Source organism: Marmota monax, unplaced genomic scaffold, assembly GCF_021218885.2.
Source record: "Marmota monax isolate L192 unplaced genomic scaffold, Marmota_monax_Labrador192_F-V1.1 WCK01_AAM20220418_F8-fsc00099, whole genome shotgun sequence".
Lineage (NCBI taxonomy): Eukaryota > Metazoa > Chordata > Mammalia > Rodentia > Sciuridae > Marmota > Marmota monax.
In genome coordinates, this window is record NW_026692126.1 from 3865556 (window position 1) to 3987592 (window position 122037).

At 36.7% G+C, this 122037-nt stretch overlaps 2 protein-coding genes and 1 pseudogene across 5 annotated transcripts; all 3 read left to right on the plus strand.

Annotated features, from left to right (window-relative positions):
• Positions 1–11918: 11918 nt before the first annotated feature.
• Ddx59 (DEAD-box helicase 59) lies at positions 11919–33747 on the plus strand. 4 transcript variants are annotated; one of them, XM_046464566.2, is made up of 9 exons: positions 12118–12251; positions 13216–13284; positions 13370–14166; positions 15772–15939; positions 20923–21012; positions 28630–28881; positions 29568–29720; positions 30314–30442; positions 33337–33747. In XM_046464566.2, the coding sequence occupies exons 3-9, from the start codon at positions 13381–13383 to the stop codon at positions 33598–33600; spliced, it is 1842 nt and encodes a 613-aa protein (XP_046320522.1). In that variant the 5' UTR covers positions 12118–12251; positions 13216–13284; positions 13370–13380; the 3' UTR covers positions 33601–33747. The 4 variants fall into 4 exon arrangements, with proteins under 4 accessions (XP_046320514.1, XP_046320532.1, XP_046320522.1 ...); XM_046464558.2 differs by lacking the exons at positions 12118–12251; positions 13216–13284 and adding an exon at positions 11919–12074; XM_046464576.2 differs by lacking the exon at positions 13216–13284 and having other exon boundaries at positions 12104–12251.
• A 20767-nt stretch (positions 33748–54514) lies between these two features.
• Positions 54515–54869, plus strand: LOC124105608 (peptidyl-prolyl cis-trans isomerase A-like; annotated as a pseudogene).
• Positions 54870–59424: 4555 nt separating this feature from the next.
• Positions 59425–121008, plus strand: Kif14 (kinesin family member 14). The gene is made up of 29 exons (XM_046464594.2): positions 59425–60604; positions 62997–63251; positions 64865–64952; positions 67371–67469; positions 69041–69093; positions 70137–70167; positions 70559–70666; positions 71685–71801; positions 72276–72391; positions 73792–73964; positions 75320–75467; positions 75818–75881; positions 79248–79432; positions 83085–83187; positions 84067–84227; positions 86506–86653; positions 87119–87271; positions 89876–90002; positions 100170–100263; positions 101501–101630; positions 103447–103547; positions 106765–106859; positions 107470–107694; positions 107869–108053; positions 113562–113720; positions 114881–115003; positions 117731–117805; positions 118737–118872; positions 119494–121008. The coding sequence occupies exons 1-29, from the start codon at positions 59526–59528 to the stop codon at positions 119856–119858; spliced, it is 4896 nt and encodes a 1631-aa protein (XP_046320550.1). The 5' UTR covers positions 59425–59525; the 3' UTR covers positions 119859–121008.
• Positions 121009–122037: the final 1029 nt, after the last annotated feature.

Below are 122037 nucleotides of genomic sequence, written 5' to 3' on the forward strand. Positions count from 1 at the left end.
TGTCCACTGATCTTTAAATTCATGACCCCAAATCTCATTTGAATGTTTGGTATGCTTGGCAATCCTATCATATTCCTTGGAATGTTCTCTTTCCCACTCTTAAAAAAAGACTAATTCACACCTTTTGTATTTTTAAACTTTCTGAATTACACCATCTCTCCCCAGTCTCAACTGTAGCCCACATTGACTTGCATTTTTTTGACTATAAAATAAAATATAAGAGCAGATGGGGTGGGTGTTGTGGCTCAGTGGTAGAGCACTTGCCTAGCATGCATGAAGCACTGGGTTCGATCCCTGGCATCATGTAAAAATAAACAAATAGAATCAATAAAAGTATTGTGTCCATCTGCAACTAAAGAAATAATAATAATAAATAAAAGAGCAGAGAAGGACCACCCAGATTATAACCTACCTTTGTGTGTACCCACTGGGAATCACCTCCTTGTTCTATGGGTCAAATGTCCTTGCTCATTTTAAAACCCAACGTTTCTGTGTTCTGGATCCCATACAAATTTTGTGTTTTAAGGACTGTGCTCTAACAGTTATTCCTCTCTCACCTGTATCATCAATTTCTTTCTTTCTCAAGTTTCAGCAAATAATATATTATAATAGCTCCTATCTTCAAAGGGAAAAAAAATATTATTTTGATCACACCCTATCCCTAATCCAGTTTCGCTGCTCCTCTCCTTAACAAAACTTCTTAAGTTGACCATAATAGCTGGCTTAACCTTTTACCCCACATTTTCTCCTCCAGTGCATTTCCCTGGAGACTCTCTCATCTAAGCCACTAACAGCTTCCCTGTTGCCAGATACAATGGTCGCTTCTGTTGCTATTTTTCTTGATTCTCTGAGCAGTATTAGACACACTCTCTCCTTCTTTAAGTACTTTCTTCTTTTGGTTTGTAGGGCAAAACAGTCCTTCTTGGGGGATGTCTATTCTCAGATCTTTTGCCAGTTATTCTTCTGTTCTACTTTTAAATGCTGCAGTGCTGAGGTCTGTGTCCCAGGGCCCTTCTCTTCTCTCTGGGCAAACATTCCCAGTACAGTGCTGCAGCTTTAAATACCGCTTGTAAACCTGTAAGAGTGGCTGGGTAACTAAGTGGTTGACATCAGGGTAGGAAGAAGATTCATACCTTTCAATCTGTTACAATGACAAACTAAAATTTAAATAATATATAGGGAGAGAAGACTGCAATTAATTTGGGTCCTTTCTTATATAAGGCCAACTTAATCCTAACTGATACCAAGGGACAGGCTGGATTTATAGGGAAGGAAAGGGGAAACTATTAATGTTAAGGTTCTGGAATGGCAGGAGGAATAGAATCTCTAGTCCCAATGGGATTCTCCTGTCAGCCTCTGGTAGGACAAAGGGAATCTCTACTGGAATATTGGGAAGGAGGAGAGAGTCCTCAGTGATGACACAGGAAGTTGTGTTTGGTAAGAAGCTGAGGCAGTTCTTGTGTAATGGCTCTGTGTTGTCTATGAAATTGGAGGCAAAGTTTTTTATGCACGGTGCTGGCAAGGGTCAGGGAAGGTGGAAGAAGGGACTCTTGAGACTTGGGAGGACATGCTGGTTTAAAATAATTGTTGCTGCAAACAGAAGTGCAAGTTGACTAGAGAAAAGCAACAAGACTGTTGAAAGACCATTTATAGCTGGTGATCACGACGAATTCATACAGGGGAAGCACTGCTAGGATGAGTCACAACTTTCTTGGTTCAAATCCAGGTTCTGCCAGTAAATGGTTGTCTAAGCTCAGGCAAGTTGGTTCCACTTTGTACTTCAGAGTTTCCTCATGAGTAAAATGAGGGCTCATTCATTTATTCAACAAATATTTATTTAGTGCCTTTTAGGTGTCAGGCAGAGTTTTTAGGGCTGAGAATGGAGCCAAACACAAGAAAAAAGTCTCTTCCTCTCCAGAGTTCATGATAGTTAGTTACACCTGCTTTTTAGGTTGATATAGGGGTTGCATGAGATTCTCATTTCCTGAGTTTTAAGATGTACATTTTTTTTTTACATTTTAAATCTCAAATTAAGATTCATCTTACAATCAATGGCGTCTTTATTAATTGGCAGAGTGTGGTTTTTTTTCTTGATTATATAGGATAGTGGTGTGTCTTATAATCAATGGAATTTCTGATTCAATAAAATATGATCATATTTACATAAGCTTAATAAAGTGCCTGGAAGACTATACTTCAGCACTTATAATAGCAAAGAACTGGAAACAGCTCAAATACTTATGGACAAAAGACTGGAGCCATAATGCAATCACAAAATGGAGTACTGGGAAGGAATGAAGAATAATTGTATATGCTACTACAAAATGATCTCCAGCGCACATTGCTAACTGAAACTAGGGTAGGGAAAAATGTCAGCTGTATACTCCTGTTTATATAAAAGGGGATGTATACATTTGTGCACATATATAAAATATTTGCTTATTTTTTCAAAATCGGAAGGATAGATAAAAAAAAATTTAAGTAACCTATTGGGGAAGGAAGGAATAAAGTGGAAGAATCAGGAATAAAAGTTAAGCTTTTTTTTTTTTTTTTTTAAATTGGGGATTGAACCCAGAGGCAATTTACAATGAGCCACATCTCCAGCCCTTTTTATTTTTTATTTTGAAACAGAGTCTTGCTAAGTTTCTTAGGGCCTTGCTAAATTGCTGAAGCTGGCTTCCAACTTGTGGTCCTCTTGTCTCAGCCCCCCGAGCCACTGGGATTACAAGCATAAGCCACCTTTTCCAGCAAAAAGGTAAACTTTTTAGGATATACATTGTTTTGTAGATTTGATTTCAAACCAGGTTAAATGTTTTATCATTATAAAACAGTAGTAAATCAAAGTGGAAATGTGTTAATTAAAAATCAAAAGCTAAAGGAAACAAATTAATTCTTCTGTGTATTGGCTTAGTTACTTAACCATATAATAAGGAATTATTTCTCAGGGTTTTAAAATGCACTAATTTAGTTAAATTACATCTTCACTGGGATACACTTAAAATTTTTTAAAAAAGATGTTTTAAACTGTTTAAGTAGTATAAATAGTAATAACTTTGGTATTGTTATTCTGAGGCTATTTTATATATAACAAATAACTAATTATACTAATAGTTTTAGAAGTGAAGACTCTCAGCATAAAAGAAAGGGATACTAAAATAAAATCAGCCAAGAGTGATGGTACATGTCTATAATTCTACAGATTTGGGAGGCTGAGGCAGGAGTAGTATCACCAGTTTGAGGTTTGCCTGAGCAGTTTAGAGATTGTGTTTAAAAATAAAAAATAAAAATGGCTTGGGATATAGCTCAGTGCTAGAGTGCTCCTGGGTTCAATTCCTATTGCCAAAAAGAAAAAAAAGAAAAAGGGCTTGGGATTGGACCCCTGGATGCACTCCCCAGTGCCAAAATAGACAAACAAACAAACAAACCAAGAAGTTAAATAGAAACCTTATGATTCTAATTTTAATTGTATAAGCCCATGACATTTTTTTTCTCCTGCCAAAAAAAGATAGAGAAAGAGAGAAAAATAACATCTTTGTTCTGTCCACTAAAAAAAAAACAAAACACAGAATCAATAAACAATTTAATAACAATGAACACCTCTCATGCCTAGACTGGCTTGTGAACACCATTTTCTGTTACAGGGAACCAGAAACCCAAACTCCAGGTAGAAATGACTAATTTCTAGTGTCAGGCAAAAATATTTAAGATGAGCCTGGAGAAGGAAACTATCAAAGGCTACTGGGGGAGCACTGGGGTCATGGCTCAGTGGTAGAGTGCTTACCTATCATGTGTAAGGCACTGGTTTTGATTCTCAGTACCGTATATAAATAAATTTTTTTAAAAAAAGGTCCATTGATGACTAAAAAAAAAGACTTCTAGGATTTTATGTGAAAGAGGCCCTTGGACCAGCTTAAGAGACTCCTATTGTCAAAAATGGAACTATTTCCATTTCAGAAAGAATAGTAAGTACAATGAAATAGTAAGCATGTCAAACATGTTAAAATCCTCAAGTTCACAGTGATTAAACAACAAAAACCTATAGGTCACCTTTGAAAGATGTTAGGGAACCAACTCTCTACACCCAGGGTCATAAAGCAACACTCTTGGTCAGTATGTTTCATGCCTTCTAGGCAGAGCTGAAACATTTCTGATTTCAGTAAAATAGTTCAGACTTATTGCTGGCATGCTGAAACCAATCCTCACAGTACAAAAATCTCAGTTGGATAAGACAGAAAGTAAGACAGTAAGTGACAGAGAAAAGACAGAAGTGAATAGATTAGTGGTCCCAATGTGGTTGACAAATGATCATGGTGTGAGAAGTTAGCCGAGTAAAGCTGGAAGAAGAGGAGTTTACTTCCAGATAAAAGAATGTTTGAATTGGTGCTCTCAATTTGTTCACTGCTGAGAAATTTACCCTTGGAAAACCCTAAGATGCTTTTACTCTTTTTTTATTTTTTTTTTTTTTTTAAGGATTTAATGCCCCAGTAACATGCCTAAACTTGAAAGAAAAAATCCAGCACAGTATCTTTTCCTCTGGAAAATGATTGTAGAATGGCAGCTGTTTTCTAAGTGTGCTAAAGGTCATAGCTCTCTTGGGTGCCTTCAGAGTGTGACAACCTTGCAAGGTTGAAATGGTGAAATCTGCATGAGCCTCCCTTTGCTGAAGTTTACAAAAGTAGGTTTTATAGTTCAGTGCTGGTCTATTTTTCCTAACCACCAAATGACACCTTTGTAAATGTAAGTTTTAGGATGAATGCAAAGTTGTAAAATAGAACTTGTGCTAATTAGGCATCCTCTGATTTGGTATCCCAGAAGTTTCACTGTCAAAATTATGTACTTTGCACACCTGTAATCCCAACGGCTCAGGAGGCTGAGGCAGGAGAATCACAAGTTCAAAACCAGCCTCAGCAACTTAGTGAGGCCCTAAGTAACCCAGTAAGACCCTGTCTCTAAATAAAATATTAAAAAGGGCTAGGGATGTGGCTCAGTGATTAAGTGCCCCTGGGTTCAATCCTTGATAAAAAAAAAAAAAAAAAAAAAGAAAAAAGAAAGAATTACATACTCTGACTGGATCCAATGGGATGCATCTATAATCCCTACAACCAAGGAGACTGAGGCCAGAGTATCACAAGTTTAAGGCTTGTCTGGGAAGCTTAGCAAGACTTTCTCAAAATAACAAATAAGAAAGAGCAAGGCTTGGTGGTATCACAAGAGACTTTGTCCTCTTTTGTTACCGCAGCATAATTTGGCCTAAGTAGATTGATATGTAACCTCTTTCAATTTCTTGGATATGCTATACTATCACATTAAGCCTTTCTTTCCTGTTTTAGTTATCTCGATTCCTATTTAGCTTCTAGATTTTTGTTCAGATGTCGTTTCCTCTGGAATGCTTCCTCAAATCTCTCAGATCTGGTTTGTGTGCCCATCTTACACATGCCTAGGAAATCCTGTACTTGTTCAGCAGAGCACTTAAAATGGAATTATCTGTCTCCCTTACTCTGCTGTAAAGTTGATGGGGCAGAAATTATGACTTTAGCTGGGCACAATGGCACATTCCGGTAATTCTAGTGACTTGGGAGACTGAGGCAGGAGGATAGCAAGTTCAAGGTCAGCTTCAGCAACTTAGTGAGGCCCTAAGCAACTCAGCAAGACCCTATCTCAAAATAAAATATAAAAAGGGATGGAGGTGTGACTCAGTGGTTAAGTGCCCCTAGGTTCAATTCCCAATATCAAAAAGGAAAAAAAGAATCATAGGATTATGACTTCATATTTTTCGTCATTTATATTCTCAGGTCTGGCACAAGGTGGATGCCATCGATCTGTTGAATGTTTAAATAACTCAACGTTTAGCATTTGAAGACATGGTCTTGCTATTTATCAGGCAAAGGTACAGAAGGAAGAAAGTAATAGGAGCCAAGCTCTGGGCTGATACATTGAGATGATTCAAGTGAAAAAAATTTCAGTGGCAAGTCCAATGTAAACAATCTGTGCTTTTCTGTCTTTACCTTGAGCTAAATTTATAGGAACTTCTTAAGCCTCATATACTTATAGAGTAGGGAGTAACTATAAACTAATAGGTATGAGATTGAGGTTTCCTGAGATGAAAGAATGCTAGGCATTATTGTTTCTATACATGTCTCAACAGCACGTGAGAATAACATACAAGTCTGCTCACATTATTGCAGCACTTCCTGCTCTAAGATACAGCAAAGACAAACTCTTAGGATGGATATACAAGATGTATGCATTCCACAACTGGTCTGAGTCACCCCTGGGTATTTTTCTGTCCCTCCCTGCCATGAAGCATAATAAGTAGGTATTAGTGAAGCCATTTGTGATTTCCATATGACCTACTGTGGGGAATGTTTTCTGTGACCCCACAATTAAAAGACCACCATAAAACCATTTTAGTGAAGCTTTTTTGTAAATAAAACAGAAATCGGAGTTTCAGGTAATTATATTGTTTTCTGGTGAGACCTATGAGGAAATCTGAATCTGAGCTCTTTAATTAAGAGAGCATATAGTGGGTTAGAAAGCCACATGTGAGACCTGAGTGATTCTGAGGTTTGACTTAACAGCCCTGAAAAGAGAAGGATTTCACATTAATCATTAGGCTGGATTAAATATTAGCTTTCATAAAGCCCAATATTTAACAACTGACTTGCGGAAATGATTTGTAGCTTACTAGACTGTACATTAAGAATGATTTATCCCACACATCAAGACTGGCTACTTCTCCAAAAGCAACAATATGAATGTGTACTATGTCAAAGGTTCAAAACTTCTGTGAGACAATTAAGGGAATTTGGGCAGGGCTAAAAAACATGTATTAGCCTGAGTTTTCTTCTAAGGTTTCCAAAAAGTTGGGAAATGCTAGGAACATGAAAAATAGTGGTTGGAACCAGATCCCTTGATTGAAAATAAGGGGACATGGTTATAGATCTAACATAAAAAACAGGTTAGTGCTGGGGAACAGTGGTACACACCAGTAATCCTACTAACTCAGGAGGCTGAGGCAGAAGAATTCCAAGTTAGAGGCCAGGCTTAGCAATTTAGTAAGGCTCCATGAAGCTTAGCAAGATCCTGTTTCAAAATAAAAAGGACTGGGGATGTAGCTCAGTGGTAGAGTGCCACTGGCATCATCCCCAGTACTAAAACAAAACAAAAGCAGGCAGACTAGTGGGTTTAAGAGACAGACCTGACAGACCTGGGCATAAATTTCTATGGTGCCATTAACTACCTGTGTGATCTCTGGCAAGTTGATTAATTACCCTAACCTGTTTTTTCACTAGTACAATGGAGATTTTAAAAACCTATTCTACAGGATTATATTGAGAATTAAAAATGTCAATGTTTGAAAAGTGCTTTCATAATGCCTATTCTGACATAGATCTCCAAAGTAAAACTGGACTTCCCTGTAAGGAAAACTTCCTGCTTCTCAAAGTATTCCATAAGTTATTTGGTCATGTAGGAGGGTGTATAAAATAATTCCAGCCTGTATCTGTATGGAGAGTGGCAGAGGGTGGTTACCGAACTCTGGTGAATGCATTCAAATGTAAAATTCTACTACATGTTAAGGTTTAAATTGTTTTACAAATATAAATCATAAATTAAAATGGCCCCCAAGTATATAAAACTAAAATGCTGGGGATATAGCTCAGTTGGTAGCACCACCAAAAAAACAAAAACAAAAACCAAAACAAAACAAAACAAAACAAAAACTAAAATGATAGAACAACAGGGAAAAATGGACAAATCTACCATTTTGATGGGAAATTGACATATCTATTTCATCCATTAGAATAACAGAGGCAAACTGACAGGTAAGTCTGAACATGACCATTAGCAAAGATGTAGAAAATAATGAACAACTGAGCTTGATTTATTTGATATATCTCATTGCACCTATCTATTGGGGAATACATATTCTTCTGTATTCTTCATTATTCTATCAAAATAATGCATTTCCAATCATAATTACATCAAGACTTTTTTTTTTTTTAAACTGACAAGTTGATTCTAAGATGTATACAGAAGAGCAGAGCTTTTGACACTTGTAGAAAGCTCAAGTCAGGGAACTTGCTCAACCAGATAGCAAAACCTGTAATAAAGCTATAATAATCAAGACAGGATGATATCAGCACAGGGATAGACAATTTGGAAGAGAACAGTGAGTCCAGACACAGACTTGTACATAGTGGAACCTTGATATGTGACCAGAGATGGCATTGAAGGTCACTTGTGAAAGGATCTGAGTCAATAGATAGTATTTGGACAACTGGCTGGCCATTTGGAAAACAAAAAAGTGCATTCTTATTTCATACACAATATAAACCAATTCCATATGGATTAATGATTTAAATGTTAAAGGTAAAACTTTTCCAAAAAATTCTAAGAAAATACCTTCTTGACTTAAGGGTAGGTAAGGATATTTTTGGACAGCAAAGTTATGAGCTATGAAAGAAAAAGATTGACAAGTGTAACCATATTAAATTTGGGATATTTATTTATCCAAAGACTACAAAGAAAAGTGGAAAATAGAGGCTAAGGTTGTGGATTAGTGGTAGAGCTCTTGCCTAATATATTTGGGGCACTGGGTTCAATCCTCAGAACACATACAAATAAATAAATAAATAAAGTTTAAAAAAAAAGAAAATAATTTGGACTTGATCCCTGATTGGGAGGAAATTGCTCTGAAGATCAACTGGCAAACTTCAGTGAAGACTATATTGATGTTAACCTATCTAAATTGAAGCATTGGTCTTTTTTATTTTATTTATGGTGCTGGGGATTGAACCCAGGACCTTGTGCATTCAAAGCAAGTACTCTATCAACTGAGCTATATCCCCAACTCCTTGGGCATGGTTCTTTGTGTACATGAGAGAAAAATTTTGTCTTCAGAGGTTCATGCTATAATTTATTCTTAAATGATTCAAAGGCAACAACAACAAATAAATCTTTTTCACACACGAGTAATCTCTAAATCTATGTGAAGAACATATGGGGTATATGTGGACATTCTATTAGCCATAAAACTTTCTTAGATCTTTTTCAAAGAAAGTTTAAAGTGTTTTAAAAATTAAAAGCATAGTACCCTGTAAATATATACATTTCTGGGCTTGTATGTGTCAGTTAAAAATAAATTTAATTTTTAAAAAATTCTAAGTCATTATGGTCTTTCACGGTGCATATGCCAAAATGCATGAGGAAACTTAGAAATTCTCAAATGAAAAAAAATCACCTATTGGGGGCTGGGGTTGTGGCTCAGTGGCAGAGTGCTTGCCTTGAATACGTGAGGCACTGTGTTCGCTCCTCGGCACCACATAAAAATGAATAAACAAAATAAAGATATTGAATCCGTTTATTAAAAAAAAATCACCTGTTATCAAAGTCAGTTTTTTGTTTGTTTGTTTGTTTTGTACTGCAGATTAAACCCAGGGCTACATTCCCTTCCCTTTAAAAAAATTTTTTTTGAGACAGGGTCTCACTAAGTTTTCCAGAATAGCCTCAAACTTGGGATCCTTCTGCCTCAGTCTCTCAGATCACTGTGATTATAGGTGTATGCCACCATACCCAGCATCAGTTACTTTTTAAATACGTCACTTAATAGATATCATATATCTATCCATCTACATGTGTAAATATGTATTTTATATATTTAAGCATTCATACAAGCCAATCTTAAAATCAGATCATGCATTGTCAAAAGTGGAAAAACACATGCTATAAACTAGGAGAAGATATTTGCAACAACTACAATTGACAAAAGATTGGTATAAATAATACATATATTTATACACATTTTTTCCAACACTTAAACGAGGAGGAAGAAACATCAATGAAGCACTACGTTAAAAAATGCTCAAGGCTTACCTTCATCAGTAATTAAAGAATGCAAATTAAAATCATAATGTGGCACCTACTTATTCTTTTTTTAAAATGTTTTTATTGGGACAGGCGTCATGTCGCACACCTGTAATCTCAGCAGACTGAGGCAGAAGGATCCCGAATTCAAAGCCAACCTCACAAAAGCGAGGTGCTAAGCAACTCAGTGAGACCCTGTCTCTAAATAAAATATAAGATAGAGCTGGGGATGTGGCTCAGTGGTTGAGTGCCCCGAGTTCAATCCCTAATACCAAAAAAAAAAAAAAATTTTTTTTGTTTATACATTCTAGTTATACACACTAGTGAGGTTCATTTTGACATAAGGTACCTATTTATTCTTTGTAAACTAGCAAAAAAGTAAGAAGTCTGACAATAAGGAGGATTGGAGAGAATGTGGGAGGCTAGAGCTTATCAGTACTGAAGGCAAAAGAGATTGGTACAACCACTCTGACAGTATCTCAGAGTTATCTTTGAAAGTTGGACATCTCCCTCCCCTCTGTTCTAACAGTGCTGCTCACAGATTCAAATGATTCTCAGATACACTTGCTGAAGGTGATCAAAAATGTCCTGCTAGCCTTGTTATTACCAGGAACAAAGCCAGGTTTTGTGGGGGCATGAGTTTACATGATCAGAGAAGAGTAAAGTTTTTAAAGAAAACATACAGAATTTTGAATAATTATTATGCTCAAAAGTGAACAGTTAGCTGCGCGCAGTGGCACACACCTGTAATCCCAGCCACTCAGGAGGCTAGGACAAGAGGATTGCAAGTTGGAGGCCAGCCTTGGCAATCTAGTAAGGCCCTCAGCAATGTAATGAGGAACTCAGGGAAGCAGACACATTTAGTGTGATTGCTATCAACACAGAAATAATAATGTAGCTAGATGCAAGTTTAAGGGCCTCAGCAATTTATCACGACCCAGCCTCAAAATAAAAAAAATAAAAGGGTTAGGAATGCCTTCGGTTCAATTCCCAGTGCCAGAGCAGGGAAACTTTTAAAGAGTGCATTTTTAAATAATCATGTCTGAATACATTTCTGACAGGAAAGACCTCCCATTTAACTAGGCAGTGAAAATTAAATTTCTACTATTACCCTTAACTACTTTGAGGAGTCAAAGGAACAAATGTTGAATAATAAAAGCAAACCTGGGAAGGCTATCTATATATTAACTAAATTTTTTTACAAAAAGAAAATGAAACAATAGTTTAGAGATGCATCCAAAATGCATCCACTAAAAATGGAAAACAGAACCTACAAATAAAACTTGATAATGGGGGTGGAAGAAGAGGCAAGGAGTAGAATCCTGGAGATACAGAAATAAGCGCTAAATATTGATATTGTGGTTGGGTCAGATTTTCTTTTTATTAGTATGTTTTAAATTTCACGTGTTCGTTAAATATATTATTTTGTATGCATCAAACATTAGATGGGAAAATATTTAAGAATACACCCCAAGTTATTAACCTTTACTTTCCTCCTTTCCCACTTTCCCCTTCTCAACCACTAGCTTCCTGGGAGAGAGCTCCAGAGGCTGGGAAGGCAGAGAAAGGCAACCCACAGAGACCAAGAACCCTGATGTGTGTGTAGCCTGTGCCTTTTTGTCTCATTTTGGGCTCTTTCTTGGTGCTAACGTGGAGTATGGTGGTGGTTGAAACAGTACTCTGTATATTAAATGCTACCCATTAAGTGCACTGTTTACTTTTTCAACTCATTCGTGCCAGCTGAAGGAGGAACGGCGCTTTCCGGCCGAACGGGGCCTCTGCCCCTCCCTGTCACGCTCAAACTTCCCACTTTCCAAGTATGCCAGGCCCCAGCGCCACCCTCTTGCGTCTTTCCGCGCGGGTCTGACTTTTTCGCCAGTCCCGGCCTACTCGATTACGTAAATTCTCCCCAAAGGATTCCCAAACTGGGCACTCCATACAGAACCTGCTCAGCTCCAGCTCGGCTCAGAGATTGACAGTCCGCGGGAGCCGGGGAGGGGCGTAGAAAGAGCGCGGAGCTTCCCGGCCCCTTCCCTCCTCGCCAAGCCCCGCCCCTTCCCTCCGCCGTGCAGGAGCCCGGCCCCTTCCAAAACCCGGAGAGGTGGATCGTGCGGGCCGCATTTCGGCCTTGTCCGTAGCCGGCCCGGCCCAGCGCCTGAAAGGGTGAGCCGGCCCGGAGAGGAAGCAGATGCGGCATCCGGTCCGCGCGGGTGAGGAACCGGGGCAAGAGGCCGCCGCAGCAGAGTGGGCCCCCCAAATCAGTTTCCCTTTCCACCCTTGCAGAGCGGAGTCCGGGCCTCCGTCCGGAACCCGACGCCCCACCCGTCGCGTTTCCTAGCAGCGCCGTGACGTACGCGCGCCTCCGGGTGCGCGGCCGCCGGGTGTAGGTGGGAGGCGACGCCTGTGGGGAGGGTCTGGGAACGCGCCAGGGTGCGGGGGGCGTTGGCGAGAACTGGAGGCCTCGAGGCTGCCCGCCCTTCCCGAGCCGGTTCGATTTCGTCATTTGAAGACTTCGTATTCTGAGCTATTCCTTGTTCGCTTAGAGCTGTCCCCACCCACCCCTTTACTCCAGAGAGTTAGGATGTTCATTCTGGACCCTCATTGCGTTTTATTCTCCCCCTACCCCGGCCCGGAAAATGGAATCTGGCAATTTATGCCAATAATTTTTTTTTAGAAAAATATTAGTATGTTTGATAGTCCTTAAATTAATTAAAAGTGATCTTTCCCAATTACTGTAATTTTACAAACATAATTTGTAAGCTCTTTTTGTAAAAAATAGCTTGTGTTCTGGAGCCAGAATGCTGGGCCTCAGGCATTTTACGTGTGATAAACTTCATCTCTAGGTGGCTGAGTTTATGTGTAAAATGTGTTTATATATATGAATATTTATATGCACGTTGATATATTTTATTATACTATATCGTGTTATGTAATTTTTGCAATATGGTATATAAAATATAATATATATAATATGTACACTAACCTACTTTACGCACTAACCTACTTTACACACTAACCTACTTTACATGATTGTGAAGATTAGGTGAGGCACTAAACACTGGTACAAAATAAGCAGTGCATAAATGTTACTTAAAAATAACAACATTTTTCTCTATGGTTTGTGGTTTTGATTTTAAAGATTCTAATTGTGAAGTATCCCTTCAGTTTTCTTTGTGAAAATATTGAAGAAGTATTTACTTTAGAATTTCTATAATATCTGAATCAAAATGCAAGTAATCAATGAATAGAAGTAAACTCGGCACACCAGGGCTAGGTTGAGCAATGTGTGCAGTATTTCTACTGCTCATGTGTGTAAAGAAAAGACTGTTTTTTGTTTTTGTTTTTAACCAGAAGAAACTGATAAATGGAAGAAAAGCTAGGTGTGAAGTAATGCCATGTCATCTTCACTATTCCCTTGAGGTAAAACCTTGGGACACATAATCATGTGGTACTTTATACGTAAACTGAATTGAGGGTAAAATATTTCTTACCCTTTTCTCAACAGAATATTGAAGGATGTTTGTTCCAAGATCTCTCAAAATCAAGAGGAATGCTAATGATGACATCAAAAGTTGTGTTGCTAAGAAAATTAAGCCAGAAGCCGAAGACCTTCATTTGGACAAAGGCAGAGATGTTGATGCTTTAGTTTCAAAAGAAACCACTGCACCAGACAGGCCCAGAAGCGAATCAGGCTCCTTTCCCAGTCCTGCTGGCCAGTTGGCTGAGGCAGGCTTGGTAGGACCTGAACAGGGTGCTGAAGAGCCTGTGAAGTCATTTTCTAAAACACAGCGCTGGGCAGAACCTGGGGAGCCTGTCTGTGTTGTCTGTGGCCGTTATGGAGAGTATATCTGTGATAAGACAGATGAAGATGTGTGTAGCTTAGAGTGTAAAGCGAAACATCTTCTCCAGGTTAAGGAAAAGGATGAGAAATTAAAACTGAGTAGTCGGCAGAAAGCTGGTTCTGAGCCAGAGCCTTCTCCACTTGATGATGTTTATGTCTACAAAGAACACCCCTTTATTTTGAACCTTCAGGAGGACCAGATTGAAAATCTTAAACAGCAGCTAGGAATTTTAGTTCAAGGGCAAGAAGTCACAAGGCCCATTATTGACTTTGAACATTGTGGTTTCCCTGAGGCCTTAAATAACAACTTGAAGAAATCGGGCTATGAAGTGCCAACCCCCATCCAAATGCAGATGATTCCAGTGGGTCTTCTGGGGAGAGACATTCTGGCCAGTGCAGATACTGGCTCAGGAAAAACAGCTGCTTTTCTTCTTCCTGTTATCATCCGAGCTTTATTTGAGGTATTTATAGAGTTTGCATGTATTATTATTAAAAATAATGACATATTTGCCGTTTCATCCTTTTTAATTTTTTTTTTATGTTTCATTCTTAACCATTTTAAAAATGCAAGTTGAAACTAGGTATTTATAATTTTAGCCACTGGAGCGCCTCCTGATTTTGCTTCTTATAGTTCATATGCAAAACATAATTTTAGAGAATTTTTCCATTTTAAATTGAATCAAAGATCTCTGTATTGAAGGTCTAAAAAATTATTTACAAAACCTATATTTTCAGCAGATTATCTCTTAATAGAATAAGCTTTTGATCTCGTGGAAAAAATTCTGCTGATTACATGAGCTGCAGTTTATGTGTCACTTAAGCCTCCTTGGATTTTGTATTTTTTTTTTTTTTAAAGAGAGAGGAGAGGGAGGGGGAGAGAGAGAGAATTTTTTAGTTTTCGGCAGACACAACATCTTTGTTTGTATGTGGTGCTGAGGATCGAACCCGGGCCGCACGCATGCCAGGCAAGCACGCTACCGCTTGAGCCACATCCCCAGCCCTGGATTTTGTATTTTGAAGGAACTGCTGTCTATCAAAGTTGCAACCCTGTTGTATAATACGAGTTTCAAAATATACCCTTAAATATGATCCATGGTCCATCCTGAAATAGTACCACCTTATCTTGCTTGTTAGCTTACAGTGTATAAAGAACTTTCACAGATAATTTACTTGACAAACATTTTGAGTAATGATTCCAAATACAGTGAATATCCTTTATCTGAAATGCTAGGGACCAGAAGTGATTAAAAGTTTTGCTGATTTTGAAACATTTTCATAGATATTACAGGTTGACCATCCCTAATTAAAAAATCCAAAATACAAAATGCTCCAAAATCTGAAACTTTTGAACATCATGTTGGTGCTTAAAATGTTTTGGATTTCAGGTTTTCAGATTGGGGATGCTTGACCTATACTGATGAGCTTGTGAGCTCTGACGTATGGCAGGGAAGGAAAAGAGTGAAAAATATGGGCCAAAGAAAGGAAAAGGAGAAATATTTGGAAATCTAAAGAGTGGTAGGGAACAATAGGAGAAAATATAGGTCAAAATACTAGAGGACCAAAATAGAACTAGAAGGCAGAAAATAAGATGTGGATATACACATATATAAAAAATAAAAGTTTTTTTTTTTTTTTTTTTTTTTTGCACAATGGAAGAATCTACAAGAGAGCTGAGAGGGAAAGATAATAGGTAGAATGCCAAATTTCAACAGTATCTTCCTGGTGACTATTGGGTTTTCTCTATAGAGAAGGCTGGCTAAAGATTGCAGGATCCAGTTAACAAGGAACAATCCCTCAGTTTTCCCACTTTGGTGACAATGAACACCTCTCCCTTCCCCCAGTTTTGATCTTTAATTGTGTATCTGTATTATATAAGAAATGGATTCAATTTATGATGGTCATTGGAGGCAAAACCTGCATGCAATGATCAGAAGGCAGGAGAGCTTGTATCTCTTGGGCTGATGGAAACAGAAGGGAAATGTTCCTGAAATCACTGTGGTGATTTTTTTCCATATCAGCAGGAATTAATTGCTAGTGTTTCTGACTTGCCTTTCTTGTCTTTGCAGAGAAAAACTCCATCTGCACTTGTTCTTACACCAACGAGAGAGTTAGCCATTCAGATAGAGAGACAAGCTAAAGAACTGATGAGTGGTCTGCCACGAATGAAGACTGTGCTTCTTGTAGGGGGCTTGCCTTTACCTCCACAACTTTATCGCTTGCGACAACATGTGAAGGTAAGCATCCATTTGATATAATGTCTTTGAAAAAGTTTTATAAGAGATATAGGAGCTAATAGTTGGGGTTTTTTCCCCCTTGAGGAGTAAGTGTGGTTTTATGTAGCTTTAAAATTCTTGTTTAAGACTAAATATTTTTTTAAAGTTCATTTTATATAGGAGAGAAGCACAGTTTATTGAGTGCCTGTTGTATGCCAAATGCTGCTGGATATTTTCACATAGGTTATTCCATTTAACCATCACATTTGCTCTGGATATAGGTTGGTATATCCCATCTTTTATGGTTGAGAAGGTGAAAGATCCATAGTCAATAAATTATAGTCGCTAGAATTGAAGGCTTAATTTATCTGACTCTATTCCTTCCTTAGTTATGCTATTATGTTATAATCTATATATTCTGAGATACAAAAGTATGTAAAAGCAGTGTGGTCTAGTTATAGCTTTGGAAATTAGGTAGTAATATGGCTGTAGATAAATTACTTAACTTCCCCAAGCCTCACTTTTCTTGAGTTTGAATAGAGGTGAAGATACCTGCCTTTAAAGTAAAAATTTTAATGAAAGGATTGGCACATATGCTGACCACAGTGGACGGTAGCCTTAGTGCAGGGACTGGGTCCTGGAGGCTCCCTGCTCTTCTGAGCATCAATTGTTCAATTTTGAAGGTAATTATAGAGCTCCTCGAATCCCAGGGGAGGAACTGAGATACCGGGGAGACAGTGGGAGCACTGTTAGAGGAAGCATCAACAGTTACTTATCCACTGGCATGAAGCTCTGCAGTATTCAGGGACTTCTATAGCCTTTCTTATATGAATGTTGTGAAGATAAAATGAAGTGTATTTGATAGATTTAAAACATGTGCCAGGCGTGGTGGCACACACCTGTAATCCCAGTGGCTCGGGAGGCTGAGATGGATTGTGGGTTCAAAGCCAGCCTCAGCAAAGAGCAAGGCGCTAAGCAACTCAGTGAGCCCCTGATTAAATAAAATACAAAATAGGGCTGGGAATGTGGTTCAGTGGTCGAGTGCCCCTGTGTTCAATCCCTGGTACCAAAAAAAAAAAAATGTAAAATATAATTGTAAGACATTACAGATTAATAATGGGACATTGGATCAATGATTTTTTAGCATGGACCTTCAATATATAAAACAGATAAATATTTTTTTATTAATATAAAATTATAAGTTTAACAATGTATTTTATAAAGTAAACATTAAAAATATTTTGATTGGGGCTGGGTTTGTGGCTCAGTGGTAGAGTGCTGGCCTTGCAATGCATGAGGCACTGGGTTCGATCCTCAGCACCACATAAATGTAAAATAAATACATTGTGTTCACCTAAAACTAAAAAATAAATTATTTAAAAAATATTTTGATGGACATAAATTTGAAATTGGGTTATTATAATTCACATCAGCCTCTGAATTAAATTTATTTTTGTTGCATAGAATATAATAGGTATGTAGGTGCAAATTCTAAACAGCTTTTAAGTAACTAATCTTGCGTTCTCATTCTTAAAATAAATAATTTAATGCATTGGTAGTAATCTCCAGCTTGCAGCATGTAGTAGCTCATTTGGTTGGGTACAGTGTTTTCACTGTATTTCACTTATTTTTAAGTCTCAAACTTAAAAAAAGGTGGCCAGTACACTATACAAACCTCGGTTCCCCCAAGCTTCTTGGAAGTACATTGTTAATTTGATGCCCCATGTATCTTACAGTATCATTCCTACAAAGACATTATCCTGTATAACCACAATGCAATTATAGAATCAGGAAATTAACATTGATATTAGAATACATCAGGAATTGGCATTGATAATCATCTATACCTTAGACTCTTATTTTTATAATTGTCCCATTTTTTAATAGCACAAAAATCCCATTCAAAATCAAATTGCATTTAGTTGTCATGTCTCTGTCATCTCCTTCAGTTTAGAACAGTTCCTCAGTCTTTTTGGTTTTGACATGATCTTACCATTTCTAAGATTTACAGTCTGCTTACTTTAAAGAATATCCCTTAATTGATTAGATTCAGCATACCTTTGATAGAAATTTTACAGAAGAGATGCTTTGATTTTTTTTAATTGCATCCATTTAGGTGGCAGATTTCAGTCTGTCTTTTCTGGGTGATAGTATCTGTTAAGTAAATGTAAGGGCTGGGATTGCACTCGTCTACACGTAGGAGGCCCTGGGTTCCATCCTCAGCACCACATAAAAATAAATAAATAAAATAAAGATTAAAAAAAAGCAACTTAAAGTTTCCCTTTTTTTCTTTGTTATTAGTAAATATTTTGGGAGGAGTACTTAGATATATGTAAATTTGTTTCACCAAACTTTTATTTTATTCATTTATTTTATTTATACCAGTATGGACTCATCATTTCCTATTTTATTCAGAAGTTTATAATCTATTATGGTCATTATTTGTTTGTTATTCCACTTGTCGCTGATTTGACCAGTAGAAGTACCTTCAAGTTGTTTTCTGTGCCCTTTAATGATATCCCCATGATTCTGTGCTTGCCTTATTCTTCCCTCACACAGCATGGCATGTCTTTCCAAAGACCCTGGCTCCTTTGGTGGAGAATTGTATTTAGAAATCAAGATTGAGTTCTCCCCATGCTCATTGTGTTTGGGCTATTACTGCTTTTAGGACCTTGTAGTAAATAGATCTGGGGGATAAATATAAGTGTGTGTTTTTCTGTGTGTAGTTATTGGAGACTATGAGATAATGAGTTCATGTTAATAGTTACAGTTCTAATTCAACACAACAGGAATTCATTTAAGTTTCTTTTTTTTGTTTGTTTCCATATTTGTAATTCTTACAGGGGAAACCAGCCACTCACTTTTTTTGTTTTTTAATTTTTTAGTTGTAGATGAACACATGGTATAGTTATTTATTTTTATGTGATACTGAAGATAGAACCCAGTGCCTCATGCATGCGAGGCAAGTGCTTTACCACTGAGCTACAGCCCCAGCCCACTTTTCTTTATTTAGTTATTGATTTGACCTGTCCTACCACACACACTGTCCCCTCCCACACGGTGATGCTTCCTCACTAGGTTCCACTCCACTTCCACCCCTCAGGCTCTAGCCCTCTTCTGCTCCTGCTGCCACTCCTACCTCTCCCACCAGCCTGTGTGCATTCCCCAGTGCTCTCTGAGAAAAAAACACTGAAACATTTTTCAAGACCTAGGGCAAAATAAAGACCCTTTTAGATAAACAAAACTGCAAGAGTTATTACCATCTGAAGGAGCTTTCAAACTGAGATATTCTACAGATAAATAATTCTAGAAAGAAAGGTGTGGCATAGGTAAATACTGGCCAAAATTGGATGGTGTTAAAGCATTTATCCTTGACTATTCAGGAAAATAATATAAAAGTTTTAATTATCTTAATATTTTATTAAATTATATATTTGTTAAAATGCAAGGGAAGACACTGCAAAAATGAAAAAAGAATTTATAACCTCAAACCAGCAGATAGGAAGAAGAGAATAGAAGAAGTAAACTCAACTCGAAATAACTAAAATTGATTTGAATATTTGTGATGTTTCTGAGGTACCTAAGCAGAACTTTATAGTTCTAGGACACAGATCCTTAAAACCCTGAAATTTTATCATCCTCAGTGCTTTTTACCATTCTGTTGTTATATATTTGAAAAGTGGAATACAATTAAATTTATTAGATCATGTGTAATTCTACTTTTGTACCAGGCACTCTCATTTAATTGTCACAATAATTATTATCATTTTCATTTTCTGGGTGAGAGAACAGATACACCATTATTAAATACTAAAGAGTAGGGTTGTTGCTGAAGTTTTACTAAAGAGCCCCTACTTTTAGCTACTACTTTAAGTAATATATTATAAAACTCTTAAGAGCCTTGAATAAACATAGAAATCATTGTACCCAGCATTTTAACTATAAAAGAAATAATGGTGGCACACCTCTGTAATCCCAGCAGCTCAGAAGACTGAGGCAGGAGGGTTGAAAGTTCAAGCCAGCCTCAGCAACTGAGCAAAGCCCTAGGTAATTTAGCAAGACCCTGTCTCAAAACAAAAAATGAAAAGGGCTGGTGATGTGGTTCAGTAGTTAAGTTCAATCCCTGGTACCCAGAAAAAAAGGAGGAAAAAAAAAAAGAGGAAAGAAATAATAGGCCCAAAGAGGTTAAGGAATTTGCATTTATTCAGAGGTTAAGGAATTTGCATTTATTCACAGAGCCAACTAGCTGTCAGCCAGCCTACAAGCCCCTTTCTTGTCCTTACCAATCCTCAAGCCTCACTTTCCATTACACACCTCCCTTACCAGCTGTAGGCCTCAGTGGTCTCCCAGTCTCAGAAATTGTATAGATGCTTTCTTTCTGCCTGGACCACTCACCTTGCAGACTACCACTGATTCTGTAGTTTGAGCTCAAGTTTAAGGTAGGACTGACAACAGATACCTCCATTTATTGTATACCTTACAAAAAAAACAATCAAGGCTTGCTGTGGGAGAAAATGCCTGTTTTTTGAGGAACAGCTCTGCATATTTATAGATCCGGGGGTGGTTTGACAGTTGGCATGGGGTGCTTTTTGATTGGTGGGTAAGGATCAGGTGAGCCAGCAGGGCTAGTCTGATTGGTGGGTAAGGATCAGGTGAGCCAGCAGGGCTCACCATTGGACGGCAGGATCATGTGAGCCAGCTCAGCCATTGGACGGCAGGATCATGTGAGCCAGCAGGGCTCACTGTTGGACAGCTCTTCTTGGGGGATGGGGAAGTTAGTCTTTGGAGCCAGGGCAACTCCCAACACCATACTTATCTCATTAGCATTTTTTGTTTCTTCGTTTATATTCCATGTTTTCTGAGAATAGAAACTATGTCTGACTTCTCTACCAATGAATTCTGAGTACTTAGCAAGTGTCTGGCACATATTAGTCACTCAATAAAAATAGAATAAATGAGTAAATGTTGTCTAATTCTTAAATTTGTTTTTTCTCTTTTATTCAGGTTATCATAGCAACCCCTGGGCGACTTCTGGATATAATAAAACAGAACTCTGTAGCACTTGGTGGAATAAAAATTGTAGTAGTAGATGAGGTAAGTAGTGGTGTTTAAAAATATTAGTCACATAATTTTGTATAACTCATAAATTATGTTATAAATTAATAAAGTATGTTATAGTTATAAAATTCCATTGTATATGTAGGGCATTTTCTCCACAGAGAAAAAAATTCCATGACTTTTAAAAAATTACAGTAGTGGTACTTAAGCTATTTCCTATGTAGAGCTATCGCTAAAATTAAACCAGAACTGTCTTTTCCTAATTGACAGGAAACATAAGTTCAACTGGTACTATCTTCTTAGTGATAAATTTTTTAAACATTTGATGCTTCATATCATTTGTCTGCAAAAGTAGGGGAATCAGTGACATATAATTATTACCAGGAATTGTGGAGGAGGTAGCTAAATAATTCTTAGTTGGGTGACCTTTTTTCTTTCTTTTTTTCTGTGTGGTCATAGGCACTCGTGGTTATGATTTTCATTGTTAGTATACCATTATAGGCATTTTATATTTTGGGCTTCTATAAGAAGGTAAAGTAAGTGCATTATTATTATAAATATTATGTCATATTTCATCATACACACAAGCATGAGAATACAGAACCATGTACCAGCCCACACTGGGTATATTCCATTCCTGCTTGCAGGGCATGTGTAACTTCACACAGGTCCCACCAGAAGTGATAGAGTAGAGTTTTGATGTTACCCAGGAATGATAGAAATGTGGAATGCCAGATGTTGATCAGTGATAGCATCCTGGTATGCCTTCTAAATCCAAGTAAGTAACAGTGGGGTACTGGAGGATGTGGAAAGAAATGTAGCAAAGACTCTGAAGACCAAGGTTTAGACATTTGCACCACATCCTATGAAACTTTGTAAGTTACTTAATCTTCTAGAGCAGTGGCCAGAATGAAGAATGGTTGCAGAGATGTCTCATAGTGCCGCAGTCTGGCTGGGCACAAAATCACGAGCCACCACACACCTTGTAGATTCAAACAGCAACTCTTTATTCTTGAACTATCACTGGCACTTTACACACACATTCTGGGGAAATTCACGTTCTGGGCCAAATCCACGTTCTGGGCAAAATCCCAAATACTCTCTGAATCCCGTGAGAACTCAACGGGAACTCAAGGAGCGGGTGCGCCTGAAGCAGCAGGATACTCCCTAATCCCAGCAGGATACACCCTAAACCTGGATCCGCCCTGGTCCTTGAGCAAGGTCACCTTACATGCAATGTCACTGCAAATGACCTGGGTCAATATGGAGAGTCCTTCCTCTAAGCAACATTGGGTAGGCTGACAAATTGCCATGTGTCATTCCTACTTGGCAATGGCTCTCAGCATCATAGACTAAAAAGTCCTAAAGAATGTAAGATTATATTATTCAATAGTTTAAAATATCTGCTAAGTCAGCATTTTCCTGCTATTGTCTGTTTGTGGAACTCATTTATTGCATGTGATCATCAGATTTAAACTGCCCATAAGACTACATTTCCATTTGTTGTTAAACTCATGTTCCAAAGTTCTCCATATCATTGGAGCCTGAGAAAAGATTCTTTTTTTTTTTTTTTTTTGGTACTAAGGGTTGAACTCAGGGGCACTCAACCAGTGAGCCACATCCCCACCCTATTTTATATTTTATTTAGAGACAGTGTCTCATTGAGTTGCTTAGTGCCTCACTTTTGCTGAGGCTGGCTTTGAACTTGCAATCCTGCTGCCTCAGCCCCCTGAGTTGCTGGGATTACAAGCGTGCGCCACCGCACCTGGCTGAGAAAAGATTCTTGTATGGAATTTAGTTATGTTCCATTCATTCTCAGTTCTCTTCAGAGCATTTTCATTTCCTTTGGTTAATAAGATTTCATCCATTAATGTAAAAGAAGTACCTGTTCAGCAAGTACCTGCACTGAGTGCCTGTCACATGCAACCCCTGTCCCAGCTCCTGGATAAGTTTGATAGGAGTTATAGAGTTTTGAATACCTGCTGAAATCTTATTGAAGAACGAAAGGCAAGAACATTATCCTATCTGCCAAGATAACAATAGTACTCAAATGGATGAGATAGGGCAGGGTTTGCAAATGCTTTCTGTAAAATACCAGATAGTAAATATTGTAGGCTTTGGGGGCCATCGTGGTCTCTGTCGCGGCTAGTCCATACACATATACAGCATGACAGTGACTGTGTGTGTGTGTGCTGGGGATTGAACCCATTCCAGGCAAGTGCTTTACCACTGAGCTGTGTCCTTAGCCCCTGCAAAACTTTATTTACAAAAACTGGTAACAGTTGGACTTTATCCTGAGGGCCTTCATTTGCCACTGATAAAAGCTGTTGGTAAAATAATAGGACTGTATATAGTTTGCCCATTGTCCAGGACAAATAAGATCAGAAGGAGAAATGAGAGTAAACCCATTGGCACTGTAAAACATGGCTTCTTAGAGGTAATGGCATTTAGCCTGGGCCTCAAAAGGGGGAACATGATTCAGAAAATAAAGGATATATCAAATATTCCAAGTGAAGAGACAGTGCTAGAAAGTCCAACTACCTGTGTGGAGGAAAAAGGAAAGAGACCAATCAGCTTGAGGAATTCTTCCCAAGAAACAATAGGAAGTAAAGTTGGGTGGTTAGGGTGGAGTCAAATTATAGAGGACCCTAAAAGGGAGTCAGAGGAATTTGGATTTCATGTGGGAGACAATGAGGCTTTCTAAATTATTGAGTTGGGGCATAATATGTTGAAAGTGGTGGTTTAGGAAGGTTACTCTGCTTCTCTGTTCAAGAGAAATTAAAGAAGAAAGAATCTGAGACAGAGCAGCCAGCAATCCAGACAAGGGGTGAAGGGGTCAGGGACAGGGTGGAGGCAGTAGGACTGAAGGGTTAAATGAGAGTACTATAATTGTTTATGAGTCTCCTGATGACTTAATATGAGAGCAGCAGAAGAAGGCAGTGACAGAGGTGACTCCATAAATTATAAGTTGTGCCTTTAACTTTAGAAAAGGGTACGTGGGTAACTGCTGGGTTTGGGTGATACTATTTAAGTTTGGCTTGAGAATGTTGAATTTTGTGTGGATGATGGACTAAGTGAAACTGTATGTGTAAGAAGCGTGCACTAGAATTCACTTGACATGATGGTTTCTCTAAGAGAGGGAGCTTGGAGAGACATGGCTTGGTTGTTTGGAAGACAAAGCAGTAAACAGAGTAATCTGAGACCAGAGAGGAGCTGAGAATGAATGCTGTCCTTGAAGGAGAGAAGCCACTGTTTCAAGAGAAGGGTTAGGACACAGGAATGACCAGGGGTGAAAACCAAGATAATCCCTTTGAAATTTAAAAACTCTGCTCTGTTGCCTTTCTGTGTCTCCAGTGAGACCTTTCCTTTGGACTAGAATTTTCTCCTGACACATTTATCTTCTGTGAGTGTCTGTGGCTCTGAAACCACCCCTCACTCTCCCAGGCAGGCTTTAGACTTTCTTTCCTGTCTGCTCTGTTGAACTGTACACAGAACTTGTTATTTTTCTTACACTGTGTTCTCAGCCGTATCCCAGTAATTAAGCATGGTATTTACCCAAGTTTCCCTAATGATAGGAATCACCTGGCATGCTTGGTGAATATAATACAAGATCAGACTCTCACTTGATATTCTGATTCAGTAGTTCTAAGTTGGAGCCTAGGAATCTTTAAAAACTCACTCCAGGTGATTTTTACCTTCAGAGAGGTTTAGGACACACTGACTAGTAAGTTACCTGACATGTAGTTAGGTGCTTGTTTGGTCTTAGAATTAAGGAATGCTCATTTATTAATGAAATGCATTTTTAGGGCTTTTGATGTGCTGTATACTACTTTTGGCTTTGAGTCTACAGTGGAAAGTACTACAGATGAGTGTTCTGCCTCATGGGGCTGTGGCAGTTGTACCCACCCAAAGTAATGTGACAGAGACAACTGGTGGGCTACCTTAGATTGGTAGTTCAGAGCTCTCTGGGAAGGTGACTTATGCTGAAATCTGAATGAGAAGGAACCAGCCATGTGGAGGTCCATGTGGAGGGAAGACTGTTTTAGACAGGACAGCCATTGCACATGCACTGACATGAGGCTGGTGTGGGTTATTTGGGGGCAGAAAGAAGGCTGGTGTAGCGGGATCAAGGACAATAAGGGATAGTGGTGGGAGATAAAGTTAGAGAAGTATACAGCATGAGGGCTTGTAGGACTTCAAGGCCCTGGTGAGAGGCTGGATTTTACTCTAAGTGTGATGGGAAACTACTAGCAGGTTTGAGTAGAGCAGTGATAAGATCTGATTTGTATTCTTGAAGAAGCCTTCTGGTTGCTTGAGGAGAATGCGTCATGGAGGGAAGATGACAGGAATAGGAGCAGCACCTCCAGTGTGAGCTGGAGAAAAGTGACCGCACTGGGATGTGTTAGTGTGTTAACAGCATTGTTACTGAGGAGGTGATTAATGAAGAGGAGATGAGGTAGGGACTTCTGATGATGTCATTTCACCAGATGTGTACTGGAATAGGGAGGAAATAAAACATTCTGTTATGAATATGTTAAATTTGAGGGGCCTGTTTGATCCAAGTGGAGATGTTAAGTTGGCAGTTGTTTGCTGAGAAGCAGTTGTGACCAGAGATAAGATTTGGGGACTCTGATGTGTATATGGTATTCAGAGCCATGGAACATGTTAGTGTTATCTAGGGAGAATACAGATGAGGAAGCAAAGGAGTCCCGCGACGCAGCCCATGAGGCTTTCCAGGTACAGAGGTGGTCCAACGTACAGAGACCAGGCAGAAAAGAAGGAGTCTGAAAAAAAGAGTAGCCACTAGGGAGGAGAAAATCCATGAGGGAAGAATGTAAGTATTTGAAGGAGATGGTGGTAATTATGTTATGGGTAATTTAAATACGTATTTCAAGTGTATGAATTTTGTCAGTTTGGGTTGACATATCTGTTTCCCTGTTAGACATAAGTTCTTTGGAAGTGGGGTCTCTGTGTGCCTTGACCACCTGACAACCAGCATTTCAGCTTCATATTTATAATGCAGGTTCTAAAGCCAGATTGCCACTGTCCCTTAATAACTTGTTATTATTCTGTATGATATACCTGTTTCCTCATCTGTAAAATGGGGGTCATAACAATGCTTACCTCACAGGATTATTATGAGGATATGTATGGCACTTGGAAAGGTCCTTGGCACATAGTAAATGCTCAGTTCATATGAATTCTGAACCACAGTTAGCTACTCAGTAATGATTTGACCATTAAATGTTTATCCCTAGGACCGTGAATAGAGGTAGAAGTCACATTCTCACACATTAAGGAAGTCACGAGTAATGAAGAAATGTAAGCAATATCAAAAACATTTTTCAGAAAAGTTGGGCAAAGTTTGTTTTACAATTAGGGAACACTTGTGTCAACCTCTTTTTCTCATCTCTTATACCGTTTACCACTTACTATTGCATTTCTGAGTAGCTTTGTTTTAAGTGGTTCTAATGTTTATAACACCTTATATTTATGTAGTACTTTTATTTTGAAGAATTTTTTTACAAGTATGTTTTTTACATTTTAACCTGATAACATCCCTGTAAAGTAGGAAATGAATTTATAAGTAGAAAACTAAGGTATAAAAAGAGCAAGGTTTGGGGCTGGGGTTGTGGTTCAGTGGTAGAGCGCTTGCCTAGCACATGTGAGGCACTGGGTTCAAACCTCAGCACCACATAAAAATGAAATAAAGATACTGTCTCCACCTACAACTAAAAAATAAATAATAAAAACGAGCAAGGTTTCCCCAATGTCTGATTCATACTTTCAAAATAATGCAATTTAAATGGAGATTCAACACATGAATATTGTATTTGTATAATTATCCTTGCTACTTGTGGTTTTTCTATTCTGGTATTTTTTCTCTGTTTTTGATGGTTTTTAAAAATTTTTGTTTATGCCCATCATGCATTTTGAATGGCAACTATGTTTTATGAGTAATCCATGCACATTGAAGATGAATCGGCAAATGGATGGGGACGGGTGCATATCCCTACCACCTTAGAATAACCATAATTAGTGTAATTTCTTTTCAGATATTTCCTCCTGTGTGTGGTTTGTAAGAGGCCTTGAGAGTTCAGACTTTAATCTGTACACATTGGGAACCCTCAAAGGATTTTAAGCAGGAATGTACTATAATCAGACTGGTATTCTGGATGAGAAGAATAGCCAAGAAGCCAGAAGACTGGTTCACAGAGCAGTGGGGTGGGAGTGGGGAGAGGCATTTCTAGACACACCTCAGAGACTGACTGAAAGTAAGGGAGGAGGTCATGTCTGCATTGTGAATTTAGTTCTTTTTGCTTTGTTGTGTCTACCAAGTTTTCTACAGTGAGCATATTCTATTATTTAAAAAAGTAAAAATAGAGACTCTCTTTGATTTGGGCTCATGGGTAATGACTTCCACCTGGAAGAGAGTAGCTTCAGTGAGGTGAGGGGGTGAGGGTAGTGGGTGGAACAGTGAGTGGAAGTGAGAAAGCAGAGGAATGGAGACAGCGGGTGCAGACAACTTTCAGAGCTGGTAAGAGACAGGCAGAAGGAGTTTAGTTCTAAAGGCCTAGAGGCTGCTTCTCCCAGATAGGAGAGGTGAGTGGCACTTGGGGGGATCATTGAGGGTTGTTTACAGAATGTACTCTGTGTGTGTACACATGTACATTTTCTCAGTATTCCATCATAAACAACAGAAATTTATTTCTCACAGTTCAGAAAACTGAGAAATCCAAGATCAAGGCCCCAGCATATTCCATGTCCAGTAAGGGTCTCTGTCTTAAAGATGGTGCCTTCTTGCTAGGTCCTCACACAGCAGGGGGGAGAGCAGCTCCCTTCAGCCTTGGAACCCTCATGACTTAATTATCTCCTCAAGGTCCCACCTCATAACACTACCACACTGGGGGTAAAACTTGAACATAATAATTTGGGAGGATACCAACATTCAGACCATACAGCCTCAACATTAAAATTTTTTATTTAAAATAATATTTTGTTATAAATAAACTGTATGCTAATGGTAAAAAATAAATAAATAAAAACCTTGCAATAAAATTTAAAAGTGAAATTGCTTCCCCATAAACCCTCTAGGTTTCTCCCTTGTTAACAGTTAACAATTAAGTTTCTTGAGTGTATACACATAAAATATTTTGTAACATGATAGCATTGTATTATCCACAGTGTTCTGTACTTGGCTTTTCCTCCCCTAGAATCATTCCTTATCTAATAAAGGGCTTTCTGATCATTTTTCATGACATCATAATGTTGTTACATCGATTTATCATAATTTACCAAGTCCCCTATTGATGGATACTTAGAATGTGTATACTTTTTGCAATTATTCATAATGCTGTAACAGCAATCTTTGTATGTCGTTGTAAATATTTAGTTGTACAGTTTATAATTGTATGTAAAACTTTCTCTTTTGAGGGCCAGCAATTAGCTTAGCAGTAGAGCACTTGCCTAGTATGTGTAAGACCCTGGGTTCAATCCCCAGCACCACTAAAAAAAAAAAAAAGATTCCCTGTTGATCCTTTGTTTTTGGACATTTTGGTATATTTTCTTGTGTGTTTTTAATTTTTATGTTTTTAATCATATTAGTCTTGTTTAATGTTAAGCAAGACTAACTTCAAAATGCTTTTATTTTAGGCTGATACCATGCTAAAGATGGGCTTTCAACAACAAGTGCTTGACATTTTGGAAAACATTCCAAATGATTGTCAGACCATTTTGGTTTCAGCCACAATTCCAGCTAGCATAGAACAACTGGCTAGCCAGCTTCTGCATAATCCTGTGAGAGTGATCGCAGGAGAAAAGAATCTACCCTGTGCCAATGTGCGCCAGATTATCCTGTGGGTAGAAGACCCAGCCAAGAAGAAAAAACTATTTGAAATCTTAAATGTGAGTAATGAAGCAGTCAACCATGTTTTGTAGATTGTGTTTGCATTTTTCACAGCTCTTAAAGGGAATGATATTTAGATTCAGCTTTTTGAGGAATTTGGTAGATGTTTAATAATGAATTGCTTTATCTGTCAGAATTCTGTGAGGATCAAATAAATTTTTATTTGTGAAAACATGCTATATTGATGCAGGGTGGGTTTGTCTTACCCTTGTTATAGAAAAGTTATTATGTATCAAATTATCATCAAGAATTTTTTTTTTCTGAAAAATTTTAGTATTTCTTGGCTCCTCTGTCCTTGAGAAATTTTTAACTGTTGCTGATTTAAACAGAAATTTGTGAAGTGGATGATATGCACAAGCATAATTACACACACAGCATTGAGTTAAATATGGCTTGTATTGGCTCATGAGCAGCCTTTAGAACTACACTGATTACACTTTAATTTTTTAATATACATTTGCAATATTAATGATTGAAAACTGTGAGGGGTGGAAGACTGGCTTCGGTTTATGCATATTTTAAAGAAAATATTCATTTTAACAGAACATACCTTTTATCTCCTTAATAGTATGTATTTATATATTTATAAACCTTTCAATAATTAGCTTGTACTAATGCTTTCAGAAAAACCTACCATTGTAAATTATGTTATGTGAATAATTTTAAATGTTTTTGATTTTTTCAGGATAAGAAACTCTTTAAGCCTCCAGTGCTGGTATTTGTAGACTGCAGACTAGGAGCAGATCTGTTGAGTGAGGCAGTTCAGAAAGTCACAGGTCTGAAAAGCACATCTATACATTCAGAGAAGTCACAAATGGAAAGGAAAAACATATTGAAGGTTTGACATTAAATACTGGATCTTCTCTTTGCAGTAAATCTGTTGTGCCACACTTTCAAGAGATAACATGTTACCAGCTGGTTTTTAAAGCAGACTTTTTTTAATGACTGTGAGAACATCAGGCAAGCAGTGATCATGAAGTTAATTATTCCTCTTGCTCAGGCTTCTGTGTTTTGGGAACAGTAACCCTGTTCTCTAGGAATTGTACTAAATGGATTACTAAATTAGAATTCAACATTTCTGAAGTCAGGACGCTTTGACCTAGAGCAGAGCAGGTTTACTTCTGAAAAAGATTTGCCTGAATAAATTAATAGAGTCAGTTCCATGGTGTAGGTTTCAGATATGAGAAGACTTGTTTATTGGAAAGACATTGCAAAAATATATTGAAGTAAGTAAGTTTGCCCGCCTGGCGTGCGTGTGGCCCGGGTTCAATCCTCAGCACCACATACAAACAAAGATATTGTGTCCGCCAAAAACTAAAAAATAAATATTAAAAAAAAATTCTCTCTCTAAAAAAAAAAAAAGGTATGAGAATTGCATAAAACCACATAAAATGAATTCTGAATAATAAATTTTGTTGCTGTTTTGGAAAGGGATTACTTGAAGGAGACTATGAAGTTGTGGTGAGCACGGGGGTCCTGGGACGAGGCCTTGACTTGATCAGTGTTAAGCTGGTGGTGAATTTTGACATGCCTTCAAGTATGGATGAGTACGTGCATCAGGTACGAAAGTTCTGTTACCACCGTTTTGTTAATGATCTTTTTGGAGAGGGCATTGTCAGTATGGTGTTATGTTAAAAAAAAAAAAAAAAGGCAGGACAGAAAACTATGTATGTTTGTTCCTAAAACATATATGAATATAAGCCAAATTTTGGTTTCATTAGCTATGTATATGCTTAAAATACATTTTAAAAAAACTGGAGGTAAGTTACATAAAATGTTAGTTTAAAAAATTTAGACATTAAATTTCTTTTTATTTTTCATAGAGCATATTAATGGCTTTTATAATCAGAAAAAGAAAACTGTTTTGAAAGATTGTTTTAAATTGATATATTTGACTAAAATAAAATTGATCCTTTAAAGTATTTGTTTTTTTAGGAATCTTGTCTTCATCTCCTCTTTGTATCCTTACTGGTTCTAGACTTTCACCTTTTAAAATTTCATTCCTTTCCTTTGCTGCCAAAGGTAACAATAGCTTCTCTTTCTAGCAGAAATAGAGCCTTTTCTTAGCGCCACGTTATCTTACTGACTGCTACCTGTCTTCCTTCTCGGGCATCACTTACAAACCTGCCAAATGAAGCCTTTCTCTGATGTTCTTAGAATCACCTTTGAATACCACATTTGCTTGAATCATCCACTGAAATGCTTTTAGTGCCTATAATACATTGTTTCTTTTATTTTTACTTATAATATAGAAGTACTTCTCTTTTTTTAATTTATTTTTTGGCACCACCTCATTTACCTGCACATCAGGGAATTGAATTAATATCCTACAGGAGTTGATTATTCAAGTAATTGAAGTGTATTTTCTTTCAAAAAAAGACTTTCACCAGGCATGGTGGTGCACACCTGTAACCCCAGCTGTTTGGGAGGCTGAGACAGTAGGATCACAAGTTGGAGGCCAGCCTTAGCAATTTAGCGAGGCCCTAAGCAACTTAGTGAGACCCTGTCTCAAAATAAAAAATAAAAAGTTCTGGGGATGTAGGTTAGTGGTAAAGCACACCTGGGTTAAATCCTCAGTAACAAAAAAAAAAAAAGAATTTCATACACACACATGTATATACATATACAAACTTATACACGCATATTTATACATACATATCTACTCACATGTGTATATACACATACATATGTATATAGGAACATGTTTATACCACACATACATAAATGGGACCACATCATACCAACTGTTCTATGCCTTGCTTTCTTTACTAAATATATCTTAGGTATCTTTCCTTATCAGCACACATAATAGGTATAAATGTTAATGTGTATTGAGTGCTTTCTGTATGAGCAGACACTGTTTTCTCTTTAAATGTTCTTATTTAATCTGGCTTGTTCTGTTTTGATAGCTGCAATGTAATATGTTGTGTGTACATACTGTTATTTATTTTAAAAATCTTTTATTGATGAATGAATATTTCTAGTTTATTAAATAATGTTGTTGCAAACATCCATGTTTGTGGTCTTCCGTGACTTGCTTCTTTCACTAAGCATAATGTTTTCAGTGTTCACCCATGTTGTAGTATATATTAGTACATCATTTTTTATTGCCAGGTAATGGTCCACTGTGTCGGTATCACACATTTGTTTATTCATTCATTAGTTGCTGGATGTTTAGCCAAAAGTTTCCACTTTTTGGCTACTATGAATAATGCTTCTGTGAATGTTGATGTACAAGTTTTTGTGTCCACATGTTTTCATTTCTACTGGACTAGTACCTTAGGAATGGGATCACAGGCTCATTTGGTAACTCTATGTTTAACATTTTGAGAACCTGCCAGACTATTGTCCAAAGTGGCTTCATTCATTAGGTGTGGTGGCGCATGCCTGTAATCCAGCAATTTGGGAGGCTGAGACAGGAGGATGGCAAGTTGAGACCAGCCTCAACAACTCTGTGAGACCCTGTCTCAAGATAAAATTTAAAAAGTACGGAGATATAGTTGTACACAATACCTTTATTTTGTTTGTTTATTTTTATGTGGTGCTGAGGATTAAACCTAGGGCATCGCATGTGCTAGGCAAGCACTCTACCGCTGAGCCATAACCCCAGCCCCCCCATTTAAGCTCTTTAGAGGCTTCTTTTACAGTATTAAAAAGGCCTTTTTATATTGGTAGGTAGAAACCATCTATTGATTTGGGCATTAAATATAGACCTTTAAGGCTTACATTTCAATTTAAGAGCAGAAATGATTGTATTTCTCCTTCTTCTGAAGAGTTTCTCGGTACATTTTTATTTTATGTTTGAAGACAAGTAGATTTGGGGTCTTACTGTGGATTTTCATTACAAATATGTGTCCATTTAATTCTGTGAAAGTGAAGAATAACTATGAAAGAATGAATCCACTTAAATCTAACGTATTAGGTATTTAGTATGCAAAAGCAAATAGTTTTTTAAAATATTTATTTTTTAGTTTTAGGTGGGCACAATATCTTTATTTTATTTTTATGTGGTGCTGAAGATTGAACCCAGTGCCTCACGTGTGCTAGGCGAGTGCTCTTGCCACTGAGCCCCAGCCCCAGCCTGGTCCTCTTGTTGTTGATGTAAGGCTTCCAAAATTTTTTTACCTTATCCCACCCACTGTGAGAAATATTTTTATCATTACCTTCTTCCCACCACTACTACCACACACACGGGTATAACTGAAACATGATTTTCACAAACAATACTTACTTGTATTATATGTGATCACTCCAGTTTTTTACTTGGGTTGTTTCTTTAAAAATATTTAAAGAACTGATATTTAAAGGCAGAGACACACAGTTCAAAAACTGCTATCTGAATGAATGTCAATCTTAGCAAATCCTCTTTAAATAATAATCTTCATTTTTCTTTCAAGAGACATTAAGGTTTTATGTGAGCATTTTGAAAATGTCTTTTTTGCATTTTATTTCAGGTTGGAAGAGTGGGGAGATTAGGTCAAAATGGAACAGCAATTACTTTCATCAATAACAATTCAAAAAGACTCTTCTGGGATATTGCAAAAAGAGTAAAGCCCACAGGATCTATCCTTCCTCCACAGTTATTAAATTCCCCCTACCTTCACGACCAGAAGAGAAAGGAACAGCAGAAAGATAAACAGACACAAAACGATGTGGTTACAGGAGCTAATCTCATGGACATTATTAGAAAACATGATAAGAGTAATTCTCAAAAATGATTTGTTATGCCACTTTGAATAAGTTTTGTTGCATATTTTCAGCAGAATTTCTATAAATTATTACTGTGTAATTTGAGTAAACGATAATGTTCATGAAACAGAATCTTTAAGATAGGATTTTTTAACTTAATAAAACATGTAAAGCAATACTGTATTTATTTCCCTTTTTAATTCTCACATTAAAAACAAAGTAAAAAAATGAGTTGTTAAATATCTGGACAAAGTATTTTTTTTTAAATAAATAGTTCTCAGAGCTACTATCAGAACTGGAAACATGCCACAAGCACATTGGGAAAAAATGGTTAGAACTACTCTTAAAAGAGTGTGAAATATGTGTTTTTATTCTTGGTTGTTTTTCTTTCAACCTAGCTAACAATTTTTTAATATACTTAATAATTTGGGCTACTTATCAAAGTCATGTCAAGTTGTATTAATGTTGCTTTGTAGTTTTATGTTTATGTCACTTTGCAAACTCAATAATTTTAAATACTGGAATAGGTGTTTGATTTTGATATATCTAAACATATTTCTTTAAAGTCTGATAGCATTAAATTAGTTGAGAAATTTAGGTGATCAGTATGTTATACAAAATTTGACATTTAAACAAGCTGTATAAGGTCAGCATCCTCCCTGAGGGGCCATGGGAGAGATTTTTCAGTAAAAGTCCTGCATTGATAGTTTGTTAGTGTTGTCTTCGCCCAAAGGAGTAAGGGTTGGGGGACAGAGGTTCTCCAAAGTATGTTCCCTCAGTCTCTGGCTCTCTTTCTGTATATCTGCTGTCAGGTGATGAGTACGTTTGATTTTAAGGGAACAAAGATGAGCAACTTTAAGGTTCCAGGGTGCTGTAGCAAAGGTACCTTGGAAGGCTGAACTCAACAGCATTCACATGGTACCTAACACATACTAAGTGTCTTGAAAATGTTGATAATGATTACTAGAGAGCAAGGCAATTTTTTACTAGGCTCAGACGTGTTTATAAATAAAAGTGGGATAACCAGAAAAATAAGATGACTTTGTGAGTCACCATTTACAGGAGACCATATTTAAATAAAAATAAGTAATATTAGACTATAATGTAACCTATTAAACTGGTCAGCTTAATTTTCTGGCAGTCTGGCTTCTGTTCCCACAGATACACTCACTGTCCTCAGAGCTGTCCCAGTATACCCTCCTCTAATACCGTTTTCTGCCACCCTCACTGTAAATTTCTTCATTGACTGGGTCTGGCTGACCTTCCTTCTGCAACTCTCACTTCCTTAAGGCAGCTCACAAATGAGATAGTGGTGGGCGAAAGAGCCCCTAACTCAGCTTTACTGTGAGAATTAAGTGAAATTGCTTATGTAAAATTCCTTTTAAGAGGTGCCTTGGTGGGGGAGGGATGGGTAGTGCCATCAGCTCTCTTCACCATCTCCATTGCCAGGAAGAATGATTTACATACAACTTGGTTTTTAAGCTCCCAATTTGGCTTCATACTTTATCTTATGTAAGTGTTTATTCCTTCATGAAGGCATATAATATACCTCCTATTGCCCTTACCACAATCAAAACAAAAATGACTCCACATACGTAGGTATGGTACAGAGGTGACAAGTCATCCAAGGTGACTTTCCTGGCAGCATGCATCAATCTGACTCTGGACAGACAGGACTCTTGTCTATAGTCGAGGCATACTTAGAATGACCCCAGAGGCGCTGGGTCCTTGTTGTGAAAAAGTCAAATAATGATAAGTAAACACAGTTCTCTTGTTTGGCTGTCAGAGTTAGGACTTATTTTATACTTACGTATTATAATATCTGGCATATATGGTATTACTGGACTCAATAACATAAGACAGATGTTTAATTTTATAGTATGTTTACAAATAGCAATTCTTTAGTGTTAACTTTATGAAAAACTTGCACATTATTTTTCTCATTTAATCTCAGATGAAAACTTGGCAAAGATATTTGCAAATAAGCGGGTTCCAGTTATATAGTTCCACTAGTTTTTTTTTTTTTTTTTAAATTAGGGAGGGACTGGGGATGTGGCTCAAGCGGTAGCACGCTTGTCTGGCATGCGTGCGGCCCAGGTTCGATCCTCAGCACCACATACAAACAAAGATGTTGTGTCCGCTGAAAACTAAAAAATAAATATTAAAAAAAATTCTCTCTCTCTCTCTCTCTCTCTTTAAAAAAAAATAAATTAGGGAAAATTCCAATCTTCAGCTTTGCTCACTTGAAAAATGAGAAGGTTTGCTCTAAAGTTCTCTGAGGTCATCCCAAATATATATTTTCTATGCTTCATGCTTTTAAATCTCTATCTCCATGTATGGATTTGCTTCAAAATAATATGGGGAAGGGGGAAAATATGCATGAAACAAGATTGGCCAAGAATTGGTTATTATTGATACCTGGGACTAGAAATGTTTTGGACATCAGATTTTTTTTGGCTTTTGTAATATTTTCTTATACATAATAAGCAATCTTGCAGATGGGACCCAAATCTAAGTCTAAAATTCATTTATGTTTTATACACAACTTACTTGTAACCTGAAGGTAATGTTATACAACATTTTGAGTGTGCTAGCATTTTGACCGTGACTGTTCACTTGAGGTCAGGTGTGGAATTTTCTACTTCTGTCACATTAATGCTTAAAAAGTTTTAGATTCTGGGGTATTTCAAAATTTGGATTTTTCAGAACAGAGATGTTCAATTTGTATATATACTCTCCATTCCCATTCTTTCATTTGTGCTCTGAGTATCTTCAATTTACCACTGGACATTTTGGCTCAAATACAGTATGTCTAAAGCCACATTTATCATCTTCCTCACAAAAAAATCTAACTCTTCCTTTCTTACTTCCCTGTTGCCTGTGGAGCTACCCACACCCTTGGTCATGCTCAAAACCACAGTCATCATTGACTCACTTTTCTCCTAATCTCCATCTCTACTTAGTCACGAAGTTCTGTTGTTTTTTGAAAATGGCCACATTTTCATGCTGCCACATTATCACCCTGTGTCCAAATTGTACTAGCTGTCTCTGAATCGGCCTTTCTAAATCTGAATTCCCACCACTCAATGTCCTCCCAATTTATAGCAGGAAAATGTTTTTTTAGTGTATAATTCCATTATTCTGATGATTTCTTGTTTAGACTTTAATTTTTTTTTTAATTCTTATTAGTTGATGATGGATCTTTATTTATTTATTTATATGTGGTGCTGAGAATCGAAGCCAGTGTCTCACATATGCTAGGCAAGTGCTCTACCACTGAGCCACAACCCCAGCCCCTCTTGTTTAGAAATTTTAAGCAGCTCCCTGAGTTCTGGCTAGTGTCCGAATCCCTCCTTTCCCAAATCCCTCCTTTCCCAAGTCTACTCTACAACCGCTCCCCAGCTCAAACCATCTGTTGCGGCTTATTGCAGGCTAGAACAGGTCAGAAACCACCTCTGTAGGATCAGACAGTTCATCCCAACTTCCCTGAACACATTCATAATACAAGTAATTAACTGCTGGCAACCAAGAGCTGATGTGTCACTGATGAGCTCTCAACACAACGGAAGGAAAACAAAGACTCTGCTAAGAGAAGGCCAGTTTAATTAGGGAATATTTTTTATACTTTCTTTTCCTATTTTGGATCCTGGTGATATTTGCTTGGAATTAATTTTACAAAGGATTTTAAGTGTTGGGAATCAGGAAATAGTAGTAAAGTGAATTCGGAAATGAGGGTTGCATTTTAGACTGACAATGCTGCTCTGATGTATGAGTGAGGCAACTGAGAGCCTTTAATTAAATAAAGTGCTTTAGGAAAAGGAAGTTAAGGCATTTATAATGTTATGACTTTTAACACATTTTAAATAATTAGAACAGTTTATGACTTTTATGAATATAAAAAAAAATTCAGAAAACTCCTAATTGAAAATGGCATTTTACATATGGTATCCTTGGAAAGACAGTAAAAAGGAAAATGTGGTAGCTGAAGGGAGGGGAGAAAGCTGAGAGACTTTTATGATATATCTTTTTAAAACAGCGTCCAGAGGCTGGGGTTGTGGCTCAGTTGTAGAGCACTTGCCTAGCATGTGTGAGGCACTGTGTCCAGTCCTCAGCACCACATAAAAACTAATAAATAAAATAAAGGTCCATTGATAACTAAAAAAATATTTAAAAAAAAACAATGTACAGATTTCTTATTTGTTAGCTGATAAATGGTTACTAGTTTTCTTTAAATCCTTTTGGATTTGAGGATGGAGGAATGTATGGAGTTTTTCTATGTGAGCTTTATACTTAAATTTTATGGGGAAAACTAGCTTATATGTTTGAGATTTCATTAATTTTACACATAAAATTAAATAGTACACATAAAATTATAATTCACTTAAACCTCTAGGAAATTAAAATAATTAGCTTAGTGATGATAGAGAGGTATTGGATGGGGGTGCATTCTTTACCTTTTAAAAACATCATTGATCAGGCTGGGGATGTAGCTCAGTTGGTAGAGTACATGGCTACCCTGAACAAAGCCCTGGTTCAATCCCCAGCACCGCCCCCCCCCCCCAAAAAAAAAACAAAAAAAAATCATTGATAGTTATAAATGTTCTCAGGGAAATTCAAAGGGTTTTATAGAAGTAGATAGTGCTGGGGATGTAGCTCAGTGGTAGAATGCTTACCTGGCATAGACTCTATTCAATCCCCAGAATTGCAAAAATAAAGAAAGAAAAAGATAGACAAAGACAGACCAAGACAGAACGTGTCCTGGCACATTAGTCCAGGAGCTGAGGAGTCATTAATGGCTCCATTGTGAAGAAGGCCTAACAGCTTCTAACTTTCTCTCATCTTTTTCTGGCATTCAGTGGGTATGCAGGATGATAGTAGGATCCAATTGAGCAATATGCTTCCTTGTTTAAAAAAAATCAATAAAAAGGGATTCTCAGGATTTGAATTTCCTTTATGTGTAAATTAAGCTTCCATAGCTCTTCTTGATTAATTTTTGAGTAGTTTCAATCTTGGATACATATATTCTCAAAGAACTAATTCTCTATTCTGATTTGCAAAAATACTGTTTTTACCAAAATAAGGACACAATCTTACAGATTTTTAGGACACAATTTATAGATTTTCTTTTTGATTGATTACTCTAATTAACACTTAATACAAAATGCAAAACTAGATGGAGCTGCTGCAAAAATACTGTTTTATTCAGTTAACCAAAGGGCTACCTACTTAGCCTTTGTGAGACTAATGAACTCAAATAGAATTGTGGGTTTTTTTAGTGTAGACATCTGCATCAGTTATATATGGCTATGACACATTTTCCAATACCAAAATAAGGACACAATCTTATAATTTTTTTTCTGACATTTATGTGTCAGTCTTGCACAGGTTTGAAATCAATCATTATAATTATATACTCACTGAATTTCCAGATATTCACAGGACTTATGTCTATAGGCTGTGTGATGGTGACATCTTGTGATATTCTAGACCTTGTGGTCTTTAGTAGCCATGAGTAACATAAGCAAATGTTAAGCTTCTTAATAGATCTGAAAATAAAAGTCAAGCTTCTTAAGAGATCTGAAAGCTTCAGACTGACAGCCTTTGAAAGCAGAGACTGTGTCTCTGAGGCTTGCTTGAGCTTCCATTATCAGCTTTTGTAATCTTGGGATAATGCTGGGAACTGTAGGGTTCTGGTTAATTGCATTCCTTTTTTTTTTTAAGTCTCTACCAAAGTTAACTGGGAGAACACAGAAAAAGTAGGACTACAATTAGAGATAGCAAGCTCATAGAGCTGATATGCAGCGTGACTATATGAATAGTGCCCTCCTGAGTTGTGCATCAAAGTCTCTGTACGTTTTAGGGTATTTGTGAGAACTGGGAGGTGGATGTTGTGGGACCATTTAACCTCCCATAGCATTTGGCATCTTTGATGGCAATGTCATGTCATGGTTTGAAGCTAAGGCAGCTCTGACTTGGCTCTTAGCTGCCTCGTGACCTCTCTGAGCTCCTTGGTTACACTTCTGTATATCCTCACCACTTGTATTCATGGAGCATCCCAGCATGCTTAGCAGAACACAGAACACTGGTGGTTCCCTGTAGCTCGTGGTAGATGTAGATGTGCCTGGGAAGGACAAGCATTTAACAATAACTAAGGGGAAATTAGGAATTTTATCTTGATTTCATGAACATTGAGCCTGGATTTTGTGCTTATCATGTTTTGATTTTATGAGAGAAAGAAGAATCCTTTTAAATAAATAGAAGACAGAGTTTTATTTGGCTGAAAGAGCAACAAAATAGCCACAGTGTAAAATTTTGTGCTGTGATGGAGGACTACTATTCTATTACCATTTTATTTAAAATAAGCATGCTAAAAAGTAAGATGGTAATTATGAAAATGGAACTGTGGATTAATATACTGCTAATAATAAGCAAATAGTCATGAGTATTTAGGTGATTGGTTTCTAAACTTGTGGTACTACAAAATGAAAGCAATGACATTTATTTTTTTTGAACTATAATCAATGAAAATAGAAGATGGAATGAAGAAATAATCAGAGCTCAAGGAAGGTAGGAACATAAAGTAATGAAACAAACTGAATAAGGATGACTGATATTCTTTTGGATTGATTTTACTGATTAACATTTAAAACAAAAATGCAAGCCTAAATTATCAAGAATAAAATTAACAACCCAGCTATCCCACTCCTTGGTTTATACCCAAGGGACTTAAAAACAGCATACTACAGGGATGCAGCCACATCAATGTTTATAGCAGCACAATTCACAATAGCTAACTTATGGAACCAACCTAGATGTCCTTCAGTAGGTGAATGGATAGGGAAACTGTGGTATATATACACATGGAACATTACTCAGCATTAAAAGAGAATAAAAATCATGGCATTTGCAGGTAAATGGATGGAGCTGGAGAATATAATGCTAAGTGAAGCAAGCCAATCCCAAAACACCAAAGGCCTAATGTTTTCTTTGATATGAGAACACAGAAGCATAATTGTGATTGTGGGGGGAGCCTGGGAGGAATGGAGGAACTTTAGATAGGGCAAAAGGGAGGGAGGGGTAGGGAGAGAGCAAGGGGGTAGGAATGATGGTGGAATGAGTTAGACATCATTACCCTAAGTACATGTATGAAGATACGAATGGTATGAAAATATTCTGTGTACAATCAGTGTCTTGAAAAATTGTGCTCTCTCTATATAATATGAAATGAATTGCATTCTGTCATCACATATAGTAAATCAGAATCAATAAAATAAAATAAAAAGAATAAAATTAACAATGTTAGTGAGGATGGGGGGGTACACTCATACATGGCTGGTAGGATTGCAAATTGGTGCAAACACTATGAAAAGCAGTATGCAGATTCCTAAGAAAACTTGAAATGGAAACACCATTTAACCCAGTTATCCCATTCCTTGGTGTATACCTAAAGAAATAAAATCAGCATACTGTATTGGCGCTGTCACATCAGTGTTTGTAACAGCTCAATTCATAATAACTAAACTATGGAACCAGCCTACATGCCCTTCAACAGATGAATGGATAAATAAAATGTGGTATATGTACACAATGGAATATTACTCAACCTTAAATAGAAATGAAATTATGGCATTTGCTAGTAAATGGACGGAACTGGAGACTATTATGCTAAGTGAAGGTCAAATATTAAGTGAAGGTCAAATATTCTCTCTGATAAGCAAATGCTAACTCACAATGTTTGGGAAGGGAATAGAAGTACATTGGATTAGACAAAGAGGAATGAAGGGAAGAGAGGGGAAATGGGAATAGGAAAGATAGTAGAAAGAATTAGATATAACTTTCTTATGTTCACATATGAATAAGCAACCCATGTAATTCCACATGATGTACAACTGAAGAACAGGAATTTGTACTCCATTTATGTATAATATGTCAAAATACATTCTACTGTCAGGTACAACTAAAAAGAACAAATTTAAAAAAATGCAAGCCTTGAAGATTGAGTTAATTGCACTCTTTTAAATAGACTCTGGTTATTAATCTGCTAATGATTAAATTACTTCTAAGATAATAGAATTCCTTTCTAAGTAGGTTATAGGTACTGTTTCTCTGACTAATGCAAAGGAACTATTATAGATCAAAAATTATTTAGTGAGCCAGGCATGGTGGCACACACCTGTAATCTCATCAACTTGGGAGGCTGAGGCAGAAAGATTGTAAGTTCGAGGCCAGCCTGGGCAATTTAGCAAGTTCCTGTTTCAAAATAAAAAATAAAAAGGACTAGGGATATAGCTTAAAGTAAAGTACCCCTGGGTTCAACACCCAGGACCAGAAGGAAAACAAATGCACATATACAAAGGTGTGTGTGTATAATTTAGTGATTCTTTTTTTTTTTTTTTTTTGATACTGGGGATTGAACTCAGGGGTACTCGACCACTGAGCCACATCCCCAGCCCTATTTTGTATATTTTTTATGTAGAGACAAAGTCTCATTGAGTTGCTTAGTGCTTCACTTTTTTGCTGAGGCTGGCTTTGAACTCACAATTCTCCTGTCTCAGCCTCCCAAACTGCTGGGATTGTAGGCAAATACCACCATGCAGGGCAATTTAGTGATTCTTTAAGGAACAAAATAATAGCCTAAACTTTCAAGCTGTTTGACAAAGACAACGAAGGATGCTGTTGCTTTTCCTGGAGGTCCAAGAGTGTTCCAACTACTTTTAATAATTAACTGATTTAATTCTCACAAGGTCCTTATTGTCATCGCAAGGAGGTTCTGAAGGTCAAGAGGCAGAGGAGACCAATGGGAACTTCCAGAGCTTTATTAGAAAGTGAAAGGTGTAGATACACATTCTCAGGGTAGAATGTGGGCCATCTCCAGAGCCAACAGTCCTCTGGGGGTTTGACTCTTCTAAAGGAAACCTGGTGAGGAGTGGGCATGGGAAGGTATGTGGAACGACATCAGCCTGGTGAACCAGTGCTTTGATTGTGGATCAGAAGGTGCTTCTGGTGGTCTGGTCCTTTCTAAGATCTTCAGGTCAACATTGTCTCCTTTGGACAATGTTAGGAATGTGCCCTTGTTTTTTTCTAATCTGAAAATACACTGTGTAGGAGAACACTGCACATAGGCTTTAACAAAATAAGGTAGTTTTGCAAATGAGTGAGTTTGCAGTCACTCTAAGATTTCTCAGAAATTTGGAAGTGACCAGTGGGAAGGAAAAATGGGTCTGGGGAGTAAGTCTGATCATGGGCATCTAGGTTTTCAGCTACAGTCTCTTTTTTCCTTCCGTTTGGTCTCCTTTCTGCCTATCTTTATTTCTTCTACCTTGCTATGAGCTAGGTACTTTTTAAATGGTATACAGGTTTCAGGGGGGTTTCCTAAGGTGCCCAAGATCCAAACTCAGGTGGTTGGATTCTAGCGTCCATGTATATAAACACTTCTCTGTGCTCAGTTTTGACACAAGGACAACTTACAAGTTCTGTGCGTTAGGCCTTCTCTTCTCAAAACAAAGGCTATTTCCTCTGTTTAGGAACAAAGCATCTAGAGCTGGAGAACCCACCTGGACACTTTTTTTTCCCCCTCTCAACTCTCCCAAAGAGGAAAAGTAGAACTATGTCCACGGCCTGTTGGAGGGCTAGGACCAGAGCCCAAGCCCTTTGGCTTTTTCTATGTCTAATTCTGCCTATTTTGTTAGTTCCCAGAGCTCCTAGTACATTGCTGTGCTCTGTTCTCAGTGAATGCTTAACAAGTATTTAAAAACTGCATAACTTATAATAAAATAAGACTTATATGTTAAAAAAATGGGGGGTGGGGTTTATTGGAGATTGAACCCAAGTGCGCTTTACTACTGAGCTACATCTGCAACCCTTTTTATTTTGAAACAGGATCTCGCTAACCTACACAGGCTAGCCTTGAACTTGTGATCCTCCTACCTCAGCCTCCCAAATAGTTAAGATTATAGACATGCACCACTGCACCTGGCAAAATTTGTGTTTATATGTTATGAAACCTTAGAGCTGGGTACAATGATGCATGCCTGTAATCCCAGTGACTCAGGAGGATGAGGCAGCAAGATTGTAAATTTAAGGATAAACTCAGCAATTTAGTAAGACCCTATTTCAGAATAAAAAATAAAGGACTGGGCGTATAGTTCAGTGGTAAATCTCCCCTGGGTTCATTCCCCAGTACCCTCCGCACAGAGACACACATATTCACATACACACCCTTATATAGAGACAGACATTATAATTTCTTCTTTAAGATCATGAATTTATGGGGCTGGGGTTGTGGCTTGGTGGTAAGAGTGCTTGCCTAGCACATGTGACCCTGGGTTCAATCCTCATCACCACGTATAAATAAATAAAGGTATTGTGTCCAACTACAACTAAAAAAATAAATATATTTTTTTTAAAAAAACCATGAATTTCTGGTCATTAAAAGGAAAGCTAAGGAGCTGGGGTTGTGGCTCAGTGGTAGAGCACTTGCCTAGCATGTGTGAGGCACTGGGTTCAATCCTCAGCACCACATAAAATAAATAAATAAAATAAAGTCTGTCTACAACTAAAAAATATTTGGGGGGGGGGGGAAGGAAAGCTAAGCTGGCATGCTACAGGAAGCCACTGCCTTTCAGCCTGATCCTAGAAAGAAGGACACATGAGACAGACCTTAACCTCACCAGAGCCTGAAATAGAGTCATCCTAGCCAACTCACTGACTGGTGACCAAGGAAGTAGGAGCTATTGTAAGCCACTGAAATTTGGAGTTGTTTGTTACATAGCACTGTTTAGCAGAAACTGATTTCCATGGGAATCTTACGATGGCCAAAAAAGAAAGTCACACTAACAACTTACTATGTGCCTATTAGTTTATATTCCATTAACCCATATGATCCTTTCAAAAACCCTGTTATAACTATTATGATCGTATTATACAGATGAGGAAACTGACGCAGAGAGGACTTGAATAACTGCCCCCAAAACATATAGGTAGTACAGTAAGACATGGATTTAAACCCAGGTCCATGTGATTATAAAACTTGTACTCTGTCTTTTACAAAAACATCCTATATTATCTCCTTTTTGGTGGGCAGTACTGGGGATTGAACCCAGGAATGCTCTACCTCTGAGCTACATCTTCTAACCCCTTATTTTTTGAGACAAGGCCTAGCTAAGTTGCTGAGGCTGAACTTGAACTTGGGATCCTCCTACCTCAGCCTCCAGAGTTGCTGGGATTATAGGCATGTGCCACTAAACCCAGCTTTCGAATAATTTTTTAAAAATCTCAGCTATACAATGAAAACAATTTTAAATAAAAGTTATTTTAAATAATACACAAAACAGTATTATTCAAATAATAATTTTAGAATACTCAAATAGATGATAGAACATTTAATTCTATAAGATCAATATTAATGTTAAACATGAACTATAAGAATAGAGACTCAAGGGGCTGGAGTTGTGGCTCAGTGGTAGAGCACTTGCCTAGCACATGCGAGGCCCTGGGTTTGATCCTCAGCACCACATAAAGATAAATAACTACAAAAGAAAAGAAAAGAAAAAAGAATAGAGACTCAAGGCACTTGGAATGAGCTGATAGAAGTCAAACATTGGTACCTTCCTCTTAGGAGGTAAGGTATTTCTTCATGGGCATTAGTCAAAAACATACAAACTTGGAAGGACTGTTTTCAAGTTTCTAGAAACTAGAAGTGAGGGTTCATTAGATTCTGTAATTATCGTGACAAACCCGAACACACTTGTTTTGAGAGTGTTCTGTTCTTTCATTCATTTCAGAGGTCTCCTGCAAAGCCCCTTCCTGACGCTGTGGTGGACAAAATCTGTGACATACATTTCTATCCTTAACAGACAATTTTTGTGGGAGGCCCAGAAGTGGCGTATCAGTTGCTTTTCAAACTGCTCCTGTTTAGTTTTGGTGGAGGGGGATGGTGGAAGTTGGGGAGCCTAAGTTACCAGAGCACTGGCCACAGGTGCCCTTCACTCTGTTTCCCCTTCAGCTGCCATTGCTGATCGTTCTCACGCTCTTTATAGGAAGTGAGAGTGTCTCCACTCCCACTGCCCAGTCCTACTGGGAGGGTGAAAAGAAGAACCCTCAGTTTCTAGAAGTGACAGCCATTTCTCCTCAGACATTCTGATGCCCTGGCCGGTGGGCACAGAGCTGGGTAGCCTTGCTGTGCCCTGTCCTGTGCCCATCTTCCCCTCTCCTCCTCCTGCCTGGGGAGACTGGTGCTCTCCTGTTGTTGCCTGAACGTCCAAGCACAAGCCCTTTCCTCCAAGCCTGCTGTTCCTCATCAGCACCAGTGCCCACACCCATCCCTCTAGCTTCCTCATAATTAAAATTGGCTGTAACTCAAGTTAGAATGATTCTGATGAGTTAATTTCATATTGTGACTTTGGAAAAAATGGCTTATTTTCTCTTTTTTTTCTTGAGGGAACAATTAAATGTCCTATTTGGATTGTAAATGATAGGATTTCAGGAATCAAGAAATATGAAGTGATAATATCTGCATTATGGAATTCTCTGTGTAAGGCAAATGTATTATCTCAGATAATTCTCATAACGACCAAGAGGGGTAAATACTATTGTTATCTCCATTTTACAAATGAAGAAAATGAGACACAGAACTGAGGCCATGCAGTAGAGCTGGGTAACAATGTGCTCTAGAGCTTCAATCTTTTTCTTTTCTTTTCTTCTTCTTCTTCTTTTTTTTTTTTTTTTGCAGTGTGAGGGCATTGAACCCAGGGCTTCACATATGATAGGCAAGGGCTCTACCACTGAGCTACATTCCAGCCCTTTTTATTTTATTTTATCACTAAATTTCCTGGGCTGGCCTTGAACTTGGAATCCTCCTGCCTTAACCTCTTGAACATGTTGGCCTTTGCCACTGCACCTCCCTGAAGTTCACTCCTAACAACTACTGGGAAAGAAGTGAGAGATACTGGAAGTATCAGTGTGTGTAGATTTTGGTAGCCCACAGATCACCTCTCTTGGACAATACTTATGCCACTCCAAAGCCTGGCCCAAGTCCTGAGAACAAAGTTTACATGTTGAGCCACTTGAATGCCATCCACTTGGTGAGACTGAGCACAAACAAGTGTTAAAGCTGGGAAGCCCTGACTTTAGAAGGTAACTGACAGATTATTTTGGTCAACCCCATCAGTTCACAAATGAAGAAACAGAATCAAAGAGGTTTAACTTATTTAATTGCACCTCCTGACAGCTGATGACTGATCAGGGATTTGTTTGCAGTGCTGGATATGGAACCCAGGGGCACTTTACTATTCTGTTACATCTCCACATTAATTGCCTCATTTTTGCTCCTAATGTCAATCAAGCTGCTTATTACTTTGCACTTGAACCAATACCTATTCTGGCCTCCCTGCCTCAGTCTGTCCTTCAATACCCCTCTTTATTTCTCATGGTCATGCAGCATTGTCTGCACATTTTCTTCAAAACATGGCTTTATCTTGAGCATAAACTTGAGTACAAAGGCCTGGGTTTAAATTCCAGTTTACCATTCTACCAGTGAACAGACTCAGCCATTGTGGTTAAACACAGAGGTGGCCTGAGTCTGGACAGGGGTTTGGACCCTCGCTGGTCCTGGAGCACTGAATGCACCAAGGCATCAACCTGCAATGGGCAGTCAATCCCAGAAACCTCACTGAGTCAAAGCCAAGAGACACAAGTTTTCCTGGAACCCAACAGGGTTGTCTTTGTTCAGGGCACAGTGGGGTTGGGGGAGGGGTGCTTAGGTACACGGAGCAGGTGGGAGGATGGTGAGGAGACTGAATCCCACTGCCTATTTCATTTCTCAGTGAAAACCTTTCTTGTCCCTGGAAATGGAAGCAGAAATGAAACTTTAGCCAGAACTGGGACTTATTTATAGCAGAGCAGGGAGATGGGATTTAGGAGAAAACTCATCTCCCCTCCTCATAACTCCAAGGCACAAGAGTAGAATATAAGGAGGCACAGATCAGAGTAGACAGAACTGACCACCCCACCCATGCATATGCACACCCAATACCCCAGAAAAGCAGGACCCTTGCCCCTCCACCCCATGGGCCATTTTAATCACCCCACACTAGCTACCTCTCATACAAAGGGAGGATTGAGCTCATTGTGTCGTTAGGTAAGAAGCTAGGTTTACAGATGAGCCTGTGATGGAGGAGTATCAATTACTACATTCCAGGAATGGACCAGATTACTAAAGATTTGGACAGTTTAGGGAAATGGGCAGAAACGAGGCTAATGAAATTCAGTCTCACAAAGAGTAAGGTCTTGCATTAAAGAAGAATCCATAATACATTTAAATGGAGCCTTAATAGGTGAAACTGCAGGAAATAATGAGGAAAGTGCCCCAGGGCTAGATAATAACATCATCAAGAGTCTAGCTGCAAGCAGGGGATTTCCTTATGGAGCAAAGAAGTAATGGTTTCTCTGTAAATGGTTACTCACAGCTCATTTAGGATCCTGGTATAATTCTGGGCTTATAGTTACTCAGAAGCTAACCCAGCACTGTGCTAAAAAAGGAGCAAGAAAGAAAAAGGAAGCGTTGGTCTGGGGCTCAGAAATATGATCTAATATATTTGCAGGCATTTTTCACTCTTTTCCTAAGTTCAGTGCAAAAAGAACCCTTTAGTTCAGGGGTTGCAAACATTGGATAGAGGCCCCTGCAGTTCTTTTCATAGGTTTGTCCTCTTTTGCTGACTTTTCACTTTTCACTGGTGTGTATGTCTGAAATAAAGCTTCCAGATTAATTATGAGGAGGGGGAGTTAATGCTGAGAAAAAGGAAATCAACTTTTTTCATTACATATATTTACTAATCTGCATGCTCTTTTACAAATCTACACCTTAGTTCATTATGTTTTCTTTGCTAAGATGTCTTTTCCCTCCCTGTTCATCTGGTATTGGAGGACCAGGTCTTCTTCCTTATAAGGAAATGGAATAATTTTAAACTTAACATTAACTTGAGCCTCATCAGGTGCCTATGAGATCAGGTTACTACTGAACCAGCAGTTAAGGATGGTCACCAACTTCATGAAATCAGACGCTGCATAAACCGCGAACTTCCACCAGCAGAGACCAACAAAAGCTCATGTTGCAGAAAGCTCAGTCCTTGTCCCCAAAGCCAATTCGATAATAAGGACATGGTTTTGAGAAAAAGGAAAAGGAAGGTTAATTGTTTTGCTAGCAAAGGAGAAACACAGGATACTTCTGTCCCAAAGACTGTGATTCTGCCCATCAGCAGGAACAGGGGGCTTTAAAAGAGATGACTCAAAGGCTACGTTCCCTGTTTCTCTGTCTATAGTTGTAATTCACTTGTTAATTTGGGAGAGAGCCATTTCTGAGATCTTCTGTTGCCATCACCAAAGTCTGGATTACTTTGTTCCTATGGTAGATGTGTACTGAAGGACAGATAACTCTGCCTAGGATGGGGAAAAAAGGTAATCCTGTTTCTCTCAGAGGAGGGATGGGGAGAGATTAGGGAAGAGCTGGGAGAGGGACAGGGAAAGAAACAAGTTCATTTTAAAAACAAGTTGCAGTGGCAGAGCAGCAAAGGCTATACTCAAAGCAGAAAGTGGACCACTGTTAAAACAGCTCCTACAAGATTGTAGCTCACATTGTCTCGGACGGCATTGCTTTACACTTTCAGAGTGAAACAGATTTTTTCAGGGTAGCAGTTTGCATTCCCTTGTGGCATTTCAGGGGAAGGGGAGCAGCTGATGAACTGTTTTCATTTTCTTTTTTCAGGACTATAATCTGAAACTGCTCAGGCCCAATTATTGTCTACTAGAATGGTCTTTTGGGATCAATGAATGCTTGTGGTATTTAATATTTTAAGAGTACAACTGGGAGAACTAAAGGACACTGGACAGATTCATTCTTTGGGTACAATTTCACATGAGCTGAATGAAACCCATGAAGTCCATCTGAACCTGCACCATGGCTTGTGAAACACTGTTTACCAGAGAAGATGGACAAGGCTACCACACATTCATCTTTGTACGCTAGAGGAAACTGAGGAAAGGGGATGTAAATAGAACATGGAGCTCTCTGTTGTGCCTCAGACTGTTGTATCTGTGGGGGGATAAAAACAGAACTCCTTCTGATGGGGGATTTTTTTTTTTTCTTTTCTGAGTCAGAGAACTGACTGTGGTCTAAACTAAAAAAAAAAAAAAATGAAGCCTTATGTAAAGGGGTAAAGGCATTGGATGGGTGTGGAATTATTCATGAAGCTGCAAGACTGAAGAAACACTCCCTTCTCCCCCTCTGGAAAGACTGATATGATGTCCAATTCTTGCAATCCAGATGGCTTCTTACTTGGCAACTGCCCTTTTATAGCCAAGATATGAGAAGCAATCACTTGTCAAAATTGGTTTTATGCTACTTTTAAATTAAAAAAAAAAGATTCTTGTGAATATGCCATTAAAACATGATTATAAATGTTAGGTGCAGGACAGGCTGAACTATGTTGTCTGCAGGGCAGGCTGAACAAATGTTAGCTGCAGGATAACCCAAGCACCCAAACCTGGCTCTGTTTGGTCCTTTATCACCTGTTTTGCGTCAAGTCTGAACACTCAACCCCACTCAAGGCTGAACACTCTACCCCCACTGGTCTGGTGCAACAGAAACCCACATCTGACCCCTGCCCCATCTGCCTGAAGGCAGAAGATGACACCCTTAGCAACTACTGGGTGATCCAATCATTGTACACCAACAAGGCAGCTTGCAGACCCAGAGACCCCATTAGATTTGGGCTATGAAAACTCCCTCCTGCCAGGCCCTTCTTTCTTTGTCTTGCTCTCTTGCTCTTGCTCTCTCTGTCTCCCTCTCTTGCTTTCGCTCTCCCTTGCTCTCTCTTTCTTTTCTCTCTTTTTCTCCTCTTTTGCACTGCTGCAATAAAGATCTCTTGGTCGCTCTGAGTGTTTTGGTCACTTTCCTTTCAATAAAAACAACTAAATGTGTATCATTCTAGACAGTTCTGGACATTCAGGACACTACTAGTACTGACCTTTATAATAAAACGGAATTAGATTACAAACTATTTTGGAGATACCTGGTTTGTGGCCACTCCACCTCCTTTTTGAGATCATCCAGTGCCTTTTAAAAAATCTGCTCGAATGTAGTGGCTAGAAGCTCTTTCATTCTCCACTTAAGAGCTGCAGTTCGGCTTAGAGGAATCAGCAATATTGTCAACAGGATGTCAAAAGTGACCTTGGGCCATGTTGGCAAAGCACAGTGGAAGAAGAAGACCCCTGATAAAATTTAAACTTGGCCTTTAAAAACAATTGTTTTTCCTACATGAACTTCACGTAAGACCCACAGCTTCCTTTAAGTAAAAAAAGGTTACCCAGTAGGTTCTGGGGTTGACATTATTTTTTAAATCTTACTAATCTTCCCTGGAACAAGACTAGCAACATTCAAAGAGAAAAAGAGCATTTGGTAATATTTGCTAATCCCTGAGTTTTTTTTCATTTATATATTAAGAAGGATTACTACTTAACATAATTGCTTCTGTTAAAATTACTGGCAATATTGCTAAATATTTTTTCAATGAGTGATCACAACAAAATTCATAAAGGCTTCATCAACCATACTAGACCAGGTCAAAAAGGATAAGCAGGGGGTAGGAATGAGAGTAGAATGAATCAGACATTATGACTCCTATGTGCATATATGATTGCATGACCCATGTAACTCTACGTCATGTACTATCAGATGAATGAGAAATTATACTCATTTATTTATAATGTGTCAAAATGCATTCTGTTATCATGTATAACTAATTAGAACAAAAAATATGTATTTATTCTAATCATATATATATGAGATAAGCATACTATATTTCATAATTCCAAGACCCTTGGCCAAACACAGAATTTAGAAGAAAAATATGGAATATAACAGAATTCAAACTATTGCTATGTTCATGCAGTCTGTTTAACTCTTATGTCACAGAAATCTTTATGAAAACAGCTGTACAGGGTAGGGACACAGAGTGTAGACAGTGATGATGCATTTCCTGAGTTCTGACCTGGCTCTGTGACTTATAGGTATATGATATCAGGCAAGTTATTTGTTTGTAAACTTAGTTTCTCCCAACTGTAAAACAGCAATAATCATAATGGTAATGGGTAATGGAGTTAAATGAGATAATGAATGTGTTTTGCACTAAGAAAGGACTCAGGACTTGTTACCCATGCTGATTCAATCCAGTAAATTTGTTTCACACCTGAGAAAATTGCAATTAGGAGATTTTCACCATCCCACTCTGAAGTTGTGACAGAGCCACAGGTGGAATTCCAGTGTGGCACGCCTATCACTTCTCCACACCTTCTGCCTTATCCTTTGGATTTTAAAAGTATTAATTTCTACAATTCTATTGAGCCTTTTAGTTATTGACCCAAACATTAATTATGAACACCTACAAAGCAGGAAAATACATCCCACATTTTAATAATCAAAAAATTATGAAATAAGCTGAATCGTAATAAATATCTATCCCGAGAGACCATTAGTGATCATTAGTCAATGATTTTTCTTTAAATCTTAAAAAATCCAGAAGGCTTCAAAATGTGCTCGCTTCACTTCTGAAATCCTGTGTGTTTCATTTCCGTTTGTCTCCCTCTGGTGGACTTTTTGAAAAAATACTCGCTTTCACTATCAGAATTACTGTATAGTTTATTTGCTCAAGAGTTTACTTGTTGTCAGCCTGGTTCATATAGCAGAGCTTCTAGAAAACTGTCTTGCTTGAATGGGAGTCTATGCAGGGACCCCAGTTTAGAAGGATAGAAGCAGGCTGAGAGCACCTGTTCCCTGATACCTACCTGAGCACCAGGCAGCACATGCAAAGACACACATGGTATATTCAGAGAAACTTAAGTGCTTTGAAATGGCTGAGAATAAAGTGCAAGATATCAGGGTGGGGGCTGTGGCAGAAGGCACAAAGGAGGTCCAGGTCACGGGCCTATCAAATTCTATTTGTTTATTTTGTGGGTAAAGGTAATTGTATTTATTAGAATTGGGCTGCAGGGGCTGGGATTGTGGCTCAGCAATAGAGCGCTTGCCTAGCTTGGGCAGGACCGGGGTTTGATCCTCAGCACCACATAAAAATAAAGGTATTGTGTTGTGATCCATCTACACCTAAAAAATAAATGTTTTTTTAAAAAAAGAATTGGGCTGCAAAAAAATAAAAACATAAAAAAGAAAAACAACCATGTTGGACTGCAGAAAACAAATAATAGGTAACTTTTAAAACAGACATTTATTTCAGTCTTATGTAAAAGAAGTCAGGGAACTGGATGTAGTGCACTCCTGTAATCCCAGCAACTTGGGAGGCTGAGACAGAAGGAGCTGAAGATCGAGAGAAAGTAAGCCTTGGTCTTCAGGAAACTTGAATGAAGGCATAAGTAACCTGTCCTTGTCCCTATCATATCCTTGGTCCAATCATGTACCTGGAGGTCAGCATTCTGCAAGAGCAAGCTGTGGACAGACGTCCCAGCAGGATTTATGAAAAATGTCCTAGACTCTCTTGCTCATTTGTACCTTTTTCTCCTTTATCTCCATTCTTAAATTTACTGATATCCCACTAATTTGAGCCTTATTAGCCCTTTATTCCTTCTTGTTTTTTTTAATTTTATATGAATACATATATTTAAGTTGTAGATGGACCTTTATTTATTTATTTATATGTGGTGCTGAGAATCAAACCCAGTGCCTTACACATGCCAGGCAAGTGCTCTACTCCAGCCCACCCTTTTTGGTTTTAATGACAGTTGTTACTTAGTAGTTTCTTTAGGTTCACAGTCTTGTGTTCTCTGGGTGGCTTTCTGCTTGTCCAGGCTAACAGCCCTCCTGAAGCCTCTCCCCCATGAATCTAAAGGGCTTCACACCCCTCTAGACCTGGTGCACACCTCTCTAAGGGGAGCCAGGACATGAAAGGCGAAAATGAGATAGAGCAGGAGCTAGACAGCAAGAAGATCTGGGTGGGTGGGGCATCTAATTTTTTTTTTTTTAGATGAGAGACATGTTGAAGATGGAGGGAAGACAGGAAAAATTTGATGAAGAGAGGTCAATGGGGAGATGGAGAAGATTAATCCAGGACAAGGAGCAGGAGTAGCCCTAAGGAGTGTTTTTCTAAAGTCAGAATGAAAGAAGGGATTACATGAAAGTAAGTCTGCAGCTGAAAGAAATAAGAAAAAAAATGAAAGGTAGCAGAACATGACAGTCACAAGTATGGCAATATGTAAATCAATGGATGTGTAATTGATGTGATTCTGCAATCTGTATATGGGCTAAAAATGGGAGTTCATAACCCACTTGAAGCAAAGTGTGAAAGATGATATATCAAGAACTATGTAATGTTTTGAACAACCAACAATAAAAAAAAATAAAATAAAATAAAAAAAAATGTATCAGTCGAATAATCTCAGGTGACTCAAGATGCAATTAGTTCTGATTTCATTCATATTTATGGTGTCCTTATATTCCATGCAATGTGCATGGAATAAATAATATGTATTACCTATTTTCATATACTTTACTATTTTAATCTAAATTATTTGAGTATTAACTGTATATCGTCACACATGTAACTACTTTAATTTATATACAGTAGTATGTAATGTTTTAAAAGTTGTTTCATATATCTTACCTAATTTTTCATATATCTTATCTAATTAATTTTTCTATCAATCATTGATTTATTATCTCCTATTACAGGTAAAGAAGCCAGGTAAATGCCTTTGCAGAAATCCCTGTTGCCCCAAACTGCCTGCTGCCAGCCACTGTCAACCTCACATTCAACATCAATTCCACCCAGATGTGCAACATCCTGTGCTGATGGCGAGCCCTTGGGCTGTGTCTCTTTCCAGCTCTTTGCAGACAAAATTCTGAAAACAGCAGGAAACTTTTCACACTGGAGAGAAAGCGGGGAGTTAAGAGGGTTCCTGCTTTCGCAGAATTATTCTTGAATTCATGTGCCAGGGAGAATTCACATGCCACAATGGCACTGGCAGCAAATCCATCTATGGGAATAAATTTGACAATGAGAACTTCATCCTGCGGCATACAAGTGCTAGCTTCTTGTCCACGGCAAATACTGTACTCAACACAAAGTATTCCTAGTGTTTCATCTGCACTGCCAAGACTGAGTGATTGGATGGCAAGCATGTGGCCTTGGGGAGGGAGAAAGAGAGAAAGAACACCGTGGAATTCACAGAGCCCTTTGGGTCAAGGAACGGTAAGACCAGCAAGAAGATCTCCATTGCCGAAGGTGAACAACTCTAGTATTGAGTGCACCCCGCCACCCCATCCTATCACTTTGTGCTCTTGCTCCAGTTCTTTATGTTCCAAATTCTCCTTATTCCCCTCTGAGTCTAGCTAGAATGTAGAGTTAGGCTTGTGATTATGAAATAACAGGTCTTTGAGTCTAATCTCCTAAAGGAACTATTATTTTAATGAATCAAACTTGAAGACAGACTTGAAAATATAGGACCTTTTGAACAGCTGCTGTGTTGGCAGTAACACAGCACTCCAGCTGCCTAAATGGTAGAGAAAGGCTCTGACATTGCGTGCTGGCTTCATGTGTTGGAGAAGGCCTTGGCATCCCCCACCTTGCCCCCTCCAATTCAGGGGGGATCTGGTCACCGATTCAGAGGAACCAAGGCTTGAAAAGAATTGAGAAATGCCAGATTGTTTACTTTCTACAAACTTTGTATTAGCCAAATCTTCCTCTCCTAGACTCGTTTTTCTTTTCCTTCAAAAAAAAAAAAAAAAAAAAAAGCACACAGTCTTTATTTCTTTAAAATTTAATCAAATTGGAGCAAAACAGAGATTAGTACTGCTCCCTCTTAGAGACAATATTTCATTGTCCTCTCCTAGTTTTTAATAGAGCACAGTGAGCCCTTTACAAAAGGACTCACTATTTCATCATGTTGGTTATTTCTAGGGATTAAATAATAATCCTCATCCTTCATAAAATGTGTCACTATCATTATAACAGACAGCCCCAAAATGTAGAATCCTAGTTCCTCAGCACTAGCCTTGAATAGGGCCTTTCAACGCTTTGAAGAATTACATTAGGCTATGTAATTTAGAAACTAAAGTTATTGAGCATTAATCCTAAATCAAATTTGATGCTGAGCACTGCATACATAATTTAATTCTTATTATGACTCTTCAGGATAGGTAACATTATCATCTGCAATTTCCAGTTGAGGAACCTGAGTCACTTAGAGGTTTAAGTGACTTTTCTCTGCTAGTCAGCTTTGGACAGGATTTGCAGAGAAAAGTGCCATCTTAGTTTAATAACCAGATGAAAATCCCTCTTGTGTAACCTGGAGATAAGTAACAGGTGGCTCTTGGTTTTGTGGGCTCTTAATCCTGTAGTTGAAATTAAATCAGGGGTTTCTAACAGAGAAAAAATAAGAAGAGGGGAGTTTGGCTATGTTCTGTGAAGTCTTGTGAAGATTCCCTTCCAGTCACAGGGAGACAAGGGTGAGACAGACAAGGCCCCACTTTACCTTGAGCTCATAGTCTCATGGACAGATTATGACTTAGTCTATAGCCCAGCATTGTCTGATTTTATTTAATTTATAATAACTGTATAACTTAAATGGACACAATAATTGCAACACTATTAATTTTCCCTTATTTTTAAACATTCAAAGTGGATTGGACCTAGTATGGATAGAGAATATTCCTGTGACTTTTCTGGTTTACTAAAATATTTTCTTAGAATAAACTTCTGTTATGCAGTTACTAGGTCAAAAGGTATGAATACCTTTGTGATTCTTCCAATACATTATACTACTTTTTAGAATGGTTTGTTATTCACTCAGCAAATATTTATTGAGCATCTAAAATATATATCAGGCCTATACTAAACAGTAGGAATGCATTCTGATTCTGTCCTCAAGAAGCATTCCAATTTATATTAGTAGATATGTTGATTTTTTTTTTTATTTTGGTGCAAAATCATTATCACCAAAATGAAAAAGAATTATTTTATTCCTTTTTAAAAACTTGCTTTTAATATTTGAGTGTTTGCATTATATTTTTAAATGTATTATTTTTGTATGCATGTGTAATATTTTGTGTAAAATTTTATCATCTATTTATTTTCTATAAAACTAAAAACATCTTTACACCTCTGTCACTTTTTTTTTTCTTTTGGTAATGCTGGGGACTGAACCCAGGGCCTTGTGCATGCGAGGCAAGCACTCTACCAATTGAGTTATATCCCCAGCCCACCTCTGTAACATTTACTATATTTTTGGTTATTTTACATTTTACTTCTATTATTTTAAACTATATAAATTTAAAATTCTCATGAGAATTTAAAATTCTCATGTTCAGTTGTCATATCCTCTTGATTATCAACTGAATGAACATTTTCCCAATAGATTTGACAAATATATTCTATTTTCTGACAGTTTCCCTATAACTAAATTTTGGAGAGATTTTTTAGAGTGAGTTTTAGAATGACAACTTTATCATCCGACTTTTCTAGATAGTTGAAGCTGCTTCTGTTTTCCCTTCTATTCTGTTGAGTACATTTCCATCGTGTGCCCATTAAAAAAATACTGTTGCTTTAGAATATATGTTTGGCTAGAGTCTTTCCCATTAAGTTGGTTATTTTTCGGAATATATTATTATTGTAACATTTTGAAACTGAATTAAATCGTATGACATCAACTTTGGACTGTAGTCAGGCCACTTGCAAGTTGTCTGATCTTTACCAAGTTTTTAAACTCTCTCAGTTACTCATCTGTAAAGTGAGGATAATATTAATCCTTATTTCAGAAGATATTCAGGATTAAATAAATCATGTAAGACATCGAGTACATTTTATACCTCAAAGCCCTGCATAGGAAATACTAGAAAAGCATTAATTATTAAGATAAAACTAGGGGTATACAGTCATTTACAATGTGAAGTCTCTTTGACGTAAACAGGACAGACTACGCTTCGATTTATATTAAAGACCGACACGAGTGTCACTGTCACGTTTTTCCTTTAAAACCCATTTTAGCTGGGTGCCCGTAGCAGCCTAGATCCCTGCCCAGCTTCTGCTGGGATTTACAGCGGCTCCAGCTGGGGTCCGGGTAGGCGTGACACCGTTGCCTGGGAGATGAGGGCCGGGTGGGTCCTTTTAGACTCAGAGGCCCGAAACCAGGCGCCGGCGCTTCCGGGGGGCGGGAGGAAGTGAAGGCGCGGCGCACGACGCGACGTCCATCAGCCAATCAGACGGCGCGGCGCCCATTCAAATTGCGGCCGCCGCGGGAGCCGGCGCTGTTGGAAGTGAGTTGTTTGGGGACTACTTGGACCGGGTCCCCGAGATTGCGGGCATTGCAGAGGGGCGACGTAAGTGTTGGGGAAGACGAACAGGTGCTTCCCCTCCTGACTGCCTCTGCGACGCGGGCCGGTGTGCTTAGGCCGGGTGGGCTGTTCTGCCATCAGAACTCTGGATTGGCGGAAAGAGGGGTCCCGGAAGGAAGGGCTCGTCGCAGTGCCTCTGCAGCGACCGGGAACTGGACTTAGGGCTGCTCCGCCTGGCCCTCACCGGTGGAGGGTCCCCGAGTCGGTCGGCTCTGAGAAGTACATTGCCTCAGCTACTAGGCGAGAAACAACCCAAGAATCACCGGGATGTTTTGGTTCGGATTGTGACTTATTTTCTTAAAATGTTCTTTCTAGTCCTCTTTAAAATGTGGCGAAACTCCTCAAACAAAAATAGTATTGATTGTGTAAATAGCAAATGGTTTTTAGTTGCGGTGGGGTTTCCAGAATCTATTCTTGCCTTCTAATTTATTTCATAATAGTAAGAGTCTATATTTTGAAAAGTTTGAAAACTTGACGGAAGATGCTTATAACCTGGCGATGATGATGATGATAATGATTTTTTTTTGGTAGCGATGACCTGTTGTTTTTTATGTAAAACATAAAAATACTCACTTAAAAGCGAACTTCTATTAATTTATTCCTTAATAGGAATCATTTGCGAATGGTTTCAGCCACGATCATTTTACAAGTTAGAATCAGACATGCAAATTTAAAGACTTGTTTTTATATCCATCTAAGGAGTTTGATGCAGAGTTGACTAGAAGCCAGGTTGCTTAGCTGTAACTACTTTTTTTCTTTATTTTAATGCACGATAGATAGTGTTGGCAAATATTTACGTGCACACCTGTGTAGTTTGTTGTCTGATAAAGGGCCGGTGACCTGCATCTCATCTTGCATAGTTGTTTTTCAACATAAGCAATTATGTTTTAGTACTTATGTCTGTGGTACTTATTTGGCAATTATCTGCCTTGTGATATCAGTGCAATTTTCTCTTAGGCATTACGTATTTAGCATATATCCAATAGGTATATATAAAGATGCTTTGCTCCAAACTGATTTATGTGCTAGGATTTCCTTTAGTACTTTGTCCCACTTAAAAAAAAAAAAAATGCTGTGGGTACTTAAAAAAAAAATCTATTCTGATGTGTGTCTCAAGACATTTGACCCATTTGACTTGATGTAAGGGCTATCTGTGTATTCCTTCTATTTTGAGAAGGCGAGAATGGGGGTCTTGTCTTTGAAGTTTACAGTATCTGCCAGAGACCCTGGCATATAATGGAACACTCAGTAAAAATTTGTCAGTAATGACTGAAAGCTCTTTGAGGACAATTTATCAGAAGTGACTTGAAAGCAATAGGTCAGCTGGAAGCTGTGATTTATTCTAATGTTTACCTCTGGGAATTTACTTTGAAAATTGCAGAATCCCTCTATTTTAAAGCTTGTTTGTAGTTTATGCAACCTAAATCTTTTTTTTTTTTTTTTTTTTTTAGCAGATTTTTTTTTTTGAAAACGATACATAGAAAATGGCTGGAAGTCAAATGAGCATATAAAGAAGAGCTTAGCTTCTTAATAATTTTCTTTTTAAAATAATTTGCTTCCAAAATGTCAGTACACACTGCTCATAATAGAAATAATAGTGAAATCCTTGGAGTTCCTTCTTCCTCCAAGAGATCATCACCGAATGCACTCATCGATAGTAGCCAACTTAAGCTGCATTTGAAATTAGATATGTCAGAATGTGAAAATGATGATCCATTGTTGAGATCTGCAGGTCAAATCAGAGACATAAATAGAACTTATGTTATTTCTGCCTGTAAAAAAACAGGAGATATGCCTCTTACCCCTAATCCTGTGGGTAGATTGACACTTCAGAGAAGAGCCACAAGGAACAAAGAGTCATCTTTACTTGGCTGTGAGTTGGGAGACACAACTGAAAAAACCGAAAATCTTACGTTACAGCGACGTGCTAAAGCAGATTCTGTGGAAAAAGGGAAAACAACACAGAGTGTGGGAGATGAAACAGAAAAAAGATATGCTTCTCTGGAAATTAGGACAAATGTGAAGATTATAAATAGTGACAAAAACTGTTTTGTTGCATCCTCTGCTCATTTAGCTGAAGACCCAAAAGACACTGAAGCTATGGTTGATGGGAAACATAAAGAAACATTTTCTGTTCCTGGTGTGGCAAATGAAAATGTTACACTTAATCACTCAAGGAATAGAGCACCCAGTGGCTCCCAGGGTTCAACTGAAGTTGTTAGATCAGGATACTTGGCAGTGAAAACTGTTCAGAATAAGTCTGATATCAAAGTGTCGGGAACAGGGAACTTATATCATAGAAATATGGGGAAGGATGCGGCAAAAGATTCAAATAAATTTGGAAGCCTCGAAAAAAGAACCCCTGTGAAATGTATAACAGAACACAAATTGACACCAAAGCACAGCACACCTCAGTTTAAAAGCCCAGCTACATCAATACTGAAAAATAGGGTTCAGAGCCTGCAAGTTAAGCCAAGTCCCAAAATATCTCTTTTTGGAAATAAAAGGGAAAGGTCACAAGAAAATACACTCCCTCCTGAAGAAGAAACTATAGTTCCGAACACCACTATAGAAATAGACACTTTGAAAGTGGAGAATAGTCAAGTGACAGTCGCAGTACGTGTGAGGCCTTTTAGCAAAAGGTATGTTATGCATTCTAAATCTAAGACCAAGCCAGCACCATGTAAAGTGTCTTTAATTCCTCTCTGCTTTTAGAAAGTCTTGCATTTTCAAAATTATTGGAAGAATTTTTTTTGGGGGGGAGGGAATCAGGAATTGAATTTAGGGGTACTCAAACACTGAGCCACATCTCTGGCCCTATTTTGTATTTTATTTAGTGACAGGGTCTCACTGAATTGCTTAGCACCTCGCTATTGCTGAGGCTGGCTTTGAACTTGGAATCTTCCAGTCTCTGCATCCCCAGCCACTGGGATTACAGCAGTATGCCACTGTGCCTGGCTTGGTAGAGTTTTTCTTTTCTTTTTTTTTTTTTTTTGTGGTGTTGTGGATTGAACCCAGGGCTTTGTGCATTCGAGGCAAGTATTCTATCAACTGAGCTATATACCCAGCCCCTCTTTTTTTTTTTTTTTTGGTTGTAAATGGACACAGTACCTTTATTTTATTTATTTATTTATTTTTATGTGGTGCTGAGAATCAAACCCAGTGCCTCACATGTGCTGTGCAAGCACTTTACCACTGAGTGACAACCCCAGTCCTTGACAGAGTTATTATTTAAGTTTTAGAGAAAACTTTTAGGTTTAGTTGTAGTATGTTATTTTTTATGATTGACTATAAAAATTGTAATTGTATTTTGTATATGGAAGTTTCTCTAGATATATTGCTCTTAAGAAGTCTGAATGAATGACTTAATTCTGTAATGCAGTATGCTTTCAATTCCATGACTGAAACTTCCACCTTTCCCCTAAAAAGAGCGATAACAGGTCATTCATTTCCCAAAGAGGTCTTTCCAGAATGCTTTTTAGAGTGGTGATCAACAGCAGCATCATCTGTGATTGATATATGTGGTGATAAATACAGTAATTTATTTTGATGGCAAAAAAATTATTCTTCAAAGGTGACTGTGGGTGGATAGTCATAGATTAAAGATAGTGTTAAAAACAATGAATATTGGGCTGGGATTGTGGCTCAGCGGTAGAGTGCTGGCCTAGAATGAGTGGGACCCGGGTTCGATCCTCAGCATAAAGGCATTGTGTTGTGTCCATCTACACCTAAAAAAAAAAAAAATTAAACAAAAGAACAATGAATATGATAAAATGTGAATGTGGAATCTAATTATTTTAAGATCTTTCAAGGAAGTATAGTAAAAACTTCAGGTTCAATAGTTTTTTTTTTTTTTTAGTTTGATATGTATTCCTTTTTAATTAATGCATTATAGTTATACATAATATTGTGGTTCATTTTGACATAATTGCACATGTAGGGGATATAATTTGCTCTACTTCAGTCCCTGGTATTTTCATTTTCTCTAGTCTCCTTCTTTTTCCTCTTCCCTTTCCTCTCTGGTCTTTCTTCTATTTATTTGTAGTTTTTAAAAATTTCTCATAACTTGATGCTGTGTATCTAAGCAAGTTGGAAGTGGATGTGGTGACTGCTGCTTTGAGGAAGCAGCCTCCAGTTTGGACCTAAAATGTCATAGGTAAAGGCAGCTTATTTTATAAAGGACTTTATTGTGCTAACGGCCTTTTCAGTAAAAATGGGTTAGTGATAAAGGGAGAGAATAGGGTGAGTTGTTTTGAGAAAGTGAGGAAACCTAACAGAAAAAGCCTTAAGAGCCATGAAAGGAAGAGAGGCAACAGGAAGAATAGAACTAGTAGATGACCACACTAAAGAGAACTGAATAAGAGTCCAAGTGCCTGATTCTATACTCAGACAAGCCCTAAAAGCAGAGGTGGGGCACTTGTCAAATTGATGAGGCAGATGGTTTCAGAATAAATTTGATTTAAATTAAAGCAGATTCTAAGGGAAATGGGTAGGAGACTATTGAAGGGGCTAACATCTAGGGCCAGACAAGGAATGATACTGTTTTTTGTAGATCTAGAGAAGTGAAAGAATTGCATTTAGGTCTGAGATGGAAGAAGGATAGACATGAAGATTTGTGATTTAACAGAAAAAATCTAGCGGAAGGAGAGACCTTTGGATCAACAGTGACAACAACTAGTTGCCAAGAGACTTATGATTTAAACTTCTTGAAATGTATTTTTTGCCAGCTTTATATATGTTTGTACCTCAAAACCTCTTTATAATAAAGATGTTTCCAGATTTCAACTAAAATATGTAGATAGATTATAGAGTTCAAGAGAAAAAGAGGAAAGATGTTGTAAAAGCCAGTTAAGTTTTCTAGAAAAGAAATCTGAAACCCATTTGAACTGGGTTTCCTAGTTTTTTACATAAAACTAAAGAATTACCTTACCTTGGAGCAATGTTAAATTTAACTAGTTTTTAGTGTTTTGTTATATTTTGTGGGAACAGTACTCACAATAATTACAGTAACTTGTCTTTTTTCTTTTTTAAAAGGGAGAAGATTGAAAAAGCATCCCAAGTGGTCTTCATGAATGGGGAAGAAATATCTGTGGAACATCTGGACATGAAACAAGTTTATACTTTTATTTATGATGTTTCATTCTGGTCTTTTGATGAATGTCATCCTCGTTATGCCAACCAGAAGACAGTCTATGAGACACTGGCGGCACCACTCCTAGAAAGAGCCTTTGAAGGATACAATACCTGTCTCTTTGCTTACGGTCAGACTGGCTCTGGAAAATCATACACGTAAGTTGTATTACACATGTATTTATTTAGAAATGTTTAAATTTTCTTTTGTGAAAAGTAACAATAGAATATAGTTTTTGCTGGGCACTGTGGTGCATGCTTGTAATCCCAACAACTTAGGAAGCTGAGGCAGGAGGATCACAAGTTTAAGGCCAGCCTGGGCAACTTTTGAGACCTTGTCTCAAAAAAAAAAAAAAAAGCCAAAACAAACCCCAAAGGACTGGGGATGTAGCTCAGGAGTAAAAAGCCCTCGGGTTCAATCCCCATTTCTAGAGAAAAATACCAGAATATAGTTTTGAAACCACACAGATCTGGTCTCTGGTCTCATCCATTATTATGTACCAGTTTTTCAAACTTTGGTGAGTTACTCACTTCTGGGCTTTAGTATATGCAGGAGATGATTTACCTTTTAAATATTACTGGCTTTTTTACTACAATTTATATTTCTTGTATAAGCTGAAGCCCAGAGAGGTTATTTTATATTATGAGAATTAATAGTAGGGAATCTTAGTCTCTGTCTAGTGTTGGGCAGATCTTAGGAACTTATATCCATCCTGTATTAACCTGTATGAGCCATTGTCATTGGGCAAAAACATGGCTAGAAATTTTTGGACATTTATTTATGTCTTATACAAGTACCTGGTTTTATTTTTTAAAAATTCCAATGAAATATTTTTAAGTCAATTAAAGATAAGACATAGCATGATAGAATAACCAAGGTTGACAACAATTAATTGTATATTTCAAAATAACTAATAGAAGATTTTGGATGGAGAAATAATAAATGTCTGAAGGGACGAATGTCCCAGTTATCCTGATCTGACCATTACACATTATATACATGTGTTGAAATATACCACTGTACCACATAAATATAAGTAATTACTGTCAGTTAAAAGAAATATTAAAACAAAGGTAGGGTTAGGATTGTGACTCAGTGGTACAGCGCTTGCCTAGCATGTGTGAGGCACTGGGTTTGATTCTCAGTACTGCATATAAACAAATAAAATAATACATGTCCTAGAAAGAAATATTCAGAATTTTAAGAGCAATTAGCATTGAGTTCTTACTGAATTCCAGGCACTGTACTTATACCTTTTGTATTCTCACAAACCTTTGAATTAGATACCCTGTTATTCCTATTTTACAGAAGAGGAATATGAGGTTTTGTGAGGTTAAGTATTTTGTCCAAGGTCACATCTAATAATTAGTAAAATAAAGATTTAGATTAAGGTAAATTTGGCTTTGGACCTCTGATTCTTAAATACTATGAACTTTAATTAGTTTGTTTGCAGCTTCCTTTCCCCAAAAAGAATTTTTTTTTTTTTTTTTTTTTAATGATGACAAATAATTTTCAAGTTTATTTCCTTTTTTTGTTTGTTTGCTTAAATACAAAGCTAAACCACAAACAGGTACAACCAAGACATTTTATCTCACATTTAAAGACTCCTGCCGGATCCTCCTCCAATTTGCTGACCACTGACCAGGCTAGTGGGGGTGGGGGGAAGACTTTCTTAGGTAGCACCGTCATGAGGCCCAGGATTCCCCAAAAAGAATTTTTAAAAATCCCCAAACTAATTAGTGTTATTTTTCCCTTATAATGTATTTTTCAGGATGATGGGATTTAGTGATGAACCAGGAATAATTCCAAGATTTTGTGAAGACCTTTTTGCTCAAGTAGCCAAAAAACAAACCCAAGAGGTATGTTCAAATTCAAATCAGTGTCACAGCCACTGAGGAAATGCTTAATACACTCTTCCCTGGAACAGAGGTGTAGAAAGGGTGGGATGGGATTCTAAATTCAGAAGCAATTCTTATAGGTAGACATTAATGGAGGTGTTTTCTCTTTTGTCTTCTCTTTCTTTGCTTAATTCCTTTTGTGTATGCATGGTGGCTCACAGTGTGATACTTATATCTCTTACATTTGTCTCTGTAGTCAAGCAGGTGCACACACTTAAATAAGGACAGCAGGCAGACTCTTGGACAATGTGAAGCTGAGAGTAGTGAAGCTGGAGTTGGAACCCACATCCAACTTTATAAGCCGTGCTTTTTCAGCTCTACTGTAGCTGAGCAGTTCCATGCTGGCTTCTCCTTTCACTTACTCATTCTTATGTTCAGCAAGTGTTTACTGAGAAGCTCCTGTTGCTAGGCGATCTCTTAGACCAGTTTTTCTCAAATGTGCTTGATCATGGGAATCATAAGGAATGTGGCAGGGTCAGCGGTATGTGTGCATGTCTGTGCATGCATGTGATGCACACATGATCCTAAAAATCTTTTCTGAAGATTCTAGTTAGTCTAGAGTATAGCCTGGGAATTTGTAATTTGTAATTTATACTTTTATAAGGGAAATTGAGAAAGTATTGTGCTATATTTGGGGATATTGAGTTAGAAGACCTAGCCCCTGTAGTCAAGGGACTATAATAGGAAAACTGGGTCAGTAAACATCCAGGTACAATCAATTGAATGCTGGTGAATTTGAGTAAACACTATGATGACATTGTCTTACTCCTTTCTCTGTTGCTATAACAAAATACAAAAGATGGTAACTTATAAAGAAAAAAAAAATTTCTTACAGTACTGGAAACTGGGGAGTTCAATATCAAGCTTCAGATGTGGACCTACCTGTTGCCTCATAACATGGCACAGGGTATCACCGGATGAGAGACAGGAGTGTGCTAATTCAGGTCTCTTCTTATAGAGCCATTAATTCTATTTTGCAAAGACCTACCCTAAGTCCTCAAGACCTCATCTAACCCTAATTATCTTCCAAAGGCCTCACTACCACCTCTAAATAACATAAACATTACAATGTATGGGTTTTGGGGGAACACATTCAAACCAGAGCAAGCAGGAATAGGAATTTGAGAACATGTAAGGTTGGGGGAGACAAGGTTTTTTTTTTTGTTGTTGTTGTTGTTTTTTAGAAGGTAGGGCAACTTAGTTTGTTTTTGAAGGACATGGCAGTTTAGCAATTATAAGGTTGAGAAAAAAGAGGGGAAGGACATTTCAATCAGAGGGAGTAGCTGTGCAGAGATTTGAAAGAAATCTATAAATTGTTTACTTTGTTTTAAGCATGGAATTTGAGGTGGAGGGTGATGAGAGGAAACTAGGGAGGCAGGCAGAACTTGGCTCAAGAAGTATTTAACAAACCAAGCTTCTGGAAATCTAGAAGGCTATGGAAGTTTTTTAAGCAGGGAAATAATATAAGCATATTTACTCTTTTTAAAGAAAGATAGCTCTGGCCGAAATGGGAGAATGGATTGAAGGGAAGTAGGATTGGATGGAGAAAGACCAACTGTGGGACTTGATCTGGATAAGACAAAACAAGGAGCTGAACTAGGTAGTGACAGTAGGGGATGACAAGGGAGCAAACACTGAGATCTTAGTAAATAGGACTGATACATACGACTTGGTGCCTGTTGGGTGAGGGGGGTGAGGATGAGAGGAACCAGAGTGATTATAAGGGCATTTACTGAGAACACGAGAGGAAAAACAATTAAATATTTGATGAGTTCTTTCTTCCTGTTGGATACATTGCACCTTCGTTACCTTCTTTTTCCTCTACCCCCAGAAATTAAATGGAGAATAAAAGAGGACTTGGGATAAATTGAAACACAATTGTCTGGAGGCTTTAAGATGAAATGTGATTCGAGGCCAAATTTAGATGGAATAGAAGAGTGAGGAAGCCATGGGCTTGTGGAGCAGAGGGTCTTCTGTTGATTGTTCAGATTTTGGAGGGAGAACAATCAGGGAGAGATAAATGAAGTGAAGGCAGCTGTCTTTGGAATGATTTTGCAGAACTGGGAGGTTTAAATTTTACATGGAATGACTGTATCACTGATTTGCAAAATGTTAGAGTCCATAAACAAGTCAGGATGGCGCCTGGCATAGATTCCTTATTGGTTGACTGCTGTATCTAGTTTATGTTAATTAAGATAAGCTGTGTGGAATGTATAAATACCTCTGTTGTCCTACAATAAACGGCTCCCACTCCTGCTGTATCAATGTACACAAGTTGTTCGTCATCCCCCGGTTATTTTGCCCAGCCAGCCGGACTGCGGCAGCAAAACATGCAAAGAATTTAAAAATAACTGATTGCTGTGTTTCTGTTTCTATTAGATCAGCTATCACCTTGAAATGAGCTTCTTTGAAGTATACAATGAAAAAATTCATGACCTTCTGGTTTGTAAAGGTGAAAATGGGCAGAGGAAGCAACCAGTAAGATTAAAACAATTATTGTTATTTTAAAATTTCTGTGTTTTACAAATGCATACAATTATGTGAATTATTTGGATAATATGGCTTAAAGTTTTACTAAAATGATTTTCTATGATAGTAAATGCCTGGGACTACAGTGTAACTATGTTGTTATTTAGAAAATAAGCTGAATATTATCACTGGTAGAAATTAAATTAGTTAAGATTTAGCCACTTTTTATGTTAATCAAGTTGTGTAAAAGTTAAAAGGTATTCTATTTAGAAAATAAGCTGAATATTATCACTGGTAGAAATTAAATTAGTTAAGATTTAGCCACTTTTTATGTCAATCAAGTTGTGTAAAAGTTAAAAGGTATTCTAACATTTAGTTGGTGTGAGTAAAACACAAAATTTCTAATAGTCTGTAAATCCCAAAGCAGTATAATTAGAAAAAAAAATTTTTTTGTAGTCATAGATGGATGGCATGCCTTTATTTTATTTATTTTTATGTGGTGTTAAGGATCCAACCAGTGCCTTACACGTGCTAGGCAAGCACTCTGCCACTGAGCTACGTATAGTCCCAACTCCCAAGTTTTTAAAAATTATATTTTTATAGTGGAATATGTATTTCATTGGGTTATTTAGCAAATTTATATTTTATAGATAATCTGTGAAATAATTATTTAAACTATTTGAATCATTGCTATTAGAATTTTTAAAAATCTTTTTGTAGCTGTAGATAGACAGCATACTTTCATTTTATTTTTATGTGATGCTAAGGATTGAACCCAGTGCCTCACACATGCCAGGCAAGCGCTTTACCACTGACCTATAGCCCTGCCCTGTTATTAGAATTTCAAAAATTTTTAATTTTGCAGAGAAGCTTGCAGCACAATAAATGAATTTTTTTTTTTTTTTTTTTTTGAGTACTAGGATTGAACCAAGGGGTGCTCTATCACTGAGCTGTATCCCTAGTCCTTTTAAATTTTTTTTTTTTTTTTTTTAGGCAGGGTCTCCTCAATTGCCTATGCTGGCCTCAAACGTGAAGTCCGCCTTCCACATCCTTCTGCCTCAGCCTCCAGATTAGCTGGAATTATATGCATGTGCCACTGTTCCTGACTAGAAATAAAAATCTTGTTAGTTTCCTTGCTCAGGTTATGTAGTTTACTATTGGCAACATTAAGAAACTTAAACAAAAATGCTGTTTTCTTCTATAACTTCCTTGCATTTTAAATTTTTTGGTCACAAAGTTTAAAATGTAAATATGAAAATGAAGAAAAATTTAAATGTCTGAAATTTAGTGTTTGTTTTAAAGGAAAGCATAAATAATTGTTATTATAGGATTTAAGAATAAAAAACTAATAAGACGTTTGATGTACAGGATATTGTTGCATATTGTATAACTGTAATTAGTTTTGGTATTAAAGCAGTTTTAGTGCCTGACAGATTTGTTTTTTGAGAATCTTTGTAGTTAGTTCTGGATAAAGAAAATCTCTGCCTTGAACTCAAAGTATTAAAAAAAAAGTTTTATAATCATATTTTATGTGAAATATTTGTCATACTCTTAAAGATGCCAATATTTGCTTCTACTAGCTGAGAGTAAGGGAGCATCCTGTTTCCGGACCATATGTTGAAGCACTGTCGATGTAAGTGTTGGGCTCCAAAAGAGCTGGGAGGAGGAACAGATAGAGTGAATGTTGCTCTCCTGGATCCTTACTGTTGTTTTCATTAGCCTCCCCATCTCTGAACCTTGGATAATGGTTTAGCCTTTTACCCTTAATGTGGTCCAACTAAATTTTCCCTCTTTCCATATAGAGTGTTAGTTTTTTAATTTTTATATTTGTTTGTATCTTTCACAGCACCTATAAAGTGCCTGGCATAGAGTATTGATTAAATTGAGTGTGAAATAAATAGATTTCTCTCCCTTTACCCTCTTCTTTCCTTATTAAGATAAAGTTAAGATAAAATCTTCCTCTCAGTCTCCTTTTTTTTTTTGGGTATTAAGGTTTGAACCCTGGGTGCTTAAAAACTGAGCTACATCCCCAGTCCTTTTTTTGTATTTTATTTAGAGACAGGGTCTCACTAAGTTGCTTAGGGCCTTGATAAGTTGCTGAGGCTGACTTTGAACTTGCAATCCTCCTATTTCTGCTTCCTAGGTGGCTGGGATTTCTGGCATGTGCCATTATGCCTAGCTCAACCTGCTTTTTATACTATTACTTTAAACTGAAAAGGGAAGAAGGTGCTGATTTGTGTTTTATATATGCCAAGGGTCATTTACTTATCTTTCAACATTCCAAATGCTTTTCTTAAAATAAAGGAAAAGTGATTCAGTGTAAGTTCAGCTCTATATAATAAGTTTGAGATTCTTTTTGGATCTATACATTTCCATACAGACATATCCCTATGCATATACATATGTGTTAAAATATATAGTTTTGTGTCATGACTTAGACTTGAATATTATAAGATACTAAGGTACTTTGTTTAGAAAAATCATACTTTTTAGTAAAATTAAAAGATTATTTTATTTTTTGCCCTTTAATAATAGGGAAAATGAAAGATTCTGGGAGCAGTATAATGTTGTGAATTAGACTATTGTGATCTTCAGAGAGTAATTCTGTAATTGAAAGACTATTTTTATGTGAACAATCAGTAAAATTTCTTTTGTTTTCTACTTCTTAAAAAATAGGAATGTTGTCAGTTCTTACTCTGATATCCAGGTAAGATTGATTATATTTTATGTTCTTTTTTTAGATAGAATAATTATAAATATTTATGAAAATATTGCTTCTTTATTGCTATTTACATAAATACAAGGTTACCCTGATTTTGTTTGCTAAGTATTAATTTAAAAAGTTTATTATTTCCTGATTTGAGTTTCTGTGACAGAAAAAAATAGGCAATGGGAATAAAATGATTAAAAGAGAAATACATTAATTGTATTTTATTAACAAATTATTAACGCATATATGTAATTTCATTTTATAAATTTTAAATGGGTGCTACAAAAGTATATAAGAAACAAATGTGCTTTCTTAACTTTGTTGTTCCTTAATTTTTTTCCCCAATAAATTATAATCTGATCATCTGAACTTCCTTCTTTCTTATTAGAGTTGGCTAGAATTAGGAAATAAACAAAGAGCAACCGCTGCCACTGGCATGAATGATAAAAGCTCCCGTTCTCATTCAGTTTTTACCCTGGTGATGACCCAGACCAAGGTATTTTTTTGTGTGTGTCATTGTTGATTATTTTCATAGGTGAGAGAGTAAATATATTTCTTTTGTTATTTTTACTTTCTCCTGTAAATCAAAAGGTGAAAGTAAAGTCATATAGCTACATAAAGATAAGTAACTTTTAAGAATAAATATAATAACTTTGACTTTTGGTATATATAGTAGGATATTATTTCTCATTGTTTTTAAAATCAATAATTGTTTATTATGTCAATGATATGATCATTATATAATATAATACTATGTTATCAGTAATATATGGTAATTATAGAGTATTTGTAAAAATGTCAGAATAAAAGATTTTTTTAAATGCAGCCATTGATTTCACTACTCAAACCCTTGTAACATTTTTATTTATAATCTTTCAGTTATTTTACAATCACACAAACCAAATTCACAAAATCTCTAATAACTTTATGGCATTAAAATTTTTGCAGAGGCAATTTTTAAAGAAATTTTTAAAAATATTTTTTCAGTTATAGATGGACACGATGCCTTTATTTTATTTATTTATTTTTATGTGGTGCTAAAGATCGAACCCAGTGCTTCATGCGTGCTAGGCAAGTGCTCTACCACTGAGCCATAACTCCAACCTTGACAATTTTAAAAGCTATATGATAATATCCCATTGGTTACTGCAATTCCTTAGGTTTTTCTTTACTGTTAGGCATTTGTTTTGATTTTAAATTGTTTATTATAATACATCTTTTTGTATTAAGTCTTTTTCTTTGTAGTTGTTTGCTTAATATAACTGAATAGTGATGGATTTTAATCCCTTCAAAGTCATTTTTCTTACTTTGGCATAATCCATCTACTGCTCAATATATTCTTTTCTGCAGACTTTTAAATTATTGCAGATTAAAAAATGGATGGTTAAAAAAAAAAGGGATAGCTTTTAACATAAATTAGTGATTTATAATCTTGAATAACTTTCCCTTTAAAAACTTCTACTGATAGCAAGTCATAGAAGAACTTAAATTATTTTAATATCATTTCACCATAGACCGAATTTGTGGAAGGGGAAGAACATGACCACAGAATAACGAGCCGCATAAACTTGATAGATCTGGCCGGCAGTGAGCGCTGCTCTGTAGCCCACACTAGTGGAGATCGACTGAAGGTGAATGATGATCTCATGTTTTGTGGTTTTTTGTTTGTTTTGTTTTGTTTTGTGATGATGTCTTGCTGTGTTGTCCACTCTGGCCTTAAACTCTTGAACTTGTGGTCCTCCTGCCTCAGCCTACTGAGTAGCTAGGACTACCCCCACACACAACTGCCCACCTTGCTCTTCTCATTTTGATGAAATTTATTCCTGAGGGCATTATTTTTAGGAGAGTACAAATTGAATGTGCATAACCAAAAGGTCTCTTTACCTGTACTTTATGGACTACCTTGTGATGGTTTAGAGATACATGCTTTTTGATTGTGATCACTTTACAAAGAAAATTAATAAATTTTAAGTCATTCGAAAGTTGGAGTTTAAATATCAGAAACTATTTACTTAGTATTGAGCTCCAGGGGGAAAATATATTTTGTGAAATAAATTTGTTGCTGAGAAGTTAAAAAAAAAATATTTTTTTTACCTTATATACAGGAAGGTGTCAGCATTAACAAATCCTTGCTAACTTTGGGAAAGGTTATATCTGCACTCTCTGAACAAGCAAATGGAAAGAGGGTTTTTATTCCTTATCGTGAGTCTGTACTTACATGGCAAGTATCTTTATAAAATTTTTAATGTATTTCTTTATATACATATTTTTTTGTATCAGGGATTGAATCCAAGTGCATTTAACCATGAGCCACATCCCAGCTCTTTAAAAAAAAAATTTTTTTTTTAAATTTCGAGACAGGGTCTCACTAATAATTGCTTAGGGCCTTGCTAATTTGCTGAGGCTGGCTTTCAACTTGTGATCCTCCTGCCTCAGCCTTCCAAGCCACTGGGATTACAGACATGCGCCACTGCACCCAGCTGGCAAGTATCTTTTGAAGTACAAAGAATTACATGAAATACAGTGGGTACTGTGGGGAAGAGAATGATAGACTTGATTCATACAACTTTGGGATAGAAAAGAAGTGGTCAGTAACAACTACTCTTATATTTAATTGTTATTAGTGTCTAACAATTATGATATTATCACACATTGCTATTTATTTAAAGTGAAACTGAATAATTTTGTTTGCGTACTATACAATGGCTAGTACATAGATACTTAATAAGTGTTCATTAGTGAATATCCATTGAGGTGGCATCTGTATTCATTTAATATTCACTTTTGATAAACATTAATATAGATAGATGGTCCCCAACTTACAATGGTTAGACTCATGATGTTTATCATGTGAAAGTGACATGTGTTTAGTAGAAGCTGGACTTGGAAATTTAAAGGGATAATCAATAATGTACTCATGATGCTGGGCTGTGTGGCATTAACAGTGGGTTTATCAGGATGTAACCCCAGCTTAAGTCAAGGAGCATTTGTATACAACTATGATCAGGACTGTATCACTATTTAACAGCACTGTATCTTTATAATTGGTTAATTTTAACGTGGTTGCCACTTTGATACCTATAAGAGAAATTCTGATGTTTTTCATGCCTTTGGAAAATCAGAAATAGTGAAATTTATTCTGCCTTAATAAAAGATATATTTGAAGTCTTATGGTCTCTTTTTTTCTATAAATTCTGCATACAATACAGTACTGAGGTTTTCTTTATCCATTCATTGTTCTTAACATTTATTGAGCATCTGCCTCAAATGGTTGTGATACCATCAGAAATACAAAGATGACCAAGACATATGATCCCTTTCCTAAAGTAGCTCACAGTCTAGTATGGGGAAAGGTGCCTTACTAAATATTTGATGGTTAAACATAGTTTAAAATCTCTGCACAGATTATTGATTTATGAAACAACATACAAAATGTCAGAGAAAAAAAGTATTTGAGATCTAAAATTATCTACAAATACCAAAAAGTTTTAAGTGGTATTTGAGTGAAGAGTATAAATCTGTACTATATGCCATGCTAGTTTATTTTGTGCTTTCTAGATTATAACTGATAGTATGCTGTTGTAGAAGCAAAGTCTAATTGCAGTTTTTTTTTCCTTGAAGGCTATTAAAAGAAAGTCTAGGTGGAAATTCAAAAACTGCAATGATTGCTACGATCAGTCCTGCTGCCAGTAACATAGAAGAAACGTTAAGCACACTTAGATATGCTAACCAAGCCCGGATGATAGTCAACATTGCCAAAGTAAATGAAGATATGAATGCTAAGTTAATTAGAGGTGAATAAATTTTTCAAAATTTAAAAATTAGTTTGCCATAGAATAACATTAATTTGTCTCAAAATATGCAATTTAAAGAAAATCAAATATTTTTCCTTATATATTTATAATAGATTCTAGTCATCAGAATCTATGATGAAGAAAGATAGGTAGAAGGACACTGAGAAAGAGGATGAATGATAAGGGGGAACACAGTCAGAAAATGCCATAGGAAATAGAGTGTGGGTAAAGAGTAATAGCAATAATAAAAAAGTAATTTTATAGACTGAGTCATAGCTGTGTGCACAAAATAACAATGCAGCTATTTATTATTTTTCTCTTATAACCTTTTCTTCATTATCATTCCATTTATTAGTTCTGCTTAGTTCGTTCCTCCAAACTCTACTTGAGCTTGAATTTCTAGCATAGGCCTAATCTCATGTACACTAAAGATTGCTCTCTACTTATCTATTGGTAATCATCCACTTATGATAGACTTGAACACCTGCAAGGAATCTTGATTTGTACTTTGCATTGTACCTAATTTTCATTTGATTCATACTTAATTTTAACTTAAGTAGAGCTACCATCATTTTGTATGCCTTTGTCCTCTGGCAGTTTTTATCAGCAAGAAGGTAATATATGTTTCAGAGGTGTTAACCAGAGCAGAATCAGTTTTCTCTTAGTTCATCCTTCTTTTTTATATCCCTTCTGTTTTATAAATGGAACTGTTTTCATTAAAAATAAGTATTCTGGAGTTGGGAATATAGCTCAGTTGGTAGAGTGCTTGCCTCGTATGCACAGGGCCCTGGGTTCAATTCCTAGCACCACGAAAAAAAAGTATTCTGAATTCCAGCTTGAAAAATAATGTGTTTGATGTCAAAATTCTCTTATGAGTAGGGTTTGCTTAGGACAGTCTCAGTTTATATGCTGTTGTAATTGATAGTGCCGTTTATCCCTCTCCAAGGGTGCACTGTTTTAGGTTAAGGATAGGTAGAACTTTTTTTTTGGTACCAAGGATTGAACCCAGGGGTGCTTAACCACTGAACCACATCCCCAGCTCTTTTTATATTTTACTTAGAGACAGGATCTCCCTGAGTTGCTAAGTACCTTGGTAATCTCCTGAACTTTGAACTTATGATCTTCCTGCCTAAGCCTCCCAAGTTGTTGGGATTACAAGTGTATGCCACCATGCCCGGCAAGGATAAGTAGAAATTTATAGATCATATAAGTAAAGTTAAGCTGATTTGTCCAAATATTCTATTTCATTTAGTAATATTTAAAATTTCAAATAAAATAGAAGAGTATGCCTAATGTGGAAATTTTTATATTTTATATATAAAATGCTGTTAATCATACATTTTACAAATCTTTAGAATTGAAAGCAGAAATTGAAAAGCTAAAAGCTGCTCAGAGAAACAGTCGGAACATTGATCCTGAACGATACAGGCTCTGTCGGCAAGAAATAACATCCTTAAGAATGAAACTGCATCAACAGGAGAGAGACATGGCAGAAATGCAAAGGTGAAATAGTAAATGTATTGCTGCAAGATTGTAGGATTCAGAGGAACCTTAAGAGGATATTCAGTGTATCTTTCTCCTCACTTTCTTTTTCTTTTTTTAATGTATCTTTATTTTATGTATTTATTTTTACGTGGTGCTGAGGATTGAATCCAGTGCCTCACACCAGCTGCTCTACCTCTAAGCCCCAGCCCCAGCCCTTTCTCCCCACTTTCCAAACGAATAGAGCAGCCCACTTTGAGACTATCGTTTTAAATATTATTAAATAGTTCCCTAATCTTCATTGATTGTCTTTTCATTCTGAGTCTTACATATCTTGTTGTTTTAATTATTATTTTGTTTGTTTTGAAAAGAGTATGGAAAGAAAAGTTTAAACAAGCTGAAAAAAGAAAACTTGAAGAAACAAAGGAGTTACAGGTAGCATTTCAACTTTCTAAACTAATTTAAAAATGAAAGAAAAATGCCAATAAAGATATAAAGGGCTGGGAATGTGGCTCGGTGGTAGAGCACTTGCCTAGCATGGGTGAGGTACTGGGTTCAATCCCAGAACCACATAAAAACAAATAATAATAAAGGCCACACACACACACACACACACATATAAATTTAATTTTTCAAATATTTATTGTATACTGATTGTGTACAGAGCAATATCATATAGAGAATAAATATAAAGAATTGTTGCTGGGTATGGTGGTGCATACATGTAATCCCAGTGACTGAGAAGATTGAGGCAGGAGGATTGCAAGTTTCAGGCCAGCCTGAGCAACTTAATGAGACCCTGTCTCAAAAAATAAAAAGGACTGGACTATAACTCAGCACTAGAGCACCCTGGTTGTGTTCATTCAGTAACACCCTCCCCCACCCAGAAAAAATGTTAAGATCAAGATTGTGATTTCCATGCTGGGATGTAGCTCAGTGGCAAAGTGTCTGCCCCACATTTGCACAGTTTCAAAGCCCTGGGTTGGACCCCCAGTTCCCACTCCCCCACAAAATTGTATGTTGGTTGGAAAATTAAAACGTAAACAAATTATCTTATTAAATTTATTTTGGTTTCACAAAAAATACAGGGACAGGGAAGGCCAAGGTGAATAAGTACAATTAGCTCTCAGCTTATAATTAAAAGACTGTGGTGTGATTTGGTTACATGGAACCACATGAAAATGCCACTTTTATAGGTTAAAAAAAAAGGTTCATCACTGGCAGCTTCATGTGGTTCATTCTAATGCAATGAAAAGAATGTCAAAATTAGAGAAGCAGGAGAGAAAAGGGAATAATTAACTTTGAGGAGGTAGTTATCAAGGATGACTTCAAAGAGAAAGAGCAAGTAAGCAGAGTTTTGAACAGTGAATAAGAATTTGCTAGACTAACAAAGTAAAATTTCTAAGTAATACCATGATACAAATAGCTTGGATGTCAGAGAATTAAGAAGTTTCATGTAGTTGGAAATTGAAGTTGGTACAAAGTTTAGACTTTAGAAAGATGTAAGATTCAGATCATGATGTGCTGAGGAACTTGTATTTAGGGGGTTGGAAGACACTGATGGGTTTTAAGTGGAAGGGTAGCAACATGGGCAGATGATGTTTTCAATAGATTCTTCTGTTAGAGTAAAAGGTAGATTTGAGGAGGAAGTGACTGATGGTGACAAGCACTGTTACTTGTTTAGGAAGCTGTTGCTGTGGTTAAGAGAAGAAGACAGCTTGGCATAAGGCATTGTCAATAGAAATAGTGGAGGAGTTGGATTCAGGAAATTAAAGGAGGTAAAATTGATAGGATCAGGAGTTATTTTAGATGTGTGTATTGATAGAAATGGAAAAGTCAAGCCAGACCTGGTGGTGCACATGTGTAATCCCAGTGACTCGGGAGGTTGAGGCAGGATGATTGCAAGTTTGAGGCCAATCGGAGCAACTTAGTGAGGCTCTAAGCAACTTAGCAAGACCCCGTCCCAAAATTAAAAGGGCGGGGGATGTAGCTCAGTGGTAAAGTGCCCTTGGGTTCAATCCCCTAGTATTCCCGTGCCGATGCATCCCCGCTAAAAAAAAAAAAAAAGGAAAATCAAGAACAACTAATAATAAAAAAAAAGAATGACTCCCGAGCTGGGTGTACTGGTGCATGCCTATAATCCCAGCAACTTGAGAGGCTAAGACCGTAGGGCAAGTTCAAAGCCAGCCTCAGCAAAAGCAAGGTCTTTAGCAGCTCAGTGGAACTGTCTCTAAATAAACTACAAAATAGGGCTGGGCACGTAGCTCAGTGGTTGAATGCCCCTGAGTTTAATCCTGGTATTCCCCCTGTCCCCAAAAAGACTCCCAGCTTTCAGAAATATGTGCATTGCATTGTGAAATTATGAGGTTATTCTAGTGATAAAGGAAGAAGCCAGATGACCATGAGTTGAAAAATGACAGAAAGGAAATAGAACCACACATAGGAACTCTTTGAAAATGAGAAAATTACAGGGAGAAGGGCTGTAAGGTTGAGTAAAGTTTGATTTTTTTGTTTTTATTTCTTTAAAGGGTGGGAAAGTACTTGAACATTTTCATTGAAATCAGAACTCTTTAGTGGAGTGAAATTCTAAAAGAGATTGGAGAAGATGAGTCAAGAGCAAAGGTAGTGGCAGCAAAGCTATTTCAAATAAGTAGTAGGGGAGTATTTTAAGAATTCAGGAGAATGAGGGAAAATTCCTTGGGAATGACCAGTCCATCCTTATAGAAGTGGTGCAATATGAGGTTGGCTTTGAAGCTTGAGTCAGAATTTGATAAGCAGAAAAAAAGAAGAAAACATTGTAGGAAGGGAAATATGTGAGAGTAAAGGAGGGAAAGTTTAATATGCCCTCAGAAGAGACTGTGTGGATCAGTTTATTGGAACAAGCAGCTCATATGAGGCCATAAAATTAGAAAGAGATGTTATGGGTAGTTTATTAAGGACTTTAAGTTTTATCCAAAGGAATTAAAAGGGCATCAAAAAGTGTGTGTCCAGCCAGGTGCAGTGACGCATTCCTGTAATCCTGGTGGCTCGGGAGGCTGAGGCAGGAGAATCATGAGTTCAAAGCCAGACTCGGCAACAGCAAGGCGCTAAGCAACTCAGTGAGACCCTGTCTCTTAAATAAAATACAAAATAGGGCTGGGGATGTGGCTCAGTGAGCATGTGGCCCTGAGTTCAATCCCTGGTAACCCCCCCCCCAAAAAAAAAAAAAAAAAAGTTTGTGTCCAGGGAACTGACATTTTCTTTTAGGATAATTAATATGGTATAGGATGGAAGATTGCTGAAAACAGAAGAAATTGTTAGGGTGATCCAGTAGTTCAGAACTACTGCTGCAGTGGTTCTGGTGAGAGTTTATAAGGGCTTAAATTATGCCAATGGCCCTTGATAATGCAACAAAAAGAACTGATTCATTCTAAAAACAATCGGGCAGTAAGCATAGACACAGGTGATGCTGGGTTGATATATAAGTGGACTGATATATAAGTGGACTGAGGTTTGTGAAGGACAAAGAAATGTCAAAAGAACTCAAAAACTTTGAGTATGATGGTACAGTCACAGACAAATCACAAAGGAGAAATTCTAAGAAATATTTACTCTTTTTTTTTTTGGTGCTGGGAATTGAACCCAAGACCTTGCTCATGCTAAGCATACTCTACCACTGAGTTATGCCTCCAGCCCCAAGAAACCTTTACTTTATTGAGACTTCACAGAGAATGGTTCTAATGGTTAACTTGATATTCATTTTAGGTGAATTTAATAATTTCATGCTGTGGTTAAGATTATTTTTTTTCTGACTTCTACCAGAAAGCTGGAATTACATTTCAAATGGCCAACCACTTGCCAAACCTTGTTAATCTCAATGAAGATCCACAACTATCAGAGATGCTGCTGTATATGATAAAAGAAGGAGTAACTACAGTTGGAAAGTATAAATCAAACTCAAGCCATGATATTCAGTTATCTGGGGTGCTGATTGCTGATGATCATTGGTATGTTAATTTTCTAAACCAAAGGTCCCCTACTTGTTTTTCAGTAGACTTCCATTTCTTATTGATGTGGAGTTTCCTTGTATGAAGCATTCATTTACACTGATTCTTTGCAGTACTTCTTCAAATCTATCTTTTTTAGCCAGGAAAAACACAGTGTTGTGTAAGGATAGCAGGTGAGTTACTCTCAATATAAGATATAATGTAATGTTCCCTGTATTTTTGTTTTGGTGTACTTGATCTGTTGGCTGAAGGATAATTTATTTTCTTAGAATTATGACGGGCATAAAAGTAAATTTGCATCTATCTAATGTGGTAGAATAGTTAGATTGACCTATTTAAAAATTTCGTTTTATGTTAATTTTGTTTACATAAGTGGAATGATTCTTGTATATATTGGGATGATAGTGTTTATAAACTTCTTTGGTTTACGTTGTGTTTTTGAGATTCTTCCATGTTCATGCTTCCCTTAAAGTATTACATTTATATGAATTATCTGTTATTATAATCTAGTCTATTTTGTTCATAGATATTTGGGTTGTTTTTAAGTTTTTGCTACCACAATATTGCTGAGTATTCTTGTACATATCTCCTGATAAAAATGTAAAGAGTTTCTTTAGAGCAGTTTCCCAGATGGTAAGGTGATATATTGACCCTAAGAGTTCTCAGGGAAGCTTGTAAGAACTTGGGAGGCCTGACCCATCAGACCAGAGAGCAGTCTATTTTCCCCAAGCTGCTTGATGATTTTTAAAGTGTGCTATAATGATTTTTAAAGTTTAGAAAGTGTGTATTAGAGATATTAGGTTGTAGGATATGTGCCTATTCAAGTTTACTAGAGATTTGCAAATTGTATTCCAAAATGATTATCAGTTTCTATTCCCATTTCACTGAATGTTCCTCTTACTTCTCCTCATCACCAACACTTAGAACTGTCAGACTTTTTAATGCCAATCTGGTGGATGTCAAACAGTTATCTCACTACGGATTCACTTTGCATTTCCTCTACTAGTAATGAGGCTGAGCCTGTTTTTGACTTGCGTTGTCCTTTGTGCTTTTAAATTAGATTGATTTTGTTCTTAATGATTTGTAAGAGTTCTTTGTATAATCTGGTTGCCAATCTTGGTAAGTTTTATATGTTGGAAGAACCTTTTTTTTTTTATCTTGAGGCTCATCTTCCATACTCTTATGCCTTTTGATTGATTCAAGTTCTTTTTTAAAAATTTGTATTTTTTATACCTTTATTTTATTTATTCATTTTTATGTGGTGCTGAGGATTAATCCCAGTACCTCACATGTGCTAGGCAAGTGCTCTACCACTGAGCCACAACCACAGCCCTTGATCAAGTTCTTAATTTTATTTCAGTACCCAGTATGAATATTTTCCTTTATTGGTTGTTAGTGTTTTTTTTTTTTGGTACCGGGGATTGAACTCACAGGCACTCGATCGCTGAGCCGCATCCCTAGCCCTATTTTGTATTTTATTTAGAGACAGGGTCTCACTGAGTTGCTTAGTGCCTCACTTTTGCTGAGGCCTCCAGCCGCTGGGATTATAGGCCTGCACCACCACGCCCAGCCCTACGGTTGTTAGTTTTGTGTTTTCTTTAAAAAAGGATATTTCTACATTGAAGTCATAAAAATGTTTCCTTAATTTTTCTTCTTGATGTTTTGAAGTTTTGTTTCTTATTTACAGCCTTAAGTAGTCTGAAACTATTTGTTGTGAAGTAGAGATCTAAATTTATTTTTCATAGGAATAACCAATTCTTGTACCTTATATTAAATAGTATATGGCTTCTTTTGTGTTCTGCAGTGCTTTTACGAAAAAACTCTAAAAAATAAAAATAAGAAAGTAAAAAAAAAACTCTATAATTATGAGATGTGTTTCTTCTCACTGACACCCCATATTCTTAATTGCTTTTGCTTTATAATTTGTCTTTATATCTGATAGGACAGTTGCCATATGCTTCAAGTTTCTCTGTTCTTCTATTAACAAATATAGTATTATTTACATCAGTGGCAAAGATACAGAGCATACACCCGAAGAACTAATAATGTGGTAGACAGCTGGGTGTGGCGGCACATACCTGTAACCCCAGCAACTTGGGAGGCTGTGGTAGAGGATCACAGTTCAAGACCAGCGTAAGCAATTTAGGTAGACCCTGTATCAAAATAAAAAACAAAAAGGACTGGGGATGAGTGGTAGAGTGCCCCTGAGTTCTATCCCTAGTACCAGAGTTGTCGGGGAAGAAGTCCACTGAGGGGCTAGGAGACTCTTGCCTAGGGGCTGGGGCTGACTTGCCTTGGAACTCCCTACTTCCTCTTTTAGTGCATCTGTCATTGTTTTTTTTACTCACTAGACTGAACTCTGTGATAGCTGGTTTCATATTTATCTTCACTGATGACACACATCTGGCTCATGGGGTCCCCATGAATAAAAGACATCAGTATCAGTACTCAAGTGTAGATGAGTATTACATACTTAGTGAGAGGGAAAATTTCACTTCTAGCCCCAAAGAAAAGCTTCTTAGAGGACTCTAGTATGTAAATTGAGCCTTGAAGGATGATGGAGACAAGGGAGAGAACATTCTACGTTGAAAGAATGACTAAAAAACGGAGGAAAGCCTTTATTATGGCAAAGTCAGGGTCTTGGTATGGTTGATTGTGAGATGAATTTTTATGGGAAATGGTGGCAGATGAGAGACTGGTGACTACAGCCAGACTGTGTGGGGTCCAGAATGCTAGGCCATGGAATTTGGATGATAGAGTAGATATAACTAGGAAAGGGAAGAGTTCGAATAGGTGAACATTGTTTAAAACTTTGTCTGGCTAAGGCACTAAACTTATAGTTAGTACTCTATGCTGCATAGACGTGAACTGTTTTTCCCAGATAATTTTTTTTCTAGATGTGTTGCTTGAATGAACTATTATTCTTTAATACTTATTACAGATCTTGGAGCCTAATCTGTAGCTAGTCCTTTGGTTAGGACTTAGCTTTGGCCACCATTTTCTCTTTCTGTCCAGTTAGCTCTTTGGAATTTCTTTCCTATTGTTCAAATAAAAATACTCCAAGGAATATGTGGCCTTTCTAGCTATTTTTCCATTTTCATCTTATAGTCAGGATCCATTAAATTAGATGACTAAAGAATATGCTTTTATCTCCCTGTCTTTCCTTTCTCTATAATATCTTACTTCATAAGGGAAAAATGTTGTTTGTTCCGTTATTAAAGTTTATTTATAAAGCCAGAAACTTAGAAAAAATAAGAACACTTAAAACCATTCCATTCATAGGTAAACATTGTTAATATTTTAATTTCTTTTTCTTTAATTTTTTAATGTATTTTTTTTTTTTCCATTTTTGGGGAAGGCTTTTACATTTTTTTTCTTTTTAAAAATAAGTTAAAATGCATACAATGAAAATTCTTCCTATAACTGGTGGATAGAATTGCTGGAGAGGGTAGACTTTTTTCACTAAGCTTCAAAATCTGGCTGAAGGCTTGAAATCTAAAGGAAAATAAAATAATTTTAAGTTATTTTTACTACAAACTGATGTGAACTTTTAACGTGATAGAATAACCCAAGCAGGATTATCCCATCTGGCCTTTTCTTAATTTTTCAGAGTATCCTGTAATTGTAATGTGTGTGCTTCTTATTTTAACAGTACTATCAAAAACTTTGGAGGGACAGTGAGTCTTATCCCAGTTGGGGAAGCCAAAACATATGTAAATGGAAAAGATATTTTGGAACCTACAGTATTACATCATGTAAGTTGATGGGTGCTACAGCATAAGAAACTGTTTGACTTTGGGCATGCTGTTTAATTTCTTTGAGTTGTAGTTTTCTCTAGTACAAGGGAATTGAACTGGATTAAGATTTTTTTCATTTCAAAAACTCTTTTTCCTATTAATTCATTAGTTGCCTTCTTTGGTACCAAGACAAAACTTATATTACTTCAAAGCAGTAACTGGAGAACTGAACATGGACAACATTATTATGTGTCTTCTGAAGACCTAGCCTTTGGAAGCAGGCCAGACAGGGTTAAAATCTTGGCTCTGCCATTTGCTGTGTGACCTTTGGCTACTTAGCCAGATGATTGAATGATCTCACACAAAGATAATTTTTAGAGCATTATTAATAATTACATCGGGAGAACTTGCATAAACAAGTTATTGTAGGCAAACCCAGATGTGTGTTCACTCTCTATATATCCTATTTTTCAGGGATAGTGGAAGATTAAATAAAACAATTTGTTATAGTTTTAAAAACATTGCCTGAAAAGAGTAAGCTCTCAGTGAGTATGTGTTGTTATTATTTAAGGTCTGTTATTAAGGAAACTTTTTAGTTTCCTCTTTCCCAAAATTGGGATAGCATGTATCTTATTGAGTTTCTGTGATACATAAATGAAATTTTATACTCTCTGTCTGTTTCAATGGGTGTGTGTGTATGAAGTGCTTTACACAGTTTTTGGCGTATAGAAAGTATTTAACAAATGAGTTGCTATGATTATGTTATCATTAGTAATACTAATGATTACATTATCATTAGTAGTACTAGATTATTTTGAAATGTTGACTAATGATTTTTCTCATGTAATTTTTTGGTTCAGACGTACTTCAAGTAACAAATTTTTTGGTGTGTTTTAGGGTGATCGGGTGATTCTTGGTGGAGATCATTATTTTAGATTTAATCATCCTGTTGAAGTCCAGAAAGGGAAAAGACCATTCAGTAGAGATACTTTTATAAGCGAGGGTCTAAAAGACTTTGAATTTGCCAAAAATGAGTTACTTTTGGGACAGAGATCACGGTAAGTATTATTATTGTTGTTGTGAAATATTAAGTATGTGAGAAAGGTCTACAGTCGAGTTAATCACATCATGGTAGTTTCCAGGAGTTAAGTCTTCGATTGCTAATTTTTAGTGATGTACATTTTTTTTCTCTTGGTACATTCATTTATTCAACGAGCATTTATTAAGAATTATGTGTTTGTCACTGTACCAAATGCTAGAGATACAAAGAAGAATAGTTGAAACTTATCTCCTGTCCTGCAGGAGTTCATCATCTCATAGGACTTACGGATAGTGGTGCCACAGTCTTGCACTGTGTGATGTGGAAGTTTAGGGGGTGACACCTAGTTTCTACCAAGAGTCAGTGAAGGTTTGTAGGGGATGAGAAGATGTCCCTGGAGCAGAGTCCCAAGAGACTAATAGAAGTTAGCCCCTAAGAAGACTGGGGGAGTGGACATTTATTTTTCTTATCTTTTGCCTCAGTTTTAATTCATGCATTATTGTACTATTTCTGGCTTAAGCTGTGTTCTTGTTAGCTGAACGGTAAGGTATACATAATGAACTGTGGAAGAGTGGACTTTATCTTAAAAGGAGGAGAATTGTTAAAGAATGTTAAGCTTCCATGCAATTCCCCGTCTCCCTCCCTTTCCTTTCCACCTCTCTTCCCTATATAGAGGTAATTTTCTTCTCATGCTCTTCCTCCCTACCCCATTTTGAGTCGCCTCCCTTATATCAGAGAAGACATTCAGCATTTGTTTTTTTGGGATTGGCTAACTTCACTTAGCATAATCCTTTGTTATACAGAATACAAGTATGAAGATGTGAGGGGGAAAAAAAAAGAAGTGGATCACAATAGATTGGGTAGACAGAAGAGATGGGAGGGGAGGGGAAGGGGGGAATAGAAGGACAGCAGAATAAAATAGACATTATTATTACTGGGGTATATATGTGACTGTATACTCAGAAAAATGAGAAATTATATCCCATCTGATTCAAATGTATGCTATATCAAGATCATTGTACTGTCATGTGTAACTAATTAAAACAAATAAAATAAAATAAAAATAAAATAAATAATATCACCTTAAAAAAAAAAAAAGAATGTTAAGCTGATATGAGACACTCATGATTAGAGTCAGTTTTAGAGATCACTCTGATCCACATCTGAAGGGTGGATTAAAGGTAGAGCAAGATTCCAGGCCTCCAGAGCAGTTGAGAGATTCGTGAAGAAAGGTAAGAGAAGTGTGGTTGGGTAGGAGAAACATACAAAGGAGGTAAAATCAACAAGTCTTGTTGACTAAAGGCCAGCAGGAGGAGGAATCAAGGTGACTAGTAGGAGTGGGCGAATGCTGCGTGGTAGTCTTTTAAAAAGCCCAAGCCTACTTTTTACCCTCTTTAGTTTTTTTTTTTTTTTTTTTTTCCCTTGGTGGTGTCATATATGTAGCTTAAAACTTAGCATTGTAGCCATTTCAAGTATGCAGTCCAGTGGCATTTAGTGCCTTCACATTGTGCAGCCATTACCACCGTCCTTTTCATCAGCCCAAACTGGAGCTGTATTCATTAAGCAGTGGCGCCTCACTCTCCTTTCTCCCTACTCGTGGTAACCACTAGCCTTATTTCCTAGTGACATTCTTACTCTTTTTCTATGTGCTACAGTGTTAAAATATTGATTTTATGGGAAGAAAGAAGCTATCTTATTCTGTAATCATTGATTTTTTTTCTCTTATATATTGAGAAGTGATATAGCTGATTTAATGTTTTGACTTATCAAAACGTCAGATTATTACAAATGATTGAAAATATATGATACAGTTTCTGCTTTATCAGCTCTGGTATCATGTACTTGCAGTCATTTCAGTATTTTCTTAATCTATGACCCAAACACAAAAAAGAAGTTATAGAAATATGAAGTCTTACTTTGCTATATCCATTGTTTAGTCTAACATAAAATACCCTTATTTTCTGTTTATTATAATGCTAACTTATAGTATTTACTGTAATATTTACTATAACATTTTATATGATTTATTTTCCCTAAGCTTTAGAAAAATGTATTCATTCACATATCAGGCATTTGCTGTAGAAACTCAGTTAAAAATAAGCAAATTTTCATTCTACATATTTCTTGTGTGTAAATAATTCTAGAGCCAATGAAAAATTTAAGAACACTGTTGAATGTCAGAAACTTTTACAGTTTAATGTTTGTTCAATGGAAAACATTTTAATATGATCAAGGACTGCTCTGATATATACAGAATTCTTGACAGCGTATTCTGTAAATATTTTACTCCTTTGTAGACTTGAAGCTGAAATAAAAGAGGCACAGTTGAAGGCAAAGGAAGAAATGGTGCAGGGAATTCAAATTGCAAAAGAAATGGCTCAGCAAGAGCTTTCTTCTCAAAAAGCTGCATATGAAAGCAAAATACAAGCCCTGGAAACAGAACTGGTAATATGCAGAATTGGGAGTGCACCCAAAGTGATGTGTTGATTGTATAATTGATTGTCCTTCTAAAGGAATTGGGGGAGTATCAGAGATTAGAGAGAGAGCCACAGTGAGGCCAGGCCCTTTTTAGGAAGTAAGTTGGTAGAAAATAATGACTACTGGGGGAAGAAGAAAATGGAGAGGCTTTTGTCCTCTCCACTTGAGATGTGTCTTCTCTCCATGGCTTACTGATAATTTCGCATTCCCAGAAACACATTTTAGAGGAGAGTACTCTAAAAAGTTTGACTAATGACATTTCTTTTTAGTTAGATGAATTAATCTGAATGAAATAAAGTACAGGACTTTCCTAATAGTAATTTCTTTTGCATTGATAAAGGGAAGGACTTTTGTACTTTTGGGAGGTAAAATGTTTTTGAAAAAATGCTCTGCACTTTTTCCTCAGTTATTTTTTATTAATGTTCTTTAAAGAGAGAAGAATCTCAAAGGAAGAAAATGCAGGAAATAAATAACCAAAAGGCTAATCACAAAATTGAAGAATTAGAAAAGGCAAAGCAACATCTTGAACAGGAAGTATATGTCAACAAAAAGCGATTAGAAATGGAGACTTTGGCTACGAAGCAGGTAATTTCATTTTAAGTTTGCTGTATTCTGAAGGGAAGTTGAATTTCCTTCCTTCCTTCCTTCCTTCCTTCCTCTTCCTCTTCCTCTTCCTCTTTCTCTCTTTCTCTTTCTTTTTTTTTTTAAAGAGTGTTTGATTTGAATATGAAACCACAAGAATGGGGTCCTAAATTTATACTCCATGTATGCACAATATGTCAAAATACACTCTACTGTTATGTATTTCTAAACAGGACAAATTAAAAAAAAAAAAAGTGTTTGATATCTTAATAGGCCAGAGACAAGTCCACGTCCCTAAGTGAGAAACGGCTCCTCTTGCCTCACGCTCACACATTATCACACAGGTGTTTGGCGGAGAGCATTCTTATTTCCAGCTAGTTCCATCCCAGTTTTCTCTGTATACATCTACATCTGTCCTGTCATCAGTCATGCCAGATAATGTAAAGTACAATTATAGTTGGGCTCAGTGTATAGTAGGAATGTCAGAATGAAACATTGTCTGCCCTGGAAAGAGCAGCAAGCTGGAATTTCCTAATAAGAACTCACCATAAGGCATTCCATACACCAGACTTGCCAGCTTAGGCATTTACTTCTATCATATCATCAAGGACAGAAGAAACTTTTCTAGGACTGAAGGATAAAATAAAAATATTACTGTTAATGTCTTTTGTCAATTTACTGACAATATTTTTTGCCAGTTTTTATATTAGTGGTTCTTAAAGTGCAGTTCCATTATCAGCATCATCTGCAGATCTGTGAGAAATGTAAGGTTTTAGGTCCCACTCCAGAACCACGAGTCAGAAACACAGGGGTCAGAGCCCGGAATTTGTTTTAGCAAGGTCTGCAGGAGATTCTGATGAATGCTGAAATTTGAGACCAGCTGTTTTAATCTTTACTTTGGTTCCTTATATCTTAAGGTTTTATTCTGAAATGGCAATTTTATTTCTCTTTCTTCCATGTTTGTGGAATGGAGATGGGAGTAGGGTTGGAAGAAAATACTCCTAGTAATTCCAAAGAAATGTCGGTACAGAAATAACACTACTCGACAGCTCAGGACACTAGTAGCTAGTGAGCCACACTGGAGAGTTTGGAGAAAAACATACCAATGCTTAAGTCTTTTTTTTAAATTTAATTAATTTCTTTTATTTATATATGACAGTGGAATGCATTACAATTCTTGTTATACAAATAGAGCACAATTTTTCATATCTCTGGTTGTATACAAAGTATATTCACATCAGTTCATGTCTTTATACATGTACTTTGGATTACAATGACCATCACATTTCACCATCATTTCTAACCCCATATCCTCTCCTTTCCCCTCCCACCCTTCTGCCCTATCTAAAGTTTGTCTATTCCTCCCATGCTCCCTCACCCTACCCCACTATGAATCAGCCTCCTTACATCAGAGAAAACACTCGGCATTTGGTTTTTTTGGGATTGGCTAACTTTACTTAGCATTATCTTCTCTAACTCCATCCATTTACCTGCTAATGCTGTGATTTTATTCTCTTTTAGTGCTGAGTAATATTCCATTGTGTATATATGGCACATTTTCTTTATTTATTCATCTACTGAAGGGCATCTAGGTTGGTTCCACATTTTAGCTGTTGTGAATTGTGCTGCTGTAAACATTAATGTGGCTGTAGTAGTATGCTCTTTTTAAGTCCTTTGGGTATAGACCCAAGGAGAAGGGATAGCTAGATCAAATGGTGGTTTTATTCACAATTTTCCAAGAAATCTCCATACTGCTTTCCATATTGGCTGCACCAATTTGCAGCCCCACCAGCAGTGTATGAGTGTACTTTTCCCCCCACATCCTTGCTAACACTTATTGTTGTTTGTATTCTTAATAGCTGCCATTATGACTGGAGTGAGATGAAGTAGAGTAGTTTTGATTTGCATTTCTCTAATTGCTAATGATGATGAACATTTTTTCATAAATTTGTTGATTGATTGTATATCATCTTCTTAGAAGTGTCTGTTCAGGTCCTTGGCCCATTTATTAATTGGGTTATTTGTTTTTTTGGTGCTTAGCTTTTTGAGTTCTTAATATACCCTGGAGATTAGTGCTCTATCTGATGTGTAAGGGGTACCACTGCTTAAATCTTGAAAAACATTTATTTGGAGGCTATTTGTGAATTTAAAAAAAATTTTTTTTATTCATTCAACAAATTTTCTTGAATGTGCCTTTTTTTCAGCACTCTTTTTTTCTCTAAAGGTTATTTACTTCCTATAAGTGGAAAGAAAAAGATTAATTTGTGCCACTAAAAATTCCTAATGATTTTGTGATGAAAAAAATCATATTATTAAGAAATTTTATAAATCATTAAAAAAAACCCTTTTGTGTTTTAATAAGACATACTAACCATGAAATAAATACTATCATGAGGTTTAATTTTATTGTGCTACCATTATTCATCTATTTTTTAAAAATAGATTTTATTGTATACATAAGGTATTTAACATGATGTTATAGGATACATCTAAATGATAAAATGGTTACTGTAGAGAAGCTAATTAACATATTTATCATTTCAATCTGATTTTATAATTTCTCTGCCTATCTTCATGTGTGGGTCTGTATGAATGAATATCAATTAGGCTTTAGAAGACCACAGCATCCGCCATGCAAGAATTCTGGAAGCTTTGGAAAAGGAAAAGGAAAAAATTGCTCAAGAAGTACAAATTCTACAGCAGAATCGGAGTAATAAGGATAAAACTTTTACAAGTGAGTATGTGTTGATTTTAGCAGACATTTTCTAAAGTTATATATGTTATTACATATAATGACTAAATGTTGGTTGCCTTTTTTTTTCTTTCTTTTTTTATGGTACTATGGATTGAACCCAGGGGTGCTCTACCACTTAAGCTAAATCCTTAGCTCATTTTTTTTTTTTTTTTTTAATTTTTTTTTATTTTGAGACAGGATCTTGTTAAGTTGCTGGGCTGCCCTTAGATTTGTGATCTTCCTGCCTTGGCCTCTTGAGTCACTGGTATTACAGATGTGCACAACCACACTCAGCTGTTGGTTGCCTTTATATAGTAATAGTGTTTTATTCTAGATGTTGCCACTCTTCCAAGCTTCAATAAATTTGTATGAATTTTTTTTAGAATATTCAATTTTTAGATTACTTAATTATATGAGTTCAATATATGGAATATGTTCTCCCTCCCCCAACAAAAAAATTATATTTTGAAATTCTAACTCCCAATATGGTGGTATTGGGAGGTACAGCCTTGGTAGGTGTCATGAGAGCCCCGTCCTTATGAATGAAATTGATGCCTGTCCTTATGAATGAAATTGATGCCCTTATAAAAGAAATCCTAGAAAAACTCCTCATCCCTTCTACCAACCAAAGATGTGACAAGAACATGATGGCAGTCTTCAACTCAAAGGAAGGCTCTTACCAGAACCCAGCCATGCTAGCTACCACTCTGATCTTGGACTTCCAGCTTCCAAAACTGTGAGAAATAAATTTCTGTGGTTTATATGCCACTCAGGCTATGATAATTTGTTAAAGCAGATCAAATAAAATAATAAGCAAATGGTAAACAAAATTCCAAGTATTGTTTAATGTACAACATAATTTTTAAAACATATATTATTATAACCCTAAATCTTTATTTTATATCTAGTTGAACTAATCCTGGGCATTTTGTTTACTTAGAGATTTTTTTTTCTAGCTTTACTGAGGTATAATTTAAAAAAATACATATATTTAAGGTATACAATATGTTTATATACATTATGAAATGATTAGCATAATTAAACTAATTAGCATAGTTAATAGTATTCAAATATTGCCATTGTTCTTCTTTTTTTTTGTCTGAATATGTCACAATGAACTTCATTATATATATAATTATAATGCACTAATAAAATCATAATAAAAAGTTGTCATTATTATAGAAATTTCTATTGGACAGTTCTATTCTTGAGTTTATAGTATGAATCTTTAACATCACATGGATTCTGACAATGAAATTATATTAAATTTTTTTTTCATATTTTTTTTTATTGGTTGTTCAAAACATTATGAAGCTCTTGACATATCATATTTCATACATTAGATTCAAGTGGGTTATGAACTCCCATTTTTACCCCAAATACAGATTGCAGAATCACATCGGTTACACATCCACATTTTTACATAATGCCCTATTAGTAACTGTTGTATTCTGCTACCTTTCCTATCCTCTACTATCCCCCCTCCCCTCTCCTCCCATCTTCTCTCTATACCCCATCTACTGTTATTCATTTCTCTCTTTGTTTATTTTCCCATTCCCCTCACAACCTCTTATATGTAATTTTGTATAACAGTGAGGGTCTCCCTCCATTTCCATGCAATTTCCCTTTTCTCTCCCTTTCCCTCCCACCTCATGTCTCTGTTTAATGTTAATCTTTTCTTCCTGCTCTTCCTCCCTGCTCTGTTCTTAGTTGCTCTCGTTATATCAAAGAAGACATTTGGTATTTGTTTTTTAAGGATTGGCTAGCTTCACTAAGCATAATCTGCTCTAGTGCCATCCATTTCCCTGCAAATTCCATGATTTTGTCATTTTTTTAGTGCTGCGTAATACTCCATGGTGTATAAATGCCACATTTTTTTTATCCATTCATCTATTGAAGGGCATCTGGGTTGGTTCCACAGTCTAGCAATTGTGAATTGTGCTGCTATGAACATCGATGTGGCAGTATCCCTGTAGTACGCTCTTTTAAGGTCTTCAGGGAATAGACCGAGAAGGGCAATAGCTGGGTCAAATGGTGGTTCCATTCCCAGCTTTCCCAGGAATCTCCATACTGCTTTCCAAATTGGCCGCACCAGTTTGCAGTCCCACCAGCAATGTACAAGAGTACCCTTTTCCCCACATCCTCGCCAGCACTTGTTGTTGTTTGACTTCATAATGGCTGCCAATCTTACTGGAGTGAGATGGTATCTTAGGGTGGTTTTGATTTGCATTTCTCTGACTGCTAGAGATGGTGAGCATTTTTTCATGTACTTGTTGATTGATTGTATGTCCTCCTCTGAGAAGTGTCTGTTCAGGTCCTTGGCCCACTTGTTGATTGGGTTATTTGTTATCTTATTGTCTAATTTTTTGAGTTCTTTGTATACTCTGGATATTAGGGCTCTATCTGAAGTGTGAGGAGTAAAAATTTGTTCCCATGATGTAGGCTCCCTATTTACCTCTCTTATTGTTTCTCTTGCTGAGAAAAAACTTTTTAGTTTAAGTAAGTCCCATTTGTTGATTCTTGTTATTAGCTCTTGTGCTATGGGTGTCCTATTAAGGAATTTGGAGCCCGACCCCACAATATGTAGATCGGAGACAACTTTTTCTTCTATCAGACGCAGAGTCTCTGATTTGATATCAAGCTCCTTGATCCATTTTGAGTTAACTTTTGTGCATGGCGAGAGGAGGGGATTCAGTTTCATTTTGTTGCATATGGATTTCCAGTTTTCCCAACACCATTTGTTGAAGATGCTATCCTTCCTCCATTGCATGCTTTTAGCCCCTTTATCAAATATAAGATAGTTGTAACTTTGTGGATTAGTCTCTGTGTCCTCTATTCTGTACCATTGGTCCACCCACCTGTTTTGGTACCAGTACCATGCTGTTTTTGTTACTATTGCTCTGTAATATAGTTTGAAATCTGGTATCGCTATACCGCCTGATTCACACTTCCTGCTTAGAATTGCTTTTGCTATTCTGGGTCTTTTATTTTTCCATATGAATTTCATGATTGCTTTCTCTATTTCTACAAGAAATGCCGTTGGGATTTTGATTGGCATTGCATTAAACCTATAGAGAACTTTTGATAATATCGCCATTTTGATGATGTTAGTTCTGCCTATCCACGAACAGGGTATATTTTTCCATCTTCTAAGATCTTCTTCTACTTCTCTCTTTAGGGTTCTGTAGTTTTCATTGTATAAGTCTTTCACCTCTTTTGTTAGGTTGATTCCCAAGTATTTTATTTTTTTTTGAGGATATTGTGAATGGAGTGTTTTTCCTCATTTCCGTTTCAGAAGTTTTGTCGCTGATATACAGAAATACCTTTGATTTATGTCTGTTGATTTTATATCCTGCCACTTTGCTGAATTCATTTATTAGTTCTAGTAGTTTTTTTGTAGACCCTTTTGGGTCTTCTAGGTATAGAATCATGTCATCTGCAAATAGTGATAATTTAAGTTCTTCTTTTCCTATTTTTATGCCTTTAATTTCTTTCGTCTGTCTAATTGCTCTGGCCAGTGTTTTGAGAACTATATTGACTAGAAGTGGTGATAGAGGGCATCCCTGTCTTGTTCCAGATTTTAGAGGGAATGCCTTCAATTTTTCTCCATTCAGAATGATGCTAGCCTGAGGCTTAGCATAGATAGCTTTTACAATGTTGAGGTAAGTTCCTGTTATCCCTAGTTTTTCTAATGTTTTGAACATAAAGCAATGCTGTACTTTGTTGAATGCTTTTTCCGCATCTATCGAGATGATCATATGGTTCTTATTTTTAAGTCTATTGATGTGGTGAATAACATTTATTGATTTCCGTATATTGAACCAGCCTTGCATCCCAGGGATGAATCCTACTTGATCATGGTGCACAATTTTTTTGATGTGCCTTTGTATCCGATTCGCCAGAATTTTATTGAGGATTTTTGCATCTAGGTTCATTAGAGATATTGGTCTGTAGTTTTCTTTCTTTGAGGTGTCTTTGTCTGGTTTCGGAATCAGGGTGATGTTGGCCTCATAGAATGAATTTGGAAGAGCTCCCTCTTTTTCTATTTCCTGAAATAACTTGAAAAGTAATGGTATTAATTCTTCTTTAAAGGTTTTGTAAAACTCCGCTGTATACCCATCCGGTCCTGGGCTTTTCTTGGTTGGTAGTCTTTTGATTGCTTCTTCTATTTCATCCATTGATATTGGTCTTTTCAAATTGTGTGTATCCTCCTGACTCAGTCTGGGCAAATCATATGACTTAAGAAATTTATCGATGTCTTCACTATCTTCTATTTTATTGGAATATAGGTTTTCAAAATAATTTCTAATTGTCTTCTGTATTTCTGTAGCATCTGTTGTGATATTGCCTTTTTCATCCCGTATGTTAGTAATTTGAGTTCTCTCTCTTCTTCTCTTCGTTAGCATGGCTAAGGGTCTGTCGATCTTATTTATTTTTTCAAAGAACCAACTTTTAGTTTTGTTAATTTTTTCAATAGTTTCTTTTGTTTCAATTTCGTTGATTTCCGCTCTGATTTTACTTATTTCTTGCCTTCTGCTACATTTGCTGTTGTTTTGCTCTTCCTTTTCTAGGGCTTTGAGATGAAGTGTGAACTCATTTATTTGTTGGTTTTTCCTTTTTTTGAGGAATGACCTCCAGGCGATGAATTTCCCTCTTAAAACTGCTTTCATTGTGTCCCATAGATTCCGATATGTTGTGTCTGTATTTTCATTTATCTCTAAGAATTTTTTGATTTCCTCCTTTATGTCTTCTGTAACCCATTGATCATTCAGTAACATATTGTTCATTTTCCATGCGATGTAGGATTTTTCCTTCTTTCTTTTATCATTGATTTCTAGTTTCATTCCATTATGATCAGATAAAATGCATGGTATTATCTCCACCCCTTTATATTTACTGAGGGTTGCCCTATGGCATAATATATGGTCTATTTTTGAGAAGGATCCATGTGCTGCTGAGAAAAAAGTATATCCACTTGATGATGGTTGATATATTCTATATATGTCAGTTAAGTCTAGGTTATTGATTGTGATATTGAGTTCTATAGTTTCTTTATTCAACTTTTGTTTGGAGGATCTGTCCAATGGTGAGAGAGGTGTGTTGAAGTCACCCCTAATTATTGTATTGTGGTCTATTTGATTCTTGAACTTGAGGAGAATTTGTTTTATGAACGTTGCAGCACCATTATTTGGTGCATAAATATTGATAATTGTTATGTCTTGTTGGTGAATGGTTCCTTTTAACAGTATATAATGTCCTTCCTTATCCGTTTTGTTTAACTTAGTCTTGAAGTCGATTTTATTCGATATGAGGATGGCCACCCCTGCTTGCTTACGAGGACCGTGTGCGTGGTATATTTTTTTCCCAACCTTTCACCTTCAGCCTGTGTATGTCTTTTCCAATCAGATGTGTCTCCTGGAGTCAGCATATTGTTGGATTTGTTTTTTTAATCCATGTTACCAGCCTATGTCGCTTTATTGGAGAGTTTAAGCCATTAACGTTTAGAGTTACTATTGATATATGGTTTGTACTTCCAGCCATGTTTGATTATTTATCTTTTTTTTTTTTTAATTTAGTTTGTTTCTCCATGATTAGCTTTCCCCCCGCCCTCTGTCTTTACCGAGGCACTTCCCACTGATGGTTTTGGTTATTGTTTTTCATTTCTTCCTCGTGTAGTGTTTTGCTCAAGACGCTTTGCAATGCTGGTTTTCTGGCTGCAAATTCTTTTAGCTTTTGTTTATCATGAAAGATTTTTATTTCGTTGTCATACCTGAAGCTTAATTTTGCTGGATACAGAATTCTTGGTTGGCATCCATTGTCTTTCAGTGTTTGAAATAACGTTGTTCCAGGATCTTCTCGCTTTCAGCGTCTGTGATGAAAAATCCATTGTTAACCTTATTGGTTTACCCCTGAATGTAATCTGCCTCCTTTCTCTTGTAGCTTTTAATATTTTCTCTTTGTTCTGTATATTGGATATCTTCATAACAATGTGTCTTGGCGTTGGTCTACTGTGATTTTGTGTGCTCGGTGTCCTGTATGCATCTACAATTTGTATATCCGTTTCCTTTTTTATTTCTGGAAAGTTTTCTGTAATTATTTCATTCAGTAGGTTACTCATTCCCTTGGTTTGAATCTCTATACCTTCCTCTATCCCGATGACTCGTCAGTTTGGTTTTTTTATGTTATCCAATATCTCTTGGATGTTTTTCTCGTGATTTTTTACCAACCTTTCTGAGTTGGCTAGACTCTTTTCAAGATGATATATTTTGTCTTCATTATCTGACGTTCTAGCTTCTACTTGCTCCACTCTGTTAGTGATACTCTCATTTGAGTTTTTAATTTGGCTTATAGTTTCCTTCATTTCTAGAATTATTGTTTGATTTTTTTTATAATCTCTATCTCCTGATAAAGATGCTTAACTTCTTCTTTTATCTGTTTATGTAATTCATTTTCAATGTGTTCTTTCACTGTTTGAATTTGCTGTCTCGTATCCTCTTTAAGGTTCCATTCCATCTGTCTAATATGTCTTTATATGACCATTTTTCTGATGACTCTAGGTCCTCCTGAATATTTAGGCTGTCCTGCATTGTTTGTACTCCTTTTCTTCCTTGCTTTTTCATGCTGCTCATGTTACTTCTTGTTCTGTTTGACTGCTGAGTTACTGTTTACTCTTATAAATTTATTTGATGCTTGGGAGGAAAGATATTAGAAGGGAAGGGAAGAAGTCACTAAAGAGAATGAGAGTAAGCAGGTAGAATTCAAGGAAGGGGGAATAAGAAAATTGAAAAGAAATGAAAAGACAAGAAAAAAATAGAAAATAAAAAAAGAAAAAAAATTTTTTTAAAAAATAATAATAAAAAAATGAAAATGAAAATTAAAAAATAATAAAATTAAAAAATTAAAAAACAACAAAAAAAATGAAAATGAAAAAAAAACCCAAATTAAAAAAAAATAAATGCAATCTTAGAGTTTTATTAACTTCTCTTCCAGTAGGTGGAGCTGTGCCCACTGGGCCAAGCTTCTCCTCTCAATAGGTGGGAACCAATCACTGTGCAGCAGCTCTTCCTCCCAGACTGGGAGGGTCTCCAATCCTGAGTGCCTAGGGCCTTCTCTTGTTTCTAGTCACTTCCCCACTTTTCCTCAAGCCAGGCCCTCTCACCAGTGATGCTCACCACAATACTGGCTACACGCCAGGTCTGCTGCTCCTGGGAGCCCTGTTTTCATGAACGCCTGGGCACACTCTCCCTGTTTGCCATTCCCTCAGACCCTAAGTTTGTAGAGCTTGGGGCTGAGAACCCCCAGCGAATTTGCTTGCCCTCTGGTAGCCACGCCCCTGGTAGCTGGTGCAAGAGACCTCAGTTGTCAGCACTGGTGGGAGCGGTAGCCGGGAGTTCCACGCCGCGAGTCCCGCGCCACTCCTGATTCCCTCGGTCTGGCTATTGTGCTCATGGGAGAGCTGGGAGGGGCCCTTAAGGTTTCCCCGCTGTGTGGAGAGGGATGGCTAGGGGATTACACACCTGTCGCTGCTGGTTTCAATGAAGTTATCTCCTCCGCTGCGTTCTGGTGACATCAGTTCTCTGCCATGGTGGTATCCCATGCAAATGGTGACCGTTCGTTCCCTTTGCCGGGTGACCAATGCAACGGGTGGGTCCTGACTGTCTCTCCCAAGCCCCGTTTCAATCCTGTGGCCACTGCCTATGAGGGCTCTATTGGCTTTTACCTCCATAATTTCAGAAGGGCCGACCAGTTGTTTCAGCGGGATCGTTAGTGCTGAGTCACAGCAGTTTGGCTGCGAGAAGCAGGCGAACGGGAGCTTGAATGCAGCCGATCTGGGCTCGGTGTGTGTTCTGAGAGGCCCAGACTGTTCGCCCCAGATCCACGTCAGCTCAGCATTGCCTAGTGATCCTGAGCAAACAGCATTTAGACAGTTTACGACTCCCTATGCCCACGCAGCTGAAGAGGTCAGAGACTTGATCTCTCCTCGACCGCCGCCATGTTGGATCTCCATTGTTCTTCTTGTATGGTGAGAATTATTAAGATTTACCCTCTGGGCAGATTTCAAGTATACAATATCACAGGGGCTACATTAGATCTCTAGAACTTGTTCAATATACTTACCCAAAGCTTTGCACTTTATGATCAACATCTTCCCATTGCCCCCACCTTATAGCTCCTGGCAACCACTCTTCTCTCTGCTTCTTTGAGTTCAACTTAGAGTCCATATACAAGTGAGATCATGCACTAATTGTCTGTGTCTGGCTTATTTCCCTTAGCGTAATGTTATCCAGAATTTCTTTCCTTTTTTTATTGGCTGAATAATATTCTACAATTACACCACTTTTTCTTTTTCTTTTTCTTTTTTTATTGAGACATAATATATAGGGTATATTATAGTAATTAAATATACATATATACAATGTGTACTAATCACATCAGGATAAAAAACATTTCCATCTCTTTAAATGGAACTTTGTACTCTTCTAGTCATTTTGAAATATATCATAGATTGTTTTCACCTGTAATTACCCCATTATGCAATACTGTCCTGAAGAGTACCACATGTAATTCCTCCATTTTGTGCTTTCCTAACTCCTTGCTTTTTTTTGGTACCTGGAATTAAACCCAGGGATGCTTAACCACTAAGCCACATCCACAGCCCTTTTTTATATATTATTTAGAGACAATGTCTTGGTGAGTTGCTTAGGGCCTCACTAAATTGCTGAGGCTGTTCTTGAACTCTTGATCCTCCTGCCTCAGCCTCCAGAGCTGCTGGGGTATAGGCATGTGCCACTGCATTTGACACCTGTACTCAGTTTCGTTTCTTTCTTTTTTTTTAGTTTGTTCTTTTTAGATATACATGACAGTAGAGTATATTTTGACATATTATACATACATGGAGTATAAACTTATTCTAATTAGGATCCCATTCTTGTGGTTAAATGTGATATGAAGTTACATTGGTTGTATATTCATATATGAACATAGGAAAGTTATGTCTGATTCATTCCACTGTCTTTCCTATTCCCAACCCCCACCCTTCCCTTCATTCCCCTTTGTCTAATCCAGTGAACTTCTATTCTTCCCTCTCCACCTCATTGTGTGTTAGCATCCACATATCAGAACATTTGTGTACTCAGTTTCTTTCATCAGCATTTTAGTTTTTTTTATGCACAGATCTTCTCTTCCACAGTATTATTCCTAAGTATTTTATTGTTTTTGATGATATTATAAATGGAACTTTTTCATAATATTTTCAGATAGTTTATTGTTAGTGTATAGAAATGCAGCTGAATTTTGTATAGAGAGGAAACACCAAAGACAAAGTTTTTCTAATATCTTTCAAGGTTTTATTTTTCCTAGCATGGTAGGACATGTCTGTAATCTCAGCAACTTGGGAGGCTGAGGTAGGAGGATTGTGAATTGGAAGCTAGCCTGAGCAACTTAGTGAGACCCTGTCTGAAAATAAAAAATGAGGGCTGGGATGTATGTAACTCAGTGGTAAAGTGCCCTTAATTTTTTGTTCATTTTTTTTCCTAATTTCTTTAAAGTATCAGGTACAGTATAACACAGCCTTACTTTTATAGAGCCACATCCCTTTATTTTGCAAAAATACATACACACATACACATTTATATTTGTAGGAATAACATTTTAAAAAAATAAAAAAGGAAAATAATTTACCTACAATTCCATTTTCCTAATTTATATTTAGGTCTTTTCCACTCTATATCAACTTCAGTTTTCAGTCCTTCCACAGATGAGAGACCTTATTTTATATGAAGAATTATTTTTCAGTACTGGGGTTTGAACCCAGGGCCTCACACAGATTAAACAAATGCTCTACTCTCAAGCTATGTCCCACCACTTTTTACTTTATTTTATTTTGAGATAGGATCTCATTGAGTTGCTGAGGCTGACCTAAAGTTTGCCATCCTCCTGCCTCAGCCTCTAGTAGCTGGAATTAAAAGCTTGCACCACCAGGTCCTAGAAGAATATTTGATTTTGACAATGAGATTTAAAGGAAAATTACTCAAATTCTTATCCTTCTGTAATACAGATTTAAAATCATTTAAAATCAATCTTTTGTTTTCTGGAATTGTTCTGCCTAGTGATGTGTGTTAGTGATCATATGTGTATTTTGAATCTTCTTTGTATGCTTTGTATTAGTTCAGCCAAATTGGAGCTCCATGAAGCTTTCAATGATGATTCAGGAAGCCAATGCCATCAGCAACAAATTTAAAAAATATTATGTTTTTGGCAGGTAAGTAGTTAATTATTCTGATTACAAAGCAATTTTTTTTATTTGTTTTTTTCTTTTTTTTGGTACTGGGGATTGAACTCAGGGCACTCAACCACTTAGCCACATCCCCATCCCTAGTTTGTGTTTTATTTAGAGATGGGGTCTCACTGAGTTACTTAGCACCTTGCTTTTACTGAGGTTGGCTTTGAACTCACGATCCTCCTGCCTCAGCCTACAAGCCACTGGGATTACAGGTATGCGCCACTGTGACCTAGCTAAAGCAGTTCTTTATTAAACTAATTGATCTACATACAATCTTGTTTTTTAAATTTAGTTTCTCTAAAGTTTATTGTACAGTGTATGTCTAGGGAAGAGCTGGTATTATAATCCTTCATGACACTTTGAGACTCACTTGGGAGTAAAAGTGTTTTTAGCAATTAGTATAGTAGTATATTTATAAGCAGAATAATTTAAATATTTTAAGAATTTACTGATTTTCTTTTGAATTGAAAATTTGTTTACCAGCATTCCCCACCCCTCCCCCATGCTGGGGATCAAATACAGGGTCTTATAATACATATCAGAAGTGATTATTATTATGAGCTGTGGCTGTGGCTCAGTGGTAGCGTACTTGCCTGACATGTATGAGGCACTGAGTTCAATTCTCAGCACCAATATAAATAAATAAAATAAAGGTCTATCAACAACTAAAAAAAATTTTTAAAAAGTGATTAATATTACAATAAAAATGCTAAGGAATGATTTAGTCAATAGATTGAATTTTTATTTATTATTTATGTATTTTACTGGTACTGGTGATTGAACTCAGAGGCACTTAACCACTGAGCCACATCCCCAGCCCTATTTTATATTTTATTTAGAGACAGTCTCTCATTGAGTTGCTTAGTGCCTTGCTAAGTGGCTGTGGCCTCTCAAGCTGCTGGGATTATAGGGGTGCACCACCGTGTCTGGCTGAATATTTATTTTTAATTTTGCTACTAGGGATTGAACCCAGGAACCCTCTACCACTGATCTATATCCCCAGCCCTTTTTATTTTTTATTTTGAGACAGGGTCTTGGTAAGTTTCCCAGGCTCTCCAGGAACTTGCCATCCCCCTGCTTCAGCCTCCTGAGTCATTGGGATAATACCCCAATGTCTAATTGATGGACTGAATTTTTATGGGTTTTTCTATTCCAGAAACTTCATATGAATGGGTGTGTATGCTTTAGGATAGCATTTCAAAAATTTTTCTTTCAGACATGATGCATCAGATAAAGGTAGTTGTGAACCTTCTATTCGGGTTCGTAACCTACAACTTGGGATCTCAACTTTCTGGAGTCTGGAAAAGTTTGAATCTAAACTTGCAGCAATGAAAGAACTTTATGAGGTATGGAATATTGTTAAAATCTCTATAAACATTTCAAAACAAAAGTATAAAAGTAACATATTCTTGGTAAAGAATTTGAAAAATAAAACAAAAGGTAATCCATCAATTACCCAAACCAACCAACACTAACAATTTTGTACTTTATTTTTGCATGTAAGTGGCATTTTGTTGGTTTATTTTAGCATGGTTATAAGTGGTAGAGAATTTTAGTGCCGATTTATTGAGTTATAATTGTATATTTTTAAAATTTTGCATGTAAACTGGAGGAAGAGATTTGATAGACAACTTACATTGTTTGAAATTATTTTCCTATGCCTGATAATGTGCATTTTTACATATTTACATTTTTCTGTTGTCGCATTTGGGTGTTTCCACTTATTTTCTGTTTTTTGTTTTTAAAAAATATTTTTTTAGTTGTAGATGGACACAATACCTTTATTTCATCTATTCATTTGTATATGGTGCTGAGGATCCAACTTAGTGCCTCACATGTGCCAGGCAAGTTCTCTACCACTGAGCCACACCTACAGCGCTTGTGCTTTTAATAGTCACAACTAAGAATATTTCTACATCAATTCCTTGCCTTCTGTTTTTCAAAATGGTACCAAGATATTAATTTTTTATTACACTTTGATGTTCATTGACAAAAGTGCTTTCCAGAAATGTTGCCACTTACCAATTACCAGTTTGCTTCAATTTGTATTTTAATAACTAGTGAATCTAGCTGTGCATGTTGGCATACACCTGTAATCCCAGTGGCTCCAGCAGCTCGGGAGGCTGAGGAAGGAGGATCACGAGTTCAAAGCCAGCCTCAGCAGAAGCCAGGCACTAAGCAGCTCAGTGAGACCCTGTCTCAGTGATTGAGTGCCCCTGAATTCAATCCCTGATACCCTATTAAATAAATAAATACCCCCCAGAAAACCTGAAAAGATGACTCAGAAGAGAATGATAAACCAACCTTAATATGAAATCAGCTATAAAAACCATGAGTGAAATATTAGTAATATTAGGAAATCAAACTCAAAATGATATTTAATACTTACTCTAAGTAGAGTTTATTCTAGGAATGCAAGGTATACTCATAATAGAATATCAAAATAGACTGAAATATATCATACTGAAATGTGCTTCTCTTAAAATGATAGGTTTGTGTTTTTGAGTTTTTCTTTGTATTTATATGTATTAATAATTTCCAATTTTTCTACAGTTAATGTGATTTGCTTGTGTACTTAATACAACTAAAAAACCATTGAAAGCCTTTGAATGTTCTTGCTTTACATTAAACCCTAGTGATGAGTTACCCTCAGTATTATCTTACTTCCTATTTCAACCACTCATTGTAGTTCTTTACTTATTTTTCCACATACTTGTAATCTGTCTCAATTAAGAGCTACATAGTATTTTGGTAGAATTTAATTGGTATTCCTTTACTTAAATTAAAATGAAGATTATCATCATGATCAATATATTCAACCAAGAAGTCATTGCACCTTTTACTTTGTCAGATTATTTATTTATTTTTCTTTCAAGGATTTTATTGTTTTTGTTTTTAATATGTCTTCTTAATGCCAAGTTTATTATTTCTGAGATATTTAATTGGTTGCTTTTAGTACTACATCGCTTTCAAGATAACCTTGGCATCAGATGATTTGTTTTTAATTTTGTCAGGATTATTTTCTTTTTACTTTTATCAAATAACCTGTAATTTTGCTAATTTTATATTTTAAATGTAACAAAGTATGTAAGCTTTTTTTCCTTAGTTGCTAAACAATTTTTTCTTACAATTAATGGAAACTATATATTTTATTTTTCTTAGAGTAATTGTAGTAACAGGGGTGAAGATGTCTTTTGTGATCCTGAAGACGAATGGGAACCTGACATTACAGATGCACCAGTCTCTTCATTTTCTAGAAGGAGGTAAAGGCTTCTTGTTGTTGGTTTTCTCTGGACACACACACACACACATACACACATCATGTGTATATATATTTATACTTACCATATCTATAACGATATATGCTACATTTTGTAATTATACATAATTTTCTCATTTTTAAAAAACTCTTTACTGGGGCTGGGGTTGTGGCTCAGCGGTAGAGTGCTTGCTTAACATGTGCAAGACCCTGGGTTCGATCCTTGGCACCACATAAAAATAAATAAAATAAAGGTATCATGTCTAACCACAACAAAAAATAAATATTAAAAAAACCCTCTTTGTCTTTGGGATGAGATATTGCCTAGCATTTTTTTTTTTTTTTTGACCATGCTTATTTTAAACTCATTTATTATTTTTCTCAAAGACATACAGCTACTTTATAGCAAACTTTCCCTTTTCTGCTTTATTTGCTATCTGCTGACTGCTAAATTACAGTAAGAAATTGCTAAGACATCACAGGCATTATCCTAAATAAAATACAAAGCATATCCTTTACACAGAGGACATCCCTTCAGTGTAGAAAACATATCTGTACCCCCTACAAAGTAGGAAAATAAAAAAGGTCACAGGCTCCAATGAGAATCCTGTGTTCTAATCTATGCTTGGTATAGTCACACATCTTTAGGCATCAGTTTTCTCATCTATAAGACGGAGACAGCAATATATACCTACTCTACAGGGGTTTATCATGAAGATTCAGGTCACATGCTGCTTCTGTGACAACTATGATCTGTAACACAGATTGACAGTGTCCACATTGCAGAGTTGTTGTGGGGATTAGAGAAAATGTGTGTAAAGATCCTACTGCAGTAGGTAGGTGTTCAATAAACGTTAGCTTGAACTATTATTGAGTGCTTAATATGTATAAAATTATATCTTAGAAAACAGAAGATATGATCTCTGGTCCAATATAAGTAAACAGTGATTTCTACAGGTCTTTTTTTTAGTATTTATTTTTTTTTAGTTTTAGGTGGACACAATATCTTTATTTTATTTTTTATGTGGTGTTGAGGATCGAACCTCATGCCTGGTGCATGCCAGGCGGGCGCGCTACCACTTGAGCCACATCCCTAGCCCTCTACAGGTCTTAAAGACTCAAAATAGAATAGGTTCTGGCACTAAAGTGAGCAAAACAAGACCATAGGTAGAATTGGGTAGATAACACTTGGGCCTAGAATAATATAAACCTCCCCAAAATGTAAACCAGACCAACAAATTCTTTAGAGAGTGATTTATAAATTCCTTTGGACTTTAGGATTACAGGTATCTTACTATTTTCATCATAAACAAGTGTATACAGGTATGTATTTAGAATTGTGGATCACAATAGGAGCATTAATAATTGATGAGCACTAAACTTTGAGCCTATCAACTGTTGGCTGTTTATATCTTATTTCCTGCTGACTTTAGAGTTAATAATAGGAAACCAACAAAAGTTTAAAATGTTACTGAAAAATCAACACTTCTTAATATTTTCTAAGACTTTGAAATTAGGTGTTTTCTTTTGGCAGAGATATTTTTGAGAACTTCTGTAATTTTGAAAGTATCATATTTTTTTAAAAAATGAATTGCTCTTAGTCTGAGACCTTGTGTATGAAGTTTCAGCCTTGTAAGAATGTTTATGACAGAATTGCAAACTCTGAGAATGCCTGCAGGTAATGGAAACAGTGACAGATTCTTAATTATAGAACTGTTGCTCGGCAATGATATGCCACAGTTGTTCTGCAATAAAATAGACTGATTTGGCTGCCTATAAATTTTGATATGTACTGGTGACATTTAAAAGTAAATTTTCCCTTGAGGTTAAGTAAAAACTCTCTGAAAGGATCATGACAAGCATTTTCTTTATTTGGGGTTAAACCTTGTTCAACTATGATAGTGTTGCAAGAATAACAGTTTCCCCAGTTAAGACTTGCTATAATAATGTACCATTTCATTTCTCTTAAGTAGAAATGCTGTAATATTTGAGAATTGATATTTCTTCTTTCTCCTTTCAGTCATATTTTTGTGTTTTTCTTATAGGAATTCACAGGGAGGCAGAATTTATATTTAGGTTACTATGATAGAATGCTGTTGTTTAACAATCTTTTCAACAAATAGTATTTTTCTTTGAGTGATCAATAGTAGGAGAAAATTTTGTTAGGAAAATAACACAAAGGAGCCACACTTAGATCAAAGGATTCATATTTAGATGTAGGTCACTTTTCAAATTGTCCTAATGAGCTGGGCTTGGAGTTAGAGAATTGATACATGAATGACAGCATGGAAAGGAGACTGCTTTTTTTAGGAGCAGAAAGAGTAGGCTCTATTTTAGAGAAACAGTTAAGAGTAGCAGCTAGACAGCCAGAAAATCTCTGGAGAGATTTCTGTGTTTTTAAAGGCTGAGGGAAAAGACGGAGCTGTGGGGATAGAATCACTACGTGATTGTGTTCCATTGTGTTCCTGCCACACCTCACAGGTAGCACACCATATTGTAGATATTTGCCTAGATGTTTATTTACCTAGACCATTTCCCTATTTACAGTCCTTCCTTGAATAAATGCTTAGGATAAAATCCAACCTTCCTTAATTAGTATACAAGGTCAACTTCAGGATGGTCCCAGCCTCATCCCTTGCCTCTCTCTCACATCACAAACTGCAGTCCTTTTGGATCTCATTGGGTTTTTTACATGTAATTTATTGCACCTCTTCCCATATCCTGGTGCCTGTGTCTGAGACAATGTTCCCTGCTTCCCCAGCCTGCCCCCAGTTCTCTAGTTCTGCTCATCCTTCAGGGTCACTGCTCCAGGGAGGACCCTCCTACCCCTTGGGCCAGGCGAAGTTCTTCTCCAGGGCCTGCCACAGCACTCTAGGCCCTCATAACATCATCTCTTCATTGTACTTATTTGCCCAATTTCTCTTTTGCTTTGAACTTTAAGTTCGGTGAGGCCAGAAGCCATGTTTGCCATGTTTCACCATAATCCAGAGCCTATAAATTTATTCTCTTTAATTAACTATATGCCTAGAACAATGACTATAAATAGTAAAATCTTTGCTCAGTGATCCAAGTGAATTAGGCCCTTCATGGAAAACATACACATACATATTCATTTTCTTTTGATAATTCAAAAATAAACATTCTTAGAAATATTATTCCTTGTGATGTATAACTACTGATCTTATGGTTTGTCTTTTTTTTTTTTTTTTTTTTTTTTTTAGGAGCAGGAGTATGATGAAGAATAGAAGAATTTCTGATTGTTTACATGACATGCAAGTCCACCCAATTCAGAATTTACATTCTTCACATTCATCAGGTATTTTTTTCAAGTTTTCTGTACAGTGAGAAAAGCACCAATTCCAGGTTCTACCACTTGTTTTGTGTCCTTGTGCAAATTATTTTATTTCCTAGAACTTGTGTTTCCTCTGTAAAAATGAGGAGGGTGAGTTGGACAACGTCTTCCACTTCTAAAATTCTATACTCTGATTTATTTTAAAGCTTTTTAATAGAGTGGCAATTCAAATGTGAAAGTCATATATATCTTTATAAATGAATAAAAAGTTATTTCCTTTTTCTGTGATGTGGGGAATCAAACCCAGGCCTCATGCCTGCTAGGCAAATGCTCTACTGGTGAGCCACATCCCCAGCCCTCCCCCACACTAATTGACAAAAGTGTTTAGGGGCGTAGCTCAGTGGTAAAGCACTTGTCCAGCATGTATGAAGCCCTGGGTTTTCAGTCCCCAGCACTACCAAACAACGACAAACTCAAAATAAAAGTTATAGAAATTATTTCTCTGAATAATTATTTTGTGCCAATATTCCTTATAACATTAATTTATAAACAGAAGAGAGGATACACTATATAAATTTCTATGTGGAACTACCTATATAATTTAACTAATGATGACTATTTTCTGTTGATACAGGTTTACTGGAGAAATCAAACTCCATTTGTTCAAATTCAGCAGAATCATATCTCCCCGGAATTTGCAAAGAATTGATTGGTTCATCAGTAGATTTTCTTGGACAGAGTTATGATGAAGAAAAAACAATAGTAGATAGCCTGATAAATAACTTTCTTAAAATTTATAATGGACTGTTTGCCATTTCCAAAGCTCATGAAGAACAAGATGAAGAAAGTCAAGATAATTGTAAGCAATCCACTTTTACTTACATGATGATTATTTTCTGCACATTATACTTTGTTTTGAATGACTATTTGACACATCTGGCAGGCATCTTTTAAAGTGTTTTAATGGTGAGCATATGCTGGTTCTTTTATTTGGAGATTATTTCTAACAATAGTTTTTCTTTTTCTTTCAAAGTGTTCTCATCTGATCGAACACTCCAGTTACTTATTATCCAGATTGCTTGTGCTTTTGAGCAGCTTGTGGTTTTAATCAAACACTGGCTGAATGATTTTCTACCTTGTACTGATTTAGCAACACTTGAAGATGAATTAAGACAAGAAGTTAAAAAACTGGGAGGCTACTTACAGTTATTTTTACAGGTAAATTGATTCCTTAGTATTATTTGATGCATTCATTTATTCAGTATTTATTGATTCTCCACTACCTGCATCTTCCACAAATTAGATCTGTTTGTAATTGATTTGTTGAACCAGGACTTACATGGTTCTCTGTGTACTTAGTGATCTTAAGTGATTTACAGATATTAACTCATTTAATCCTCATAAGAACCTCCAAAGTGACTATTGCTATCACTGTTTTATAGGCAAAGAAATGGAGGCTTTGGGAAGATATGTAGCCCATCTGGTGTTACTTAACTGGCCAGATGTGAACACAAAGTTGTATTTGAACCCAGGCTGTCTTGGGTCCACAGTTCATACTCTGCCATTATTCTCTGCTGACCTTCAATAAAGGGTACTGGGGAGAGAAGCAGTCTTGCTATGGCTGTGGATTGAGTTTTAGCTGATGCTGAATTAGTCACAAGCCTGCTGACATAGAAGCAAGGAAAGTGATTTTGTTTCCTGCTTACCTTGTATCAGGTGAGATTAGGTTTGGCTATGAGGAAGAAGCAAGACAAAAGCTTATTTTTTCTCACATAAAATCTGGAGGTAGGCTTGGGTGCTTTGCTCCACTAAGTTTGCAGGAACCAGGCTCTTTCCAGCCATTTTGCTGTGCCTAAAACATGGCCCTTGATTTCATGGTCTACTGTGATGGAACTCTACCTTAGTTCAGTGCAGCAGGATGAAAGAAGTAACAAAGAAGAAAAGGCCAAGTATTCCTCCTTCTTCTTTTTTTTTTTTTTGTATTGGGGATTGAACACAGGGGCACTTTACCACTGAGCCACTCAGCCCTTTTTATTTTTTATGTTGAGACAGGGTCTCATTAAGTTGCTTAGGACCTCGCTGAGTTGCTAAGGCTGGCCTTGAACCTGTGAGCCTCCTGCTCCCAAATCAGTGGGATTATACCATTTCTGCCTTCTTTTGATGGAAGTTTCTGGAAATCACCATAGTATACTTATACTTCCTTCATCACCTGTCTACATCTAGCTGCAAGTATCATTAGGAAATTCATTTTTTATTCTATACCTCTTAACAAGCTAAAGATCAAGAGCTCGATCACTATGGAAGAAGTGAGCACTTGATATTTGATATTACCTAGTCATTGCCTTAATCAGTGATCTCCTCTATAAGAATTTCTTGAAGAGACAAAGGAAGATGTTGAGAAAATACCAAGAAGTTAGGTTTTATTTTAGAAAATGGATAATTAGACTTTATGACAAAAATCTCTAGACTATTTGGTTAAATCTTATGTTATAGTGCCCCACCAAGAGACTTTCTACCTCAGTTTTTTTGGTGGGTCATGTATTTCCTAAGTGGGTTATTTACTGACTGGGATTTGGAAATTGTATTTAATTGACTGATGTAACTAAGTAAAATTAATATCAGATGTTTATTTATTTTTTTTTCTTTAATTTTTATTGTTGGTTGTTCAAAACATTACATAGTTCTTGACACGTCATATTTCACACTTTGATTCAAGTGGGTTATGAACTCCCATTTTTACCCCGTATACAGATTGCAGCATCACATCGGTTACACATCCACTGTTTTACATATTGCTATACTAGTGTCTGTTGTATTCTGCTGCCTTTCCTATCCTTTACTATCCCCCATCCCCTCCCCTCCCATCTTCTCTCTCTACCCCATCTACTGTAATTCATTTCTCCCCCTTGTTTTTTTTTTTTTCCCCTTTCCCCTCACTTCCTCTTGTATGTAATTTTGTGTAACCATGAGGGTCTCCTTCCATTTCTATGCAATTTCCCTTCTCTTTCCTTTTCCCTCCCACCTCTCACCCCTGTTTAATGTTAATTCATCTTCTCATGCTCTTCCTCCCAACTCTGTTCTTAGTTACTCTCCTTATATCAAAGAAAACATTTGGCATTTGTTTTTTAGGGATTGGCTAGCTTCACTTAGCATAATCTGTTCTAATGCCATCCATTTCCCTGCAAATTCTATGATTTTGTCATTTTTTAATGCAGAGTAATACTCCATTGTGTATAACTGCCACATTTTTTTAATCCATTCGTCTATTGAAGGGCATCTAGGTTGGTTCCACAGTCTTGCTATTGTGGATTGTGCTGCTATGAACATCGATGTAGCAGTGTCCCTGTAGCATGTTCTTTTTAGGTCTTTAGGGAATAGACCGAGAAGGGGAATAGCTGGGTCAAATGGTGGTTCCATTCCCAGCTTTCCAAGAAATCTCCATACTGCTTTCCAAATTGGCTGCACCAATTTGCAGTCCCACCAGCAATGTACAAGTAAGTGTACCCTTTTCCCCACATCCTCGCCAGCACTTGTTGTTGTTTGACTTCATAATGGCTGCCAATCTTACTGGAGTGAGATGGTATCTTAGGGTGGTTTTGATTTGCATTTCTCTGACTACTAGAGATGGTGAGAATTTTTTCATGTACTTATTGATTGATTGTATGTCCTCCTCTGAGAAGTGTCTGTTCAGGTCCTTGGCCCATTTGTTGATTGGGTTATTTGTTTTCTTATTGTTTAACAGATGTTTATTTTTAACAGCCATTGTTCTCTCCAAGGAAGTCTGAGTCTTCCCAAGACTTAGGCGCCTGTCTTATTTGCTTCTCTGTTAACCCTGTACTTTACTCACATATATCATTTTTTTTTTTTTAATACTGGGGATTGAACTCAGGGGCACTCAACCACTGAGTCACATCCCCAGCCCTATTTTGTATTTTATTTAGAGATAGTGTAAGACTGGAAGATGCCGCACCACAACGACACAGATCACCAAAGAGGTTTCCGCTTTATTACAAAAGGCTGTGTGTTTATATAGGTCTAAGGAGAGGTCGCAGGGCTGAGGTAGATAACAGGTCGCCCGTTTATTGGCAAGCTCTTCCATATGTCAGTTCCGGAGCCCAAGAAGTTAATTCTAATTGGGGCTAAGGCTTCCCACCAGCAAGGTTTGAACATTGGCGCCAGCGGGAATGTTTCGCACCGGTGAAAGAAACAAAGAGGAGAAAGAGGCTCGTTAGACACCATGCTGGGGTTTTTCTCTGGGGTGCTGCTGCCGTTATATGTTTTCCCAACAGATAGGGTCTCATTGAGTTGCTCAGTGCCTTGCCATTGCTGAGGCTGGCTTTGAACTCGCAATTCTCTTGTCTCAGCCTCCTGAGCTGCTGGGATTACAGACGTGCGACACTGCACCCAGCATGTATATCTTTAATATGCTATTTACAAGCTGTGTTAAGCTCTGATAAGTTAGAGGGATTGTGGGCATCTTCTCAAAGCCTAATTGTTATGATAGATGCTCAATTATATACTTGTTATTGAATTAATTTTAAATTTACATTGGATGAAGAGTCACTTTGGACATAGGTAATGAGAAAATAGAACGATTGTAGGATTGCAAACAGATGTGGTGAAGTAGTAGATGAAGAAAAAACTCTGAGTGCAGAACCATGAAAATGCAAGATGTGAATGGCCAGAGAGCAAAACTAATGAGCCAAACAAAAGCTGAAGGTCTGGCTTAGACTTGGGCCTAAAGAAGGAATCTGGCTGCAGGATGGTGTGTGACAGACATAGGAGATCGAGGAATGCTTAGTTGGCTCTCAGATGCAATATAAGAATAGTAGGGGCAAAATACACACACAGACCAAAATCCCACTATTGATATTTGAATCCAGTGTTTGAACCCATGCTAGATTTGTTTATATCCTTGAGCAAACTGCTTAATTTTTTGAGTCTCCCATTTTCTCACCTAGAAAATAAAAATAGCAATGCCTTCCTGACAGGGTTGCTGTGATTATCAAATGAAATAAAATTATAAGAAAGTGCCTGTTGAAGAAGCTGGAAAGATCACTTTGAACCTAACATGGATTTCAACCTATTTTATAAGGAGCCAAGGATGGAGAGCCAGGTGGCTTAGAGAGGAAGTTAGGTTAAGCCCTTGAGAATCTTGTGTGAAGCTGGCAAAACTGGTGTTAGTGACTGCACTTTCTGGTGAAGTATAGTTTGAGACTTCTTACCTTGTAGCAATACAGTTAGCATCTTCCAGAAAGCAGTTCAAGAGAAGTACTCTAAGAGCCACAGCAGTGGGCAGGAAAGAGAAAGAATGGTTTGCAAGATGCTTCCCTATGCCTTTGGATATGTGCTAAGTGCACATGGGGGGCCCCCCCCCCCCCGCCTTTTTTTGAGATATAAAGGACATATTTGTTTGTTTATTTACTTAGCTTTTTAAAATTCTTAAAACATTATAGTTATACATAGTAGTTGGGTTCATTTTGACAAAATCATGCATACAACGAATTTTATTTTAATACCCGTCCCCACCCTTTTTCTCCCCTGTCTGTCCCCCTATTCTCCTTCCTCTGGTTTACTGATCATCTTTTCACTTCTTTATTTATTTTTGATTGGTACTTTCTACGTGTATATAAAGGTTAAATTCCCTTTGGTACCTTTGTATGTGCATATAGCATGATTTTATTGAATTCCATGCAAGTTTCCTCCCATTCCTGCCCTCCCTCATTTCCTTTCATTCTCTACCTTCTGCTGTACTTAGCTTCCTTATGTATTTATGATATCTGATCCCCCCACCACTGCCTTCTTTCCTTTATTTTTCTCTAGCTATGGGAATCCTTTTGTTTGAAGTTTTGGGTTTTTATCGTCTTCTCCCTCTCCTTTTCCTTCTCCCCTGAGAAACGAAAACACTATCTATTAGATGCTTATAAGGACAGGAAAAACTGAAAGGTAAAAAAGCCACCACTTTGTTCCTTTCTTTTGTCATTCACTTATCAGTTCTATCTTTTATCTACTTTTTTCACACTTGCCCTATGTCCCCTATTAGTGTGTAAGGTTTTGGAGAGGAGAGTCTTTCATTCATACTGTCACCTTCAGTAGCCATAGGGCTGCATGTTTCTGGTTCTATCACATGTTTTTGAAGAGTGGTCACTATGTCAAGAAATGCAGAGTTTATTGCCGCAGTCTGGCTGGGCACAAATAACCCAGCCACCACAAATCCTTGTAGATTCAAACAGCAACTCTATTCCCCAACTCTCACCGGCACTGCACATACCACACGGGAACACACTCCCTCCACCGGGCTCCGTCCAATCTCCCCAACCCCCGCAAGAACTCACGGGAACTCTAAAGTAGCGGGCGCCTGAGGCAGCAAGAGCTGCCTTATTGCCGGACAGTAAAGGTCAAATATACAATACAGTCAATCCAGCATCACAGCAATTATATATAGCTTAACTCAAATCATCTCAATGGTTCGCTGGCGTCACCTGACAACCATTCCCTCTGGCAAATGCCAGGCATCATTCTGACTGGGCTGTGGCTCTCAACAATTTATTTTCTTAAGATTGTTTATTTTTAATTTTTGTCACCATTTTATTATGTTGACGATTTAAGACAGCACATGCTAAGCATATACTCTACCACTGAGTCACACCCCTACCTCCTATCTAGTCTTTACCTTTTCTTTATAATCTTATGAGTCTGATACACTTATCTGTTTTTATCTCATAGGGATGCTGTTCAGATATTTCATCAATGGTAAAAGAGGCTCAAAATAAAGTGATCCAAATTGTACAACAAGCTGTTAAGTATGTGGGACAGTTAGCAGTTCTCAAAGGAAACAAGCTATATTTTCTGCAAAATGGTAACAATAAGTCTGCCAATATCCAGGTAATTTATCAATGTGAGTTTTGAAAGACTTGATCAGAGGGAACATTAGAGATTTTTTATTTTAGTTTCACAAACATAACAGGTGCATTTTATTTTTCAAAATAACTTGTACTTTTAATTGTTTGGCAATAAGATTTAAAATTGTTTCAGTCCGAATTGATTAAATATACTGGATGATTTTACAAACCTTACTTTGCCTTTTGAGTTCTCGGTTGGGTGATGGCTATATATCATGGAAGGTTTTCTCATCCAGTCAACACATGAAAAACTCTGTAATTCTAGAAGATTTATATTTGCTTGCTTTAAATACTTGTGCAAAAGAAAACAATGTTATATTAGAATGTTACTGTGCTCCAGAAAAATAGTGTCCTGCCTAGAATGATAAACATTCTTTACATATTATATTGTAAGGGTCCGGCGAAGCGTCGGTGAAAGAGACCACCAGTGACCACTCATGCAATTGGCAGAAGGGGATTTATTGAGATTCCAGCATGCTGGGGCTCCGTGCTCACTCAAGAAGGGAGAACAGCCCAGAGCCCAGAGCAGGGGTTGTGCAATGCTTAAGTACACTTTTTGGGGAGGGCGAGACTTTACATACATCACAGTCTCCTTTAACAAATCACCATACACCGCGGGAAAGTCAAACAACAATTCTTAGACTTGATTAGTACATACATTGGTGGGAACAGGTCAGGCGGGGGTGATAGGTCAGTTCTAAACGGGGTACACATTCAAACTGATTGGTCCAGGCCCTGTAAGGCCTACGTGCAAGACCACACAGAGCCCTTAAGTTATTAAACAACCAAGCAGTCAGGGGAAATATTTACTGGGCAGTTTGAGTATTGTCTTAACAGCTACAGGAATTTCAGGTTTTGCATGTAGCATAGGAACTTAACAATACCTAGTCCTTTATATTTTAATTCAGGCCTTGCAGCTTAGGAACTTTACAATGCCCGGTCTTTTACCCTTTAACTTCAATTTCTTTTACCCTTACAATATGTGGAATACGAAATAATAGTTCTGCCAATTTGATTTTCTAGTGGACTCTTAGTTCTTATTCTAGCTTTAGTTGAACTTAATAATAACTTAATTATCTTATATTTTTAAAAAATTATTTTAAAAATTGAATTTATCAGTTAATGCTTAAACACTTTTCCTAGGAGGAACTCATGGGTGCTATTTGTGATGGTGTAGGCTCAGGAATGAAGATTCTGTTAGATTCTGGACTGGAAAAAGCAAAAGAACTTAAGCATGACCTCTTAAGTCAGTGTGTACAAAATGAGGTAAGATGAGTAAAAGAATGTTCTATACCAGATAATTATAAAGTTGATTAAAAATAGTTTAATGCAGTGAATTTGATTTTTATAAATTCTTATATTTTAGTTTGTGTGGATTATTTTTTTATTGAAGAGCCTGATAATATCATTATGTCTTGATGATCTTTTCCCAAGTTATTCTTGAGTTGCTGCAGCCTCTTAATCTTTTGCTAGCTCTGTCACAGCTATTAGCAATGAGAGTTCAGTCTGAAGACAAACTCCCAAGCAGAGTGGAGTATGGTAGTGACACCTAGTGTTTATTCTCTGGTTGTCTTTTTCTTCCTTATTTAGTTCTATACTCTTCTACCTAAGAATGGAAGCTAGCATTTCTTTTTCTTTTTTTTTTTTTCCTTTCCACATTGTTTTATTGGTGCAGTATTATAGTTGTACATACTGATGGGATTTGTTGTTACATATTCATACATGCATACAATATAACAATATAATTTGGCCAGTATCCCTCCCTTGTTCTTTCCCCTTCCTTCCACAGCATCCTCCCCCGATCCCTTTTATGTACTGATCTCCCTTTGATTTTCATTAGATCCCTGCTCCCCCACCTTCCTTTTCCTTTTTCCTCTCAACTTTCCATGATACTTGACCTTCTGAGTTTGGCTTATTTTACTTAACATAATGGTTCTAGTTCCATCCATTTTCTTGCGAGTGACATAATTTCATTTTTCTTTATGGATGAATTATGTATTTATACCACACATTTTCTTTATCCATGCATCTGTTGATGGACACCTAGGCTGGTTCCATAGTTTGGCTATTGTGTATTTTGCTGTTATAAACATGAGTATACATTACTACTGTAGTATGATTACTTTAATTCTTAAGGGTAAATACTGAGGAGGGGTGTAGCTGGGTCATATGGTGGTTCCATGCCTAGTTTTTTTGAGGAACCTCCATCCTGATTTCCATAGTGATTCTACTAATTTATAATCCCACCAACAGTGTAAAAGTATTCTTTTTTTCTCCACATCCTCTCCAGCATTTATTATTGTTTGTATTCTTGATGTCTGACATTCTGACTAGTGTAAGGAAATCTCAGTGTAGTTTTGATTTGCATTTCCTCAATTGCTAATGATGTTGAATTTTTTTTCATATATTTCTTGACCATTTGTATTCCTTTTTTTGAGTCATTTCTTTTAATTCATTTTTCCATTCATTAATTAGGTTATTTGGGTTTTTTTGTGAAGTTTTTGAGATCTTTATACAGTGTAAATACTAATCCTCTGTTAGAAGAGTAGCTAGCAGAGATTTTCTTCCCATTTTGTAGGTTCCCACTTCATATTTTTAATTGTTTCCTTTTCTGTGAAGGGAAACAAACATTTTTTGATCCAATTATCTTGAACTAAATGTTTTTTTTTTAGGGGCATTCACATCAATGATTTTATATCAGAACATTAAACTGTTCTTCTACTTCCTGTTTAGCCTTGAATAACATATCTGTGCCTCAGTTGTTCTTTTTAAAGGTGGGGATGATCATATTTATTCCATAAAATTATTCTGAGGATTATATGAGAATAAGAAGCACTGTATTCAAGAATGCTAAATATAATGCCTTGCAAATCTTAAGTCACTCATCCTGCTTGCATGCATTCTTTTTCTCTATCTTCCTCTTGCACTTTGTGTATTTTGCATCACTGGAATTCTGTTTGTAGAATTTTTCCATCAATAAGTACAAAAGGATATAGAATAAGTTAATGAAAGTAAAGAGGAGATAATGTATGTGAATGTGCTTATTGGTAGGTATAGTTGTTATTTTGAGGAAATAAATAGAAAAGGGATCAGGCCCATCATATATATAATTTGTATTATCTGCATTTTCATGCAGAATTCTATCCAACTTCTCATTTTTTTCCTACCTTCTGCCAAAGTTATACTTTGTTGTTTGTGGTGAAAATTTGTTTTATATTCTTAAAATTTATAAAGAACCTCCAACAGAAAAAGTAGAATATTCAAAGAAATGGGCACAAACATATAAGGCACTAGAGTCACATTTTAAAGCTGCAGTCAGGAGGAAAAAAGAATTTGGATTGATTATTATTATTATTTTTTTAAACCACATGGAACAAAATCTGTGTTTGACCTAGGGAACAGTTCTATTGGTAAAGCCAATTAAACACTTAAACAGAATCCCTTGCAGAAATTAAGCTACACCTTAGGGGGCAGCATTGAGAAATGTAAAAGCAAAGGTTTAGAATTTGGGTTGGAGCCCCCATCCTGGATCTGAGTCTTTGGAGTTAAGACCCAGGATTGTTTTCCTTATTTGTAAAACAAGGGCAGTACCATATGAAGCATAAGGTCATAATTGAGAATCAAAGAAGAAAATATTTGGAAAGTTCTTAGAGAATATTTGCTTGATTTGTTAGTTACCTCACTTCCTTCCAAGGGAAGTTTTAGAAATTTTATTCTTATAAATATTTAGATAAAAGGCAAATTCTTCTAAAACAGACATCAGAGAGTGTCCATATTTAATACGGAAATCAATTTGTAATTTATTTTTCAAAAAAATTTCACTTTTATATGATTTAAGTACTCTCAAGCTATTTATTTACAATCTCAGAGATAGAATTTTAATCTTCTGGCTTCTAGACTAGAACTTCCCCCACTATCTGGTACCATACAATTCCAGTTTTTATATTTCTCTATAATTATTTATATAATAAAATATTTTAATATTCTCCACAGGTTACTAAACAGATGAAAGCTTGTGCCATGGAATTGATCAGCTCTCTTGAAAATATCTTTTCTGAATGGAAAATAGTAAGAAAAGCTTTAAATTATCTTCATTTCATTTTAATATACTTAATCATTTTTTTTTTGCTCCACTATAGATATTTTTATTTCCTTAGCCAAAGATAGCTTCTTTGTACGTTTAATTGAAACATGTAGTTCTCTTGGATACAATAATTTGCTAGTTTTAGAAATAGATTTCATAGATATTTATTAATATTAGTTTATCTGTTTCTTAACAGCTACTATCAGCTTTTGCTTGGATAGTCATTCATTACAGGCTAAAAATTGCTTAATAATCAATGTGCTCAAAGATTTAAAAATGCATGTGAAGTGGACAGATTATTTTATGCTCATGTCATAGTTAAAACAGAAAAATAGAAACTAACTATGTAATCAGTATATTAAAAAGGAGAACAATTTTTATGCCATTAAGTTTTTTATTTCAGTAAAACAAATGGGATATAAAGTCGAAAAGTTGAGCCTTTTTTTTTGATCTACCAGGGATTGAACCCAGAGTTTTCAACCACTAAGCCACATCCCCAGCCCTATTTTGTATTTTATTTAGACACAGGTGTCACTGAGTTGCTTAGCACCTTGCTTTTGATGAGGCTGGCTTTGAACTCATGATCCTCTTGCCTCAGCCTTCTGACTGTGGGGTAAAGTTGAATTCTTAAAACTTATTTAAGTTTGTCTTTTATGAATTCAATAACATCCAGTTTCACATGAATGGAACTAGCATTTTGTTCCATACATGCATAACTTGATGATGGGATTTTGCTTTAAAATTAATTGAAAAGTCTTATTTCTTTTGAAAAATAGTAATACTGTGGTTTGGTTTTGCTTATAGAAATGGAGTTAAGCATTGGTAAGAAAATTACATTGTCTTTCTTAAAAATAATATTCTGAAAATACCTCCATCTAGCCTGTTACATATTTTTAAAACTATTTATTTATACAGAAAATTTTCAAAACTCAAGTACAAGAAGATTCTGGATACCAGGATTATAAGAAGATGTCTAATTTTGTCCCAGAATTCTTGAAGTTAAAACATTGCTTAGATAAAACCATTCAAGTTATCATTTCTGCCTTGAGAGGTAAATACTCTAAGTAGAATTTGTAATCAGAATAATATATATATTTATATATAATATATATGTATATATTTTTTAATTAATTAATTAATTTTGGTACCAGGAATTGAACTCAGGGGCACTTGCCCGCTGAGCCATATCCCCAGCCCTATTTTGTATTTTATTTAAAGACAGGGTCTCAGTGAGTTGCTTAGCCCCTCGCCATTGCTGAGGCTGACTTTGAACTCGTGATCCTCCTGACTTAGCTTCCTGAGCTGCTGGGATTACAGGGGTGCACCACCGCGCGACTAGAGTAATAATATATTTTAAGGACTCTCAAATGTCTTGCCTTTTCTTTCTCAGCCTAGGTCACTAACTAAAGCCCACCTAGTGTGTTGCATTGATATTAGTGACCAGCACAGGAACGTCTGTAATCAAGTGGGGACCTAATATACATGTGGGCACTTCTGCCTACATAATTGCTTATGAAGCAGATGAGTACTTTAGTGGGAATCATAGTGAATACTTTGTAATTGTCTTGGTAAGAGTCACTTTGCCTTAAGGTGTATCTGGAGTCATCTAATACTAATAAACACTTGACAAAAGCTGAAAAGGGTAGTAACTTTTTCTTCTCCCTTTGCATAGGATGTCATAGTGATGTACATCTTCTCAAGAATTGTATTGAAACTATTTGCAACTTGGCCAGTGATGTTCACAATGACTTCAGGGACCTCTCCACTTCAGTTGATAGCTGTGAGAAGAAAATACAAGCTAATCACAGCGAACTAGAATCTCTAGCTAAGTCACTTCTGTTATATTTCGAATCTGAAAAAAGACCTGATTTGTTGAGACCCCAAGAATCTTGTAATCAAGATACTAGAGAAGAAGGATCCAAATCAAGCTGCAGTAGGAATAAAAGTGTACCAAAGCGTGTTTATGAACTGCAGGACAATATGCCCCCAGCAGTCAGCTCAGAAGGGTGCATGCCCAGTAGGATTCAGTGGGTGTGAATGCTAGTGCATAGGCACTTGGTGATCATCCATGAAAAAGAAACTTGGTAAGCAATTTTCCTTATGAAGGAGAATGTAAAAAGAAATCAGTGTATTTATTTCAAAGAAGTCCAGCCTGTCAATGGCCTTACACTGGGTGTAAACAAGATAAGTATTATGGAATGGTTTCAAAATGCTAGAATGTAAACTCAGAATTTTCTCAGCTGACAGTTTTAAACAAGTGTTTACTATATTGGAACATTTAGCCAGGAGAATGAAGTTAAGAATTTAGGACCAAGTGAATGGTTGTGTCTCTAGTGTTTCAATTGTCTTGAATTTTAAATGTTTAACACTGATATGCCATCTCTTGTTGGTTCGTTAGTCCGCTTGTAGATGGTTATTTTTTCATAAATGTTGGAAATGTGAATAATCGGTATACCTTTGGGCCTGTGCATTCTCTTCTCTGCAAATAGTTAGGATGAGGTTTATGGTGAAATTGCCAATACAACTTGGACGAGGCAGCTTATTTACATTTTTAAATCTAAAACTTTTCTGAAGGGTTGACTGGTTTCCCATTTTGAATAGTATACATGTTCAAGATATAATTTCTTGTTTCTTTACAAATTATAAATAACTACCTAAGAATAGTATAATTATATATTAATAATATGACTTACTGGCATAATAATTTACTATGTTATCTATGTTTCAAAATGGGGCTGTATTAGTGTAATTGAAAATTAATGAAATTTTTCAGAATCACACTTGGGAGATCAGAGGCTGGTTCTTTTCTTGACAGTGCTTGCTTTACTAAAGATGTAATAAAAGGGTTTGTATATGATTTGATGGAGATTAAAGATCCTAATTATAAGCTGGGTGTGGTGGCACAGGCCTGTAATCCCAGCCACTTGTGATCTTCCTGCCTCAGCCTCTCAAGTTCCAGGCCAGCCTCAGCAACTTAGCAAGACCATGTCTCAGAAAAATAAAATAAAAAGGTCTGGGGGTGTGGGTTAGTGAGCACCCCTGGGCTCAATCCCCAGCACTGTACACAAACACACACACACACACACACACACACACTCCTTATTATATTTCAAAGCTTTAAAAGTCATTTATATATGATCAAGTAATAAAGATAATATTCTACTTGTAGGATCTTACATGATGGAAATAGTCTGACATTTTTTACCTCAAAATATGTGTGATTTGAAAAGATGCTTGGTAACTCTGCTTGAATGACATTATCATTTTCCTGAGAATAATTTTTTCAGACAAAGATACCACCTGCACAAAGGGTGTAACTAGTTGAAACTCTTAGTTTCTTGAACAGATCTGATGATTTCCAATGTTGGAGAGATTGCAGATGGATTCTGGTCATGGTAGAACAGTATTAATGAAGCAAGTGTGGTCTTTTCAGGTGTTTTAAAATGGTTCAGTGTAGTAAATTTGTTTCATTTTCTTTTATTTTTGAGCTTATATTCTTTGTGAAGTTCTATGTTTTTGTCAGTGCTCTGGCAAGTAGCACTTTTACTATCAAGTTTGATGGAGTACAGATGTACATATAAGGATTTTTCCTGAAGCTTGTACTTCCTTTCAACACTTCCCAAAGTATCAGAATGGTAGTTTTCATCTTGTAGTTCGATATCAATCTTTAGTTTCTGCTTTCAAAACTCATGATTTCATGGCCAAAAACATTTTAGTGTCTTTGTAAAATATTGTATATATATATTTATGCTAAATAACTTGTTATACTATATTTGAGGGAATGTTGAAAACATGGGTTATTAAAATCATATGCTCTGAAAAGACATGTTATAAAGAGAATGCCTTTAATAACTCTTGTCAGCTTCATAATTGTCTCTTGGTCTAAGATTTTTTATTTTGTTTATTTTTTAAAAAGTTTACATTAACTCCTGATTCAAAAGTGCTATAATAGCTTTACATTGATTTGTAATACTAAAGATAGCTATTATCAAATGAATAGGAAGGAAGCACTAAATAAATATGACAGCTACTTAGTTTTTCCTTCCCTCCTTCCCTCCCTTCCTTTCTTGTAGTCTTGGAGATTGACCCCAGGTCCTTCCACATCCTAAGCATGTGCTGTACAACTGAGCTACAACCCAGCCCCCTACTTAGTTTTTCTTTAACACTGTTGTGCCTGCCTTTAGTTGGTTGTAGATTTATTTCCATGTGCTATAGT

Coding starts and splice junctions, on each gene's coding strand:
- Kif14 (XM_046464594.2), top strand. CDS start 59,526: ATGTCAGTACACACTGCTCATAATAGAAATAATAGTGAAATCCTTGGA. Junction 60,605..62,996: donor GTGAGGCCTTTTAGCAAAAG/GTATGTTATGCA, acceptor CTTTTTTAAAAG/GGAGAAGATTGAAAAAGCAT. Junction 117,806..118,736: donor TCTTTTCTGAATGGAAAATA/GTAAGAAAAGCT, acceptor TTATTTATACAG/AAAATTTTCAAAACTCAAGT.
- Ddx59 (XM_046464558.2), top strand. CDS start 13,381: ATGTTTGTTCCAAGATCTCTCAAAATCAAGAGGAATGCTAATGATGAC. Junction 14,167..15,771: donor TCATCCGAGCTTTATTTGAG/GTATTTATAGAG, acceptor TTGTCTTTGCAG/AGAAAAACTCCATCTGCACT. Junction 30,443..33,336: donor TGGATGAGTACGTGCATCAG/GTACGAAAGTTC, acceptor ATTTTATTTCAG/GTTGGAAGAGTGGGGAGATT.